At 44.4% G+C, this 113,327-nt stretch overlaps 10 protein-coding genes, 2 long non-coding RNA genes and 1 pseudogene across 17 annotated transcripts; 9 read left to right on the top strand and 4 right to left on the bottom strand.

The window, feature by feature from the left end:
* Positions 1-18,816: 18,816 nt before the first annotated feature.
* LOC125524170 (protein FAR1-RELATED SEQUENCE 5) lies at positions 18,817-22,225 on the top strand. The gene is made up of 5 exons (XM_048689243.2): positions 18,817-18,993; positions 19,135-19,242; positions 19,344-19,412; positions 19,780-19,842; positions 19,947-22,225. The coding sequence occupies exons 2-5, from the start codon at positions 19,174-19,176 to the stop codon at positions 22,062-22,064; spliced, it is 2,319 nt and encodes a 772-aa protein (XP_048545200.2). The 5' UTR covers positions 18,817-18,993; positions 19,135-19,173; the 3' UTR covers positions 22,065-22,225.
* Positions 22,226-22,741: 516 nt separating this feature from the next.
* On the bottom strand, positions 22,742-29,360 carry LOC125533018 (small ribosomal subunit protein uS19-like). Its single transcript, XM_048696826.2, has 3 exons — positions 29,203-29,360; positions 28,441-28,498; positions 22,742-22,990 (listed from the first exon to the last, which is right to left on the bottom strand). Exons 1-3 carry the CDS (start codon positions 29,352-29,354, stop codon positions 22,742-22,744), a joined length of 459 nt encoding a protein of 152 aa, XP_048552783.2. The 5' UTR covers positions 29,355-29,360.
* A 14,700-nt stretch (positions 29,361-44,060) lies between these two features.
* On the top strand, positions 44,061-47,915 carry LOC125524160 (uncharacterized). Its single transcript, XM_087538927.1, has 10 exons — positions 44,061-44,786; positions 45,534-45,738; positions 45,856-45,924; positions 46,059-46,133; positions 46,224-46,578; positions 46,724-46,919; positions 47,014-47,106; positions 47,241-47,497; positions 47,587-47,662; positions 47,796-47,915. The coding sequence occupies exons 1-10, from the start codon at positions 44,061-44,063 to the stop codon at positions 47,913-47,915; spliced, it is 2,172 nt and encodes a 723-aa protein (XP_087395053.1).
* Positions 47,916-55,313: 7,398 nt separating this feature from the next.
* LOC147992108 (uncharacterized) lies at positions 55,314-55,953 on the top strand. Its single transcript, XM_087539735.1, has 2 exons — positions 55,314-55,496; positions 55,597-55,953. Exons 1-2 carry the CDS (start codon positions 55,326-55,328, stop codon positions 55,951-55,953), a joined length of 528 nt encoding a protein of 175 aa, XP_087395861.1. The 5' UTR covers positions 55,314-55,325.
* A 2,150-nt stretch (positions 55,954-58,103) lies between these two features.
* Positions 58,104-59,617, top strand: LOC147992107 (uncharacterized; annotated as a pseudogene).
* A 73-nt stretch (positions 59,618-59,690) lies between these two features.
* LOC147992106 (uncharacterized) lies at positions 59,691-61,019 on the top strand. Its single transcript, XM_087539725.1, has 3 exons — positions 59,691-60,148; positions 60,233-60,320; positions 60,420-61,019. The coding sequence occupies exons 1-3, from the start codon at positions 59,691-59,693 to the stop codon at positions 61,017-61,019; spliced, it is 1,146 nt and encodes a 381-aa protein (XP_087395851.1).
* A 667-nt stretch (positions 61,020-61,686) lies between these two features.
* On the top strand, positions 61,687-63,560 carry LOC147992105 (uncharacterized). The gene is made up of 7 exons (XM_087538926.1): positions 61,687-61,750; positions 61,822-62,010; positions 62,132-62,367; positions 62,455-62,679; positions 62,954-63,052; positions 63,180-63,458; positions 63,555-63,560. The coding sequence occupies exons 1-7, from the start codon at positions 61,687-61,689 to the stop codon at positions 63,558-63,560; spliced, it is 1,098 nt and encodes a 365-aa protein (XP_087395052.1).
* A 1,803-nt stretch (positions 63,561-65,363) lies between these two features.
* LOC125537096 (uncharacterized) lies at positions 65,364-66,036 on the bottom strand. Its single transcript, XR_015615042.1, has 2 exons — positions 65,805-66,036; positions 65,364-65,734 (listed from the first exon to the last, which is right to left on the bottom strand). It is a non-coding gene; the product is annotated as an uncharacterized LOC125537096 (long non-coding RNA).
* Positions 66,037-66,429: 393 nt separating this feature from the next.
* On the bottom strand, positions 66,430-68,794 carry LOC125524127 (protein FAR1-RELATED SEQUENCE 5-like). The gene is made up of 4 exons (XM_048689204.2): positions 68,362-68,794; positions 67,782-68,239; positions 67,410-67,697; positions 66,430-67,317 (listed from the first exon to the last, which is right to left on the bottom strand). The coding sequence occupies exons 1-4, from the start codon at positions 68,783-68,785 to the stop codon at positions 66,574-66,576; spliced, it is 1,914 nt and encodes a 637-aa protein (XP_048545161.2). The 5' UTR covers positions 68,786-68,794; the 3' UTR covers positions 66,430-66,573.
* Positions 68,795-68,915: 121 nt separating this feature from the next.
* On the bottom strand, positions 68,916-70,000 carry LOC147992104 (uncharacterized). The gene is made up of 4 exons (XM_087527883.1): positions 69,870-70,000; positions 69,553-69,777; positions 69,149-69,413; positions 68,916-69,052 (listed from the first exon to the last, which is right to left on the bottom strand). The coding sequence occupies exons 1-4, from the start codon at positions 69,926-69,928 to the stop codon at positions 68,918-68,920; spliced, it is 684 nt and encodes a 227-aa protein (XP_087384009.1). The 5' UTR covers positions 69,929-70,000; the 3' UTR covers positions 68,916-68,917.
* Positions 70,001-75,238: 5,238 nt separating this feature from the next.
* On the top strand, positions 75,239-105,199 carry LOC125524115 (uncharacterized). Of its 6 annotated transcripts, none has more exons than XR_015608120.1 (4): positions 75,239-75,713; positions 75,844-76,247; positions 76,733-77,055; positions 104,981-105,199. It is a non-coding gene; the product is annotated as an uncharacterized LOC125524115 (long non-coding RNA). The 6 variants fall into 6 exon arrangements; XR_007290553.2 differs by lacking the exon at positions 104,981-105,199 and having other exon boundaries at positions 75,844-76,046; positions 76,152-76,227; positions 76,733-77,249; XR_007290552.2 differs by lacking the exon at positions 104,981-105,199 and having other exon boundaries at positions 75,844-76,046; positions 76,152-76,247; positions 76,733-77,249.
* Positions 105,200-106,026: 827 nt separating this feature from the next.
* LOC147992103 (uncharacterized) lies at positions 106,027-106,878 on the top strand. The gene is made up of 2 exons (XM_087539718.1): positions 106,027-106,460; positions 106,551-106,878. Exons 1-2 carry the CDS (start codon positions 106,027-106,029, stop codon positions 106,876-106,878), a joined length of 762 nt encoding a protein of 253 aa, XP_087395844.1.
* A 2,391-nt stretch (positions 106,879-109,269) lies between these two features.
* Positions 109,270-109,839, top strand: LOC147992102 (uncharacterized). The gene is made up of 2 exons (XM_087539716.1): positions 109,270-109,446; positions 109,537-109,839. Exons 1-2 carry the CDS (start codon positions 109,270-109,272, stop codon positions 109,837-109,839), a joined length of 480 nt encoding a protein of 159 aa, XP_087395842.1.
* Positions 109,840-113,327: the final 3,488 nt, after the last annotated feature.

Below are 113,327 nucleotides of genomic sequence, written 5' to 3'. Positions count from 1 at the left end.
CAACAGATAGTCATGGTTTCCTGACTATGGACATTGGATGTCATTGATAACGAGATCACATCATTAGGAGAATGATGTGATGGACAAGACCCAATCCTAAACATAGCACAAGATCGTATAGTTCGTTTGCTAGAGTTTTTCCAATGTCAAGTATCTTTTCCTTAGACCATGAGATCGTGTAACTCCCGGATACCGTAGGAGTGCTTTGGGTGTGCCAAACGTCACAATGTAACTGGGTGACTATAAAGGTATACTACGGGTATCTCCGAAAGTGTCTGTTGGGTTGACACGGATCAAGACTGGGATTTGTCACTCCGTATGACGGAGAGGTATCTCTGGGCCCACTCAGTAATGCATCATCACAATGAGCTCAAAGTGACCAAGTGTCTGGTCACGGGATCATGCATTACGGTACGAGTAAAGTGACTTGCCGGCAACGAGATTGAACGAGGTATTGGGATACTGACGATCGAATCTCGGGCAAGTAACGTACCGATTGACAAAGGGAATTGTATACGGGGTTGCTTGAATCCTCGACATCGTGGTTCATCCGATGAGATCATCGAGGAGCATGTGGGAGCCAACATGGGTATCCAGATCCCGTTGTTGGTTATTGACCGGAGAGCCATCTCGGTCATGTCTACATGTCTCCCGAACCCGTAGGGTCTACACACTTAAGATTCGGTGACGCTAGGGTTGTAGAGATATGAATATGCAGTAACCCAAAAGTTGTTTGGAGTCCCGGATGAGATCCTGGACGTCACGAGGAGTTCCGGAATGGTCCGGAGGTGAAGAATTATATATAGGAAGTGCAGTTTCGGCCATCGGGAGAGTTTCGGGGGTCACGGTATTGTACCGGGACCACCGGAAGGGTCCCGGGGGTCCACCGGGTGGGGCCACCCATCTCGGAGGGCCCCATGGGCCAAAGTGGGGAGGGGAACCAGCCCATAGTGGGCTGGTGTGCCCCCCTTGGCCCACCCCATGCGCCTAGGGTTGGGAACCCTAGGGTGGGGGGGGCGCCCCACCTGGCTTGGGGGGCACTCCACCCCTTGGCCGCCGCCCCCCTAGGAGATCCCATCTCCTAGGGCCGGTGCACCCCCTAGGGGGCCTATATAAAGGGGGGGAGGGAGGGGGCAGCCGCACCCTTGAGTCCTGGCGCCTCCCTCTCCCCTGCAACACCTCTCCCTCTCGTAGTAGAACGGCGAAGCCCTGCTGCGGTGACTGCTGCATCCACCACCACGCCGTCGTGCTGATGGATCTTCATCAACCTCTCCTCCCCCCTTGCTAGATCAAGAAGGAGGAGACGTCACGCTGACCGTACGTGTGTTGAACATGGAGGTGCCGTCCGTTCGGCGCTAGGATCTCCGGTGATTTGGATCACGTCGAGTATGACTTCCTCATCCCCGTTCTTTGAACGCTTCCGCGCGTGATCTACAAAGGTATGTAGATGCAATCCGATCACTCGTTGCTAGATGAACTCATAGATGGATCTTGGTGAAACCGTAGGAAAATTTTTGTTTTCTGCAACTTTCCCCAACAATCGTCACTCCGGATACAGTCAATCCAGCCGGGCCGAACACAGTAGACAAAGCTCATTTGAGCTGCGTCATGATATAGCCCAATAGAGAGGCGTCGCACACCCACTATGCTTCACAGATGAAGTAATGGATCATCAAACCCCTTAGGGTTTCAAACCCGTGAACATCGAATCATATGATGGCACAACAGATCTTGCGGTATGGATCTAGGACTATCTCCTTCATATCCACATGGCCCGCGGTGATGACCTACACGCCATCAAATACCTCCCACTCAAGCTTAAAGGACCAGCTCGGCATTGGCTTAACAGCTTGCCAGTAGAATCAATTGGTTGTTGGGAGGACCTGGAAGCCCCATTCCTCGACAATTTCCAAGGCACTTATGTGCGACCACCAGACGCCGATGACCTTAGTCACATAATTCAGTAGCCAGAGGAATCGGCCAGACAATTCTGGACACGGTTCCTAACCAAGAAAAATCAAATCGTAGACTGTCCGGACGTAGAGGCCCTAGCAGCCTTCAAGCATAACATCCGCGACGAGTGGCTTGCACGACACCTAGGACAGGAAAAGCCGAAATCTATGGCAGCCCTCACGACACTTATGACCCGCTTTTGCACGGGAGAAGACAGCTGGCTAGCTCGCAGCAATAACATGACCAAGAGCCCTGGTAATTCGGATACCAAGGACAGCAGTGGCAGGTCGCGTCGCAACAAGCAAAAGCGCCGCATTAACGGCGACAATACTGAGGATACGGCAGTTAATCTGCAGTCCTCCCATCACCCCTCTATTTATAGGGGAAGGGGGAAGGGGGAAGGGGGCCGGCCCCCTCTAGATGAGATCTAGAGGGGGGGCGGCGGCCAAGGGGAGGGGGGCTTGCCCCCCAAGCAAGGGGGCGCCCCCCCTTAGGGTTTCCCCCAACCCTAGGCGCATGGGCCCTAGGGGGAGTGGCGCCCCAGCCCACTTTGGGCTGGATCCCTTCCTCATACAGCCCATAAGGCCCTCCGGGAGAGGTGGCCCCTCCCGGTGGACCCCCGGAACCCCTCCGGTGGCCCCGGTACAATACCGATATGCCCCCGAACCTTTCCGGTGACCGTATGACAACTTCCCATATATAATTCTTTACCTCCGAATTATTCCGGAACTCCTCGTGACGTCCAGGATCTCATCCGGGACTCCGAACAACTTTTGGATTACTGCATACTCATATCTATACAACCCTAGCGTCACCGAACCTTAAGTGTGTAGACCCTATGGGTTCGGGAGACAAGCAGACATGACCGAGACGACTCTCTGGTCAATAACCAACAGCGGGATCTGGATACCCATGTTGGCTCCCACATGCTCCTCGATGATCTCATCGGATGAACCACGATGTCGAGGACCTAATCAATCCCGTATTCAATTCCCTTTGTCAATCGGTACGTTACTTGCCCGAGACTCGATCGTCGGTATCCCAATACGGAGGAGGGGAGGGGTTGCGCCTTGGATGTCCTCTGCAGCCCTCCCCTCACCCCTCTATTTATAGGGAGGGGGAAGGGGGCCGGCCCCCTCTAGATGAGATCTAGAGGGGGGACGGCGGCCAAGGGGAGGGGGCTTGCCCCCCAAGCAAGGGGGCGCCCCCTTAGGGTTTCCCCCAACCCTAGGCGCATGGGCCCTAGGGGGAGTGGCGCCCCAGCCCACTTTGGGCTGGATCCCTTCCTCATACATCCCATAAGGTCCTCCGGGAGAGGTGGCCCCTCCCGGTGGACCCCCGGAACCCCTCCGGTGGCCCCGGTATAATACCGATATGAAGGAAATATGCCCTAGAGGCAATAATAAAGTTATTATTTATTTCCTTATTTCATGATAAATGTTTATTATTCATGCTATAATTGTATTAACCGGAAACATAATACATGTGTGAATACATAGACAAACAGAGTGTCACTAGTATGCCTCTACTTGACTAGCTCGTTAATCAAAGATGGTTATGTTTCCTAACCATAGACAAAGAGTTGTTATTTGATTAACGGGATCACATCATTAGGTGAATGATCTGGTTGACATGACCCATTCCATTAGCTTAGCACCCGATCGTTTAGTATGTTGCTATTGCTTTCTTCATGACTTATACATGTTCCTATGACTATGAGATTATGCAACTCCCGTTTGCCGGAGGAACACTTTGCGTGCTACCAAACGTCACAACGTTACTGGGTGATTATAAAGGAGCATTACAGGTGTCTCCAAAGGTACATGTTGGGTTGGCGTATTTCGAGATTAGGATTTGTCACTCCGGTTGTCGGAGAGGTATCTCTGGGCCCTCTCGGTAATGCACATCACATAAGCCTTGCAAGCATTACAACTAATATGTTAGTTGTGAGATGATGTATTACGGAACGAGTAAAGAGACTTGCCGGTAACGATATTGAACTAGGTATTGGATACCGACGATCGAATCTCGGGCAAGTAACATACCGATGACAAAGGGAACAACGTATGTTGTTATGCGGTCTGACCGATAAAGATCTTCATAGAATATGTAGGAGCCAATATGGGCATCCAGGTCCCGCTATTGGCTATTGACCGGAGACGTGTCTCGGTCATGTCTACATTGTTCTCGAACCCGTAGGGTCCGCACGCTTAAGGTTTCGATGACAGTTATATTATGAGTTTATGAGTTTTGATGTACCGAAGGAGTTCGGAGTCCCGTATGAGATCGGGGACATGACGAGGAGTCTCGAAATGGTCGAGACGTAAAGATCGATATATTGGACGACTATATTCGGACATCGGAAAGGTTCCGAGTGATTTGGGTATTTTTCGGAGTACCGGGTAGTTACGGGAGAAGCAATGGGCCTTGATGGGCTTTAGTGGGAAGAGGAGAAAGGGCCAAGGGGCTGCTGCGCCCCCCTCCCCTCTAGTCCGAATTGGACTAGGGAAAAGGGGGCCGGCCACCTCTCCTTCTCCTCCACTTCCTTCTCCCTTCCTCCCCTCTTGGTGGACTCCTACTAGGACTTGGAGTCCTAGTAGGACTCCACACCCTGGCCGCACCTAGCCTTGGCCGGCCTCCTCCTCCTCCATCCTTTATATACTGAGGCAAGGGGCACCCCATGAACACAAGTTGATCCTTGAGATCGTTCCTTAGCCGTGTGCGGTGCCCCCTGCCACCATATTCCACCTCGATCATATTGTAGCGGTGCTTAGGCGAAGCCCGGCGATAGTAGAACATCAAGATCGTCACCACGCCGTCGTGCTGACGGAACTCCTCCCCGACGCTTTGCTGGATCGGAGCCCGGGGATCGTCATCGAGCTGTACATGTGCTAAGAACTCGGAGGTGCCGGAGTAACGGTGCTTGGATCGGTCGGATCGGGAAGACGTACGACTACTTCCTCTACGTTGCGTCAACGCTTCCGCAGTCGGTCTGCGTGGGTACATAGACAACACTCTCCCCTCTCGTTGCTATGCATCACCATGATCTTGCGTGTGCGTAGGAATTTTTTTGAAATTACTGCGTTCCCCAAACAGTGGCATCCGAGCCTAGGTTTTATGGTTTGATGTTATATGCACGAGTAGAACACAAGTGAGTTGTGGGCGATACAAGTCATACTGCCTACCAGCATGTCATACTTTGGTTCGGCGGTATTGTTGGACGAGACGACCCGGACCAACATTACGCGTACGCTTACGCGAGACCGGTTCTCCCGACGTGCTTTGCACATAGGTGGCTTGCGGGCGACTGTCTCTCCAACTTTAGTTGAACCAAGTGTGGCTACGCCCGGTCCTTGCGAAGGTTAAAACGGAGTCTATTTGACAAACTATCGTTGTGGTTTTGATGCGTAGGTGAGATTGGTTCCTACTTAAGCCCGTAGCAGCCACGTAAAACTTGCAACAATAAAGTAGAGGACGTCTAACTTGTTTTTGCAGGGCATGTTGTGATGTGATATGGCCAAGACATGATGCTGAATTTTATTGTATGAGATGATCATGTTTTGTAACCGAGTTATCGGCAACTGGCAGGAGCCATATGGTTGTCGCTTTATTGTATGCAATGCAATCGCGATGTAATGCTTTACTTTATTACTAAGCGGCAGTGATAGTCGTAGAAGCATAAGATTGGCGAGACGACAACGATGCTACGATGGAGATCAAGGTGTCGCGCCGGTGACGATGGTGATCATGACGGTGCTTCGGAGATGGAGATCACAGGCACAAGATGATGATGGCCATATCATATCACTTATATTGATTGCATGTGATGTTTATCTTTTATGCATCTTATCTTGCTTTGATTGACGGTAGCATTATAAGATGATCTCTCACTAAATTATCAAGAAGTGTTCTCCCTGAGTATGCACCGTTGCGAAAGTTCTTCGTGCTGAGACACCACGTGATGATCGGGTGTGATAGGCTCTACGTTCAAATACAACGGGTGCAAAATAGTTGCACACGCGGAATACTCAGGTTATACTTGACGAGCCAAGCATATACAGATATGGCCTCGGAACACGGAGACCGAAAGGTCGAGCATGAATCATATAGTAGATATGATCAACATAGTGATGTTCACCAATGAAACTACTCCATCTCACGTGATGATCGGACATGGTTTAGTTGATTTGGATCACGTGATCACTTAGAGGATTAGAGGGATGTCTATCTAAGTGGGAGTTCTTAAGTAATATGATTAAATTGAACTTAAATTTATCATGAACTTAGTCCTGGTAGTATTTTGCAAATCATGTTGTAGATCAATAGCTCGCGTTGTTGCTTCCCTGTGTTTATTTTGATATGTTCCTAGAGAAAATTGTGTTGAAAGATGTTAGTAGCAAAGATGCGGATTGGATCCGTGGTCTGAGGTTTATCCTCATTGCTGCACAGAAGAATTATGTCCTTGATGCACCGCTAGGTGACGGACCTATTGCAGGAGCAGATGCAGACGTTATGAACGTTTGGCTAGCTCAATATGATGACTACTTGATAGTTTAGTGCACCATGCTTAATGGCTTAGAATCGGGACTTCAAAGACGTTTTGAACGTCATGGAGCATATGAGATGTTCCAGGAGTTGAAGTTAATATTTCAAGCAAATACCCGAGTTGAGAGATATGAAAGTCTCCAACAAGTTCTATAGCTAAAAGATGGAGGAGAATCGCTCAACTAGTGAGCATGTGCCCAGATTGTCTGAGTACAACAATCGCTTGAATCAAGTGGGAGTTAATCTTCCAGATAAGATAGTGATTGACAGAATTCTCTAGTCACCATCACCAAGTTAGTAGAACTTCGTGATGAACTATGATATGCAAGGGATAACGGAAACGATTCCCAAGCTCTTCGTAATGCGGAAATTGACGAAGGTAGAAATCGAGAAAAACATCAAGTGTTGATGGTAGACAAGACCACTAGTTTCAAGAAAAGGGCAGAGGGAAGAAGGGGAACTTCAAGAAGAACAGCAAGCAAGTTGTTGCTCAAGTGAAGAAGCCCAAGTCTGGTCCTAAGCCTGAGACTAAGTGTTTCTACTGCAAAGGGACTGGTCACTGGAAGCGGAACTACCCCAAGTGATTGGCAGAAAAGAAGGATGGCAAAGTGAACATAAGTATATTTGATATACATGTTATTGATGTGTACTTTACTAGTGTTTATAGCAACCCCTCAGTATTTGATACTAGTTCAGTTGCTAAGATTAGTAACTCGAAACGGGAGTTGCAGAATAAACAGAGACTAGTTAAGGGTGAAGTGACGATGTGTGTTGGAAGTGGTTCCAAGATTGATATGATCATCATCGCACACTCCCTATACTTTCGGGATTAGTGTTGAACCTGAATAAGTGTTATTTGGTGTTTGCGTTAAGCATGAATATTATTTGATCATGTTTATTGTAATACGATTATTCATTTAAGTAAGAGAATAAATTGTTGTTCTGTTTACATGAATAAAACCTTATATGGTTACACACCCAATGAAAATAGTTCGTTGTATCTCGATCGTAGTGATACACATAATCATAATATTGAAACCAAAAGATGCAAAGTTAATAATGATAGTGCAACTTATTTGTAGCACTGCCGTTTAGGTCATATTGGTGTAAAGCGCATGAAGAAACTCCATGCTGATGGGATTTTGGAATCACTTGATTATGAATCACTTGATGCTTGCGAACCATGCCTCATGGGCAAGATGACTAAGACTCCGTTCTCCGGAGCGAGCAACTGACTTATTGGAAATAATACATACTGATGTATGCGGTCCGATGAGTGTTAAGGCTCACGGCAAGTATCGTTATTTTCTGAACTTCACAGATGATTTGAGCAGATATGGGTATATCTACTTGATGAAACATAAGTCTGAAACATTTGAAAAATTCAAAGAATTTCAGAGTGAAGTGGAAAATCATCGTGACAAGAAAATAAAGTTTCTACGATCTGATCACGGAGACAAATATTTGAGTTACGAGTTTGGTCTTCAATTAAAACAATGTGGAATAGTTTCACAAACTCATGCCACATGGAACACCACAGCATAATGGTGTGTCCGAACGTCATAACCGTACTTTATTGGATATAGTGCAATCTATGGTGTCTCTTACTGATCTACCACTATCGTTTTGGGGTTATGCATTAGAGACAGCTGCATTCACGTTAAATAGGGCACCATCTAAGTCCGTTGAGACGACACAATCTGAATTGTGGTTTGGCAAGAAACCAAAGTTGTCGTTTCTTAAAGTTTGGGACTGCGATGCTTATGTGAAAAAGTTTCAACATGATAAGCTCGAACCCAAATCGGAGAAGTAAATCTTCATAGGATATCCAAAGGAAACTATTGGATACACCTTCTATCACATATCCGAAGGCAAGACTTTTGTTGCTAAATTCGGAAACTTTCTAGAGAAGGAGTTTCTCTCGAAAGAAGTGAGTGGGAGGAAAGTAAAAAACTTGATAAGGTAATTGTACCTTCTCCCTTATTGGAAAGTAGTTCATCACAGAAATCTGTTCCTGTGACTACTACACCAATTAGTGAGGAAGCTAATGATGATGATCATGTAAATTCAGATCAAGTTACTACCGAATCTCGCAGGTAAACCAGAGTGAGATCCGCACCAGAGTGGTACGGTAATCCTGTTCTGGAAGTCATGTTACTAGACCATGACGAACTTGCGAACTATGAGGAAGCAATGATGAGCCCAGATTCCGCGAAATGGTTTGAGGCCATGAAATCTGAGATGGGATCCATGTATGAGAACAAAGTATAGACTTTGGTTGACTTGCCCGATGATAGGCAAGCCATAGAAAATAAATGGATCTTCAAGAGGAAGACGGACGCTGATAGTAGTGTTAGTATCTACAAAGCTAGAATTGTCGCAAAAGGTTTTTGACAAGTTCAAGGTGTTGACTATGATGAGATTTTCTCACTCGTATCTATGCTTAAGTCTGTCCGAATCATGTTAGCAATTGCCGCATTTTATGAAATCTGGCAAATGGATAAACAAAACTGCATTCCTTAATGGATTTACTAAAGAAGACTTGTATACGATGCAACTAGAAGGTTTTGTCGATCCTAAAGGTGTTAACTAAATATGCAAGCTCCAGTGATCCATCTATGGACTGGTGCAAGAATCTCGGAGTTGGAATATACGCTTTGATAAGTTGATCAAAGCATATAGTTTTATACAGACTTGCGGTGAAGCCTGTATTTACAAGAAAGTGAGTGGGAGCACTACATCATTTCTGATAAGTATATGTGTATGACATATTGTTGATCGGAAATAATGTAGAATTATTCTGCAAAGCATAAAGGAGTGTTTGAAAGGAGTTTTTCAAAGAAAGACTTTGGTAAAGCTGCTTACATATTGAGCTTCAAGATCTATAGAGATAGATCAAGACGCTTGATAAGTTTTTTCAATGAGTACATACCTTGACAAGATTTTGAAGTAGTTCAAAATGGAGCAGTCAAAGAAAGAGTTCTTGCCTGTATTACAAGGTGTGAAGTTGAGTAAGACTCAAAGCCCGACCACGACAGAAGATAGAAAGAGAATGAAAGTCATTCCCTATGCCTTGGCCATAGGTTCTATAAAGTATGTCATGCTGTGTACCAGATCTATTGTATACCCTGCACTGATTTGGCAAGGGAGTACAATAGTGATCTAGGACTAGATCACTGGACAGCGGTCAAAATTATCCTTAGTGGAATAAGGAAATATTTCTCAATTATGCAGGTGACAAAAAGGTTCATCGTAAAAAGTTACGTCGATGCAAGTTTTGACACAGATCTGGATGACTCTAAGTCTCGATCTAGATACATATTGAAAGTGGGAGCAATAAGCTAGAGTAGCTCCGTGCAGAGCATTGTTGACATAGAAATTCGCAAAATATTTACAGATCTGAATGTGGCAGACCCGTTGACTAAAATTATCTCACAAGCAAAACATGATCACACCGTAGTACTCTTTGGGTGTTAATCACATAGCGATGTGAACTAGGTTACTGACTCTAGTAAACCCTTTTGGGTGTTGATCACATATCGATGTGAACTATGGGTGTTAATCACATGGTGATGTGAACTATTGCTGTTAAATCACATGGCGATGTGAACTAGATTATTGACTCTAGTGCAAGTGGGAGACTGAAGGAAATATGCCCTAGAGGCAATAATAAAGTTATTATTTATTTCCTTATTTCATGATAAATGTTTATTATTCATGCTATAATTGTATTAACCGGAAACATAATACATGTGTGAATACATAGACAAACAGAGTGTCACTAGTATGCCTCTACTTGACTAGCTCGTTAATCAAAGATGGTTATGTTTCCTAACCATAGACAAAGAGTTGTTATTTGATTAACGGGATCACATCATTAGGTGAATGATCTGGTTGACATGACCCATTCCATTAGCTTAGCACCCGATCGTTTAGTATGTTGCTATTGCTTTCTTCATGACTTATACATGTTCCTATGACTATGAGATTATGCAACTCCCGTTTGCCGGAGGAACACTTTGTGTGCTACCAAACATCACAACGTTACTGGGTGATTATAAAGGAGCATTACAGGTGTCTCCAAAGGTACATGTTGGGTTGGCGTATTTCGAGATTAGGATTTGTCACTCCGATTGTCGGAGAGGTATCTCTGGGCCCTCTCGGTAATGCACACCACATAAGCCTTGCAAGCATTACAACTAATATGTTAGTTGTGAGATGATGTATTACGGAAGGAGTAAAGAGACTTGCCGGTAACGAGATTGAACTAGGTATTGGATACCGACGATCGAATCTCGGGCAAGTAACATACCGATGACAAAGGGAACAACGTATGTTGTTATGCGGTCTGACCGATAAAGATCTTCGTAGAACATGTAGGAGCCAATATGGGCATCCAGGTCCCGCTATTGGTTATTGACCGGAGACGTGTCTCGGTCATGTCTACATTGTTCTCGAACCCGTAGGGTCCGCACGCTTAAGGTTTCGATGACAGTTATATTATGAGTTTATGAGTTTTGATGTACCGAAGAAGTTCGGAGTCCCGGATGAGATCGGGGACATGACGAGGAGTCTTGAAATGGTCGAGACGTAAAGATCGATATATTGGACGACTATATTCGGACATCGGAAAGGTTCCGAGTGATTCGGGTATTTTTCGGAGTACCGGGTAGTTACGGGAGAAGCAATGGGCCTTGATGGGCTTTAGTGGGAAGAGGAGAAAGGGCCAAGGGGCTGCTGCGCCCCCCTCCCCTCTAGTCCGAATTGGACTAGGGAAAAGGGGGCCGGCCACCTCTCCTTCTCCTCCACTTCCTTCTCCCTTCCTCCCCTCTTGGTGGACTCCTACTAGGACTTGGAGTCCTAGTAGGACTCCACACCCTGGCCGCACCTAGCCTTGGCCGGCCTCCTCCTCCTCCTCCATCCTTTATATACTGAGGCAAGGGGCACCCCATGAACACAAGTTGATCCTTGAGATCGTTCCTTAGCCGTGTGCGGTGCCCCCTGCCACCATATTCCACCTCGATCATATTGTAGCGGTGCTTAGGCGAAGCCCTGTGACGGTAGAACATCAAGATCGTCACCACGCCGTCGTGCTGACGGAACTCCTCCCCGACGCTTTGCTGGATCAGAGCCCGGGGATCGTCATCGAGCTGTACGTGTGCTAAGAACTCGGAGGTGCCGGAGTAACGGTGCTTGGATCGGTCGGATCGGGAAGACGTACGACTACTTCCTCTACGTTGCGTCAACGCTTCCGCAGTCGGTCTGCGTGGGTACATAGACAACACTCTCCCCTCTCGTTGCTATGCATCACCATGATCTTGCATGTGCGTAGGAATTTTTTTGAAATTACTGCGTTCCCCAACACGATATGCCCCCGAACCTTTCCGGTGACCGTATGACAACTTCCCATATATAATTCTTTACCTCCGGATTATTCCGGAACTCCTCGTGACGTCCAGGATCTCATCCGGGACTTTGAATAACTTTTGGATTACTGCATACTCATATCTATACAACCCTAGCATCACCGAACCTTAAGTGTGTAGACCCTACGGGTTCGGGAGACAAGCAGACATGACCGAGACGACTCTCTGGTCAATAACCAACAGCGGGATCTGGATACCCATGTTGGCTCCCACATGCTCCTCGATGATCTCATCGGATGAACCACGATGTCGAGGACCTAATCAATCCCGTACTCAATTCCCTTTGTCAATCGGTACGTTACTTGCCTGAGACTCGATCGTCGGTATCCCAATACCTTGTTCAGTCTCGTTACCGGCAAGTCACTTTACTCGTACCGTAATGCATGATCCCGTGATCAACCACTTGATCACATTGAGCTCATTATGATGATGCATTACCGAGTGGGCCCAGAGATACCTCTCCGTCATACGGAGTGACAAATCCCAGTCTCGATTCGTGCCAACCCAACAGACACTTTCAGAGATACCTGTAATGTACCTTTATAGTCACCCAGATACGTTGTGACGTTTGGCACACCCAAGGCACTCCTACAGTATCCGGGAGTTGCACAATCTCATGGTCTAAGGAAATGATACTTGACATCCAGAAAAGCTACAACAAACGAACTACACGATCTTTGTGCTATGCTTAGGTTTGGGTCTTGTCCATCACATCATTCTCCTAATGATGTGATCCCGTTATCAATGACATCCCCATGTCCATAGCCAGGAAACCATGACTATCTGTTGATCAACGAGCTAGTCAACTAGAGGCTCACTAGGGACACATTATGGTCTATGTATTCACACATATATTATGATTTCCGGACAATACAATTATAGCATGAATAATAGACAATTATCATGAACAAGGAAAAATAATAATCATTTTATTATTGCCTCTAGGGCATATTTCCAACAGAGGCCAACTGTACAGGCTCAGTTACACTTGAAGTGGTCTTCGGATCTCCGAATAATTTCCGAAGCGAGGAGTTAATCTTCGACATAGTCCCGTTCCGCAGTGGCTATCACGCACTGCTCGGGCGAACCGCATTTGCCAAGTTCAATGCGATGCCGCACTACACATACCTCAAGCTCAAGATGCCAGGCCCTCGAGGCGTCATCACGGTCAATGGAAACACCGAATGCTCTTTCCGAACGAAGGAGCATACGGCGGCTATCGCAGCGGAAGTACAAAGCAGCCTCTCAAGGCAATTCTCTAGTCCGGCCATTAAACGTCTGGACACCGTCAAGCGCGCCCGGAGTAACCTACAACAAGACCGCCTGGCACGTTCTGAGCAAGCGTAGCAATGCGGCCCCAACCGCAGCCCTCGCGAACTTGCGAAACCAGTGTTGCGCGTACATAACTACACTCTGGAAATATCATGGGCACAGGGGTAGGGGCACCATCACGGCACGCCCGAAACGCGGCTTAAACCGCACTAGGGGCTGCCAATTTCTTAATTTTCTCTTATTTTCAGGACTCCATTCTTCGGAAGGCTTGTCCGGCAGTACAATTGCCGCACAAACGATACAACCAGGTAAGCAGAAAGCTACGCCACACTAGGGAACTCTAAGGTGGTCTCTATAACGAGCAGTATATCTGTTTCACATAACATTCCACAGCTTGCCCCTGAAAAGGACATGTTAAATAGTCCCATCTTTTGCTTATTGCAGTATTTGTATCGTTCTGCTTTGATCACAGCTTTTTTAAATAAACAATGCATAGCTTCCGTCTATTATTGCATTACTCTTTTTTACGAATATATGTTCATTAATGACATGTTGCACCCGTACACTTTGGTACGGCCAATACGCCAGGGGCTTAAGTACCCCACAATACGGTGTGAGAATTCCGAACACTTTCACAAGTGCGGCACCCCGAACTTATAGCATTATATGCATCGGCTTTGAATCATGTCTTGGGTCAATAGTTGGGTTTGCCCGGCTCCTATGTTTTGGTACCTTATGTTCCGTTATATCGGCTAAGGTAGCACTAGGAGAACTACTGCAATTGTCCCCCAGTTGAGCTGGGCTAAGCACCTCAGTAGAGAAAGCTAAAACTGACCATCATGATGAGGCGAGAGCTGGTCGCTGTTCGAGAGGTTTTCGAGTCCCTAAAGACTTATGTCGCTTAGAGCGAGGAGTCGGCTTTGTCCGGCCTAGGCATGGATAGCGCCCCGAACTCGGTCTTCCGAACACTAGGGGCTTCGCCGAAATTTAAAATTATAGAATTCTATGGCTAAGTGAGAGTGTTCAAGCATTATAGTCCGATTGCCTTGTTCGTTGTGTTGAGCGCCTCCCTCGAAGGACCCAAGAATGGGAAAAAGAGCGCTCATGTTTATCCCGAACACCCCAGCACTCGTGTCATGGGGGCAGAAGCCGACGACTCGCCATCTCTCAAATTTGATAAACGGCCGCACAGAAGGTAATATTTTAAATTCAAAAGTGTTGCTTAGCGCATATGAACAAGTTTTCAGCGTACAGGATCACAAATGCGAGTTTACTCAAATATTACGCTATAAGGCGGGCACCCTTCAGGATGCCCTCATAATACGCTTCCGGAACGCGATGCTCCTTGCCCGGCGGCGGCCCGTCCTTCACCAGCTTCTCCGCATCCATCTTGCCCCAGTGCACTTTAGCACGGGCAAGCGCCCTACGGGCACCTTCGATGCAGACGGAGCGCTTGATTACTTCAAGCCGTGGACATGCATTCACCAGCCGCCTCACCAGCTCGAAGTAGCTCCCAGGCAGAGCCTCTCCAGGCCAAAGCCGAACTATGAGGCCCTTCATGGCCTGTTCGGCCACCTTGTGGAGCTCGACCATTTGCTTCAGCTGGTCGCTCAAAGGCACCAGGTGTCCGGCCTCAGCATACTGATACCAGAACACCTTCTCCGTCGAGCTCCCCTCCTCGGCTCGGTAGTAGGCGGCGACATCAGACGCACTACGGGGCAAATCTGCGAATGCTCCTGGAGAGCTTCGGACTTGGGTAAGTAACAAGTAATTCACTTTCACGTGCTTGCTTTGCATAATGAATGCCTTACCCGCCGCTATCTTCTTCATATCTCCAATTTCTTGGAGGGCTTTTTGGGCTTCATCCTTGGCAGACTTCGCGCTTTTTGGGCTTCATCCTTGGCAGACTTCGCGTCTTCGAGTCAAGCTCCAAACTCTCGTGTTTTTTCACGAGAGCCTGGAGCTCTTTCTGCACCTCCTCCACCCGCGCCTCCTGCTTCCCTCTCTCTGTGCGATCCGCGGCCGCTCTGCTTTCGGCCTCAGACAACGCTTTCTTAAGGGTTGCCACCTCGGTCGTGGCCCCTATAATAGCACGTTGATCCTGTCATTTTTTGCAACCACATCTTCTCTATATACTTGCGCAAGGTATTACTTACCTTCCTTCTCCTCGAGTTGCCTCTTGGCATGGCCGAGCTCGTTCTCGGACCGCGTGAGGTTTTGCTTCAGCGTATCCACCTCCGCAGTCAGTGCGGCGGAGGCCAGCAGCGAAGCCTACATACGCATATTGACTTGATTATGTTAGACTCCTGCGAATGCTATTACATCCTCTATTCGGCTTTTCTTTCCGAACGCCGAACAGAGCATCAGGGGCTACTGTCTATGCGGTAATATTTTTACATATTCTTTACTTACCTCAAAGCATGTTAGAAGGCTGGCACAGGCTTCAGTCAGTCCGCTCTTGGCGGACTGAACCTTCTAGATCACCGCACTCATAATAGTGCGGTGCTCCTCGTCGATGGAGGCGCCGTTAAGCACCTCCAGCAAATTGTCTGGTGCCTCCGGTTGGACGGAGGTCGCCGGCTCGGTAGGCTTGCTCCTCTTGGAAGGAGGCTGCCTACCGGAGTCCGAAACCGTTGAAGGTTCCGGCGCGGTGTCCGGCTCAAGGCCGGACTTGGAGCCCTTGGGGGTTCTATCCCCTTTACGCCTGGAGTCCGGGAGGTCGCCTTGCGGCGCCTCCAGGACCACCTCCTCCTGGCTTGGAACCTGTTGGGACGCCACCGCGGCGTCGTCCGTAGGATGGGGGGAGGTAGTCGTCGGAAGCGAATTCACATCCGACGAATGCAGGGAACCGCTCGACGACACGTCAAGCCGGTCTTTGGGTGGACTGCATAAACATGTTCGACGTAAGGAAAAGCTGTGCAATGGGGGAATACTATGAATCACTCTGGTATCCGGATACTTATGATCTCGTCAGGGGCTTGGCCCTGTGCGGCCACTCCTCTTCGCCGTCGTTGGCGTTGGTGGAGTAGTCCGGAGGAGGGGTCTTCCCCTTCTTGGACCCTTCGGCCTCCCTAGTTGGGGCGGCCTTCCTTTTCTTCCCTCCCCCGCTGGAAGGGGAGAGGTCTCTTCTTCCTCCTCCTCATCTTCATGGGAGGAGTGCGCCTTGGAGTCGTCGGATGATGAATCCAACACCTCCTGGCGTCGGGCACTCTTTCGAGTCCCCGTGGCCTTCTTCTTGGCCTTCTTCTCCGGCACCACATAGGGTGCCGGAACCAGCAGCTTCGCCAAGCGAGCGTCCGCTGGGCCTTCGGGCAAAGGAGCCGGACAGTTGATCTGTCCGGACGTCTCCTGCCAATCCTGTCAAAGGTAAGGGAGCTTAGATCCCGCATGGAGTCAAACTATGAAAAACTAATACCCTGTAAAAGGTAAAAATAGCTTACAGCACGAGCGTGACGATGCGTGCTGAATCTACGATCCTCGGTAGCGGATGCGGGGGCCTCAGCGCCCTTGAAAAGCACCTTCCAGGCATCTTCATACGTCGTGTCGAAGAGCCTGCTCAGAGTTCGGTGCCGCGCCGGGTCGAACTTCAACAGGTTGAAAGCCCGTTGTTGACACGGGAGGATCCGGCGGATGAGCATAACCTGGACTACGTTGACAAGTTTGAGCTTCTTATCCACTAGGGTTTGGACGCATGTTTGGAGTCCGGTCAGCTCTCCTTTTTTACCCCACGACAGGCCCGTCTCTTTCCAGGAGGCGAGCCGTGTAGGGGGTTCAGATCGGAACTCGGGGGCTGCGACCCATTCAGGGTCGCGCGGCTCGGTGATGTAAAACCACCCCGATTGCCACCCCTTTAGGGACTCCACGAAGGAGGGATCTAGCCATAGGACGTTGGGCATCTTGCCCACCATGGCGCCTCCGCACTCCGCCTGGGTGCCGCGCACCACCTTCGGCTTGACATTGAAAGTCTTGAGCCATAGGCCGAAATGGGGGCGGATGCGGAAGAAAGCCTCGCACACGACGATAAACGTCGAGATGTTGAGGACAAAGTTTGGGGCCAGATCATGAAAATCCAGGCCATAGTAGAACATGAGCCCCCGGACAAATGGGTGGAGAGGGAAGCCCAGTCCGCGGAGGAAATGAGGGAGGAACACCACCCTCTCATGGGGCCTAGGGGTGGGGATGAGCTGCCCCTCTTCGGGAAGCCGATGCGCAATGTCGTTAGACAAGTATCCGGCCTTCCTCAGTTTTTTGATGTGTTCCTCCGTAACGGAGGAGACCATCCACTTGCCTCCCGCTCCGGACATGGCTGGAGAAGGTTGAGGTGGGGTGTGCGGACTTGGGCGCTGGAGCTCGAGTGAGCGGAAATGGATAGGCAAAGGAGGAAGAAGGCGTGGATGAAAAGGTGGATCCTTATCCCCTTATATGGGTGGACGCGACTATGCGTCCCCACCAGCCTGGTAAAACTCGCTTATCTCCCAAGCGCCGTAATCAATGGCGCGGTTGGGTTACCCACGCCCGTATTGATGAGAATCCCGGAATAAGGGGACACGATCTCTGCTTTGACAAGACGTGCCAAGGAAACCGCCTCACTAAACGCGCTGAGGTGGGACAGTAAAACGATTCGAATAAAGACTTGGCCGTGGTGTGATGTCACGCTACGGAATACGTCAGCAGATTAGATTTGTGTAAATATTATTCTCTCTATGGCAATATGTGGAAACTTATTTTGCAGAGCCGGACACTACCTTTGTGTTCAAAATCTTCTATGAAGTACTTGGAGGAGGAACCCGCCTTGCAATGCCGAAGACAATTTGCGCGCCGGACTCGTTGTCATTGAAGTCTGGTTCAGGGGCTACTGAGGGAGTCCTGGATTAGGGGGTGTCCGGATAGCCGGACTATACCTTCGGCCGGACTCCTGGACTATGAAGATACAAGATTGAAGACTTCGTCCCGTGTCTGGAAGGGACTTTCCTTGGCGTGGAAGGCAAGCTTGGCGATACGGATATGTAGATCTCCTACCATTGTAATCGACTCTGTAACCCTAGCCCTTTCCGATGTCTATATAAATCGGAGGGTTTTAGTCCGTAGGACGAACAACAATCATACCATAGGCTAGTTTCTAGGGTTTAGCCTCTCTGATCTCACGGTAGATCTACTCTTGTACTACCCATATCATCAATATTAATCAAGCAGGACATAGGGTTTTACCTCCATCAAGAGGGCCCGAACCTGAGTAAAACATTGTGTCCCCTGCCTCCTGTTAACATCCGCCTAGACGCACAGTTTGGGACCCCCTATCCGAGATCCGCCGGTTTTGACACAGACAGCCCCAAATTTCCAGAGATGGCCATGTCAGCATCCACTGACATTATTTCACAGCCCCATGCAAACCACATGCATACTCTTTGTTCACAAACAACGCAAACATGAAACATTTCTACCTTTAAAAAATAGTAGCTTTAGATTTATATTCTTCATGTGTAATTCACAGTGCAAGGATTTGTTTCTACTATAGAAATTCTATAGGAATTTTAACATCCATCCACTCAATCTTATACCCTTTTTTTTAAGCACTCAAACCGTACAAGGCCTTAACGGGCGGACGTTCACCGCATAGACAGAGCTACAGGGGCCCGCCCTTCCCTCCTGGAACTGTCCCCCCACTCCTCCCCATCGGACTCTCTCTCTCTATCCAGCAGGCGGCCGTCGCACCGCGCCGCCTCCGCTCTCCCCTTCCGCCGCCGTCTGCTTCTCCGCGCGTCCCCTCGCAGGCCGCAGCCGCTCAGAGCACACACAGGTCCAACCCCTCTCTTCTCGCCCGCCTCGAACGCGGATCCAGCCCCCTCCCCCCTTCTCCGCACAGCCAGCGCGGTGCCGGTGCGGCGGCGGATATTTGATGGGCTATTGCTGATACTCACCGGAGTACTGTTTTTTTCAGGTGCCAAATCAGGAACAGCGAGCCGCCGCCGATGCACGGATGCAGGCAGCGGCAGATAATCTCGGGGAGCAAGCGCCGGGACCTGTCCCTGCAACCAATTCTGAACAAGTATGCATGGTTACCAATAAATTTGTCTGCGGAAGTTTTTATTACCTGCATGTGCGTGTATCTACCACAGATGTGAAATGGACTTTGTGAAATTGGCACAGGTTGCGATGACCTATCCGGACCGGGCCGTAGAACCGAACCATTCAGGAGCAGAGCTGCACTTGGAAAAGGTATATCATCGCTTGAACGCGTCTGCTTACAATGTGCGTTCGTCTGTTGACGATATACTGCAAGAGAAATACGCAGTCGCCAGAAACAAATGGTGAATTGCTCTCGCGTCGTATCACATGGCAGTAAATTCGATGGGTAAACAATGGCATTTGCAGCCAACTGATTATGGTATTCAGTGCCATCACTGTGTTTTCCTTTTGTGGTTCACCTGTGTGTAGTTGGTAGCATTGTGGGTTTCTGGTAGTAGAAATCGGGAAGGACCTTGGCTTTGACTTCCTTCCTCTTAATAAACATCACTACTACTATATATTTGTAGAATGCCCTCATGCCTACTTTTACTGGGAAATAAAGTAATAAATTACACAGGGAAACGTCGGCAAACAAGCGATGCCAGGAGGAGGTCTACAGCTGACTGGTGGAAATGATCAGGTATGGAAACCAAGCAAGACATATGGAGTACTGCTCTGTAAAACAAGTGGAATTCAATACAGCCTTACCCAATAGCTTAACAGATATCATTCACCCGCATGCAGGAACACGCGTCGAATGGCATTGGCACAGCTGCACAAGGACTGTTGGCAGATATATCGGATAAACAATCCAACTTGGTGGACCCTGGAATGCAGCAGCACGCTGAAGAACAAGACCAATTACACGGTGTTACACAAGGGCACGAAATGTCTAGCAATGATACAAGCAGTGGGAGCGATTCAGGTAGCAGTTCAGGGAGTGAGTTAGATACTGAACTAGGAAAATGCTTCTACCCTAGTTTCGAGGAATTGGAGAATTCAAGACCACCGGAAATTGGAATGAGATTTCCAACCCTGGAAGATGCAGAACGTTTCTACAGCACACATGCTATGCTAACTGGTTTTGCAGTAAGGAGGGGGTCGAATTACAGGAGAGTGAAGTTTGACCTGGAATGCAACAGAAGTGGTAAACTAAAGCCAACTGAGGACCTGAAGAGGAAGAGGAGGTCTAATGCTTTGGGCTCACGGTGCCAAGCAAAGGTGATAGTGAAGCTCCATAACGAGCAATGGGAGTTCATAGGAGTTAAGCATGAGCACAACCATCCATTATGTCCATCCCCATCTCTCGCAAGTTTCTTTTTGAACCACAAATACTTGTCAAGTGAAGAAAAGTTATTTCTAAGAGTTCTGCAACAAAGTAGGGTAAATCCAAGGAAAGCTATGAATATTTTCAGGAGAATGAGAAGCAACTTCGGAAAGGTATCATCAATAAAAGAGAAAGATACGAGCAATTCACAGTGTGTAAACCAGTGGAGAAAAGAAAACTCAGATGTTGAAACTGCACTGAAGCGCTTCAAAGAACTGGAGCTGCGGAGCCTAGGATTTTCCTACACCATGCAAAAAGATGAAGATAACATAGTTAGGAGTCTTTTCTGGACTGATGCGAGGTCGAAAGTAGATTATGAGATTTTTGGAGATTTCATATCGTTTAATACCACATACAGCACTAATAGGCATAACATGACTTTCACCCCTATTATTGGAATGAATAGTCATGGGAGAATCCTTGTGTTTGGATGCGCCTTGCTACAAGATCAGAAAGCTGAAACCTTCAAGTGGATGTTCCAAACTTTCTTGCATGTGATGGGAGGGAAACTGCCAAGAATAGTCATAACAGACCAGGATGAAGGTATGGCGACAGCAATTTCTGAGGTCATGCCACAAGTAAGGCACAGATTTTGCAAGTTCAGTGTGATGCGAAAAGCACAGGAAATTCTAGGAGCCTTCATGGCAGCAAGGGGCAACATAAATGCAGAGCTGCACGACTTGGTAGACAACTCACTGACCGAAAAGGAATTTGAAGAAGGATGGGATTTTCTCACTGAGAGATACGATGCAAGTGAAAATGAGTACCTCCGACTCATGTGGGAAACAAGGAAAAACTGGGTGCCTGTTTATTTCCAAGCAGATTTCTGCCCATTTGTCGAATCAGCTGGATATTTTGAGGGGACAAACTTATTATTCAAAGACAACGTGCTTCCAAAGGACAGAATCGAGAAGTTTATTGAGCAATATGAGAGGATGCAAGAGCATATAGTAAAAACAGAGGAAGAGGATGCATTGCAGTCAGCAACTGAACCAGCGTACTTCTCCATGCAGCCAATAGAAAAGCATGCAGCGCGAATATACACAAGGCAAATATTTCTGAGAGCACAGAATGAACTATACTATTCCACAGCATTCAACGTGCATGAGATACAAGGAGGACACAGACTCGAAAAGGTCTTCAACTATGAGAACCCGGAGTTCAGTAGAAATTCTTTCGAAGTGCTAGCTGAACCTGGAACCCATGCATTTAAATGCCAATGTGCAAAGTTTACCAGGGATGGGATTCTCTGTTGCCACATATTCAGAGTTTTCACGCAGCTCGGAGTCAAAGAAATACCGGCGCAGTACATGCTGCCCAGGTGGGCTCCCAAATTCATAGAGGAGCGGCTGAAAGAGTACGAGGAGAGATGCTCAAAGAGAACAGAAAACAAAACGAGATACGCGATGCTATTGGGTAAAATGGCGGAGATCGGCAAGGGGATATGCGCGGACGGTGCGAAAAGCAGCTGCTTCATGCTCGAACTAGACAAGGTTCAAGAGACATTTGGCAGCGATGGCGGAATAAAATCCTAGAAAATGATCAGGTCCTAATGCGGAGCAAGTGAGAATTAGCAATTGTAGTGTCCTCTTCTCAAGCTCTTGGTAATGCGCGAGGCAGCCAACCTTATATGTTAGTTAAACATACCCTCATCAACTAGGGTGGTGTAGTAAATTTTACACCCCCTTATCATGGATGAATGAGTCATAATGTGCCTTTGGAATTTTCCCTTAGGAATTATTGAAAATCTGAAATAATAAATGGGCCCAGCCCAATAATTCCAACACAACACCAATACACCATCGGCCGGCCCTTTTGTGGTGGCGCAGATCGTTGCCATTGCTGACAGATGTGTGCTCTTGGGGAGCCCATTACTTGCGAATGCGAAGTGTTTGTTTATGTATCCAAGCACAGGCATTGACATCACAGATTACTACCGGCTTGACTGTTCAGACTAGTGCCACAGTCAAATCTCACAAATGACTAGGCTCCTGGAGGAATAAGCAACTGTGATGTGCACCATGGGCGTCAGGTACAAGCACAGCATCTGTCTTGCGTCTCTCAAACAAAGGCTGCAGACCACTTGGAATTGGCCATAACTGATTCAGAGCATTGCACAACGAGGGCTACATAGATTCGGCGCGACGAAAGCAGACAAAAGCGACCGAGTTCAGGGGACGCTTTGGCACGCGCGGTGTGCGCGAGGTTTCCTTCACTTGAGGGGAATGAACCTCGAGGAGTGGGTGGCGCCGATGCCGGGCCTCCCGTGCTTGACGGGCTTGTAGCTGATGGAGAACTCGGCGAGGTGGTGCCCAATCATCTCGGGCTTGATCTCAATCTGGTTGAAGGTTTTCCCATTGTACACTGCGATCTGGCTGCCTACCATCTCTGGCATGATGATCATGTTGCGCAGATGAGTCTTCACGGCACCGGGCTTCTCACCAGCCGGTGCCCCCATTCTCTGTGCATTTTCAGAGAAAAACGAATGAGCTTCAGATGTTATGATCTCACACAAAAATCTTTGTCCCGCACAAACAATGCAAACATAAATCGATGGTTCAAGCTAAAACAGCACGAGAGAGGTGTGCTGTTAAACCTTGATCTCACACAAATGGAGTAACTTATAACTTACAAATGTGAAAACACTCAAATCAATACCTGTACATGTCAAACCTTGATCTCACATAATCTAGTGTTTCATGGTGGTTTAAAGACCAATAAGACACTCACTCGTTTGAAGGTTCTCCCGGCCCCTTTTTCCAACATCAATATTCCTACAACCTAAATCCAGAATCAGAAATGGGTCAAGAATATATGGCATGTCCGCTAGATGAAGGTTTATTCTTCTGCAGTGTAAGCAAAATATTTGAGCCCTTCTCAATATTCTTCTGCACGAATAAATTTATATTCTACTAAAAGCGGCGACATACTGCTACAGTACTATATCCAAGCAGATAAAAGTAACCATCTGAACTACGCAAAAAAGAAGAAGAGCATATTGCCGAAGCATCTGAAAAGCAACATATAATTAAGCCCATGCCTTACCCAGTTTGACTAGAGTGTATTTGTAATGTTATTTAAACCTTTCAAGGGTTATTTACAACTTGGCAATGATACAGCCAGGGCTAATGTCAGTTTTTCCAATGTTTGTCAAACTTTTCCGCAAGTTGATGATTTGGAGGCCAGAGGTGTGTATGTACCTAGATATATTAGCTTTGACGAGAAGCATGAGTTTGAGGAGAAGCTAACTAGCGTGACATGCATGCATGCTATGTGCTAAAATTGAGAGCAGTTGGAGTACCAGATTATGCCAGGGAGAAAAATAATTTGGAAACAGATTTGTTTTCCTTGGACCTAGTAAACATGCATGCACTTCAAAGAGCACATATACGTGTACACGAGAGAAGTGATGATATGCTACAAGTCCGTACATGTGCTAGTGCACAAGGAATTAAAGTCCATTATCTTTTTATGTTTCCACGCAGGGCCGTCCAGGGTCCTGTGCAGGCTGTGCGACTGCACAGAGCCCCCAAATTCCAGGGCCTTTCGATTCTAGGCCTATGTCTCCTTAATTTTGGGCCATTCTTACAACTAACACAGGCCCATGGCTCTCCTGAACTGGACCTTCTCCTCAATTTTCCGAATGACCTTTTCTGAGTCCGGATTGACGCAGCCTGCCGCCGATCGATATCCATCTTCCCGAGACGAACGAAGTGTGGCGCCGCCGCACGGTGGCGGAGGCTAGAGGTGTTGTCTAGTTTGATCGCTTTGTTTCCTCCCCGGAGGTGCAGCCCATATCCCTTCTCGCATGAAGAATTTTCGTATGGTACAACAATAGCAAGTCGTCTGTGCACTGCATCGCAGGAAGGTGCCTTCTCTGATGATCTGACTTACTATAGCTTGTGTTTTTTAGTCTGTTGGCTGGCCATTCCTCATTGAAATTATGCAACGTTTCAGTTTTGGGAACAATTGGATTCAATGCACGGCTTTGTTCCTCTCTGCTGCTACTACAAGGGTCATGATGAATGGACGTTTGGGTGACCCAATCTAACAGGTTTCTTCAAGGGGTTGCTTAATGTCAAGTTTCATCCAGTTTTTCTTCGCTATAACTCTATCCTGTAAATACTCTTTTCTATTATTAACATAATGTTTTGCGTATTCTGAAATAAAAATGCACTATTAGAAACAGCCGGTGGCCCATACCAAGGCGAGGGCACCACCGATCTGTCCAGCAGGTGCGCTCAAACCGAAACACTATTTAATTTAGACTATTTTGTCCGTTGAATGATTATATTAGTGAGTATATTGTGTGTATATGCACCAGTTCATCAAGATATGTAATAGGTTAGTTGACCAAGTTGTCATACGCCAAGATTTTCAAGATTGTTGCTAGTTTAAAATTCAGGTTCAATCTTTTTTTGTTATAGTATTTTCATGAAGCAACCTGTATTCCAGAAATTTAGGCCCCCATTCGCATTTTGCACCGGCCCCCCGAATTTCTGGAGATGGCCCTGTTTCCACGTCCACCAGAAAACAGATCAAAGGCCATGAAGTTGCTACCTCGAGAGTTGCTGTGTTTGTGCGCTAGTGGTTGGGGACCTCCTGCTGTCTACACGTATCCAACGGCCCTCCAAATTAAAAGGAAATATTAGAGTACGTAGAGTTGGTTTTGTTTAGTCCAATTATTAAGTTGAGATCTTGCCGAGATGTAAAAGGTAAGATTAGATTAGAGTCCAAATTAGAGTTCTCGTTTGTTTAACAGAACAGATAAGGGTACGGCCAACTTGAGGGCCAAGTCGAGCCAGATGAGTTTATACGGGTATAAAAGTCATGTGTGGGACTGATGTAAAGATCAAGCTATATTTTATGAAATAGACACAATGTATTTTTCAGGGTAGACACCTGTATCAAGTTTTAGAGGTATCTTTAGAAAAACCTCTTTGTTGCGATTTCTGTGAGGAAATTGTTTTGTGCGTGAGGTGCCGTCGTGCCGATTGTTTCTCTCGTGCTGAGCCGCAAGGTTCAAACCCTCTACTTCGCGTACATCGCATGCGCGGGCGAGAGGCTACTGCTGCTAGAGGTGGGGTACCGTGAAAGATCGGGCCGCAACAACAGATCGCGTCTCGCATCGAGGTTCGGTTTTTATCAGGTGGTATTCAGAGCAAGGTTGTTCACGGTACAATATTTTTCTTCGACTTCTATTGAATTTTTTATCATGAGGAAGGATTGTAGCTCGCAAATGATGATGTCGGTGGAGAAGGATCCATTGCGTGCCTTGTCATGGTACCAATGCTTTACGCGTGTGCGTGTAGGGCCGGCGAGTTGCGCAACCTTGATGAATTGCTATTCTGGGATGAATTTAGCGAGTAAGACTATGGTTGATGCTTTGAACCTACCATTGATTGAACATCCAGAACCGTACAAGCTTTGGTGGAAGGACAAGTTTGTCAAAATCATGCATCGCGTCGAGGTACAGTTTATTCTATGTGGATATGGTGATCTGGTCATGTGTGATGTGCTTTCTGTGCACATGCATACATGTTCAATACTACTAGGAAAACCATGGACAGATAAACGACAGTTGACATATCATTCTGTTGGCGAATTTTCTTTTGTTTTGGGAGGACAATACGTACCACTTGATTCATACACATTAGAGAAGTATACGGCTGATCGCAAGAAGCGGGATATTGCTCAAGCTGCATCAGAAGTAAAGAAGAAGAAGGTTGAAGTTGCAAAAAAAATTCCAAGCATCGTTCAAACTGCAAATACAAATATTGTTAAAGAGATTGATTCGAAACCGAGGATGGTTTCGTTTCAATGGGGAGAGGATGATACAGCCAGGGCTAATGTCAGTTTTTCCAATGTTTGTCAAACTTTTCCGCAAGTTGATGATTTGGAGGCCAGAGGTGTGTATGTACCTAGATATATTAGCTTTGGTGAGAAGCATGAGTTTGAGGAGAAGCTAACTAGCGTGACATGCAGGGCCGTATCCCGGAAATCTAGGCCCCGGAGCAAGATCACAATTTAGGCCCCGTTGTATAATAAAGCCAATAAAAAATATTTTTATTAATCACTGTATATTTGTGGTAGTAGTATAGATTTTTTTAGCAATGTGGTAGTAGTAGTACAGTGTTTCAAAGGATTACATCACACCAAAAGAAAAACTTTGAGCTATTAGGATACCAGAGGGTGCACGGACTCGAGAAAGAACGATGTAAAGTTAATTTCCAGGGAATTAATTCGGGGGTTTGATTTGCCACTGAGCACTGAGGTCTCAAGGAAGATAGAGAAAAGCATTGTAGAACTTGATAAGTAATCTGCTTCAGGAGTTCTCCTTGCGTTATGCAGAGAGATAGGTTTGGTTGTGGGGCCTCGGTCGGTGGTGGTTCCACGGTTGACTGCTATTTTTTTCTCTTTACAATTTCATTTCACAGTTCATTAGTTTGCGATCCACTTATTATTAGTACGTGCTTAGCAAAATTAAGGGCCCCATAGTTTTGGGGGCCCTGTGCGGCTGCTCCGGTTGCACATGAAGAGATACGGCCCTGGTGACATGCATGCATGCTAATGTGCTAAAATTGAGAGCAGCTGGAGTACCAGATTAAGCCAGGGAGAAAAATAATTTGGAAACAGATTTGTTTTCCTTGGGCCTAGTAAACATGCATGCACTTCAAAGAGCACATATACGTGTACACAAGGGAAGTGATGATATCCTACAAGTCCGTACATGTGCTAGTGCACAAGGAATTAAGGTCCATTATCTTTTTATGTTTCCACGTCCACCAAAAAACAGATCAAAGGCCATGAAGTTGCTACCTCGAGAGTTGTTGTGTTTGTGCGCTAGTGGTTGGGGGCCTCCTGTTGTCTACACGTATCCAACGGCCCTTCAAATAAAAGGAAATATTAAAGTACGTAGAGTTGGTTTTGTTTAGTCCAATTATTAAGTTGAGATCTTGCCGAGATGTAAAAGGTAAAATTAGATTAGAGTGCAAATTAGAGTTCTCGTTTGTCTAACAGAACAGATAAGGGTACAACCAACTTGAGGGCCAAGTCGAGCTAGATGAGTTTATACAGGTATAAAAGTCATGTGTGGGACTGATGTAAAGATCATGCTATATTTTATGAAATAGACATAATGTGTGTTTCAGGGTAGACACCTGTATTAAGTTTTAGAGGTATCTTTAGAAAAACCTCTTTGTTGCGATTTCTGCGAGAAAATTGTTTTGTGCGTGAGGTGCCGTCGTGCTGATTGTTTCTCTCGTGGTGAGCCGCAAGGTTCAAATCCTCTACTTCGCGTACATCGCATACGCGAGCGAGAAGCTACTGCTGCTAAAGATGGGGTACCGTGAAAAATTGGGCCGCAACAACAGATCGAGTCTCGCATCGAGGTTCGGTTTTTATCAACTTGATGATATGGTGTGTTGCCAAACATCGTAAGTGCTACAGACAGTACATGCCGGGAATCCTAAAACATTAGGGAGCACAGAAAACAGCAAACAAGTTAAATTTTCTATACTTCCTGATCAGTAATAGTGTTAGTGAAGGCAGACAAAATGGATACATTGGAGGCCAAAAAACACCAAGAATGCGTGTTGATTTAAAAAAACGCACTTAGTAGAATGGTTAGGCCAGAAAATGTACTTGGCCAGGCTATTCCGCCGCGCTACACTCCCAAATATACATGCTAGTAATTGCTACTCTCTATTAGTATCAAAAATACTCTTATATTATGGAACGAAGGGATTAGTAAGTTAGTCATATATTTATAACAACACGTGAAACGAGGAAAATTCTGGCACGCTGTCGCAAGTGGCACGATTGTTTAAACACGAAGACGGTTATAAATAGCAGGCAGTTAATTACAGAAAAAATGCAGAGGCATATGGAGGAGTATATATCGCCCATTACCGCCTTGCGCAGCCTCCTGTTGAGCATCAATGAATTCCTCTTGAACCACCTGTAGAACCTACAACAACACGAAAGCACAGCATTTTCTTCCAGTCAAACGAACTAGCAGTTCAAGAGATCCCACCCTCGATCTCAAGAGAGACGCACGCCACTCTGGGTTCTACTCCCTCCGTTTCTAAATATTTGTTTTTCTAAACATTTTAGAGTGAATTCCATTTTTTACCTTGTAGTTGTACATTTATGACACATATTACCCTATTTAGCGGAACTTTTATCGAAATGTCAGATTTTGGAGACTTTTAACACGGTTTTACCCCAGTTTTACATTTTGTTTGTTTATGGTCGATAGGAACAGATGTTGCGTCATTGATTTGTAAAAAAACTGTAAGGATCGGAGGGCATCATTGGCGATCTTGTCCAAACTTCTCTTGTCTATCTGTTCCACTCCTTGTGGCCGTCCACATGTTTTTGGATACAGGGCGTCACCTCACACCTTACCTGATGGACACGCATCAAAAAACAAGGGTCCAAAGATTTCAAAAGGGGTATTCTAGACGAATTTTCACTGAAAGGGGTAATTAGTGTCATAAATGTATAAATATGGGGTAAAAAGTGGAATTCACTCAACATTTTAAATAGACTATAACATACATATGTATATAGATATATTTTAGAGTGTACATTCACTCGTTTTACTTCGTACGTAGTTATTTGTTGAAATTTCTATAAAGACAAATATTTGGAAACGAAGGGAGTACATACCTTCTGTGGGCGTGGGCGGGGAGGACCTGGATGAGGTCGTCGGCGGACATGTCGAGGACCGCGTCGAGGTCGAAGTCGCGGTAGCTGAACTTGCGGAAAGTTCTCTTCGTCGGCTGCCCCGCGGCCGCGGCGGCGGCCGCCTCGGCCTCCATGCCGACGTTCGCCTGTGAAAGCACAAGTGCTCCCTGGGTGATTCTGGTAATTAATGTCAACATATCTCTTATTGGACTAATGTTTTCATTTAATATGTTTCAGATAAGTTCAACAATGGAGTGGTATGGACTAGAGGATGTGGAACCCCTTCAAGATGATAAGGACAAATGATTGGCTCAAGCTCAAAGCTCAGGACTCTACATTTTTCATTTTAGTGATCCAAGATCACATTGAGTCCATAGGAAAGCCAATACTATTAAGAGGGCATGATGTGTTGCTTAATGGCTTGCTTGCTCAAAGTGCTCAGTGATATGCTCCACAGCCCTCGACCACTTTCTCACATCCACATATGTCCCAAACCAAAAGTCAAACTCAGCCCCACCGAAACTTTCTATCCGGCGCCACCGAGTTCTCTTGACATAGCCACTACTAGAAACCCTAATCAATTCGGTCTCATCGATGGGATCTCGGTCTCACTAAGATGGGATTGCAAACTCTCTGTTGCCTATTGCATTAATTTTGGTCTCACCGAAATATGAAATTGGTCCCACCGAGTTTGCTTGGCCAACTCCCTGTTTAGCTTATTACCAAAATCGGTCCCACCGAGTTTGTGTAATCGGTCCAACCGAGTTTGTGTAATCGGTCCAACCGAGATAAGGCTTTACCCTAACCCTAGCACATCGGTCCCACCGAGTTGATCATGTCGGTCCCACCGAAATGCCTAACGGTCACATTATGAACCAAATCGGTCCGACCGAGTTTTATAATTCGGTCCCACCGAGTTTGGAGATTTGTATGTAACTGTTAGATTTTGTGTGGAGGCTATATATACTCCTCCACCCACTCTTCATTCGTGGAGAGAGCCATCAGAACATGCATATACTTCCAACATACATTTTGTGAGAGAGAACCACCTACACTTGTGTTGAGGTCAAGATATTCCATTCCAACCACATAAATCTTGATCTCTAGCCTTCCCCAAATTGCTTTCCACTCAAATTATCTTTCTACCAAATTTAATCCTATGAGAGAGAGTTGAGTGTTGGGGAGACTATTATTTGAAGCACAAGAGCAAGGAGTTCATCATCAACACACCATCCATTACCTTTTGGAGAGTGGTGTCTCCTAGATTGGTTAGGTGTCACTTGGGAGCCTCCGTCAAGATTGTGGAGTTGAACCAAGGAGTTTGTACGTGCAAGGAGATCGCCTACTTCGTGAAGATATACCCTAGTGAGGCAAGTCCTTCGTGAGCGATGGCCATGGTGGGATAGACAAGGTTGCTTCTTCGTGGACCCTTCGTGGGTGGAGCCCTCCGTGGACTCGCGCAACCGTTACCCTTCGTGGGTCGAAGTCTCCATCAACGTGGATGTACGATAGCACCATCTATCGGAACCACGCCAAAAATCTCCGTGTCTCCAATTGCATTTGCACACTTCAATCCCATCCCTTTACATTCTTGCAACTTGCATGATTTACTTTCCGCTGCTCATATACTCTTATCATGCTTGCTTGATATGTATTGTGAATGTTTGAACTTGTGCTAAAACTCCACTTCAACTTAAAGAATTTAAAAACTGCAACTTTTCTTGCTAAGAGTCTATTCACCCCCCTCTAGACACCTCTTCTCAATCCTTTCAATTGGTATCAGAGCCTTGTCTTCATTGCTTTGGTTTAAACACCTTTGGAGGAAGATGGATGAGTCTACATTAGGGAGTCTTAGACGTAGAGTGCCTATTCCTGATGGAGAGTACTTTTGCGAGTGGAAAATTGAGATGCTTGATATTTTCAATGAATATCATTTGACCAAGTACATTACTACTCCTTGTGCTCGGATTGTTGATCCATTGCATCCCACACCCGGCGAGGATCTTGACATGATTCGCAATCTTAGAACTATCAATCTTATTGTGAAAGGATTGCCTAAAAATTTGATTGCTAGCTTGCCTGCTCTTGATTGTGCCTACACCATATGGAGATTCCTTGAGGAACGATTTCCAAACTACCCCTTGAAAAACTTAGATGAGATTCTTCATAAGTCTATTGCCTTGAGTAAGATGAGTTCCAATGATCCCAAATTTGGTGATTGTTTATTTGAGCTTACAAATCTTACGAGTGCCAAAGGAGATGTTGGAATCATTAGCAATATCATTTCCGAAGTCATTAGAATTCATAGATATGAACATTGTTACGGTCATACTTCTAATGAATCACTCTCTCTAGGAATTGATCCACCACATGACGATGTTGAACATGGATACTATGATGAGGATGATGATAGTGACTATGATCTTGATGATGCAATGAGACACTTTGGTCTTATGGCTAATCTTCGCGGCTACATGGCTGGAGGAAAGGAATGGGTTCTTGATAGTGGGTGTACCGATCATATGACCGGAGACAAAGATATGTTTCGTGAGCTTGCTGAAAACGACGGACCTTGAAAGTATGTCACTTTTGGTGATAACTCAAAGGGTAAGGTGGTTGGCCTTGGTAAGGTGGCCATCTCACATGATAGCTCCATACAAAATGTAATGCTCGTTGAATCTCTTGGCTACAATTTACTTTCCGTATCTAGACTTGCTGACTTTGGTTTCAACGTCCTATTTACTGAAATAGATTGCCAAGTGTTTCGTAGAGATAATCATAAAATGGTCTTTACCGGTACACGTAGAGGTGATCTTTACATTGTTGACTTCACTAAAAAGGCTCAACCTAGAACTTGCCTAATTGCTAAATCCTCGAAAGGTTGGTTGTGGCATAGAAGGTTAGGTCATGTGGGCATGCGAAATCTTGATAAGCTTATTAAAGGTGATCATATCCTTGGAGTAAAAGATGTTATATTTTAACCAGGACAGACTTTGTAGTGCTTGTCAAGCAGGAAAACAAGTTGGCGGAAGTCATCCCATGAAGAACATTATGACCACGAGAAGACCGCTCGAGCTACTTCATATGGATCTCTTTGGTCCCAATGCCTACAAGAGTCTCGGTGGTAACTCATTTGGCCTAGTTATAGTTGATGATTTTTCAAGATTTACTTGGGTGTTCTTTCTTGATGATAAATCGCAGGTCCAAAAGATCTTCAAGAACTTCGCTAGGAAGGCCGAAAATCAATTTGAAGTGAAGCTCAAGAAGGTTCGCAGCAACAACGGAATGGAGTTCAAGAACGCAAATGTGGATACCTTTCTTGACGAAGAAGGGATTTCACATGAGTTCTCGGCTACGTACACGCCTCAACAAAATGGAGTTGTTGAGAGGAAGAACCGAACTCTTATTAAGATGGCGAGGACGATGTGATGTCTACTACACAACCTTCTTCTTGTAGACGTTGTTGGACCTCCAAGTGCAGAGGTTTGTAGGACAGTAGCAAATTTCCCTCAAGTGGATGACCTAAGGTTTATCAATCCGTAGGAGGCGTAGGATGAAGATGGTCTCTCTCAAGCAACCCTGCAACCAAATAACAAAGAGTCTCTTGTGTCCCCAACACACCCAATACAATGGTAAATTGTATAGGTGCACTAGTTCAGCGAAGAGATGGTGATACAAGTGGTATATGGATAGTAGATAAAGGTATTTGTAATCTGAAATTATAAAAACAGCAAGGTAACTAATGATAAAAGTGAGCGTAAATGGTATTGCAATGATAGGAAACAAGGCCTAGGGTTCATACTTTAACTAGTGCAAGTTCTCTCAACAATAATAACATAATTGGATCACATAACTATCCCTCGACATGCAACAAAGAGTCACTCCAAAGTCAGTAATAGCGGAGAACGAACGAAGAGGTTATGGTAAGGTACGAAACCACCTCAAAGTTATTCTTTCCAATCAATCCGTTGGGCTATTCCTATAAGTGTCACAAACAGCCCTAGAGTTCATACTAGAATAACACCTTAAGACACAAATCAACCAAAACCCTAATGTCACCTAGATACTCCAATGTCACCTCAAGTATCCGTGGGTATGATTATACGATATGCATCACACAATCTCAGATTCATCTATTCAACCAACACATAGAACCTCAAAGAGTGCCCCAAAGTTTCTATCGGAGAATCACGACGAAAATGTGTGCCAACCCCTATGCATAGGTTCATGGGCGGAACCCGCAAGTTGATCACCAAAACATACATCAAGTGAATCACGTGGTATCCCATTGTCACCACAGATACGCACGACAAGACATACACCAAGTGTTCTCAAATCTTTAAAGACTCAATCCGATAAGATAACTTCAAAGGGGAAACCCAATTCATTACAAGAGAGAAGAGGGGGAGGAGAAACATAAGATCCAACTATAATAGCAAAGCTCGCGATACATCAAGATCGTACCACCTCAAGAACACGAGAGAGAGATCAAACACATAGCTACTAGTACATACCCTCAGCCCCGAAGGAGAAATACTCCCTCCTCGTCATGGAGAGCACCGGGATGATGAAGATGGCCACCGGAGAGGGATTCCCCCTCCAGCAGGGTGCCAGAATGGGTCTAGATTGGCTTTTAGTGGCTACAGAGGCTTCTGGCGGTGGAACTCCCGATCTATTGTCTGTTCTGGAAGTTTTAGGATACGTAGGTATATATGGGTGCAGGAAGTACGTCGGTGGAGCTTCGGGGGGCCCACGAGGCAGGGGGCGCGCCCTAGGGGGGGCGCCCCACCCTCATGAGCACCTCCCTTGGCTCCTGACCTGGGGTCCAAGTCCATCCGGTAGCTTTCCTTCCAAAAATAACTTCTCTAGTTGATTTCGTTCCGTTTCGACTCCGTTTGATATTCCTTTTCTTTGAAACACTGAAATAGGCAAAAAAACAGCAATTCTGGGTTGGGCCTCCGGTTAATAGGTTAGTCCCAAAAATAATATAAAGTGGATAATAAAGCCCAATATTGCCCAAAACAGTAGATAACATAGCATGGAGCAATCAAAAATTATAGATACGTTGGAGACATATCACGATGCTTGATGAGTACAAGACTCCAAAACACTTTTGGGCAGAAGCGGTTGAGACAGCTTGTCATGCAACAAATCGCTTGTATCTTCACAAGCTACTCGGCAAGACAGCATATGAGCTCCTCACCGATAACAAACCCCAAGTTGGATACTTTCGAGTATTTGGCTCAAAGTGTTACATTATTGATAAGCATCGTCGTTCTAAATTTGCTCCTAAATCTCACGAGGGTTTCCTACTTGGTTATGGCTCAAACTCTCACACTTACCGTGTCTACAACAGTTTCACCCGAAAGGTTGAAGAGACGGTAGATGTGAAGTTTGATGAATCTAACGGCTCGCAAGTAGAGCAATTGCCAATTGATGTAGGGGATAAAGACCCTTCGAAAGCAATCCAAGACTTGTCTATTGGAAAGATTCGACCAAAGGAGGTGAAGGAGAGTACCTCGTCCGTCCAAGGTGAACCAAGAGTCGACATGGAAGCATCCACGAGTGGGACACACCAAGATGAAAGAAAACGAGGAAGTACACCAAGATGAACCTCATCAACCTCCTTCTCCACCAAGACAAGAGAACAACGATGCCAATAATGAAGAAGGCCAAGAAGAAGAACGAGATGATGAAGAAGATGCTCCACCCCGACCCAAACGAAAGCTCCCACGAGTTCGAGCAAGAGTCTCAAGAGATCATCCCGTCGAACAAATCTTCAATGATATTCAAACCGGGAGAATCACTCGCTCTAAAACTTGTTTTGCTAATTTTTGTGAACACTATTCATTCATCTCTAGTATTGAACCTATGAAGATTGAAGAAGCATTGGAAGATCCGGATTGGATAAACGCCATGCATGAAGAGCTACACAACTTTGAGAGAAATCAAGTGTGGACATTGGTCGAGAAGCCCGACAACAACCACAACATCATTGGTACCAAATGGGTGTTTCACAACAAGCAAGATGAAGATGGTCAAGTCGTCCGCAACAAAGCTCGTTGATACGTCCATTTTGCATCATGCTTTTATATCGATATTTATTGCATTATGGGCTGTTATTTCACATTATGTCACAATACTTATGGCTATTCTCTCTTATTTTACAAGGTTTACATAAGGAGGGAGAATGCCGGCAGCTGGAATTCTGGGATGGAAAAGGAGCAAATATTAGAGACCTATTCTGCACAACTCCAAAAGTTCTGAAACTCCACGGAATACCTTATAATAAATAATGAAAAATCCTCACCAAAGATGAAGACCAGGGGGCCCACACCCTTCCCACGAGGGTGGGGGGCGCCCCCCTAGGGCGCGCCCGCCTACCTCGTGGGCCCCCTGGTGGCTCTCCGATGACCATCTTCTCCTATATGAAGTCTTTCGTCAAGAAAAAAATAAGAAGCAACCTTTCGGGATGAAACTCCGCCGCCACGAGGCGGAACCTTGGCGGATTCAATCTAGAGCTCCGGCAGAGCTGTTCTGCTGGGGAAACTTCCCTCCCGGAGGGGGAAATCCTCGCCATCGTCATCACCAACGCTCCTCTCATCGGGAGAGGGCAATCTCCATCAACATCTTCATCAGAACCATCTCATCTCAAAACCCTAGTTCATCTCTTGTATCCAATTCTTGTCTCCAAGCCCGGGATTGGTGCTAGTAGGTTGCTAGTAGTGTTAATTACTCCTTGTAGTTGATGCTAGTTGGTTTAATTGGTGGAAGATCATATGTTCAGATCCTTTATGCATATTATTACCCCTCTGATTATAAACATGAATATGCTTTGTGAGTAGTTACGTTTGTTCCTGAGGACAGGGGAGAAGTCTTGCTATTAGTAGTCATGTGAATTTGGTATTCGTTCGATATTTTGATGAGATGTATGTTGTCTAGCCTCTAGTGGTGTTATGTGAACGTCGACTACATAACACTTCACCATTATTTTGGCCTAGAGGAAGGCATTGGGAAGTAATAAGTAGATGATGGGTTGCTAGAGTGACAGAATCTTAAACCCTAGTTTATGCGTTGCTTCGTAAGGGGCTGATTTGGATCCATATGTTTCATGCTATGGTTAGGTTTACCTTAATACTTTTGTTGTAGTTGCGGGTGCTTGCAATAGAGGTTAATCATAAGTGGGATGCTTGTTCAAGTAAGAACAGCACCCAAGCACCGGTCCACCCATGATACGTCTCCAACGTATCTACTTTTCCAAACACTTTTTCCCTTGTTTTGGACTCTAACTTGTATGATTTGAATGGAACTAACCCAGACTGACGCTGTTTTTAGCAGAATTGCCCTGATGTTGTTTTATGTGCAGGAAACAAAAGTTCTCGGAATGACCTAAAACTCCACGGGATATCTTACAATAAATAATAATTAATCCTCACAAAGATGAAGACCAGGGGGCCCACACCCTTCTCACGAGGGTGGGGGGTGCGCCCCCTACCTCGTGGCCCCCCTCGAGACCCCCCGACTCCAACTCCAACTCTATATAACTGCTTTCAGGGAGAAAAAAAAGAGGAGAGAAGAAATCATCGTGTTTTACGATACGGAGCCGCCGCCAAGCCCTAAAACCTCTCGGGAGGGCTGATCTGGAGTCCGTTCGGGGCTCCGGAGAGGGGGATTCATCGCCGTCGTCATCATCAACCATCCTCCATCACCAATTTCATGATGCTCACCGCCGTGCATGAGTAATTCCATCATAGGCTTGCTGGACGGTGATGGGTTGGATGAGATTCACCATGTAATCGAGTTAGTTTTGTTAGGGTTTGATCCCTAGTATCCACTATGTTCTGAGATTGATGTTGCTATGACTTTGCTATGCTTAATGCTTGTCACTAGGGACCGAGTGCCATGATTTCAGATCTGAACCTATTATGTTTTCATCAATATATGAGAGTTCTAGGTCCTATCTTGCAAGTCTATAGTCACCTATTATGTGTTATGATCCGTTAACCCTGAAGTGACAATAATCGGGATACTTACCGGTGATGACCGTAGTTTGAGGAGTTCATGTATTCACTATGTGCTAATGCTTTGTTCCGGTTCTCTATTAAAAGGAGGCCTTAATATCCCTTAGTTTCCATTAGGACCCCGCTGCCACGGGAGGGTAGGACAAAAGATGTCATGCAAGTTCTTTTCCATAAGCACGTATGACTATATTCGGAATACATGCCTACATTACATTGACGAATTGGAGCTAGTTCTGTGTCACCCTATGTTATGACTGTTACATGATGAACCGCATCCGGCATAATTATCCATCATTGATCCAATGCCTACGAGCTTTCCATATACTGGTTTACGCTTATTTACTTTCCCATTGATATTATTACAATCACTACAAAATACCAAAAACACTACTTTGATTTCGTTACTCTTTTGTTACTGTTACTATCACTATCATATTACTTTGCTACTAAACACTTTGCTGCATATACTAAGTTTCCAGGTGTGGTTGAATTGACAACTCATCTGCTAATACTTGAGAATATTCTTTGGCTCCCCTTGTGTCAAATCTATAAATTTGGGTTGAATACTCTACCCTCGAAAGCTGTTGCGATCCCCTATACTTGTGGGTTATCAAGACTAATTTCTGGCGTCGTTGCCGGGGAGCATAGCTCTATTCTTTGAGTCACTTGGGATTTATATCTGTTTATCACTATGAAGAACTTGAGAGATCCAAAAACCAAGATCCATCCCTCAATTACAAGGGGAGGTAAGGAACTGCCATCTAGCTCTGCACTTGATTCACCTTCTGTTATGAGTAAGCTTGCGACACCTACACCTGCTTCTGCTATTCGTTCTGATATGTCGCATGTTATTGATGATGCTACTTCTGCTATGCATGATACTTATGATGAAACTACCTCTATGCCTGATACTACTATGCCACTTAGTGATTTTCTCGAGGAATGACTTGCTAGGGCTAGAGAGATTGAAAATATTGAATCTGATTATGAAGATGAAAGTGATGATGAAGAATCACTTGTTATTCCTGAGGGTTATTTATTTGATCAAGATGCTTCTTTAGCTATTTTAGCCTGCAAAGATAGATATGAACTCAAAAGGTTATTAGCTAAATGGAATAAGCAATCTCCAAATGCTAGGATGAGACCTGACCCTGCTTTTGCTACTTCACCTATATGTGTTGCTGATAAGGATTATGAATTCTCTGTTGATCCTAATATAATTACTTTGGTTGAATCCGATCCTTTTCATGGTTATGAATCTGAAACTGTTGTAGCACATCTTACTAAATTAAATGATATAGCCACCCTGTTCACTAATGATGAGAGATCTCGCTACTTTTATATCCTTTAAATATTTCCGTTCTCATTAAAGGGTGATGCTAAGATATGGTTTAATTCTCTTGATCCTGGTTGTGTGCGTAGTCCCCGGGATATGATTTACTACTTCTTTGCTAAATATTTCCCTACGCATAAGAAACAAGCTGCTTTAAAGGAAATATACAACTTTGTGCAAATTAAAGAAGAGAGTCTCCCACAAGCTTGGGGGAGGCTTCTCAAATTACTTAATGCTTTGCCTGATCATCCTCTTAAGAAAAATGAAATACTTGATATCTTTTATAATGGACTAACCGATGCTTCCAGAGATTACCTGGATAGTTGTGCTAGTTCTCTTTTCAGGGAAAGAACACCAGATGAAGCTGAAATATTATTGAATAATATGTTGACAAATGAAAATAATTGGGCACCTCTTGAGCCAGCTCCTGCTCCAATTAATGATCCTATTCCTAAACCCACTCCGAAGAAGAGAGGTGTTCTATTTTGCAATCCTGAAGATATGCAAGAGGCAAAGAAATCTATGAAAGAAAAAGGTATTAAAGCTGAAGATGTTAAGAATTTACCTCGTATTGAAGAAATACATGGTCTCAATTTACCGCCTGATGAAGAAATATATGATCTTAATCCTTTATTTATTGAAGAACCTCCAGACCTCGATAACCCGACATAGGTAGTAAAGGTAAATTCTCTCTATAGATATGATAAAGCTGAAATCCCTCCTACTAAAATTGCTAGTCAATGCTTGGATGAGTTTGATAATTTTATGTTTAAGCAAGAAGACTTCAATGCTTATTTTGGTAGACAATTAAAACAAGATGCTGATATGATTAAATACTTGGGTGATTATATGGCTAATATTAGAGGTGAACTTAAACTTGTTAGCAAACATGCTTTTATGGTTACCACTCAAGTAGAACAAGTGCTTAAAGCTGAAAAAGAATTGCTCAATGAGATGAATAGTAAAAAAATGATCATGCTGTTAAACTGGCTACTAGAACTGGTAGAATGACTCAGGAACCTTTGTATCCTGAAGGCCACCCTAAGAGAATTGAGCAAGATTCTCAGAGAAATAAAATTGATGCACCTAGTTCTTCTAAAAAGAAGAAAAAGAAAAATGATAGAACTGTGCAAACTTCTAGCGAACCTATTGCTGAACCACCTGATAATCCAAATGATATATCTATGTCTGATGCTGAAACACAATCTGGTAATGAACATGAACCTAATGAAAATGTTAATAATGATGTTCATAATAATGCTGAACCTAGTAATGATAATGATGTAGAAATTGAACCTGTTGTTGATCTTGATAACCCACAATCAAAGAATCAACGTTATGATAAGAAAGACTTTGTTGCTAGGAAACATCGTAAAGAAAGAGAACCTTGGGTTCAGAAACCCATGCCTTTTCCTCCCAAACCATCCAAGAAAAAGGATGATGAGGATTTTGAGCGCTTTGCTGAAATGATTAGACCTATATTTTTGCGTATGCGATTGACTGATATACTCAAAACAAATCCTTATGCTAAGTATATGAAAGATATTATTACAAATAAAAGAAAGATACCGGAAGCTGAAATTTCCACCATGCTTGCTAATTATACTTTTAAGGGTGGAATACCAAAGAAACTTGGAGATCCAGGAGTACCTACTATACCATGCTCCATTAAAAGAAACTATGTTAAAACTGCTTTATGTGATCTTGGAGCCGGTGTTAGTGTTATGCCTCTCTCTTTATATCGTAGACTTGATTTGAATAAGTTGACACCTACTGAAATATCTTTACAAATGGCTGATAAATCACTTGCTATACCTGTCGGTATTTGTGAGGATGTGCCTGTTGTGGTTGCAAACGTTACTATTTTAACGGACTTTGTTATTCTTGATATTCCTGAGGACGATAGTATGTCTATTATTCTTGGAAGACCTTTTCTTAATACTGCAGGAGCTGTTATTGATTGCAACAAAGGCAATGTCACTTTTCATGTTAATGGTAATGAGCATACGGTACACTTTCCGAGGAAACAACCTCAAGTTCATAGTATCAATTTTATCGGAAAAATTCCATCAATTATATTTGGAGGTTTTGGATTTCCTCTTCCTACTGTCAAGAAGAAATATGATATACTTATTATTGGGGATGTGCATATCCCTGTTGAGGTAACCTAGTGTTATTCGAAATTTCTCCGGTTTCATGTTAATCAGAATGGGTTTGTTAACAAGACTTGATCAACCTTGTTAGTGGATTCCTTTTGACGAGCATGAGATGGATGAAACTAGAAGCACAACCTTCTGTACCCTCTCTATACTTTCTGTTATTTAGTTGAAATAAAGTAAAAATAAATAATTTTCTGTCTGTTATCTGATTATCCGTGCAATATAAAAATATCTCGAAAATAAAAGTTCTCCAAATGCCCTGAAAATTAAATATGATTTTTATAGAATATTTGAGGATTTATGGAACAAAGAACACACCAGGGGGGCAACCACCTTGCCACGAGGGTGGAGGGCGCGCCCCCTGCCTCGTGGGCCCACGGTGGCCCTCCTCCACTTATTCTTCCAGCCACACACTTCATCTTCCTCCCCCAAACACGAAAAACCAACTCAAACCTGAGTCCAAGCTCGTTTTGCTGCCATTTTCGATCTCCTTGCTCAAAGCACCTCTCACAAAACTGCTTGGGGAGATTGTTCCTTGGTATGTGACTCCTCCATTGGTCCAATTAGTTTTTGTTCTAGTGCTTTATTCATTGCAAATTTGTGTTGCTTAGGTGACCCTGTTCTTGAGCTTGCATGTCAAATTTATATGGTCAAAAGTAGTTTTGATGCATGATATAGGCCCTAGGCACTTGTAGGAGTAGTTTCTATCAATATTATTGAGTTTGGTTTACTTTTATTTTGAAGTTACTAAAAATTTCAGAATTTTTCAGAAAATGATGAGGAGATTATTGAGGGGCTCGTCGAGCCAAAGCTCGAAGGAAAAGGCACCGAAGCCTAAGTATAATTTGCCGCGCACCGCGGAGGTTCGGGCGTGTGAATGGCCTTCTGAGGATTTCTTGAGAGCAGCCGGGATTTATGAAGATTTTCATGAGTTGGCTCATAATGCAGGCCTCACCGCTTTCCTCCATGACCAATGCGATCAGTATCTCTTACTCACAAATACCTTTGTGCAAAACTTTCATTTCCATTCTAGGAACTCGCCATCTACGGTGGAGTTTCATTTATATGATGAGCATAAGGAGATGTCACTTTATGATTTTTGTCGGATTTGTTTAGTCCCTTTTGGGGGCAAGACAGAAGAACCACATCATGATAATGTGGAGGGATTTATTAATACTATCACTGTAGGGGAGACTAGGAAGGTTTCTGATGCACAAATCACTAGCATACATTTTCCTGTCTTACGTTACTTTGCATTATTTGCTATTCGTTGCTTAATTGGTCGTGAAAACTCTGGAAACCTTAGTATCCCTGATATTATTATTTTGCTCCGAGGTTTATATAGTGATAACACTTTTAGTATGGGCGGCATTATTGCTAGACGGTTAAGTATGAACCGTACTAAGGGTCCCATCTTTGGAGGCGTCTATGCCACACGCCTAGATGCACATTTTAACATACCTATTAGGCATGCTGAGAAGGAGGAAAAAGTGCTGCCTCATGTTTATTTAGATTATAAAAGTATGGTGGCGCACGATAATTCGAAGGAGAGGACGAGCTCGCCTACTCACTGTATCGGCAGGCGCACATTCGTTTCGGGATGCGGGAAGAGCGGCGTATTTGTCGGACGTATTGTTGCGGCCAGTAAAGAAAGGGGAGGGTAGGCGGGGAAAGTGATCCCACACGTCAGATTGACGTCTATTAATTATAGAGACGGCGTGGAGTCACGCACCGTTTTGTACCGATGAAACGCGTTCCGTACCGATGGAACATGTGTGTTGGCCGAACGGAAGGGAAACGCGAGCCGTTTTGGTGCTAGGGCCGCGGCCGGACTGGTTGTGGGGCCAACAGCGAGGCCATATATCTATCAAGGGGAGGATAAGGTTGGAGCAGCGAAGACTCGCCCGATCTAGAAATAGCCATTCCCCTTTCCGTAGCAAGAACCCTAGCTTTTGTGGGATGGCGAACCAAGGTCAACAAGATCCGGTGGTCCTCCCCATAGTTCCTTGCCCGGACTGTGGGAGGGACGTGGTCATGTACGTCGCACGGTGAGGACAGAGCGCCGGCCAGAGGTTTTACAAGTGCCGCAATCACAATGTAAGTCCTTCCGCTGATTCTGGACGCCGATGTGTGTAGCTGGTACTAATTTTCATGATACGTTTGCAATCTCAGCCTGGGGCAGGTGGTTGTGATTTCTACCGCAGGCAGGAAGCATACGCCGCTCATTTGGGTGTTGTTCTGCCGGCAGCAGAGCCAGGGGATCAAATCCAAGCGGCTGTCGACCAACCTCAGGCGCAGATCAACCAACCTCCAGTTCATCAACCACTACAGAACCACGGACCGGGAGTGGAAGACGTTGCCGCCGTGATGAATCAGGTGGTTGCATCTCTTATGGGCATCGTCGATGGTGCACGCCAGAAGGGGGTGTTTGTGGCGGACGCGGCCTCCATTAACATCGGGATGTCAGTGGCAATCTTCATCATATGTGTTTGTAACCTTGCGCTGCTTGTAGCTGTCATTCTTATGAGGGCACAAGAGTAGGAGATGGGGTTTCGTAGTGGCAGACGCCTAGTAGTTTAACTATCATGTAGTAGTGTGGAGTTATGAGATGGAATCTGTGGATCAAGAACTGAAAGTATGATGAAGATCGTATTTTGTAATGTCCAAGTATGCGAAATATGAAATATCTAGAAGCTTTGCTTATGCTCATATGAATTTATTTTTCAGATGTTAGTCATATTGGTCAGAATGGGCTTCAGTTCACTTCAGGAAAATAAGATGGAAAATGGAGGGAAAAAAATGTTAAAAAGTTCTTCTGGTAATATAGCTGGAAGCTTTTTAAGACATGACCGAGAGTGGGTGGGATGGATGTGGGATGGGTGCGCTTGTGTGGGGCCGGGGCAGAGGCAGGTGCATCTATTGAAAGTGGTGGATATTAAATTATTACACATCTTATCGACATCTTCCCCAACCACCCACCCACTCCCTCCTCATCCGCCACCCATGCCCATCGTTCTCATTCTCCCGCGGCACGCTAGGCATCTCTGACCGGCGACGCAGATCTCCGGCCGGCCCGAGCAGTAAGGCTCGTTCTTTTTTGGCGGGCACGAGCTGAGGGGAGCTGGCCGTGCGCGGTGGTCACAGAAGAGACTGCAGAAGAGGTATGTACAAGGCAGTCGATATGTAGTTGTCGGTACAAGTAGTGGATCTGATGGTGGGCGACTACTGCTGATTTGTGGCATGTAGTAGCCGGTATAAGTGATAGATATGATGCTGAGGCGACTCATGCTGATTTTGTGAGATGCGTGTTTGCAGACTAGGGAGAGGATGTACTCGCCTGGAGGTGAAGACGACGGTTTGTATGGGGAACATGGGTGTGAACAAGATGAACCTGTATCGGTTACGTCGAGGCTGTCAGTCAAGCAGGTTGTGACAGTGGTGCAATCGTTCGGTGAGTACAAGAGGTGGCTGGTGTCGGAAATAGGATTTGGGGGTATGCTAAAGCTGCCACTGATAGCAAAAATTGATCTGAAATTGAGCTTGTGGGTAATGAGGAAAGTGGAGGTTGTGTCTCGTATGATTGTAATTGATAAGGATCGGAAACTTCTATTCACTCCAGAGGATTTCCACAAGGTATTTGGGGTGCTGTGCGGTAATAGGGATGTGCGTGGGAGGGATGGAGACATCAGCATACGTTCTGTTGAGTTCATCAAGGATATCATTGGGATGAACAGATCTGCTGCTCACAGTCTGAAGGCTACTGAAATATTTCTATACAGGGACATAAATGAGAGCTCAACCAAAATGGAGAAGGACTGTTTCCAGATTGCTTTTATTATTTTTGTGTTGGGATATGTGATTGCTCCGTCCACGAAGCATGACTATATGACGATTGATTTTTGGGGTGCGGTTGCAAATCCGGAACTAATAGGGCAATTTAATTGGTGCCAGTATGCGATGGACAAGCTCATGGGTGCAGTCATCAAGCTCAAGCATGATGATGAGGAAAGGGCAGCGACTATTAATTTATTCGGATGCCATTTTTTCTTCCAAGTAAGGCAGTTTACCTTTTCTGTAATTAGTTTTTGCAAAGTTGTGTGCTCGACTTCGATTCACTCTGTGTGTGTAATTGTGTTCTCATACTATTCTTGTTGTTTGTCATGGACAGATATTCCTTCTGGATAATATCGATCTGGGTTTGTTCAATATGAAACATGACGTGCTCCCCAGGGTGCAGTGCTTTGATGCAAAAAGACTTCGGGAAATGATCATTATGGCGTACTGTCCAAAAAATGGAGCTGTATCATATGTTCCTGCTACGGTAAGTTATTTTTTTTCATTTGTCACGAGTTTTGCAGATGCATGCAAGAGATGATGAGGATGATACTTTATTGTTAATTTCTCTCCTACTGGTGTTGTGGTACAGCTGAGGCCGGCTGATGATGTATGTTATAAGAGTGTGTTACATATGAGTGATGCGGTCGGTGGCACAGACATTGATGTTCAGAAAGATAATCCATCATGTTCGAGGCCAGTGTTTAATATTGGTGGTGTGAATCCACCATTGAGTGCCATTTCGAGTCGTGCAAGCATTAGTAAAACGAGCGTAGAGGGCAGCAAATCGGCACATGTTGTGATGCCTGATCCGCGCTCAGTTGGCCCCATTGAGTTCTCTAGCCACGTTCGGCAGAGTTGTCAAGACGACCCGATATGCATATTGTATTCTTTTTCAACATACTTTTATGTTCAAAAGTTTTTTTTTGTTTGTGCATCCTTTTTACATCCTTTTTTTGTGTTCAGTCTCTGCGGGAGTTGAGCTTATTGCTGAATGAGCAGAATGCGAGATGCAGATTGAATGCATCAGAGCTGCGGAATAAGATGCAGGCTGATATGTTCAGCTTTGCCGACAGGCTTGTATCGATTGTCAAGGAGCACTGCAGGTGCTGCGCTAGGCGTGGACTAAAAAGATGCATCACACTTGTTGAACAGGGTGTGGCCAGTGAAGGTAATGCAATTTTCCAGTCTTCTTTTAGTGCGGAAGAGGCAGTATCCAGCATGCGCGAGGGCGCCATAATACACAAAACTAATGCTCTCGTGGGATGGTGTAACCTTTCTTGTGCAGGTGTGCCAGGCACGTTTAAGACGCCTATGCGTCACGTCGGACGCCGGCTTGACTTATCCGATGATGATGGTAAGTTATCTCTTGCAAACCAATGTGGTGCAGTAAAACAGAGCTAGATTGTTTTGTCTTTGTGCACTTTTTTTCGTTCATGGAGTATGATGAGCTGACAATGCCATGTCATTTGTATGTTTTGTGTGCTACAGACGGGGGTGGTAACTATGAACCAAGGGAGAAGTCTCCTCGCGGCTCGATTCGTATTGGATGTCATGGTGCGCAAGGTTAGCTTTTGAAACAATTTTCTTATGTGCCCCTTTAGAATCGATGTACTCAATGAAGTGTAACACAAGCCAATTTTATGGTTTGTACAGATTCCAGAGGGTGTGTGGGGATGCAAGAGGATGGAGATGCAAATTTTATATACAACAATTCGGTTGCGGTGCAAAATGTTGCAAGTGTTGACAATGGAATCGCCGATAGATTGACAGTGTACGCACAAACTGTGGCGGACATGGTGCGATGCATGTATGAGACAGACGATGCTGTTGATGGTGAAGTTCGTTTCGGTGTTACAGTCCCTGAGGTACCCAAGCGTAGATATGTTACATCTGCTAGTTTTTGCAACGACCCATGGGGACAAGGTTACTTGCCACAGCCACCGCCAATCCCATTGATGTCCAAGTTTTATTCATGGCTATCTGGGGACAATGGCTTCTATTTGAATGGGTAAGTTGAGTTTGTACATTGTGAATTTTTTGTGGACATGATGTCTTACATTTTTTATGTGGTCAGGGTGTATGACTTTTTATTTTTTACTTTATAATGTCCTGTCATGTGCGGGCTTTGACGCTGATCCTGAATGATTGAACAGGTTCTGGTTTGTGGATCCATACCCTAGAATGCTCGAGGTGAATGCAGTGTGTGTGCAGCAACAGTTTTTGGGTGTGAAGGCGCTCGACCATGAGGTGGCAACGCTTGTTTTGCGGAGATTCTACCAAATGGATGCTGCTACAGCCCCGGTGAACAAATTCATGATGTGGAGGGAAGTGCTCGAGCCGGATTTCATGGTAAGTCAAGCAGATGGGTCTTTTTTTTGATTGGTCGGATGAATATCAGTGGTTGAGTTGCGGGCCTTATTTTTGTCAATATGCCATGTCCCAGATACATGCACTTGCGGGGGGAAAAGTTGTGCACGTCAAGTCAGTACAGAATCAGTTTGTGGGTGCTCGCCATGACATCACAGCGTGTCGAATGGTTCGGTACACAAAACATATCGCTTTTTATCAAAAATGATTTTTGGGTTGTGTTTTTGCATAAATTGCTGTGTAATTCACCAAATTAGGATTCACATGGAACAAAATTCATCCCGAATAATATAATGCTTGCAGTTCTTTGCGTTAGTCATGCTGGACCAGGGGTGCTCGGCATACATGTGGGACATGCTACGGAAGGATATTCATGTGTTGGATCCGATGTGTGCCCAAGTTGCAGGGGGACATCAGCGTCGAATGATGCATGAGGAAGCTGTGTCGCAGATGCACAATGCGTTGTTTTCATGTTTAACTGAATTCTTCGCAAAGTGGCATTGTACGTCAGATAGATGGAAACAGAGGTTTCCCAGAATAACGGAAGACATTTTCACAAGGTTAGTCCCTAGCAGTGTGCTATCAATGTTGCTTTTTGTACTGCTTACACGCAAGGCTTAGAGGAATGTGTGTGAATGTATGTTCTCAGGGAAGAGTCTGGTTTGTGTGCCATTCATGTGATCCGTCAGTATGACGGAGTAAAACTCAAGTGGCCCCTAAACAAGGTACGTCGGGATAGGTCATATTGTTCCATTTTTCCCCAGTAGGCACCTTTCTCCGTGTGCATATACGTAGCTAGATATATACACTCTAGTTTGTTTTCATGTTATATACGTTTGTGTGTGTGCACATCCGCAGAAAAATCTTGATTCGTTTAGGCAAATAGTCGCATACGAGACATTCCGGTACTGTGACGAGGTTGGATGCTTTGCTGCGGATCATATACTCCGGGCTGCCCTTGAGGATGAAGAAAGTTGAAATGAGGTTCAACAACAACTCGTGTAATGGTGGCTGGGGCAGTGTTCGTCAAAGTGTAGCAATTACATTCCAGTATGGTTTTTTTCATGGATCTATGTGAATTGACTGTAAGGGGAATGATGCACTAGATGTTTGCGAATCATTTTTATTTGTTTGCTTGTGTATTCGCTGTTTTTTTTCATGTTGTGTGCTTGTGAGAATGTAGAATTTTAGGAAAAGTTGGAAGTATCATCTTGGAGTGTGCCTTTTTATGAAGAGATCTTTTTTTCAGAGATGTCGGCGGTGGCAGGCAGCCGGGGACAGGGTTTTTGTTTTGATGGTCAGAACGATTGTATGGTCAGTCAAACTAAATTAAGTTTTGAATTATGGACTGCACATTTTTTAGGAGGGGAAATATGCGTTAAATGTGACACGAATTTGTTAAAAAAAGATTAAAATGAACCCCCATTATTTTATAAGATATTTCACGCAGGAATTTATTTTTCGAGAAGCTTGGATTTAAGAATTTATTTTTTAAAAGTTTAGGCGCCATGTACGCAATTAACACCTAAGTATGATTCTTCAAAGTTTTTTATCATTTATTAAAACATCTTTTTCAAATTTAATACATTTTATAGTTTATTGCCTTGTAGATTTTTAAGCATGGGTATCCATAGTTCCTTTCGGTGAGGCATATGGCTAAGGATGAGAGATCATTTGAAATGCATAAATATGTCATCCACATTTTTCTTTTGTTCATGAAGGAGATCATTGTGCATGCGTATCCCCCGTTTGATAATTACATATGTTTATTTAATAAGATATCGTTGTGGTGTGGATGTGCTTTCAAGTATGTTTTAAGTTTTTGTAATCGCACATAGTTGAATGAAACGTTTTCGGGGCGACGTGTTAGTCGTAAGGGGTTGTGAGTAGCGGCGAAGTTACCAAGGGATTTAAATAGTTTCAAGCTCACTTTAAAAAAAATGGAGAACAAAATTAATAGTAATTGAAGCAACGATATGAATGGTGTTTTTTGATTTTCTGATGATATTGTTAATGACAGGGACCCAATTGGGTCATTTTGTGTGTGCCACGGATACTGTATTGTTTGCATTTTTCTAAAAGTACAGAGTCGAACTAGGCACAATCTTCATGGAGACACAACAAGAGAAGTGCAAGGTGGTTAAGTCTACATTTTTAGTTCATCCATAAGTCTGTTATAGGGGCTGTCACAGGAATGACAGTGGAGCAGACATACATAGGGGGGTGATCCAGGCACTGCCAATGAAATGCAGGCAAGGATCTTAAGTTTTTACACACATAGGTGTAATATAAATAAGTTTGCTACATAGAGGGGGGGGAGGTTATCCATGCGCCGGTGGTGGACCGCAGGCAAGGATCTTTAGTTTTTGCACACACTAGTTTTAACAGAAATAAGTCTGCTAAAGAAATAAGTCTTGAGCACCCTCCGTCACTAGAATGGCAGAGGAGCACCGATGCACGACTAATAACGAGGTTTGCATACTTGCATATGTAGGGGGAGGTGCAAAGTTTCGCACATATGATTATGGTCTTCAAGACGACACACAATCTGCCTGGCACACGAGTTTGTGGAAGTTCACTCGATGATCTGCTCGTACATGATGTTGGGGTAGTCACCATGGTTGCCCTTGAGGGTCAGAACTTCATAGGCCATCTCCTTCCGAAGGTATGATATCAGGTCCTGCTTATATCATGTTAGATACGGAGGTATATATTTTTTGGATATATGTTTTAGGGGGGGATTCAACTTACCGTTGTAACCGGGGTCTTCAGCATGATACCGGTGTGCTCCCGAATGTAGTGAAGTGCATAGAATCCAGTCTCATCACTGCAATGGCACAAATTATGAATAGGCCAATTGTGTATGGTTATGTCCACTGTGTTTAGTGCGACTTTATCTGTTAGTTCGATAATAATTGATACAATGAGTTTGGAAGATGATGTATACCTGTCACTGCAGCTTCTATGCATTCCATAGTTGTAACGATATGTCCATGGGAAAGTAGCGAAATGCCAGTCTGGATACCACTCATGAAGGCACTGGCACAGGGAATGTAAAATGAGATGCTTCATTTGGGCGTGTTTCTTGACCATCCTTCTGGGTCCCGTGGAAGTCTCCATTGGATCCATAACAATCATTGATTTGTTGCCAAAGTCAACCTCATATACGCACCAGCCATTCTCAACTATTAGTGGAATTTGTATCTGCCCAAATATTGGACAGAGAGTTAGAAGGGAAGCAGTGTTTTTTAGCAAAGTCGAATATGTCTGGTAGGCATGGACAGAAACTAGTAAGGGGGGAGCATACCTTCTTGCACTCACAGACATTGAAGTGTAGTTTACTCTGGTCAAACATTGGAGCAAGCCTTGCCCAGTTTGGTTTGTCCCGGTTGAACTGGAATTCATCTTGTTTTTGTTTTTTCAGAAGTTATATCAGAGGCAGTGATGGAAGAGGTTTGTATTGGAAATAGAATGCTAGTATAGTTGAGCCATGTTTCAGTTTAGGTTATGTATCCAGGGCACAAGAGTATTAGCAAGATTTTCATTATATAAGGTGGGGTCTTTTGTACATACCCCGAAACCTGGGTCCAGTATCCAGCGCCAACGGGGCATCCCACCAGGGTAGAGTTTGTCATCCTTTGAAGTGTACACACGGACAGCTGATGCCATTCCATTCATCTTTAGTCCGTGTCCAGAGCCGAAGTTCTTCAACATAGTTTTTCCGGTCATCTCCAGCAAGTAGGGCACACGGTGTGAAAACCACTTCCTGTTCACAGTGGACAGTAGCATTAGTTTTTTTTGTTGGACTTGTTATGTGAAATAGAGAGTAACCAAATACAAGTTGTTAGTTGCTTTACAAAATACCTCTTATGGTCATACTCGCTACCGTTTTCTAGCTGGTAGTAGAAAGTGCATACATTTGTAGCACATGGCTGGTTTATAACTGCCCTCTTGAAAGTTGGTTCAACAGAGTCATGTTCAAATTTGGGGGTTACGGGGGCTGCAACGACTGTTCTCACGGGAACCCAGTTGCTCGGACCAGCTGGTAGGAAAACAAGGTAGCAAAGCCAGTGCGTCAGTGAGTATTTTCTTAAGGCAGTATCAAGTATTAGAGTAGGTATTTTCATTGCTGAGCAAAAACTTTCTTTTGACTTACGGCCAGTGGGAGCTGACATTGGTTCACCAATGTTTGCTGTAATGTGATGATTGTCGGGAGTTATGTTGACTCCAGTGTTGGAAGTTGGGATTCCAAGTGAATCTGCATAATTAGGATCAGTCTCAAAGACATTGAAAGGTGACACGAATGTACTTTTTGCTATATGAGGAACATTAGGGTTCATACTGATATGTTGACATTGGTTTTTAAAAAGTGGGGAAATTATACTTACGTGCAGAGTTGTCTGATGCACGCCGACAGCCGTCTGGAGTCATGTAGACATGAGTAGGTATAAGCTGATCTCCAGTTTGCACATTTGCTTCTCCAACGGAAGCTGAAGGTACAGTTTCACAGTTTTAGGATGAATTGTCGAAACAAAGTCATATCACGATATCATCTCATATGTATAAGATGGGTCATTTCTTAAGACATACCGGCTGCAAGCAACAAGTCCAGACCGGTAGATGTGACCATGATGTCGGGGTTTGGAGTAACATCCCACATGGGCGCAGCAGTGGCATCACCCTCTCATGGCGCTGCACTTAGAAAGTAAATGGCAATTTTTTTTGCACCACCATGGCAACTTGTATTTTGTCGGAACAATCGACAGAACCAAGATATTACCTGGGTTTGTAGCAACGGGACTTGTTCCAAGATGGAAAGGGTCAGAGTTGAAGGTGCCGGTGGTTGTTTGCGCAAGCACATTAGCACTCGTGTCACCTTTTGTTGTCAGAATGGCAAAACTTAGTTAGCATAGTGTTTCAGGTGTTTCAATTAATAGTGTGTCATTTTTTGAGGTACTGATGCTCTCATGTTGTAAGCGCTCACCGTGATTAGGTTTCTTTGATGGTGGGGCAGAGTTGCAGAGTGCTCCAACTAAAAGATCCCTTGGTCGCCGTCTCGTGTACTGGACTATATCCTTCGTCACTTTAGGTATACAGATGTCCCCGTTGGCTGCATTTTATGGAATATGTCAGGACATACATTAGTTTGATATACTCAACGAGTAAGCAAACATGTTGTTATTTATTTATGCGGAGATATGTGCAGACCTAAAGTTTGATTGTTTTCTTGAGTTGAGCCGGCAGGGGCAGAGCTGAGTGTTAGATTGGAATATATAGATGATTTCCTTATGAAGCATTCACCTCCTGTTGCAACTGGGTGTGACGTTGTTGTTTTTGTCCAATAAAGCCTTTTTGTAACTGTTCGCACACGCTGTTTTTTTGGCCAACTAATTGGATTTGCAATTTTCACCAGGTAACTACGGGTACGGGAATGGTATGGCGTTGGAGGACACGTCAATCGCCCACGATCACCTGTCAGACCACAGCAGCAGTACATTTGAGAGGTAATGCTATGTGTATCAGCTGAAAATGTTATGGGGATTTATCCACACACCTGGACGTTCATCGGGGGTGACATCATTGTCCAAGTTGAGTGCACGGGGTGCCTCTGGGCAGACTGCTTGTGCAATGATCGCGTGATCTTCAGGGAACCCAGGAGCACGCAGCTTTGGTGATGGTGTTGCAAACGGTTCTACTTGTGGATGCCCTGTTATTCAACGATTATGTATGTATGAGTTGAAGGCAGGAACAGTATCATGTTGTTTCAATGTCTGAACAATGTCTTGCAATCATAGGAAGTATATGCACACCTGAAAGATGCATTAGCGAGTCCGCACAGACCATGTTTACGCGTGCTTCATCCACTTCATCTGATGCAAATGTGGTTGTATAGCAGGAAAGGCAGTTTTTTTGTCATTGAAGAGGAGAACCATTTTTTTGCCTAAACAATGTTTGATTTGAACAAATTAGATGACACTTTTGTTTTTTACCTGTAGTATGATGCTGTTGGCAGTCAGCGTTTGATGCATTTGAATGCTGACCTAGATCGGATAGCTGCTTATGCTTCTGCTTTTTATGAATTGCTTTTGGTGAGGGGCCTGCGCATGACGTGTGCCATAGAAAGAATTCATCAATCTTTTTTTAAGTTAAAGTGCATGAAAATCATAGCAGAAATTCAGGTTCAGCAAGAATCTGTACTGGAGAGCTCACATTTGAATGTAGCGGGAGGTACACGAGTAGTCTCAAGTGCAGCAAGTTGGCTGAGAACATGCATAGATGAATGAGTTACATCTGCTGCTGCTAGCATCGTCATGAAACGACGGACGAGAGGTGCAGTGCATTGCTCAAGGTTGTCAAATATGTGTAGAATAACAGAATTGCAGGTAGCCATATGTTCGTCAGTCAGTGGTGCTCCAGGTGTTGCTTGGTTCAGAGCTAAGTACAGAACTGCTTGCTTTACGGTGGAGCCAACTTCAGTTTCAATAAATTGGCGCACGGCAGTGTTAACAACAGCTGATGCATACGTGGATCCTAAGCGCATTGCCGAATGCAATGTTAAGCCAGACATTGTGAGTGACCCCTCGGGTTTTGTCTGCACAGGACAATCACTATATGTGTTAACAAAGATATGACAAGATGGATGCTAGTATGAAATTTCTGTTTTGGAGGTTCCTGCACCTTGAAATGATGATCTTCGCTTCTAGATAACCGGAACAACATCACTAGTTTGTCCGTGGTGTAAGCAGATATCATGGGCCACAACATGTCCTTGACGTTTGCTTCCCCGAAGTCCATCCATTCCAAGAAGAACACCTACACATGCAGCCGAAAAGGGGACAGTTACTGGGAGAAGAACAGGACAAGTATAGTTACCAAGAATGCATGCACATAGATATGCCACACACCTAAGCGAAAAGTTGGAATCCGCCCATGACCGAGATCGCCTTTTCATCCTTTTTCATCATATCTCGAACTTTCTGCGCCGCTTCCATGAGCTTGTCAAGTAAGTACCCGGCCCAATCATACTTGTGTATGTTGGATGGATCTACCACACATCTCATCACCTCGTCAGGGACCTTCGACACGGTGTTCTTTGGGGCTATCATGGTAGCAGAGACAAGTAGAGCATAAGCTACATTCGCAGCATCAACTTCATGTGGGACCTTGGTGCGCGGGTTCGTGCTTGTCAGCACTCCCAATAGCTGTTTTACTTCGATATAACCCCTGGTAGTGCGCTCTAGGCCAAGGAGATCTTGGCATCTTTGCAGTAGGCGCACACGCTCTTTTTTCTTCAGCTTCACTCTGCTGATGGCCACACCACCGGATCTCAGGCCTGTGATCCGTTCTATGGCAGCTGCATCTATAGATCTAACCTGCATGTCTGGGAATGTCATTGTTCTTTCCACCGGATCTATGCGCTTGATCAAAGACCAGTACATCTTCTTGTCACCACCGCCGGAGGCTTGAGTGGTTAGTAGGCTAGCCAAACCACTTGGCTTCAACAGTGGATAGCAGATCAATGACACGCTGGTGACAGCCACGCTGCTGAACCCACATCGGACGGAAGGAATGGACTCGTCGTCCGATCCTTGGAGACCAGTGGCCTTGGCTGCCTCGGGCCGCCTCTTCTACTTTCGCTTTCGCCGGCTGCGAGATGAGTCAAGAGCCACCTCGGTCGGACCGCCATCTCCATCTTGAGGCATTGCGCAGCCTCAAACGCCGGCAGGGAGGAGCTGCGTGCACACCGAGGAAAATCAAAACAAGAACATGGCGACGGCAAAGAACACATGCAAGATCTAAAATAGGAAATGCCTTGCTGGAAGGGGGTCAAATCAGAACATCGGCATTACCTGCGCGTCCTCCCGGCGGCGAATACGCCGCAAGCGTTGCACAAAGGTGGCGCTGGAGAAAGACCAAGCCGGCAGGCGGAGCTCTCGGGCTTCTACGTGGGAAAGAAGTGGGGAAAACTGAGATAGAGTCACTACTACAAAAACTAGCATTAACGATGGTGCCCAAAAACTCTTGGTCGTTGAACCCCCGAGTGGACTCCCCGCGTGGTGGAAACCTATCTACGTAATACGTTCAACAACCACAGGTCTGCCCGTCGCTACATGACCAGTCGTTACTGTTGTGATATGGTTTGCATGTACGTACAACTCTTAACAAACTTACTCTCCTTGCGCTCAAAAAGAAAAAGAGAAAAAAACTCTACTCTCCGTTATCTCTCCCCCGCTACATCCCAACTAATGTTGGCGGGTTCTCAAAATATTGGCGCTAAATCTCTCCAGCCCCAACTAATCTAATCTGCTCCCCACAAAAAAACTAATTTAATCTGCTGCTAATCCTATTAGTTAGTCCTCCCGATCCACATTTTTGCACAACATCCCGATGGAAGTCTGCATGGTCGTTCATGCCCCTGCATCTCCGTCCGGCGCCTCTGCTGAACCACAAAATTCCCCCGGCCACCGCGATTCCTCCCCAAAATGCTCGGTAGAGATGCACTTGATGGAGCAAGCAGATTCCATGGTTGAGTTTGCTCACCATACTACGGATGAAGATGTACATGACTTAATCATTCATTCTTCTCTAGATTCAATATAGTTCAATATATCCTGAGGTAAAAGAAGAATTGATTGTTGATTTTGCTCCTGATTCGAAGAACAAGAACGTGCAAGGAGACAACATGGATGAGTTTGTTCCAGATACAATTAATCAGGAGGTAGAAGAGTCTCCTGATGAAGAACGGAGCAGCGATGTCTCAATAACCGATGTCGATGAAGACTCTATTGAGTACCTGCGTAGGCAAGTTGTCGAAGACTCCGAGGAAGAAGATAAGCGAGATGAAGTATACCAGAAGGTCCGGAAGGAATTTAATGAAAGACATGCTAGTGATGCTGCATTGAGGAGGGAAGCAAGAGCCAGGAATGCATCTAGGCATAAGAGTAATCTGAACAAAATACGTAGAGACTTTTTGCGAATTTATATTCCTGACTACTACAAGATGGTGGAAAAATAAATATTGTTTGCTAGAGAACAATATTATTGTTAGTTTTTCAGTTTGGCTCATCGGCAGCAGAATTCAAGATTAGTGCCTTTTATTTGTAACATTTGTTCTTGTCATTCATATGTCAGGCTATGAACAAGCGACTGACTTTTAAATATTTTCCTATCCGTAAATGGATCTTCATATCCCCTGACATTGTATTATACAGTACGGACATATGAATGGGCTTAGAAATAGGCACTGTATTTTGGCGATGTGATGGACAGGTACCTTCCAATGAATGTGATCTGCAGCAGTACCTTCAGATCATCAGGCACTTTGGACGCCAAAGCATCATCATGTGTAGCTTAAACCTAATTGTAGTCAAACAATTCCTATCGCAATGTGAAGTGATTGTGGCAGATTGGCTGCAACTTACTGCAAGTTAAGTGCAGGTGTGCCCTGCGTGTACATGTTGGCGAAGCTAATTTCAGTCTTTTGCTTGCATTTGTTGCAGCAAAAGCAAGTCGGTTGCTTGCAGTGCTGAGAAACTTATAAAAATAGGAGTTGTACCATTCATTGCTTGGCATAGTCGATGTAAGAGAAAAAGGAATCCATTATGTCAAAATTGTGTGCTTCTCGATCTAAAACTGAACCGGTCAGTTTCCCCCCTGTTTCGTGTGTGTCAAAGACTCAAAGTACACTGAAACCACCACGCCTGCGTTCTTTATTTTCAACCTATGAACATAATTTGTGCTTGATTCAATTGGTTTCAAAAAGTATAGCTGCAACTGCAAATACAGGGAGGTAGAGTCCACCGTGCCTTTCGAAAGTTGAAATCCTCAGGGTTTTTTTTAAGACCTAATCCTCAGGTTTTGCAGCACAAACATAGGAAATAAAGATTTTTGGTTCTCGAGTAAAGAGAGTGGGACGGCTGAATCTTTTTTGGCGCAAACTGCTGGCAATTTCGACTAGATAACCCTCCGCAACAGGGAATAAATATTTAATCTGTTAGGATCTCATCTCCCCATGCCTCTTTCTCCTCGCCTCCCCTGCCCTGCTCAATTCGACACCTCCATAGTCCATAGATCGCATCTCCTCCCTTGTGTTCTACGCCTCTCCACGCTGCAGGTTGCACCTCGCCAGTCACCTCGACTCCGGCGCATACGCGATGCTACCTGCACGTCGCCGGTAGCCTCGACCCGGTACGCCCGCGCTGCCGCCAGCACATCGCCGGTCGCCTGGACCCCCGGCGCGCCCGGGCTGCCGCCTCCACGTCGCTGGTTAGCCTCGACCCCGGTGCGCCCGCGCTGCCGCCTGCACATCACTGGTCGCCAGCGCAACTCCGCTGTAGCTTGGTTCGTATTCCTCCTTGCTCTGTTTTTTCATATTCCTCCTTGCTCTGTTTTTTCTCTTGTGGAACCTTGATGCACTGTTGCTGATCCTGATTACAAAATATGTAGGTAGAATTCGTTTGTTTATTACGATTTAGAATTTTGTTATGCCATGTTCAGTACAATCCATTCATCTATAGATCATACATAATATGATTTATTGTATAGTCTGATATGTCTTACATCGAATAACATAAATGCAGGATAACTACGTACTAAAACAGTAATATATATTAGGAGATGATTCCAAGTAAGATATGGATGAGACTAGTGGATGAGCGATTAGATGATGAGTACTTAGAAGGGGTAGAGAATTTCCTTGACTATGCATTCAGCCACGCAGGCAGGGAGAATGAAATTCGATGTCCATGCATCAAATGCTACAACACATACTCTCATCCTCGTGCATTGGTTTCTTCTCACCTGAAAGTGTATGGAATTCTGAGAAATTATACCTTTTGGTACCATCATGGTGAAGTTGCGAGGGAACCTCAAACAGTTTCTGAAGGTCAAGGCGATGAAGAAATGCAAGAAGAGAGTGCAGATGGATATGACCCAATGCAAGATTTGTTGCATGATCTGTTTGCTCAAAATAATAATCCAACTGAGCAAACAACGACACCACCATCTAACGAAGAGGAACCAAATAATGAAGCAGCAAAGTTTTATAAATTGCTTGACAACTACAACCAGCCACTTTATGAAGGTTCTAGTACCACTAAATTATCTGCACTAGTTAACTTGCTTCACATTAAGAATTTGGGAAAGTGGAGCAACAAGTCCTTCACCATGTTGTTGGAATATCTGCGGAAGGCTTTCCTACCACAGAACTCTACTTTGCCAAATTCTTATTATGAAGCGAAAAAAACTATTCAGGAACTAGGACTGAGTTATAGGAAAATTGATGCTTGCACGAATCATTGCATGCTCTACTGGAAAGAAGATATAAATGCGGAGTCGTGCAAGGTGTGTGGAGCATCTAGATGGAAAGAAGACAAGCGCACAGGCACCACTATGCACTCGGCAAAAGGGAAGAAGATTCCACCAAAAACAATGCGGTATTTTCCCTTAAAGCCAAGGCTGCAAAGGATGTTCATGTGCCACAAAACTGCAGAATCCTTTAGGTGGCATGCGGAGGGCAGGGTAGATGATGGTGTCATTAGATGCCCTGCTGACTCGAAAGCTTGGAAATATTTTGATGCAAAAAACATCCCATTTGCAAAAGAAATTCGCAATATTAGGTTTTGTCTCTCTTCTGATGGTTTCCAACCATATAAAACAATGCGAACATCTCATAGCATCTGGCCCGTATTCCTTGTTCCCCTAAATTTGCCGCCATGGATGTGCATGAAACAAGAAAATGTGATGTTGTCCATGTTGATTCCAGGGCCTGATGGTCCTGGTGATGCAATTGATATTTATCTGCAACCACTTGTAGAGGAACTTATTGAACTATGGAACGAGGGTGTTGACACTTATGATGCATCAACGAAAACAAGTTTCACACTGCGTGCAGCACTTCTGTGGATGGTCCATGACTTCCCTGGTTATGCCAACCTCTTTGGATATAGCACAAAAGGAAAATTGGCTTGTCCGGTGTGCCACAGTGGGACTTGTTCATTAAGGCTTAAAAAAGGTGGGAAGTTCTGTTACATGGGTCATCGACGCTTTCTTCATAAAAACCATAGGTGGAGGAAAGATAAAAAATCTTTTGATGGTACCATAGAAACCAGAGAACCACCAACACCCTTAACAGGACAAAATGTGATGGACCAAGTGGCTGATCTAGAGGGGATTATCTTGTCTAAAGATGCAAATAAGAAGACAAAGGTGTCCCATGATGAGAGAGGAGATAGCTGGAACAAAAGAAGTATATTTTGTAATTTGCCATATTTCAAAACTCTTTTGTTGCGCCATAACCTTGATGTCATGCATATAGAAAAGAATATATGTGATAGCATCATGGCAACAATTATGGATGTCAAAGGAAAAATGAAGGATAACATAAATTCTCGGCGTGATTTGCAACTAATGAAAATAAGGCCAGGTATGCATCCGGACAAGGAAGGGGACAAGCCTACTTTTCCATCTGCGCCTTTCACTTTGCTTCCACCCAATAAGATTTTGTTCCTTCGGTTTTTTAAGGACCTCGAAGTTCCAGATGGATTTTGTTCAAACATTGGCCGCTGCACTAATATGAAAGAGAAAAAAAATTCAGGACTGAAGAGCCACGACTGCCATGTTATACTAAATCATTTACTTCCTCTTGCACTGCGTGGACTTGTTCCCCAGAATATTTATGACCCTCTGGTTGAGCTTTCACAGTTCTTTTGCAAATTAAACTCCAAATCACTTTCAGTAGAAGAACTTAATGAAATGCAGGCCCAAATACCTGTGACACTATGTAAGCTTGAAAAGGAATTCCCACCGTCCTTTTTTGATGTCATGATGCATCTGCCTGTTCATTTGGCTAATGAGGCTCTTGTTGGTGGACCTACAATATATCGGTGGATGTATCTCTTTGAGAGACAAATAAAGTGTCTGAAATTGCTAGTGCGAAATTTGGCACGACCTGAGGCTTCCATTGCAGAGGGATACATTGCAGAAGAGTTCATTACATTGTGCTCTAGGTATTTGGATGATGTCGAGACAAAGCATAATCGACCAGGCAGAATCAATGATGCACCAGGGGATGACAACTATTATTTGTCAATATTCAATCCGGATGGAAGGCCATCCGGTGGTCGTAAACCTAGAGATCTTAATCTTCTTGAAGCAGAGCAAGCTCATATTTATGTTTTGAGAAATTGTGATGAAGTTCAACCATATATCAGGTATTGATTATTTGGTTCACTTATTAAGTACTTAGTCAACTAATTTTTGCATGCCCATATCAATTAAGCTTTCTATTATTGTAGTGAGTACTCCAGTAGTCAAGATGGATGTTCACTACAACCATTTACCACCATGTGGAACCAGAAGTTCAATCAGTGGTTCAAAGAGAAGGTAAAGATTCCAGAATAAAGTCTGTATGTACATACATATGCACGTACATTTCAGTATTTCTGTGTGAAGATGTTAACATAGCTATTTTTCACTGCATAGGTAGCCAGCTTGCACGAACATGATAAGAGTGAGCTCAGCGAAGACCTTTTGGCACTATCACGTGGTCCATTGGAAAATGTAACATGTTTTACTGGCTATGACATGAATGGATTCAGATATCGTGTTCAAAGTCGAGATAGACACCTCTGCACACAGAACAGTGGGGTGGTTGCACTTTCAGAACAAGGGGATAATGGTAATACAGTAGAATATTATGGCATATTGACAGAGATAGTCGAACTGCAATACTTAGGTGGAAGGCGTGTGACATTATTCCGTTGCAACTGGATTGACGTATTTGACAAAGAGCATGGGATGAAGAAAGACAACAAGCATGGAATCGTTAGTCTTAACCTGCACCGTTTGCTTCTCACAGATGAGCCTTTCGTTCTGGCTAGCCAAGTCTCTCAAGTATTTTTTGTCAAGGACAATCTTATAAAAGGATGGCACGCAGTCGTGAAAAATCCATCACGTCATGCTTATAGTGTACCACATGGACAGTCTGATGACGAAGCCTCTGAAGCTGAACCTCACAATGGCGATGAAGACGACTTGCTTCAAAATTCGACATCAACATCATGTAGAAAGAGAACAACATGATGACACTAGTTTATGCAACTCTTAATCTGTAGTAATCAATTTGCTTCATATTTTTGCTTTCACCTTATTAATAAACAGTGACACAAGTAGTTATGTACTTACTTAATTTGATTTAGCATTCAATAATTCATTTTCAGTATATCAATATTCACTTATTTAATTCATTTTTACTTTGTATAGCCTTTGTGCACACTTCAAACTAACGCTATATGCGTAGGGTATCACAATGAGTCAGCACAGGTATGGAAACTTGACAGCATTAGCTCGGGAAAGATGCTCCTCACAGTTGAATAAGTCTGGACTGGTACACCAGAGTATTGCTAGGCGCACCTTGCCAGAGAAATCAAGTCAAATAGCAGATTTCAGCAGAAAAAGGGTTACTCACAAGCCTCATTTGCAAGATGAGGAACTGTGGAAAAAGTATGAGTTAGCTGCAAAAGGTACTACAGAAACATAAAAATATTATTCAAGCTATCTACTAAAGGATGATATAATGTGGTTGCTTGTTTTCATAGATGGAAATGATGCGGCAACAAATACACCAATCTTGTTTACTACAAATTGGGATGCTGATGATTCCGGAAGTGAGTTTTTAAGTACCATATATTGTACCAAGAATTGTTTCTACGCTTTATTGTCTTCAAGTAACTCACAATATATTGCAGCTATGAGTGATGAAGCTGATACCAACAATGATGGTGACATGGGAAATGATATGGATGATTTTCATGGTATGAAAAACTTCAATTTTTTCATTTTTCCTTCGTCCACCATGCAGACCGATTGGTTGTATATTTTTCAGATGGTGCAAATGGTGCAGATGAATTAATGGGTAATGAAAATCTGGAAAGTGAAGAATCCCAGGATAGCCATGGCTTTGCAGGTAGCTCAAAGACCAGTAAGCACAACAATGCAACTGAATTAGTTGATGAAAATCTGGAAAATGAAGAAGTGCATGGTAACCATGGCCTTACAGCTACGTCCAAGACTAGTAAGCTCAGCAATGCAACTTGATTAGTTCATACTTCAGTCGGACTGCTTCAATATAAATTGTAGCTTGAATGTTTTTCTTTTTTTGTACTTGATTAACATATTTCTTTCCAATGGTGCAGGACCTCAAACAGGTGAAAAGCGCAGGGTCCGTGGGAAAAATAAATGCAAGGAAGTAGCTGATCTCATGGAGTCCCAAAAAATTAAAGTCCAGTTTTACAATAACCGTGCGCTTTCCAAAAGTTTTGCACAACACTTGGGTAGAATCGTCCGTAATCCTAGAATTACCCCGATGAGGGTAAATGAATGGTCCAATATTACTGATGCAGCTCGGAAACATATATTTGATGCAATTAAGGTATGTTTGGTTAAAAGTTCTAGCATTATAATCTGAATTTCTGTACTGATGTATTTATGAGACTCTGTTTTATGAACAACTACTTAGGACAAGTTCGAAAATATTGACGACAACATTGCAATAGATGTGTACAAAGATGAGATATTAGACCATGTCAAGAAACTTTGGATCAACTGGCGTGGAGACTTGCACCGGCATTTTGTGAAACCCAAGAAGACTATGCAGGAGGCTATGAAAAAGGTACCTAAAGATATTCCAAAGGATGACTGGGAATGGCTTGTCAAGGAGCATTTTTTCAGCAAGGAGTTTCTGGTATGTTCTCATGTTGCCTCTTAATTTTCAACCATTTGTGCAGCTGACAATATATTCCTCTTTAACTACAGAAAAAGAGCAAGAGAAACACCCAAAACAGAGCTAACCTCAAAATGCTTCACCGATCTGGCAGTAAACCCTTTAGACAGATAATTTGGGACATGGTACATGCTTTCACTTCTCTTGTTTTTCATTTCCAATAATATAAGATCAGTGTGAGTTGTCTTGCCATTTTGTTTCAACTAATAATAGTCACTTGCCTATGTTGGAACAGGGAGGAAAGGAAAACAAGCCACCGAGTATGGATAAACTATTTTCAGAGACACACAAGAAGGGTACAGACTTCCCTGATTCTACAACCTCTGCCAAACATGTAAGACTTAATTTAACGTTCATAACTTCCATAATGAACAGCACGTGTACAATTCCTACTTAGAGATAGAAGTTTATGCAAATAACTTATTGTTGGCACTTCAGGCACAAATTAAGACCATATTCAGTTGAATCCTGGTCTTTCAAATGATGAAGTCATGCAGAAATGTGACACATCTAAGCGGCGTGATCGCGTAGTTGGATTTGGTGGTGGAATTAGAGCAAGAGATTTGCAAGGACCAGCATTAAGTAAGGCTGAATTAGTTTCTCAACTTCAAGCTTCTGAGCAAGCGAAACAAGTACTCGAAGAAAAAGTCAATGGCATGGCGCAAGAAGTATCAGAAATTAAGCGTCTTCTATCTGGTAGATCTCTAACTGATAGTTCTCATGGACGCCAACATGATCAAGTAAGTTGTTCTCACACATTGGTTTTATTTGTCATTATACTTTGATGCCATTTATTTACATGGACTGACTTTCATAAACTAATCAACATTTTGTAGGACTGATGGTCCATCAGAATATATATATATATATATATATATATATATATATATATATATATATATATATATGCATAAGGAGGCATTGTAATCGCTGGTGAAGAATGATATCCATTCAAACAACCATGGCGTCCCTCTATTGAAGACTAATAAATATTATCTTTTCTACTTGTCTCGTTTTCCATATAGATATGTTCAAATACATTGGTGATATAAGGAGTGCTTTTGACTCAATTTTCTTACAAGATATTTTAGTTTCAGAATTGTATGTCAGAATATTGGTACTTCTATTAATAAAAGAGGTTATGATCCTTTCAATTAAGATTCTTTTGTTTCTATATTAATGTGGATGTTAATATTGAAATGTTGGATGCTGCATAAAGTGATTGTTGAAGGAATGTTATAATATAAGTGGTTATGAAGGATATGAAAGTGTGAAGAGAGTGGTCGGTAATGATACTTTGGCCAGCATGGTAACATTATTAGCGACGACAAAAGTGATTGTTATTGCCTTGGGATCGACACACTATCCCACTATTATTAGCGACGACAAAAGTGATCGTTATTGCCTTGGGATCGACGACGACACACCATCCCGTCGTTATAAGAATAACGACCACGAAAGGTACGTGGTCGTTATACTTTTAACGACGGAGCCTACTACGACCAGCAAATTGTGGTCGTTATTGACCTTTAACGACCACAATCCAACCATTAACGATCACATATACCGTCGTTAAAAACTGTTTTCCTAGTAGTGAGTGAGGGTGGTGCTCACGCCGATAGAATGGGGATAAGCTTCTGGCCCGGGGGTGGAAGAGTGAGGCGGAGAGGGCATGAACAGCGACGGCCGCCCGCCATCTAACAGGGGGTCCCGCATTAATGAACCAAAGTCTTCCTGTTCACACCTATGCCTGCAAGTTCGAAGCTAGTATATTTTTAGCCAGAAAGGGTCGGCCACGGTGTCCGAATATGTCGTGTCCTGCATGCGTCGTCCATACTCAATACGGTCGCCTATTAAGGATTGGAGGGAGTTGTTGGGTGCGTGGCAGCTAGCGAATCAGTTCACCGTGTTCATCTGCCTGCACGTGGTGGGGGACGCGGCACACCAGTTTGCAGTACGCCGCGTGCCAGATGGATACGTCGCTCTCTCCAGGAAGCAAGTTACACATGTCCGCCTGAACACAGGGCGAGCACAAATGGCTAGAGGACAAAAGCCAGCCTTCCAACAAGTGTTTCGCATCATGGGCACAGTCTGGGAATAAATCTAGTACCGCAGTTGGTCGACCCTTCCCGAGACTGTAGCAACTCCATGTGGAGGCGAATATGGTCGGACCACCTTTCAGCAGTCGCACGAGGCACATGCGTGGATCCAAAAATGGTGAAACCAACTTAACTAGGCACGTGTCCAAGACAAACTGGTGGGATCGGAGGAGATCCATGTCATAATTATGTTGGAAGGACAGAAATATCCAGCCGCAAGTAGCCATTAAGTAGCTTCTAATTACTGTCACATTTTTATCTTTTTTCTATAGACTCGAGACAGGCGCCTAGAGGCGGCTCGTATCGAATATATCTGGGTGCGTGTCAGGAAAGAAAGATTTATTATCCGTCTCTGCCAATTAGCGATATAAATGACCGAAACAACCGTGCAGTTCCAATCTTTTTTTTTCATTTCTATACTATTAGCATAGTCAACAATCAATATAATGTGCGACCAACATGGTTCTTCATAATAAAATACAGAGGGCTTTTAACAAAGATGACGACGCACTACAGCTACTACACACCGATCCAGTAGATCTCATGAAGATATTAACTAAATATTTATTACATCAACCGGCTCCGGCAACACGGCTAGTACATGCAAATGATCTTTATTACATCAACCGGCTCCGGCAACAGAGCCACTACACGGCTAGTACAGGCCTTGGTTTTGCATGTAGTCAAACATGCTTTGACCGTTTTGAAGCTCGCTCATCCACCTCCGCGCACGATGCTGAGTGCGCAGGACCAGATGTGATTGACAGAGCACAACTAGAGCTGTGACACTCGCCAATGGCACCGCCGGGCGGTGCTGGTTGGGATCGTGCTCGCCAACGCCCTCTGCTGCTGCGAGGGCGGACTGCACCTCGTCAGGGTCGCCGTCATCTCCGCCCGGCAAGGACGGTCCGTCCGCTCTACCGACGACCGAATAAACTTTTATGAATTGTTCATCATCAGAAAAAGGGGTGAAAGAGCTGACCGTACCTCTGGTTCCAGTGATTCCGGTATATCTTCATGCGCCTCTGCATCAACTTTCGAGCTAGATCGGTTAGAATGGAGCGGAAGCTCCAATCCATCGGGCACAGCCACAGAGCCTGCGCCAGAGGAGCTATGGATGGTGGAGCTGCCGCCGAAGTTGTCAGACGACATGTTTTCTTCCCTTGATATGAGTTTTCTTCTCTTATAGCCTTTGCTATCATCGCCGGTGTGGTGAGGGAGACAGGAGGGTGCGATGCCCAGCACCAGAGGGACTGCGGCTTTATAACCACACAGTCACAGTTGAGTGCTAGCTTCCCGCCTATGGCCTTCATTTGATTTTTGAACGCCCCTCAGAACAGTGATTTCTCGCGCCCATGGGAGAGCCATGAGATATTCGGTGGCGACGCTTGTAGCGGTGCATGCCTACGGAAGCTACGTGGCCTGGGTTTGCTATTGATTGCAGGTCGGGTCGAATGGACATGTCCTACGCGAGATTGAATTTGGGTTTGCTCTGTTTTTTGTATGTGTTTGCAGATACGTAGCTGAGTTAGATGAGTTAAAGGATTGTATTAGCATTTTTTGGCACCATTTTAAGAATGAGTGGGGAGGCAGGCGCGCACATATGTGGATTTGAACCTTAAAATACATTGAAGACCGGAGGTCACCATAGTTGAACAACAGTTGGAAAAAAAAGCTATAGCACGGTCTTACAGATGGTGCTATGAAAACTTTCAGCACACAAGAAAAAACATTGCCCTAAAACACACAGAAGGATCTATCCAGCTAAGCAAAGCCCAGCATTTTCTACAACATGAAGCACAACTTTTGGATTGTTGCATGTGTTCTTTCGATGACCGCCTACTCCACAGTTGGTGCACTTAGCTTCCTTCCTTTGCTTTGGAGGCATGTCGCCTCGTTGTGGGCAAGTTGTACTCTTGTGCCCTGGTTCTCGGCATATGCTACAAAACCTGGTTCGTTTGCTTGTTCCGCACCCGCCTTCAGCATCCACTTTCTTACTATTCTTAGGCTTTTTGTTTTTTGCTCCCCGATCATCGTATGGAGGTTTGTCCCTACTGTTGGTAGGTCGACCAGGCTTGCGCTTATGCACATGAGCTGTTAGTCCCAACAAATTGCCAATACCACTGCCTTCTGCATCACTTCCATATCCACAGCCATGTCCTTTCAGAGTAGCTTGATCTTTTGGTGCTGCTTTAATTTCCTTCACTTTGTCTTCTAGGCCAAGCCCATCTCGAATGGCAGCTATAGGTGACAGCTCTTGCATTGCTACCTTCAACAAATCCATGGCCTTATCGTATGCTTCTGTGTTTGCATCACCAAGCCTTACAACCTCCATAGCGTGCATGTAGAGGTTGGAGTGCCTGAAAGTTATTGAATTCGCTGATATCTGATCCTTCTGTAGATGTGCTAGATGTTCTGGAAGCACATCTCTTGCATCTTTTGTCCACCTCTTCAGTATGAGCTTTGCGGGGATCTCAGTAAAACCCATGAACTCAAGTACCTGTCCATTAAGATACATAAGTCATGTGGAAATCAATCTCTTTGGCATGTCTACATAAGTAGTTTTGTATATTTCTGAATAATTTTTTTTACCTTAAGAGCATGACAGCACAGGATACCCATATGTTCAAAATTACCACATTCACAGGACACATGTGCACCTGCATCAATTACGTGGACGACATGCACAACCCGACACCATTTCTCATATCTTTCTGGATGATACCGATGTACTAAGTATTTTACTTTATTCTCAACTTCCTCCACCCTGTATTGGCCACCTTCGTAGAGGATGTCACCAAACTTTTCGAACATAGCTCTCGTGTAAACAGTGCTGGCATGCTGTTCCAGAGGTTTGTTCAGCCTCATGACTGGAGCTGTCTGATAACAAAAAAATTCAGGGATTTATATTATTAATACCAGAATGAAACAATTTAACTGTAACATGGAAGATTCAGAACTTACTATTTTTGTTCGTCGTTCCTCATAGTTTTCGACTGCTTCACGGTCAAACAGTAGTTTCATGTATTGGCGGACGAATAAGTGCATAGGACAGCTCGCTGGGACATATGCTTTCAGCATGTGATTTGCACTCTCACTTCTCTGCGTGCTTGTCATCTTCGCACAAAATTTGCCTTTGAAATAAGGTTTTGCCCACTTGGCCCTAACCTCGTATAGATTAATGAGATAGTTGTTCTTCTGGAGCCCATACGTGTCTATTAACATCTTCCATGCATTTTCAAATTCGTCTTCTGTCAGCATGTGATGAACTATTTTATGGAAATCTGCTCTAAAGTTGCTACGCTTAGTGTAGTATCGACCAAAAGTTTCCTTTGCCTTCTTAAGCATGTGCCATTTGCACCAACGGTGTGTGCAACTTGGCAGTACATTCTTTATTGCGATCTCCATAGATCTGCACTGATCTGTGTACATATGTAAAAAGGAATTTTTTATCAGAAACATGAGTGTTGGAATTTTTTATCATGAAATTCTATAATGACGCATTTATTTTTGTAGGTTTTCTGACACAAGTTAAAAGGAGTACCTGTCAGCACAGTTTGAGGCAGCTTCCCGCCCATCATTCGGATGAATTCAGTGAACACCCACTCAAATGTCTCTACTGTCTCATCACGTATCAGGACTCCTCCGAAAATAACACTCTGAAAGTGGTTGTTGACACCAACAAAAAGGCCGAATGGCATGTCATACAGATTTGTCCGATATGTTGTATCAAATGTTATTGCATCGCCAAAATAATGGTACTGCATTCGACTGGCGCCTGTGGACCACAGCAAGTTCCTGATTCGGCTGTCAGCATCTGGTTGCACCCTGTAGTATAAGCCCGAATCCTTAGCCCCCAGCTCCGCAAAAACTTCCATTGTTTTCCTAACATCGTCATCAGCTTGGTCCGTACTAATCTCTCCACACAGCCCTCTGAGTGCTCTTTTGTTGAACGGCACATTACTCATGGAGCCAAAGAAACTACCAATTATGTTGTATACCTTTCCTATGCTTATGTTGTTCTCTCGCAACTGTCTGATGAGATCTCGAGTGTAAATGTCGATATGCTTGTGAGATGGCCAGTAAATCTTTTCACCACACTAATCTGCAAGTGAGTGGTTGTGAGATGGTATGTGCTCACTAATGTACCAGCCATTGTCGTTGCTTCTCAGTAATCTGATCATTGCTGGACATTCACACCGGCATGACCGAGTATTAGACTTTTTTGGCTTGCCCTGCAAGAGACAAAACATGAGCCAGTCAACCAGTTCATCAGCTGATCAATCATAGCTATTTTTGCTACTTCTTTTTACATCAAGATATCGACGTACCGAACAGCCGCAGACTATTTCCTGCATGCACTTTGTTCTTTCTACATTTAACCTGCTCTTGCCATATCTTATGCTGAATCCTATTTCCCAGGAATAAAGATTATAGAAGTCGTATGCCTCTCCCGGCGAATCAAAACTGTCTCCAACCTCGGGCACAACCACAATATCAGTTTTCTTCTCAGCATATCCTCTGATTGTTTTCTCAAGAGCACAAACTCTTCCAGGACATGGCGGCCGTTCTGTTGGAGCCCGGCCAACACGGACCCTGTACGGAATTTCAATATCATTCAGATGACGAGCTCAAGCATATTAATCGCCACACATGGGCAGAACCCGCACACAGCATATTACACCACGCACTAACTCCAGATAGCAGTGTCTTTGTATATGAGTTAAAGGATTACCTCTTCGTCCAGCCGGGAGCTTCAGGGTCAGGTTCCCCTGTCGACTTTTGTGACTCTATCGCCGACACGCTCATGCTCGGGCAAACGCCATTGAAATCGAGTTGCACCATTGGTAGGTGCTTTCCAACCTCACCAATACTGGATCCGCCTGCTTGTTCAAGCAGATCCGGAACATCCACAGAATTAGGAGGCAAATCGGCGCCACCGAGCGGGGGGACGGGAAATCTATGTCACCAAAATCGGCAGTTTCAGTAAGACCACGAGGTGCTTGATGTCGATAGACACTTCATCTAGACGAGAGAAGAAAACATCCGTACCTATCAACCGGATCTGATAGAAACTCCAGCCCGGGTCCGGTCGCCGCCGCATACGCCATGAACAGTTCCTCCTCGCCGCTCAGACGAGAGCAAATGCAAAGAAGAACCCAACCCCCAACCAGACAACCCAGTATGTGGACCCGTCATATTTGGTAGGCGCTTTTACTCCGATCCTAATTCCGGGCGAAAGAGATCCTGACAGGCAGACCAGTGTGGACGAACTTTTTTTCCCCGTGCCATCTCGCCACTCAGGTCATGGTACAGCCGTTTTCCATCATTATGTACCTATGGTACATGACCGGAATTTCCGGTGACAGTCCCGTCAGTTCAATCGTTAGCGTGCGTGTCCCCACACCGTAGCGCACTGTTGCTTCCGTATTATAAGGTCACGTATTTACGTTCAATGCACGATCTGACACCAACTGGACTTGTGACATTCGTCCAGATTCTGAGACCAGGCGAGCCCGTGCACTACAACGCCACACTCTGGTGGCGCATGATTTTATTGTTAAGAATAGGGCAGGAGAGCTTAAATATCAATTGTTCTTTAATAAACATCATCCTGAGACTATTACCTTGCCTGCTTCTGCTTTGTTTGATTTGACTGTAGGCAAGTACCTTGTTCTGTTGACGGCTATCCACGCCTGCCGGAACCCTGCACCAGCCGAGGAGCCAGAACCGGAACCACAATTTGATCCTTCACGACAGTCTAGTTATCAGTGGGATCCGGAGATGATTGCCAACCAGTGGTAATCGGAGCCTTCTTCTTCCTCATCACAGGACGACCCCAACAACTATTATTATGGATATCAGCCGGAAAGCCGTGGCGATAGACCAACTTAGGCCAAAAGCCTAAACTTGGGGGAGTACGTATTTCTCACCGATATTACATTTATGTTCACGCACACTCATTGCCAGATGTCGGTGCTCATACTTTTTCATTGTATCATCCATGCTAGTTTATTTTCTTTTATGCTTTCTTCTTGTGTGTTTGATGAACCTTAAGAAAAAAACCAAACAAAATTAGTTGTGACTTTTAATTAATTTACTTTCCATGCTGTAGTAGTAATTAAAAAGAAAACCCAAAAATATTGCATGTTCTTCTTTTGCTTGTTGGGAGCTTTCTCGTGTAAATAGTTTCTTTTCTTTTCTTTTCTTTGTGGGTCAGTAGGAAAAGACCTTGATTAAATTGTTGAAGTGGCTCTTATATGCATTATTGTTTATCTGACAAAAGAGCCCATATTGCCTTGTCTTCTCCTGTTTATTGAATGCTCGCAGATTCCAGCTTAGTCCAATGCACGTGCACTCTTATTACTATTCACATCATTCGGTCGTGCAAGTGAAAGGCAATTATGATGATATATGATGGACTGACTGAGATGAGAAAAGCTGGTATGAACTCGACCTCTTTTGTTTTTGTAAATATGATGAGTTCATCGTTCTTGATTCAACTTGTTATGAATAAACATGTTTGCAATGACAATTAGAGATCATAGTTGATTATGCCATGCTTGATTAGCTATGAGTTATAATGGTTTACCTTGCGTGCCAACATGCTATTAAAATGGTTATGATGTGGTATGATAGGGTGGTATCCTCCTCTGAATAATTTAAGTGACTTAACTTGGCACATGTTCACGCATGTAGTTGAAATAAATCAACATAGCCTTCATGATATTTATGTTCATGGTGGATTATATCCTACTCATGCTTGCATCCAATGTTTATTAATTTTAATGCATGTACATAGCCATTGTCGCTCTCTAGTTGGTCGCTTCCCAGTCTTTTTATAGCCTTCACCTGTACTAAGCGGGAATACTGATTGTGCATCCAAACTCCTTAAACCCCAAAGTTATTCCACATGAGTCCACTATACCTTCCTATATGCGGTATCTACCTGCCGTTCCAAGTAAATTTGTATGTGCCAAACTCTAAACCTTCAAATAATCATCCTGTTTTATATGCTTGAATAGCTCATGTATCAACTAGGGATGTCTGTATCTTCCATGTTAGGCGGGTTATTCTCAAGAAGAGTGGACTCCGCTCCTCACTCACGAGATAAAGGGCTAGTCACCGGGATGCCCAGTCCCATGCTTTATGCAAACTAAATCAAAATAATTGCAAACAAAACTCCCCCTGGGACCTGATGTATGTTGGAGGCACTCGTTGTTTCGAGCAAGCCATGGATTGATGTTTGTTGGTGGAGGGGTAGTATAAACTTTACCATTCTGTTTGGGAACCGCCTATAATGTGTGTAGCATGGAAGATATCGCCATCTCTTGGTTGTTATGTTGATAATGAAAGTATACCGCTCAAAATATTATTCACCTCTATTTTAAAACCGAGCTCTGGCACCTCTAGAAATCCCTACTTCCCTCTGCGAAGGGCCTATCTATTTACTTTTATGTTGAGTCATCACCCTCTTATTAAAAAGGGATATTTAAATTAGTGCCCCTGGTTCCTTAGTTGTGCTCACTTTTCCCCACGCTCCAAACGTTTGCTCACTTTTCCCCTCTTCCTTAGCTGAAACTCTCACAAATGCTCATAGCGGGTGTTTGCCGTCTTGACCGTCCATTGACCGTTAATTGCTGACGAGTGGGACCGAATCTTTGTTTGACTGTTGCTTGCTAACGTGTGGGACCGCAAGGAGACACGTATTGGGCAGCTTGTCTGAATGTGAAACAGATCTAGACAGGCCGCACTGCATCGCGCCGCCCCGCCCCCTTCGCAGGCGTCGTGTTGCATCCACCGCAGTTGTTTCCTCCACCCTATGCCCTATTCCGTTCGTCGGCGACGCCGCGTGTGCGCCAGATATAGCCCACCTCCCCATCTGGGATTACATAGCGATGTTGAGTGAGGACGCCCGGAATGCAGTCGACCGTGGAGAGGATTGGGTCGAATCCGCCGGCAGATAATTCATGGATTAAACCTGGGTAAGCATTGTTTCCTCTCGAATTGACATTCTAAGTCGTATTGTAGGCCATATTTGACTTCTGTTTGCTTGAATCATTCGAATTTGTGCTCGATTTTACCCGGCTAACTGAAGCCTTTGTTTCCTTCCCCCAACAAAATAGGATTGATCCCGCGCTGGCTTTCCGGCTGGCGATTAGAATGGAAACTAGTGTGCTGCGTGGTACTAAACCGCATTTGATTTCATCATTTTTCTATCCCAAAGTGGTAGAAACTAGCATATCTTTCAAAGATTTGCGAGCTGAGCTCCGAAACACCTATCCCTGGAGTGATGCCGATGCTGTTGAACTGAATTACTTCAGCAGTGACGAGCAAAGATTTCTCCCACTAACTTGCGACGATCATATGTCGTTGCTTTTTGTTGGGATTGCTGGCTGCCGATTCGGTAAACTCCAAATCGATGTGATTCAGCCACGCGCAGAACGGGTGAAGGGGAAGGGAGTTCAGACATCATCTGTCTGTGCTAATAGCCAGCACCCCGGCACTCCTTGTAGGTCGACACCAAGTAAAGCAAGTGGTTCATGGAGCCACAACATGCCTGCTGCCAATTCTGGTTCCGATTCAACTGCTGCTTCTCGTGTACCTTCTGCAGTTGGTGTAGAAGAAGATGCAGAACCTGACGAGGCAGTGCCTACAAATGATGATGAAGACGAGATGATGTTTCCTGAACTGGTCGATGTAGCCAGTCAGCAAGCAGTGGATGACGAATATATGGAGGAGCCCATCAGCCAAGCTAGGTTTGATGACACTGATGATGGAGAGAAGGTGGAGAACATGGACAACTTAATCGAGGATGAATACGATGGTGATGACATGCCAACAATTGAGTGGAACCGGGAAAAACCCGAGCTTAGTGTAGGTACCATTTTTCAATCAATGGTGGACTATCGGAATGCAGTGACAACATGGTGCATTATATCTGAAAACACCTATAAGATTAAAAGGAGTGAGCCAGCAAGGTTCACAATTTTTTGTCCATATCCTAGGTGTAGGTGGAACTTGCATGCATCTCGTATGAGAAAGAGCAAATATGTTCAGGTAATCCAAGTTCAGTTAGTAATTTAGTTTCAGATCGTTGAGTAAGGTTTCTTAACTGTTTTTTTACCCTTTTATTTTGTTTCAGATAAAGAAAAACCCACACAAGCACACCTGTCCACCTGGAGGGGGAGGGGGGAAGGCCAAAACCAAGCTAGCAAAAACTAGATGGGTGGCAGATGCTATATTGGATTGGCTGAGAGAAGAACCTGTACTTGGTCCAACAGCACTCCATGGGAAGCTTTTTGAGAAGTACAAGATAGAAATTCCTTACATGAGAATTTTCAATGCTAGGGAAAAGGCTCTTAGCAGAATTAATGGTCAATGGAATGACAGTTTTCAGCTGCTTTACACTTTCAAAGCTGAAGTGGAGATGGCAAGTCCACGGAGTGTTGTAGAGATTGACAAGCATACAGTTTCATTCAAAATAAAAGGGAAGTCATTTCAGAAGGAGTGCTTCAGAAGGGCTTTTGTTTGTTTCAAGGCTTGCTGGCAGGGGTTTCTAGATGGTTGCAGGCCCTATTTGGCTGTAGATGCTACACATTTGACTGGAAGATGGAGAGGACAGCTAGTAGTAGCTTCTGCAGTTGATGGACACAACTGGCTATTCCTAGTTGCATTTGGTGTGATGGAGGCAGAGTCTGAGGAAAATTGGGTCTGGTTTCTGCAGCAGTTGCGTAACATTATAGGCACACCCCCAGGTTTAGCTATACACACAGATGCTTGTAAGGGTTTAGAGAGTGCAGTGGAAATTGTATTCCCTGGAGTGGAGCATAGGGAATGTATGCGACACCTAGCGCATAATTTCAAAAAGAAGTTCAAAGGTAAAGTTTATGATGAGAACTTATGGCCAACATCATACACATGCAGCAAAAGGAAGTATGAACACCATTTGAGAGTGTTGTATGCTCAAAATCCTCTTGTGAAGGAGTACATGGATGCACATCATGGCAAGGTGTGGTCAAGAAGCAAATTCAACGAAATCTGTAAAGTAGATTATGTGACCAGTAACCTTGCAGAATGCTTCAATTTAAAGTTCAAGTCAGTGAAAGGGCTCTTCACTACACCACGACAGTGCATTCCCTACAGACGTGTGTTGGAAAAAGTCAGTATCGCCGACCGACTGTTGGTCAAAAAAACTTGTGGCAGACAGTCGGTAGAGGAAACATGCGAACAGTAACAGACAATTGGTCGGGAATATGAAAATATTCACTGTCGAATGATCGGTCGGGAAAGCTCTTGTGCCCGTCACTTCGTCGGTCGGGAAATGATGCCGACCAACCGTCTGTTACAATTGGGCCTGTGCGCGCGCGCAGGAGTTAAAGTTAGCGCCCACATTTGGCCCAAGCCCGCGAAGTTTTCCCCCTCTGCAGCGAAGTCACCACACGCGCGAGCCAAATCCCTAGTTTCCCCTTCCTCATTCCCCACGCCAGCCGCCCTGGGCTCCCGCCGCCGGCCTCTCCGTCGCGCCCCCGCACCTCCCTGCCGCTCCCGCACCTGCTGGCCTGCCGTCCCACGCCGCCTTCCCCCACGCCTGAACCTTCCTCCGACCAGGTGCTCTCTCTGCTCGAACCCTCGTCGTCACGGGGGGCGTCGGGCAGATCTCGGGGAAGATGGGGCTCAACCTGCTGCAGAGGAGCGATGCCTTGTACTGGAAGACCATGCTGGCTGTGGCGAAGCACTCCCTGAAGGTGTTGCTGCTCGTGATGTCCAATCCCATCTCCGTTTCCACCTACCTCTCCTAGAAGCTTTCAGGGTTGGGTTCCTGGCGAGCGGCGTCATCAGTTCGAGCACCAACCACTTTGTAATCCACATGCAGCTTCTAGGTTCAGGCTTTGGGTAAGATCTCTCTCCCTCGTATGGTCTCGCTCCTCCCCTCTCCGTCTGAAGTGTGTAGCCCCATGGATTTAACCTTTTGGGCTTTTGATGCGTGGATTTGATTCAATGGACTGCTCCCTATTTACTACAGGATGAAGGAACATAGCACATCGTTGCTGAATTTGGAGTTATACTCATCAACAATGGAAGGGGAAACAAGCAGTAAGCATAGCACAAAGTTGCTAAATTTGGAGTTATACCACATCTCACATATATAGGTCCGTCTTATTATGTACGTTCACATACATATGCATGTGGAAATCAAGATAACTCATAAACTTCAAAGCTAGTGAGGTAAGGGAAGTTTGTATGTCCCCATGGTCTGTAGTGAAAGGATTAGGATGTCCTTCTATTGGTTAGTCAATAGTGAAATGATGATTATATCTACTTCTGTTGCAGGTCCAAATTGCAAAACACTTATGTTCGTGTAGATAAACTCATGAGATGCTCTCCGGCTAGTTATGCGGTTATGCGGGTAATTGATGGTTTTGTCAGGTTGCTTCCTTTTTATGTTTTCTTCTTCTTCGGGTAAACTAGTCAACTATTTCCTTGGCTAGTTGCTTTATCACTTGTAACCATGAAGAAATGATAAGGAATTCTTAGCATGAGTTAAGATAAGGACCATAATTTCACCTGGTAGGAAAAATATATGAACCATGGATTTCCGTTCCATGGCCAGCAAACTATTAGTTGATAGACATATAGCATGCTCATTTTCTGTTTTAACTACTTTGAACAAGTGTCTTCACAATGATTGAATTAAAGGTTGCCTTAGACGTCTCTTAACCTTCTTGGGTCACATCTTTGAGATGAAATATTATGATTCTCAAGCTGATTTTTTTATCATTTGTTGAGTTTTTGTGTGGTAAAGTTCAACCGCTCAGAAATTAGTTGTTTGTTCCCGTGCTTCAGCTGAAGTTTGTTATCATATAATTTTTTTTAAATCTTGGTCTAACAATATTGTCTTGCTTGCTAATCAGGTACCAACAGCTGGGACAGCTTTGAGATGCGGGTGCACAAGAGGGTGATCGACCTTGTCAGCTCCTTGGACGTTCTCAAGCAGATCACCATTGAGAGGTTGAGATGACCATTAACAACGAGTCATGCAGCTGTTGGTGATGGGCTCTGTTAGGATGCCCACATAGGTGCTCAAAATCACCACCGGGAAGTCCCCCTGTGGCGCAAGGTGACCTGGCAGTGGTGGTGCACCGCCTTGCTTATGGCGCCAATGAGATGACGGGGTTGTTGCCCCGTGACGTCGGCATCGGCTCCCACGACTCCATCATCAGCTACCACTACATGGGTGAGTCCCTGGTCTCTCCTTCCTCCTCTATCTGCTCTGGCACATCTAGCCTTCGAGCTGAGTGATTTACTGTCAAGTGATTCTTTTTCATGTCTGTTCGAATATGATAACAAACACCGATGTAAAGATGAAATATTTGTCATGTTAAATAGGTCGCTGTTACTCATCCAAAAAGGTTATTTTTTAAGAACTTATTACTTTGTTGGACATTGATTGTATGCCACTACACCCGCAGAAATTTCCCTGAATCTCTCAGATGAAAAAATATCATGAATAAATACTACAGTAGCTTATTAGAAGTAAAATATCGTTGCTTCGGCCTTGCTTTGTGTGCAACAATGTAACACATTTTTTGGACATCAGGCACTATATGTGTTCATCTCCGTATTGACCTGCTTCAAATTTGTGACTAAACTAATTGTGCTCATATCTATTGATGCCCATATCTTTGTTCCAATTAGTTCAGAGGTAGAAGGTCAACATGATACCCGAAAAAATGGTCAATATGATAGGTGGCAAAAGCTCTTCTTTGTCTCTTGCGATCTTTGCCTGAAGAGGTGCTTGATTAGCTTGCAAACAATTACCCGTCGGCGGGTGCTCAAAATATCACGTATTGTTCAATTATGTCAAACAAGTGCTTTTGAACAATTAAAGGAACACGAAAACAAGACAATCATTTATCTAACTTATTAATTAGGTAACACAGTACCATTTTGCTCTAAGGCTTTTCACCATCAGTTGTCAGGTCGACATGGTGAGCTTTATTTGTGCAGAGAAATCTGCAGCATGCAAATTCTCCTTATCAACCCCGTCAGTAGTTTCACCAAACAACAATGCAGACTTGAATCCAACCGAGTCAACTAAATGTGTGGTCTTATCGAACCATGTATGGCTGCCAGGTTGTGGAATCAGATAAAACAGAGTACATTTCCATTGCTCTTTCTATAAAGAGGGGGAGAAGGAATGCTTGCCTAGCTCTATATATACTCTAGAGAAGCTAACTGACCTGAAAGTTAATTTCACCAATAAGGTTAATTTTGAGTGCCTTTAGTAGGACTAGGCCTGGGAGGCATCCGAGAATGCATGCCTTCTTGATCTTCATGTGTCAGGACATTGGTGTTTGTTCATCTAGAGACAACCGTATTACAAGGCTCCCAATAGCATTCCATTTCACTTCTCTGTGAAATAGGTGTAATTTCGTTCCAGTCCTTCCTCTTAGAAAAATATGGTGAACAAAAATGTGTCATTTCTACTACACACCAACGATGTCCTGGAGCTTGGCGGTGCAGCTCTAGAACTCTGGTCAAACTGGCTGAGAAAATAGGACAAATAGCAAGCTGCAGCCCAAATGAATTTTTGGAGTAAACTTGTCATATCTTATAAATTTGAGAGAAGGGACTCATCATGCCATGTCTGGCTCTAGATTCTAGAGAAATCACATTGACTTCGCTGGGAGAAGACATAGGAGTTACTGTATGCTATGCCATGATATCCAAAATCGACGCAAGTTAATATGAGGTTTCTTTAAAAGTAACATCCAAAGTTTGCATGCATTATCTTCCAGCATATGTACTATGAACTCGGAGCCTCGTAAATACAGCAGCATATATTCAAATGTTGCAATTGATTCATTGACCTTCAAGGAGGTTTCCAATTGCAAGCTACAGAGACAGAGAACTTCTATTATCATCACAATATTACTTTTTAGCTTTATTTTTGTTATCTTACTAATACCGTGGTTTGGTTCATGAAATCAGAAACAACATCTCTTTTGTGAATGAAATAATAATTTTGTGTTGTTTAGCAGATCAATTTTTCTAGAACCTGAATAGACTGACCAGCTTGTTGGTCAAGTAATATCTACTATATAAAGGGGAACATGCTGCAGTAAAGCCAAGAAGAATATTACTATTTACTTTATATACTTTATCTACAATAATTAGAGTTAATGTGAGTGGTAGATCCTTTCAAGGTGCCTCGACATCTTCTGTTCCCATTGAAGCGCTCACAACTCTCTGCAAAACCGAGCCACTCTTCTTGTTGAAGGGGGAGCCCCTCATCTTTTGCATCTTCTCTTTTTCTCTGGAGAAGTACCAGAACAGTCATCATTAGGCTTGAATATTTCTTCCGTCAGTTCATGCCTCATGCCTTCCCTCTCAGCTGGCGCCTTACTAGAATTGTAGAATTCTCACAAATACAAGAGTCTATATTTAATCTCCATGCTCTGAGAACAAGAACTTCAGCTTATTTAACCTTGCTATGGAATAAATAGCTTCAGGATCACAATTAGCCTTTTCTTTTTCTTTATATGTTCATGGCACTTATGCACAAGGATTCCTGGTTCCGGCTACTCGGGGCACTTGTGAACATATTGGATTACTGGTGCATTATGCAAACAGCGGATGATCTGCTACTCCTATAGATGAGTAAGGTATTTATCCTGTATTTATTTCTTGCGATCAAAATCTGTACATTCACCACTATATATTTTAAGTTCATTCTTATGACCCAACTTCAGATAGACTAGTTTTATGTACGCTGTAACGCCCTCGATGCGGCTATAGCTTCCACGTGTCGAGGCACGACTTAGAGGCATAACCGCATTGAAAGCAATGTCGCAAGTTAGGCAATCATCACAACATCCCATGTAATATAGATAATAAAAGGGGAGATACATATTTGGCTTACACTCATCACGTCAATCAAAGTACATAAATAGCATTACAACATTCAAACACTCATGGCCCGACTACGGCGCCAAAATGAAAGATAAACCCAACATGCGACACGGTCCCGATCACCCCAACTGGGCACCACTATTGATCATCAGGGAAAGACACGTACTAACGGCGTGAGTCCTCGTCGAACTCCCACTTGAGCTCAAGCGCGTCATCTGGAGCGGGATCATCAGGCGCTGCATCTGGTTTGGAAGTAATCTGTGAGCCACAGGGACTCAGCAATCTCGCACCCTCACGATCAAGACTATTTAAGCTTAAAGGTAAGGCAAGGTAATTATGTGGAGCTGTAGCAAGCGACTAGCATATATGGTGGCTATCCTGTTCGCAAAAGAGAGCGAGAAGAGAGGGCAAAGCGCGAACGAGAAACTAGAGAACAACCTGCGCAAGCATTACTGCAACACTGTGTTCACTTCCCGGACTCCGCCGAGAAGAGACCATCATGGCAACTCACACAGTTGATTCATTTTAATTAAATTAAGGTTCAAGTTATCTACAACCGGACATTAACAAATTCCCATCTGCCCATAACCGCGGGCACGGCTTTCGAAAGTTCAAATCCCTGCAGGAGAGTCCCAACTTAGCCCATGACAAGCTTTCACGGTCAACGAAGGAATATACCTCCTCCCGAGACATTCCGATCAGACTCGGTATCCCGGTTCATCAAGACACTTTGACAAGTCAAAACCAATTCAGCAACACCGTTCGAATGTGCCGACAAATCCCGATAGGAGCTGCTGAAAGATCGTGGATGTCGCCTAGAGGGGGGGTGAATAGGCGTTTTAAAATAATTACGGTTTAGGCTTGAACAAATGCGGAATAAACCTAGCGGTTAATTCGTCAAGCACAAAACCTAAAACAACTAGGCTCACCTATGTGCACCAACAACTTATGCTAAGCAAGATAAGCACTATGTGATAGCAAGATATATGACAAGAAATAATATGGCTATGACAAAGTAAAGTGCATAAGTAAAGAGCTCGGGTAAGAGATAACCGAGGCACGCAGAGACGACGATGTATCCCGAAGTTCACACCCTTGCGGATGCTAATCTCCGTTTGGAGCGGCGTGGAGGCACAATGCTCCCCAAGAAGCCACTAGGGCCACCGTAATCTCCTCACGCCCTCACACAATGCAAGATGCCGTGATTCCACTAAGGGACCCTTGAGGGCGGTCACCGAACCCGTACAAATTGCAACCCTTGGGGGCGGTCACCGAACCCGTACACTTTGGCAACCCTTGGGGGCGGTCATCGGTACCCATCAAATTGCTCGGGGCGATCTCCACAACCTAATTGGAGACCCCGACGCTTGCCCGGAGCTTTACACCACAATGATTGAGCTCCGAACAACACCAACCGTCTAGGGCGCCAAGGCACCCAAGAGGAACAAGCTCTAGGGTGCGCAAACACCCAAGAGTAATAAGCTTCTCAAACTTCACTTCCACGTATCACCGCGGAGAACTCAAACCGATGCACCAAATGCAATGGCAAGGGCACACGGAGTGCCCAAGTCCTTCTCTCTCAAATCCCACCAGAGCAACTAATGCTAGGGAGGAAAATGAGAGGAAGAACAAGAAGGAGAACACCAAGAACTCCAAGATCTAGATCCAAGGGGTTCCCCTCACATAGAGGAGAAAGTGATTGGTGGAAATGTGGATCTAGATCTTCTCTCTCTTTTCCCTCAAAAACTAGCAAGAATCCATGGAGGGAGTGAGAGTTAGCAAGCTCAAAGAAGGTCAACAATGGGGGCAAAAACAAGCTCAAGAGATGGGGAACCATTGGGGAAGAAGACCCCCTTAAATAGGTCCCCACGAATCTGCTCGTTATGTACAGAACAACATAGGAGCGGTACAACCTCTGTGAGCACCGGTACAACCGGTAACAGGCAATAAGCGGTACAACCAGCCCACAACCGCCCAACAACCGCACCACAACAGAGACCAGTCCGGTGGTAGAGCGGTACATGACCGGTACAACCTCCAGACCAATTCTGGAGCGGTACAACCGCTCCAAACACCGGTTGTACCGGTCAAGCGGTACAACCTCTCCATGGGGCGGTACAACCTCTCTGTGTAAAACAGGCAATATTAAAACAGCCACAACTTTCGCATATGAGCTCCGAATTCAACGAAACCAAGTTTGTTGGAAAGCTAACGACAAGGGCTAACACAATCTTGAGAGAAATATCAATAAGAAGCAAGTGAGAAAAGGACCATAATAAAATGGTGAGAACCCTTTCTCGAAAAAGACCGGTAAAACCTCCAACACCGAAAACATCATAGAAGATGCATGCGAACTCTGTTTTCGATGAACTCAAGCTTGTCATCAAGATGACCATAAGCTCTAAGACTCACAAATGGAACCAAACAAGAACCAAGAAAGATGATGCAAGGATGCAATGGTTTGAGCTCTTGACTAATGATACGATCAAGCTACTTCCTAGAGAGCCCCCCTTGATAGTACGGCAATCGATTCTACAACCCGGTCTCCCAACTACCACTATGAGACCGGTAAAATAGAAAACCTATCAAGGGCAAACCTTTGCCTTGCACATAGTCCACTTGAGCTAGATGATGACGATCTTGACTTCCTCAAGTTGGACCACATTTCTTGATTGTGTTGGCTCGATGAAGACTAGTTGATTGCTTGCCCATACTCCACTATGGGTGAGCCACTCTTTGGCACATCTTCACAATTCCATTGACACCACAATGGAAAACAAGCTTCAAGCTTGATTGCTCCCCCATACTCCATTATGGGTGAGCCTCTCTTCGAGTTGCTCCACTTGAACTTGCACACTGCAAACGTGATGACGATCACCACTTGATGTCATCCTCCATGGGTTGTATGAGATCTTCCTCTTGACGCAAGACCATGGAAACATACCTAACCCCACAAAGAACTCTCACGTAGACCATGTGTTAGTACACAAAGCGTAATGGACAATGCTTACCATACCATGGGATCACTTGATCCCCCTCGGTACTTCTTCTACGCTTTGTGAGTTGATCAACTTGATTCACTCTTGACTTAGTCTTGATCAACATTGAATCTTTCCAACTCTCTTCATTTGGATGATGTCTTGAAGGTAAACATGAATGATCACACAATCTTCTTCTTCAAGACATGCTTGCAATAAGCTCAACTCACACATGACCAATCTTTGGATAATTCCTTGAAAAGCACTTTGGCCATCTCAACTCACACATGACCAATCTTTGGATAATTCCTTGAAAAGCACTTTGGCCATCTCATAAACTCCCTGAAACCAACACATGGACTTCAACAAATCCTTCAAATATAACTCAAGGCAACCGTTAGTCGAGATTGTCATCAATTACCAAAACCACACATGGGGGCACCGCATGTCCTTTCAATCTCCCCCATTTTGGTAATTGATGACAATCATTTTCAAGAGAGTTTATATAAGGAATTATTTATCACCATGCAATGCAACAACCAATAATGCATGTGTATGAGATGCAAATGCTTAGGTACAAAACCAAAGCAAGAAGAAAAAACTCTCTAAACTTATCCACAAAACTCTCTGAAACTTCTCCCCCATTGGCATCGATTGCCAAAATGGGCGAAAAGCTTAGAAGGCCAATATAAATTGTGTTCCTCCATAAGTTGTGTATTTCTCAACAAGAGAGTGGAATGCAATGCACATATCCAGCGGTAATACTTGGAGGAAGACCAACTATATTGAGGCACCAAGATTGCTAAAGGAATGATATGCCACAAGGACATAACAAAGAAAGAAACAAGCAATCAAAAGGTACCAATTGAAGCAAGCAATCAACGGGTATCAATTGAACCAACTAGACCAAAGATCCTACGAGCTACATGAATAAAGGATATTATGATATGAGCGAAGGAGTGTTCTAAAGAAACTAGAGAAGCTCCCCATGATTTGTGCACACATAAGAATTTTTGTATTTGGATACAAAGTGCACAAAATAGGATCACAGCTCCCCCAAAATCAATAGAAACTTACAATAAGTGCAAGTGAGCATATAGGAAACAAAGCCTAGTACTTGCAACACACACATGGTTGAGCAACAAGTAATAAAAGAGGCAACTTAAGAATGGGCTCAACCAAAATGATGTGTGTGAGTCAAGGCAATGCACTTGAGAAGACTAATGTACGGATGAGCATTAGGCATCAATGAAGTCTTGAAAGAACGAGGCACACGGTGCAAGGCCTATCATTCCCACACACAACTAGCAAATGGGTTCACAAGCTTACTAATAAGCATATTAAGAACCTATGCTTGTGACAACCCGTGGTGAAGATAGAAGATGAAAGCCTCATCAAGACGAGGGATACCAATAAAGATGGCAAAAGCCTCGTAAAGATAAGCATGAGGAAAATAATCTTCACCACACACAAGAGTGCATCAAGATGCAACGATAGAAGACACGCACTCAAGGCAAAAGCTTTCACGGAGCCACCAAAGAAATAACATAAGAAAGACAAGGTGGCCGTGAAAGAAAGGATATCAACTAGATATGCAACTTCTCTCAAGTGTATAAGATTCTAGGTAGACGAAATCATGATGATATATATCTACAAAGAAGGATGTACACCCGAAATAGTTACAACACGAGGAACAAGATATCCAAAGGGAGGTCATACATATACCAATAAGATATTTTCTTGGAAGCATAGCTCATGGCTAGATATGGTCTTATTGTATATAAATGAAGTCCACACACGAACAACAAAGACATCACAACTAGCAACAAGAGATCATTGTTGGGATGCTTTGAGAAAGAAAACAAGTATCACAAGAATGAATGAATAGCATGCCATGATACAACCTACACAAGGTTGATACAAGAAATGTGTGCATGAAGAATATGAAGATACTTGTTACCGAGTTAACATTGGAAGGATGTAGTAGACACCAATTGAAGGTAGATAGTAGTTCATTGATCATCCTAGCTCGACTCCAATAAGCACATGATGACAACACCTTCCTTGTGAGTGAGCCGAGCTTCCAATGTATCTCCAATTGTTCCTAGAACAACAACACAAACAAAATGGTATCCAAACTCATTGGGACCAAAGAGTTAGAGAACCGACAATACATAGGAAAAACTCCACATAAATATGTGCACATAGATACGAAAATAAATTTCATGCACATCTCATCCAATTTGAGACTTGGTAGAGCTTCCCCTATATATTTGGTCAAAGAAAGAAAACATGCCAAAGATACTACACAAAGTTAATACGCATGCTCAAGACTTTCAAGAACCGATACCAAAAGAAAAAGAAATACCAAGTGAAGAAAAGATATCAAATGAATAAATCATCACTTGGAGAATATCAATAAAAGATACATCAAGGAATGAGATATCCATTGATACCCACTAAATAAAGGATATCAAACCCCCAAAAGAGAGGATGGTTCCAAACAAACCAAGCTCTCTACAAAGTTTCATGATGGCACAAAGTACCCAAAAGAAACGACTTGCCTTCCACCGACACACACTTGATAAGGATCACAAGAAGAGTGTTTTATAGAAAAATAGGATATCTCCCCCAAGCATTGTGCAATATGGAGAATTTGCATTTGAATACAAAAAGCACAAGATGGGATCACCACTTTCACTATATCTATACAAACACTAGACAAGATCAAGAAATAAACAAGATTCACAAGTGGTATGGAAGACAAAGGGAGTTGATACAATCCTTGGCAAGAGAAAGGGCAAATAAAAGCAAAGGCTAATGTAAAGATGATCAATAATATCTACCATGTGAGTACCAATTGTCAAAAGACAAGAAGTATTTGGAAATAATTCCCGGTGGTAGATGGCAAGGATATCCGACATCGTCTTCACACCAAACAAAAAGAAAATTGCAACTTGTAGAGCTAACATGCCACCTAGGAACAAGATAATTTACAATATCAACTCTAGATGACAATATCTCAAATGTACACATTTTCTAGGCTAGTAATATACACATAGCATATTACTCCCCCATAATGTGATACCAATTAAAGATAGACAAGAGGCAATTAAAGGATCCAACAAGAGATAATTAATGGACTATTTAGAATTTGAATTTCTCATGAGAAGACATACCACATAGTGACTAGATAAGCTTGCAATATCAATACTAAGTGGTATTTCCCATGTACCCACCTTTATAGGATTGTGAAGTGCACAAAGCACATCACTCCCCCCATAATGGGATATTCCATTAATCTCTCACAAGAGCCAACTAAGAAAAAAACAAGATGCAAGAGGCTCAACGCATGACACACATGTACATGATGTGCAAACCAACACACACATACTTGATTGCTCAAGATAATTAAGTTGGAAGCACAACATATACACACACATGCAAGGAACAAAACCAAAACATGCAAGGGGGCAAGTAACTTTCAATGTAAGCAATTGAGGTACAAGTTACCGCAAGGAGGCACATTGGATATAAGATATAATCTTGATGATTCAATTGACTTGGCTTGAGACAATAAGAATGATGAAGTACCCTTAATTCTTCATAATGTAGCCAAGTCTCCAATGACCTCCAACATCACCTATTGATCAAGTTTGAGCTTGTTGGTCCCCAATCAAGTTGGGTCCTAAGAGGTTACTCACAATAGGCTTGGCTACCCAAATGGTTCTTTGCTTCAAACCACTTTGAGTACCAACAAACTTTGCAACCACATTGCCAACCTTATCCTTCCCAAGAGAATAAAAATCATCAATAATAATTGGGTTGGATAAGTTACCACTAGTGCATGAAGAGGCGAGGTGACCTTTCTTGCGACATAGGTAGCAATGTCTACTCTTCACTTTCTTCTCACTTGATTTCTCAACTTGAGAAGCATAAGCTTGAGTCTTCTTGGGAAGAGGCTTTCCTTCAACTTGAGGTTGAGAATGAGAGTGTACTTGTGGCCGCTTCCCTTGTTGCTTGTCACTAATGGGCTTCTTCTTCAATGGGCAAGATCTAACATGATGCCTTTCTACTTTGCACTTGAAGCAAACAATCTTGGCCGAATTCTTGACTTGTTCTTGGCCCTTCCTTTTGTTCACCTTGGACTTCTTCTTCTTGTTGGAGTTGAATCCAAGTCCACCTTTGTCATTGGGGGATTTTTGCATGCTCAAGATGTTGTTGAGAGTAAATTTCCCTTCATGACTCTTTTCCAAGTCTTTCTTCAAAGAAGTGACTTGGTCCTTGAGCTCTTTGATTTCCTCTACATGGTTAGTCTCAACACAAGTACTAGAGGAAGTATAAGCTTCATCATTAGAGCAACAAGGCAAGGAAAGCAATTCATCACAAGATGTACCAATGTTATGTATGGATGAATCACGAGGACTAGCACAAGGCAATATAGCATTTTGAATAAAAGTGGTGCTAGTATCCACATGAGGCTCACTAGATGTTACCTTAGCAAGCATGGCCTCATGAGCTAACTTTAGCACATTATGGGATACTAGAAGATCATCATGAGAGCTTGTGAGCTTTACATGATTTTCTTCCAACATCTCATAATTGATAGATAGCAACTCAAGTTGAGCCCTTAGCTCAACATTCTCCTTCAATATGGATGCTTCACAAGAGATAGAGTTAGTGGCACAAGCATCATCATTAGAAACAAGAGGAGAAGACAACTTGGCAAGCTCTTTTGAATATGAAGCTTCAAGTTGAGCATGAGACTCGGTGAGTTTGATGAGCTCACCCTTGACGACCCTTGAGCCATTTTCGAGGTGCTCAAAATCCTCAAGGAGTCCAGCATGAGCAACTTCAAGCTTAGCATTTTTAGTTTCAAAAACATTGGCCACCTCAAGAGCTCTATCATGAGATTCCTTCACTCTAGATAACTCTAGAGCAAAAGTCTCCTCAAGAGATTCCTTGGTGGTTTGTTCAAGTTCAAGAGCTTGAGAGAGGTCCGCAATCTCATTAGCGTAATCACGCTCATGACCTTCCATTTTATCAATGGTGACCTCATGCTCCTCAAGACGAGATTCCAACTCATCAATATATTTCTTGCCCTCAATAGCAATAGACATGATTTCCATGAAGTTGGAACGAGCAATTTTATTCTTAAGAAGAGCTTTAAAAATTATTTCCCCCTTAACTTTTAAGGAGGCAACATCATCATTCTCTTCATCATAATCGACATCATCATCACTCTTGCCATCATCAATATTATCACAAGATATATTGGGATTCAAAGTGGGAGATACCTTTGAAGCCTTGGCCATAAGGAAAAAAGCAACCGATGATGATGTAGGATCCCTTGAAGCACCGTTCAAGACCACATCTTGTTCCATGGAGTGTTGGGTTTCCTCTACATTGTTAGCACAACAACTCGAGGAAATAGATACATTTTTATCATGGCAACAAGACATAGCAAGCATATCATCATGAGATTTGAGCAAGCAATTTCTACAAGATATGCAAGAACTTTTAACACAAGCATGTGAAACATTTAGAGTGCTCGAAGTGTTAAAGTCCAAAGAAGGAGCATTGCAATAAGATAGTGATGAAGGATCATCCACAATAAGCATACTATCATCATTGCAATGACCAACACTACTCACCATATCATTACCTTGTGGCAAACCACATGTAGGTGAAGTAGAAGAAGTTGAGAAGACTATACGACCGGAGGTGGAGGGAGAACAATCATCCCCACAAATCTTGGACACACCATATTTTTCTTGAAGCTTCGTCCACAACTCATGAGCATCCCGGAACGGCATGAGTTGAAATATAACTACATTGCTCAAAGCATCGAAAAGCACATTAGAAGCTTGAGCATTGAGATAAGAGTTTTTCTCGTCCTCTAAAGATAATCTTTGGGGATCCTTTGAAGGAGAAAAACCCATATCTACAATTCGCTCTAAATTTGGGTCCATGACCCTAAAGAGATTAAGCATGCGAATTACCCAAACATCAAAATTTGTGCCATCGAAACTAAGAGTGTCAGAGAATCCTAAACCCCTAGTCGACATCCTTACTCTTTAGGCGGTTAAGCCCAATAAAGAGAAACGAGGCTCTGATACCAATTGAAAGATCGTGGATGTCGCCTAGAGGAGGGGGGTGAATAGGCGTTTTAAAATAATTACGGTTTAGGCTTGAACAAATGCGGAATAAACCTAGCGGTTAATTTGTCAAGCACAAAACCTAAAACAATTAGGCTCACCTATGTGCACCAACAACTTATGCTAAGCAAGATAAGCAACTATGTGATAGCAAGATATATGACAAGAAACAATATGGCTATCACAAAGTAAAGTGCATAAGTAAAGAGCTCGGGTAAGAGATAACCGAGGCACGCGGAGACGACGATGTATCCCGAAGTTCACACCCTTGCGGATGCTAATCTCCGTTTGGAGCGGCGTGGAGGCACAATGCTCCCCAAGAAGCCACTAGGGCCACCGTAATCTCCTCACGCCCTCGCACAATGCAAGATGCCGTGATTCCACTAAGGGACCCTTGAGGGCGGTCACCGAACCCGTACAAATTGCAACCCTTGGGGGCGGTCACCGAACCCGTACACTTTGGCAACCCTTGGGGGCGGTCACCGGTACCCGTCAAATTGCTCGGGGCGATCTCCACAACCTAATTGGAGACCCCGACGCTTGCCCGGAGCTTTACACCACAATGATTGAGCTCCGAACAACACCAACCGTCTAGGGCGCCAAGGCACCCAAGAGGAACAAGCTCTAGGGTGCGCAAACACCCAAGAGTAATAAGCTTCTCAAACTTCACTTCCACGTATCACCGCGGAGAACTCAAACCGATGCACCAAATGCAATGGCAAGGGCACACGGAGTGCCCAAGTCCTTCTCTCTCAAATCCCACCAGAGCAACTAATGCTAGGGAGGAAAATGAGAGGAAGAACAAGAAGGAGAACACCAAGAACTCCAAGATCTAGATCCAAGGGGTTCCCCTCACATAGAGGAGAAAGTGATTGGTGGAAATGTGGATCTAGATCTCCTCTCTCTTTTCCCTCAAAAACTAGCAAGAATCCATGGAGGGAGTGAGAGTTAGCAAGCTCAAAGAAGGTCAACAATGGGGGCAAAAACAAGCTCAAGAGATGGGGAACCATTGGGGAAGAAGACCCCCTTAAATAGGTCCCCACGAATCTGCCCGTTATGTACAGAACAACATAGGAGTGGTACAACCTCTATGAGCACCGGTACAACCAGTAACAGGCAATAAGCGGTACAACCGGCCCACAACCGCCCAACAACCGCACCACAACAGAGACCAGTCCGGTGGTAGAGCGATACATGACCGGTACAACCTCCGGACCAATTCTGGAGCGGTACAACAGCTCCAAACACCGGTTGTACCGGTCAAGCGGTACAACCTCTCCATGGGGCGGTACAACCTCTCTGTGTAAAACAGGCAATATTAAAACAGCCACAACTTTCGCATACGAGCTCCGAATTCAACGAAACCAAGTTTGTTGGAAAGCTAACGACAAGGGCTAACACAATCTTGAGAGAAATATAAATAAGAAGCAAGTGAGAAAAGGACCATAATAAAATGGTGAGAACCCTTCCTCGGAAAAGACCGGTAAAACCTCCAACACCGAAAACATCATAGAACATGCATGCGAACTCCGTTTTCGATGAACTCAAGCTTGTCATCAAGATGACCATAAGATCTAAGACTCACAAATGGAACCAAACAAGAACCAAGAAAGATGATGCAAGGATGCAATGGTTTGAGCTCTTGACTAATGATACGATCAAGCTACTTCCTAGAGAGCCCCCCTTGATAGTACGGCAATCGATCCTACAACCCGGTCTCCCAACTACCACTATGAGACCGGTAAAATAGAAAACCTATCAAGGGCAAACCTTTGCCTTGCACATAGTCCACTTGAGCTAGATGATGACGATATTGACTTCCTCAAGTTGGACCACATTTCTTGATTGTGTTGGCTCGATGAAGACTAGTTGATTGCTTGCCCATACTCCACTATGGGTGAGCCACTCTTTGGCACATCTTCACAATTCCATTGACACCACAATGGAAAACAAGCTTCAAGCTTGATTGCTCCCCCATACTCCATTATGGGTGAGCCTCTCTTCGAGTTGCTCCACTTGAACTTGCACACTACAAACGTGATGACGATCACCACTTGATGTCATCCTCCATGGGTTGTATGAGATCTTCCTCTTGATGCAAGACCATGGAAACATACCTAACCCCACAAAGAACTCTCACGTAGACCATGTGTTAGTACACAAAGCATAATGGACAATGCTTACCATACCATGGGATCACTTGATCCCTCTCGGTACTTCTTCTACGCTTTGTGAGTTGATCAACTTGATTCACTCTTGACTTAGTCTTGTTCAACATTGAATCTTTCCAACTCTCTTCATTTGGATGATGTCTTGAAGGTAAACATGAATGATCACACAATCTTCTTCTTCAAGACATGCTTGCAATAAACTCAACTCACACATGACCAATCTTTGGATAATTCCTTGAAAAGCACTTTGGGCATCTAAATTCACACATGACCAATCTTTGGATAATTCCTTGAAAAGCACTTTGGCCATCTCATAAACTCCCTGAAACCAACACATGGACTTCAACAAATCCTTCAAATATAACTCAAGGCAACCGTTAGTCCATAGAGATTGTCATCAATTACCAAAACCACACATGGGGGCACCGCATGTCCTTTCAGCTGCACATATCGTTCTCAGGGCACACTCAGATGAACACTACGTACAACTAAAACCAACCCTCGAGTTGCCCCGAGGTGGCGCTGCAAGTTGCTCTGTTTGGACCGACACTCAGAGGAGCACTGGCCCGGGGGGTTTAAATAAGATGACCCTCGGGCTCCGGAAACCCAAGGAAAAAAGAGGCTAGGTGGCAAATGGTAAAACCAAGGTTGGGCATTGCTGGAAAAGCTTTAATCAAGGCGAACTATCAAGGGGTTCCCATTATAACCCAACCGCGTAAGGAACGCAAAATCCGAGAACGTAACACCGATATGACGGAAACTAGGGTGGCAAGAGTGGAACAAAACACTAGGCGAGAGGCCCGAGCCTTCCACCCTTTACCAAGTATATAGATGCATTAAGATAACATGGCAATATAATGATATCCCAACAAGTAAATAGTGTTCAACAAGGAACGGTCTCCAATCTTCACCTGCAACTAGCAACGCAATAAGAGGGGCTGAGCAAAGCGGTAACATAGCCAATCAACGGTTTGCTAGGACATGGTGGGTTAGAGGTTTGACATGGCAATTTGGGAGGCATGATAAGCAAGTGGTAGGCATCGTAGCATAGTCATAGCAAAAGAGCAAGCATCTAGCAAAGCAAAGATAGTAGTGATTTCGAGGGTATGATCATCTTGCCTGCAAAGTTGTCAGAGTTGACTGGATCCTCGAAAGCAAACTCAACGGGATCCTCGTTAGCGAACTCGTCTCCCGGCTCTACCCAAACAAGACAAACAAGCAACAAGGACACAATCAACCACGTGCAAGGATCAAACAACATGATGCAAAGATGGTATGCTATGCGGGATGCAATATGTGATGCATATGCAAGATTTGACAGGGAATGCATGAACCTGGCCTCAACTTGGGAATCCAAGTGTGGCACTGGAAAGATGAGATGAAAACGCTTGAAAACGATATAAAGAACGCCGGAATCGGAGTTACGGTTTGGAAATGGCAAGCAATTCAAATATGACCACGTTCTGCGATTAACAGCAAGTAGCCATCTAAATGCAACAAGATGGACATGCTACAGCACCCAAACATGGCATCAAAATACATGGCAGGGATCCATTCCTGAAGCTTAACAAAAGACTATCACTGAGCTACGACCAATTCATCCATTAACAGGTTCAAACAAGCATGGCAAAAATGCATTTGGTAAACAGGTTTCAGACTTAGTGAAATTAACACTTGTCTGGAATTTCAGATCAGATAGCACTCTTTGAAGCATGAAAACTATATGCTACAGGACCTGAACATGGCAAAGTAAAGCATGGCATGGAGCTACTCAAAGAGCTTAACAAAAGTCCCTTAGTGACCTTGAGCCAAAAGGGATCAGAAAATACATTTGCAAGCATGTGAACATGGAAAAAACATAATCAGTTCTCAGTCTTAGTGAAAACTGGAGCATGCTGAAAACAGATATCAAGTAGGCATGTTTACGAGCTCGATGCACTCACTACAGAGCAAGTCATGACAAGCTAAGCATACACCCATCAAGAATACACAAAATGCAAGCTAGACATGGCAAGAACAATAGCATAGCATGCACAGATCAACTACAACATCCTCGGTAAAATTGCTAACAAGTAGACAATCTGCCCAGATTCACGAAATGACAAAAGTAGAGCTCGATTGACTCAAGCTAGGGTACTCCATAATTGCAAACAAAGACACGGATGGATAGAGCACTACAATATTAACAAAACATCCTTACTGATCATCCTCAAAAGAGGCACGGATCACTAGGAAACAACATGAACATATGGCCATATGAGATAAACAGGTCAAGGACTTAGTGGAAATGCTAAGTCCCTGAAATCAGCATTAACAAATGCCTCACTTTGCAAGCTTGTGCTAGTCACCACACACATCACAAAAATACATGGGTTGCACCTCTGGATAGATGGCAAAAACATATAACAAAACACATGTAGAGCTGATGGGCATATCATGCACACAATAATCATGGCAAAAATGACAAATATCTAATTGGAGCAGCAGATCTGACAATTATCTAAAATAGCACTCTTCTAATAGCATTTCGGGCACCAAGATGAAATCAAATGAAAATGATGCAATGAGATGAAATGATGCGCTCTCTGAGACGAACATTTTGATATGCTATATGCCCAAAACGGAGCTACGGATGAGGAGATACAACATGATGAACATGAGCAAATAATTAGGGTTTCGGGCAGAAAAGTCAACCCAGACGGGATCCAGATCCAGATCTGGCCGGCGCGATCTACGAGGTTCGCTGGAGTTGCTCGGGGAGGCGGCGTTGAGGAGGGAGGAGGAAGGCCGGGCCTCGCCGGGCGGTGGTGGCCGGAGACGGGGACGATGGCCGGTCCGGGTGCGGCGGCGCCTGCCGCGGCGGAGCTCCCGCTGGCCGGCGTCGAGTCGGCGGCGGCGCAGAGAGGCTTCGGGCGACGGAGCCCGGAGCTGGAGAAGGCGGCGGCGGGGCGATGCGCAGGGCGGCGCGGCGGATCCGGGCCGCGGGGGCCTCGCCTGGGCCTCCCGGGCCGGCGCGTAGAGGGAAGGCGGCGGCGAGTGGCGGCAGCGGCGCGGGTCGGACAATGTCCGGCCCGGCGATTTTTGTCCGGCGGCGGCGGATGAAATGGATCTAGGGTTTCGGGAGGAAAGGGAAGGAGAAATTTCAGGGGGTCTTTATATAGGCATAGAGGGAGCTAGGAGTGTCCAAATGAGGTGCGGTTTTCGGCCACGCGATCGTGATCGAACGCTCTAGATGATGGAGAGGGTTTTGGTGGGTTTTGGGCCAACTTGGAGGGGTGTTGGGCTGCAACACACACGAGGCCTTTTCGGTCCCTCGGTTAACCGTTGGAGCATCAAACGAAGTCCAAATGGTACGAAACTTGATAGGCGGTCTACCGGTAGTAAACCAAGACCGCTTGGCAAGTCTTGGTCCAATCTGGAAATGTTTAATCGCCACACACGAAAGAAAGGTAGAAATGACCACCGAAGGAGAACGGAGCGCCGGAATGCAAAACGGACAACGGGGAAAATGCTCGGATGCATGAGATGAACACGTATGCAAATGCAATGCACATGATGACATGATATGAGATGCATGACAACGACAACAACACACGGAGACAAAAACCCAAACCCGAGAAAATAAAATAACTTAAGGCCGGAAACGGCAAGAGTTGGATTACATATTGGGTAAATCATATCCGGGGTGTTACAACACTCCACCACTACGAAAGGATCTCATCCTGAGATCTAGGACTGAAAGAACGCCGGGTACTCAGAACGGAGGTGATCCTCGCGTTCCCAGGTAGCTTCACGGTCGGAATGGTGTGACCACTTGACTTTGAGGAATTTGATTGACTTGTTGCGAGTCTTGTGTTTAGTCTCTTCAAGAATAGGAACGGGGTGCTCACGATAAGAGAGATCTTCTTGGAGTTCAATGTCCTCGAAGTTTACGGTGCGGTCAGGAGTCTTGAAGCACTTTCGGAGCTGAGAGACATGGAACACGTCATGAACATTTGCAAAGTTTGAAGGAAGCTCGAGTTCATAGGCGAGATCGCCTCTCTTGCTGACGATCTTGAAAGGTCCCACGTATCTAGGGGCAAGCTTCCCTTTGATACCGAAGCGACGAGTACCTTTCATAGGAGAGACGCGGAGGTAAACATGATCTCCGATCTCGAAAGCCAAATCACGGTGCTTACTATCATAGTAGCTCTTCTAGCGGGATTGGGCTGCTTTGAGGTTATCTCGAATGACTTTGCACATTTCCTCTGCCTCTGTGATTAAGTCATTACCCAAAAGCTGACGTTCACCGGTTTCAGACCAGTTGAGAGGGGTACGGCACTTCCTGCCATACAGAATTTCAAATGGGGCCTTGCCCGAACTTGCTTGAAAATTGTTGTTGTAGGAGAATTCAGCATAAGGAAGACAATCCTCCCACTTCATGCTGAAGGAGATCACACAAGCCCTGAGCATATCTTCAAGAATCTGGTTGACACGCTTGACTTGACCGCTAGTTTGCGGATGGAAAGCTGTGCTGAAGCGGATGTTGGTGCCCATGGCCTTCTGAAAAGAATCCCAAAACTTGGAGGTAAAGATGCTGCCACGGTCTGAAGAGATCACTTGAGGAATCCCGTGCAGAGAGACAATTCGAGAGGTATAGAGTTCCGCCAATTGAGCTGCAGTGATTGACTCTTTGATAGGCAGAAAGTGAGCCACTTTAGTGAGTTTGTCGATGACAACGAATATAGCATCATTGCCACGCTTGGACTTTGGAAACCCAGTCACGAAGTCCATCTCAATGTGGTCAAACTTCCATTCTGGAATGGCAAGAGGTTGGAGGAGACCCGCTGGCCTTTGGTGTTCTGCCTTCACTCTTCTGCAGACATCACATTCATTCACGAATTGAGCAATCTCGCGCTTCATTCGAGTCCACCAATAAGCCTGCTTGAGGTCCTGATACATCTTCGTGCTACCAGGGTGGATGGGGAGGAGAGAATTGTGAGCCTCATTCATGATCACTTTATGAAGGTCACCTTTGGGTACAACAATATGATCCTCGAAGAAGAGAGTATCCTTGTCATCAAGGCGGTAACACTTGTACTTGGGTTGACTCTTGGCAATCCCAATCTTCACCTTCTTCACCATAGCATCAAGAAGCTGAGCTTGGCGAATCTGGTCTTCCAAGATAGGAGAGACTAGAAGGTTGGCGAGGAAACCTTGAGGAACAACTTGCAGATTAAGCTTGCGGAAAGCTTCACAAAGGTCGGGTTGATAAGGTTTGAGAATAAGACTGTTGCAGTAAGCCTTCCTGCTCAATGCGTCAGCAATCACATTGGCCTTGCCTGGAGTATACTCGATACTCGGATTATACTCTCGAATCATTTCGACCCATCGAGTTTGCCTGAGAATGAGATTAGGCTGAGTGAAGATGTACTTGAGACTCTTGTGGTCAGTGAAGATGTCCACTTTTCTTCCCAATAAGAGATGTCTCCAAGTCAAAAGAGCATGCACAACTGCCGCCAACTCGAGATCATGAGTGGGGTAGTTCTTCTCATTGGGCTTCAACTGGCGAGAGGTATAAGCAACAACTTTCTACTCTTGCATCAACACTGCGCCAAGATCTTGGAAAAAGGCATCGCAAAAGACCTCGTATGGTTTGGATTCATCAGGCGGAGTCAGAACTGGAGCGGTGACCAATTTCTCTTTCAAAGTGTTGAAAGCAATGTCACATTCCGGAGACCAAACGTACTTGACGTGCTTCTGGAGAAGATTTGAGAGAGGCTTCGCGATCTTAGAAAAGTTTTCAACGAATCTTCGGCAGTAGCTTGCGAGACCGAGGAAGCTACAGAGTTGCTTCGCGTTCTGAGGAGGTTCCCAATTCACAATTGCAGACACCTTCTCAGGATTCACCGCAATGCCCTTGGCAGAGATGATATGACCAAGATAAAGAACCTCATCGAGCCAAAATTCGCACTTGGAGAACTTGGCGTAAAACTTGTGTTCCCTGAGCTTATCGAGTACCAAACGTAATTGCTTGGCATGATCTTCCTTGTTCTTCAAGAAAACCAGAATGTCGTCGAGATAGACCAAAACGAAGTCATTGGTGTAGGCGTTGAAGATGAAGTTCATCATGCGAGAGAACGTCGGAGGAGCGTTGACGAGACCAAAAGACATGACAGTGTATTCATATGACCCATAGCTTGTCCTAAAAGCCGTCTTGGGAATATCTTGCTCACGGATTCGAATCTGATGATAACTCATACGGAGATCAAGCTTGGAGAATACTTGGGCACCTTTGAGTTGTTCGAACAGCTCGTTGATGTTGGGAAGTGGGTATTTGTTCTTGATGGTCTTCTTGTTCAATGGACGGTAATCAACACAAAGTCGGTCCGTTCCATCCTTCTTCTTCACAAAAAGAACACCACAACCCCACGGAGAAGAACTAGGCCGGATGAGACCCATTCTCTCTTGAGCATCGAGTTGCTTCTTCAGCTCCTTCAACTCTTCAGGTCCGAGCTTGTAAGGATGCTTGCACACAGGTTCTGTGCTAGGCTCAAGATCGATGACGAATTCAACTGGCCGGTGCGGAGGCATTCCTGGAAGCTCTTCTGGAAAGACGTCTTGATATTCGCAAACGACTGGAATTTGCGAGATAGCATCCAGTTCACCCTTCTCATTGAGAGAAAATAGACGGATGGTATCATCGTGAGCGGCAAAGACAATTACATCCTCAGACGAATGAGTCAATTGAATCTGCCTGGCTGTACAATCAAGATGCGCCTTGTGCTTAGAAAGCCAATCCATTCCGAGAATAAGATCAATATCCGAGTTACCAAGAATCACCGGAGAAGAAAGGAACTTGTAATCACCCAACGTGATAGAGACATCCGGGACGCAATTGTTAGAAGTCATTTGCTTGCCCGGAGACACAATCTTCAACGGGACAGGAACCCTCTCGGTCACAAAATCATGCTTGGCAACAAATGGTGTTGAAATAAAAGAAAGCGATGCACCAGTGTCAAAAAGAATTTTTGCGGGAACATCGTTAACATGAAGGTTACCCATGATGACATCTGGCGAGTCCTCTGCCTGAGCTGCATTCAGCAAATTGACCTTGGCATGCTTGGGGTTATGCTTGACCACAGCTGTACTTGCCGATCTCACAGGAGGAGGAGGAAGACGCCTCTGATTGAAGCATTTGTTGGCATAGTGACCCTTCTGTTGGCACTTGTTGCACGTGACTTCTGAAAGCGGACGGTGATACGGAGCACTCGATCTTGGAGCTTGAGACGAAGTCTTGTTCTGAAAGCCAGGGTTGGGTGGGTGGGAAGATCCACTGCCACCTTTGCTCTTCTGCTGATACGGCTGACGGAACGGAGGAGAAGGAAGCCAATACTTCTGCTGCTTGGCCACTTGAGTAGAGGAAGAAGGAGTAGCATCTCTGACTCACTTCTTGGAAGCATCACACCTCAGTTGAGCGGCCTCTTGCTTCAATGCCATATTATAGAACTCATCGTACCTCAAGGGCTCAAAGAGAACAAGAGCTAGCTGAATTTCTTCTCTGAGACCACCCCTGAACTGGTATATCATGCTCTTCTCATCAGGGACGTCATGCTTAGCAAAGTGGGCGAGCTTCTGAAACAACTTGTTGTAGTCATAGACAGACAAAGAGCCTTGCTTCAGGTTGCGGAATTCCCCACGCTTGCTTTCAACCACGCTCTGAGGGATATGATGAGCTTTGAAATCTTGACGGAATTCATCCCAGGTAATCGCACGGCCTCCTCTGGAATCCTTGTACTGCCGGAACCATTCTGCAGCTTGGTCTTTGAGTTGGAAGGAAGCAAACTTGACAAAGTCCTCAGGCCTGACGTTACTGCACTCGAAATGCTTGCACAGATCCACTAGCCAATCGTCAGCATCGGTTGCCTCAACACAATTGCTGAAAGTCTTTGGCCCGTTAGCAAGGAACTGGTTGAGTGTAGCAAAGTGATTCTGATTGTTGCCTTGGTTGCCTTGGTTCGCTTGATTGCGCTCTTGAAGAATTTGCATGATCAACTGTGTGTTTGCATTGGTTGCGGCCATCACAGCTTGCCATGCCTCCGGAGGAGGAGGAGGTGGTGGCGGATCCTGATTCTGATTCTGATTGGTGCTCTTAGCGGGAGCTATCCTGAAGAGGGTGACAACCATTAGCACATTGATAGACAAATATTGAAGCTGAATCCAACGGAATGAAAATTGGAACATATAGTCTTCACATCCGAACATAAGAACGAATGCATTCCTCTTGAAATGGTCACATATCCATAAATTGAGAAGCCACTTAGAATTTAGGTAGAGGAATAAAACAACAAGGTACGGATCAAGAACGAATACTCGGTAAGAAATCCCAATCTCAAACCAAATATCCGTGGAAGAAGAACTAGAGCTACAAGAATTCCCACCTATGAAACTCCCGAACCTTTCCGGTTATGCAATCAGGTGTTGGGGATACAGGGGAAGCATAATATCTCACCCAAATCTAGCAATTCCTACATCCAGCTGTATCCATCCTTCAACACATAACCGAGAAAACTTCGGAAACCATCTACCTCAACCTTCGAAAAAGCATCCGTTATACAAGTTATGGCGATACTCCCGAACTCCCGCCCCAGTACTGGGTGGCGTCGAGGTTATCTCACCAACGAACTGCATAAAAGAGATTTTCGATGTCGGCGTACTAAACTCAGGTATTCCAGAACAGCAACGATAAAATTGTGACGACAACACCTCGGAGCTCAACTCCTCGGGACACTGCCACAACCCCTAAAGACAGGAGGCACCAAGAACAATGTTCTCGTCACAAAACCATCGGAACGATTCTAAGATACCCGCGTGATCCTAAATTTTTTTTAGTGAAATTTGAGAAGAGAAGAGTCAAAACTCTACGTCAGGATGCCTTACCAGAGCGATGAGGATACTCGGAAGTAAAAAGAATTCCTAAACTCTCCGATATATAATTCCTAAATGACTCAAAACATTTTTCTAGACACAACTCGGCCGCTAAAAACGATCAATCAGTGGGGGCTCCTAAGGTCGGGGAAGGCTCTGATTACCAACTTGTAACGCCCTCGATGCGGCTATAGCTCCCACGTGTCGAGGCACGACTTAGAGGCATAACCGCATTGAAAGCAATGTCGCAAGTTAGGCAATCATCACAACATCCCATGTAATATAGATAATAAAAGGGGAGATACATATTTGGCTTACACTCGCCATGTCAATCAAAGTACATAAATAGCATTACAACATTCAAACACTCATGGCCCGACTACGGCGCCAAAATGAAAGATAAACCCAACATGCGACACGGTCCCGATCACCCCAATTGGGCACCACTACTGATCATCAGGGAAAGACACGTAGTAACGGCGTGAGTCCTCATCGAACTCCCACTTGATCTCAAGCGCGTCATCTGGAGCGGGATCATCAGGCCCTGCATCTGGTTTGGAAGTAATCTGTGAGCCACAGGGACTCAGCAATCTCGCACCCTCGCGATCAAGACTATTTAAGCTTAAAGGTAAGGCAAGGTAATTATGTGGAGCTGTAGCAAGCGACTAGCATATATGGTGGCTATCCTGTTCGCAAAAGAGAGCGAGAAGAGAGGGCAAAGCGCGAACGAGAAACTAGAGAACAACCTGCGCAAGCATTACTGCAACACCGTGTTCACTTCCCGGACTCCGCCGAGAAGAGATCATCACGGCAGCTCACACAGTTGATTCATTTTAATTAAATTAAGGTTCAAGTTATCTACAACCGGACATTAACAAATTCCCATCTGCCCATAACCGCGAGCACGGCTTTCGAAAGTTCAAATCCCTGCAGGAGAGTCCCAACTTAGCCCATGACAAGCTCTCACGGCCAACGAAGGAATAGACCTCCTCCCGAGACATTCCGATCAGACTCGGTATCCCGGTTCATCAAGACACTTCGACAAGTCAAGACCAATCCAGCAACACCGCCCGAATGTGCCGACAAAACCCGATAGGAGCTGCACATATCGTTCTCAGGGCACACTCAGATGAAATTACGTACAACTAAAACCAACCCTCGAGTTGCCCCGAGGTGGCGCTGCAAGCGACTCTGTTTGGACCAACACTCAGAGGAGCACTGGCCCGGGGGGGTTTAAATAAAATGACCCTCGGGCTCCGGAAACCCAAAGGAAAAAGAGGCTAGGTGGCAAATGGTAAAACCAAGGTTGGGCATTGCTGGAAAAGCTTTAATCAAGGCGAACTATCAAGGGGTTCCCATTATAACCCAACCGCGTAAGGAACGCAAAATCCGAGAACGTAACACCGATATGACGGAAACTAGGGTGGCAAGAGTGGAACAAAACACTAGGCGAGAGGCCCGAGCCTTCCACCCTTTACCAAGTATATAGATGCATTAAGATAACATGGCAATATAATGATATCCCAACAAGTAAATAGTGTTTCAACAAGGAACGGTCTCCAATCTTCATCTGTAACTAGCAACACTATAAGAGGGGCTGAGCAAAGCGGTAACATAGCCAATCAACGGTTTGCTAGGGCATGGTGGGTTAGGTTTGACATGGCAATTTGGGAGGCATGATAAGCAAGTGGTAGGCATCGTAGCATAGGCATAGCAAAAGAGCGAGCATCTAGCAAAGCAAAGATAGTAGTGATTTCGAGGGTATGATCATCTTGCCTGCAAAGTTGTCAGAGTTGACTGGATCCTCGAAAGCAAACTCAACGGGCTCCTCGTTAGCGAAGTCGTCTCCCGGCTCTACCCAAACTAGACAAACAAGCAACAAGGACACAATCAACCACGTGCAAGGATCAAACAACATGATGCAAAGATGGTATGCTATGCGGGATGCAATATGTGATGCATATGCAAGATTTGACAGGGAATGCATGAACCTGGCCTCAACTTGGGAATCCAAGTGTGCCACTGGAAAGATGAGATGAAAACTCTTGAAAATGATATAAAGAACACCGGAATCAGAGTTACGGTTTGGAAATGGCAAGCAATTCAAATATGACCACGTTCTGCGATTAACAGTAAGTAGCCATCTAAATGCAACAAGATGGACATGCTACAACACCCAAACATGGCATCAAAATACATGGCAGGTGTCCATTCATGAAGCTTAACAAAAGACTAGCACTGAGCTACGACCAATTCATCCATTAACAGGTTCAAACAAGCATGGCAAAAATGCATTTGGTAAACAGGTTTCAGACTTAGTGAAATTAACACTTGTCTGGAATTTCAGATCAGATAGCACTCTTTGAAGCATGAAAACTATATGCTACAGGACCTGAACATGGAAAAGTAAAGCATGGCATGGAGCTACTCAAAGAGCTTAACAAAAGTCCCTTAGTGACCTTGAGCCAAAAGGGATCAGAAAATACATTTGCAAGCATGTGAACATGGCAAAAATATAATCAGTTCTCAGTCTTAGTGAAAACTGGAGCATGCTGAAAACAGATATCAAGTAGACATGTTTACGAGCTCGATGCACTCACTACAGAGCAAGTCATGACAAGCTAAGCATACACCCATCAAGAATACACAAAATGCAAACTAGACATGGCAATAACAATAGCATAGCATGCACGGATCAACTACAACATCCTCGGCAAAATTGCTAACAAGTAGACAATCTGCCCAGATTCACGAAATGACAAAAGTAGAGGTCGATTGACTCAAGCTAGGTACTCCATAATTGCAAACAAAGACACGGATGGATAGAGCACTAAAATATTAACAAAACATCCTTACTGATCATCCTCAAAAGAGGCACGGATCACTAGGAAACAACATGAACATATGGCCATATGAGATAAACAGGTCAAGGACTTAGTGGAAATGCTAAGTCCCTGAAATCAGCATTAACAAATGCCTCACTTTGCAAGCTTGTGCTAGTCACCACACACATCACAAAAATACATGGGTTGCACCTCTGGATAGATGGCAAAACATATAACAAAACACATGTAGAGCTCATGGGCATATCATGCACACAATAATCATGGCAAAAATGACAAATATCTAATTGGAGCAGCAGATCTGACAATTATCTCAAATAGCACTCTTTTAACAGAATTTCGGGCACCAAGATGAAATCAAATGAAAATGATGCAATGAGATGAAATGATGTGCTCTCTGAGACGAACATTTTGATATGCTATACGCCCAAAACGGAGCTACGGATGAGGAGATACAACATGATGAACATGAGCAAATAATTAGGGTTTCGGGCAGAAAAGTCAACCCAGACGGGATCCGGATCCAGATCTGGCCGGCGCGATCTACGAGGTTCACCGGAGACGGAGTCGAGGTCGCCAGAGTTGCTCGGGGAGGCGGCGTTGAGGAGGGAGGAGGAAGGCCGGGCCTCGCCGGGCGGTGGTGGCCGGAGACGGGGACGGTGGCCGGTCCGGGTGCGGCGGCGCCTGCCGCGGCGGAGCTCCCGCTGGCCGGCGTCGAGTCGGCAGCGGCGGAGAGAGGCGTCGGGCGACGGAGCCCGGAGCTGGAGAAGGCGGCGGCGGGCGATGCGCGGGGCGGTGCGGCGGATCCGGGCCGCGGGGGCCTCGCCTGGGCCTCCTGGGCCGGCGCGGAGAGGGAAGGCGGCGGCGAGTGGCGGCTTGCCATGTCCGACCCGGCGATTTTTGTCCGGCGGCGGCGGATGAAATGGATCTAGGGTTTCGGGAGGAAAGGGAAGGAGAAATTTCGGGGGGTCTTTATATAGGCATAGAGGGAGCTAGGAGTGTCCAAATGAGGTGCAGTTTTCGGCCACGCAATCATGATCGAACGCTCTAGATGATGGAGAGGGTTTTGGTGGGTTTTGGGCCAACTTGGAGGGGTGTTGGGCTGCAACACACACGAGGCCTTTTCGGTCCCTCGGTTAACCGTTGGAGCATCAAACGAAGTCCAAATGGTACGAAACTTGACAGGCGGTCTACCGGTAGTAAACCAAGGCCGCTTGGCAAGTCTCGGTCCAATCCGGAAATGTTTAATCGCCACACACGAAAGAAAGGTAGAAATGACCACCGAAGGCGAACGGAGCACCGAAATGCAAAACGGATAACGGGGAAAATGCTCGGATGCATGAGATGAACACGTATGCAAATGCAATGCACATGATGACATGATATGAGATGCATGACAACGACAACAACACACGGAGACAAAAACCCGAACCCGAGAAAATAAAATAACTTAAGGCCGGAAACGGCAAGAGTTGGATTACATATTGGGTAAATCATATCCGGGGTGTTACATACGCACTCCAGTTTTTATGCCTATGCCAATAGAGTAATCTATCTTATTTATTTTTAAAGAGAAGAAACATATGCTTTTGCTGACCTATCAGCTCCTTATGGAGATGGTGGGCCAGTTGGGGTAATCTTAGCTGAGGATCAACGTTTGTGTTAACACATGGTTATTGACTTCTCTATATTTATTACTATTTGTATTTTGAGAATGAGATGATCCTTTGTGTTGGCGTTTTGGTACTGTAGCCCAGTTCTGCGCAATAGCAGCTCAATATTATTTTGGTGTGTTGGGTTTGGCTTGGACACTTGGGCAACTGCTAATGCTTACCTACTCCTAGTCCATGTTATATCTGCTCTTACCTAGTTTCGCATATGACACTTTATGTAATTCACATTGTTATTGTAATGGTTGCATGTTCTGATTGTATGCCTTTGGTGATCTTTTTTCTGGTCTTTGGTATGAAGCTAGCTAAGCGCTTCTATTATTTATAGAGACTACTGTGTAAGCAGTCAACACAATTTACATGTTAATATTTTAAGATATGGTATGAAGCTAGCTAAGCTCTTCTATTATTTCTAGTAGCATCATGTGATTCACTGAACAAAAAAAGGATTGCACTGACATATGGAATGTTTGCAGTTTCTGATAGTGTATTAGAACTGAGACATGTTTAACTTTTGTAGGAAGCAAACAAAAGGACTGCACTCACAAGGAACCATGAGGCCAGCGATCCACGTCAACTGCATGTTTTAGCTTTCATTGTGTAGAAATAACATCTCAGACTTGTATCTTTTAGCTATCTTTTTGTGAACATGATGCATGGTGTCTTGGTGGATATCTTTAGAACAGACTGAAGTATATGTATGTGACGATTAGTTAATGAAACAAAAATGTTTCGTGCACCTGATGTGAATCTGTGATGTATGGTGTCTTGGTGATTTCATTATATGTATGTGATAATCAGTACCATAAGTTAACTATAGTTGTGGTTGGCTAAAGAAAATGTTGATGAACTGTTGGTCGGCAAAACAAAACACCATCTGATTGTTGGTCGGCAAAGGCTCATGGGAGGGCCAATAGAAAGTCGGTCGGTAAAACAAACGCCGTTAGACAGTCGGTCGGGAAAAGCTGCTAACAGAAAGTTGGTCGGTAAAACAAACACCGTCAGACAGTCGGTCAGGAAAAGCTGCTAACAGAAAGTTGGTCGGCAAAAAATACTGTCAGACAGTCGGTCGGGAAAGTTTTTCAATAGCCATCGAACTGTCGGTCGACAAAGATAAGTCGGTCGGGAAAGGGTTTTCCCGTCTGGACTTTCTCCAACAGACTGTGTCGGTCGGCAATACTCTTTCCCAACCGACTGTTTGTTGGCAGAAGTTGTTTTCCCGACCAACCTGGTTGTTGGAAATGCAGTGTCATGGTGTAGTGCTTGTTGTGGCAAGCATTTGAAAAGATGAGGCAAATGATCATGATAAAGATGGCTCTTCGCAAAAGAATTGCAGAAACACAATATGTTGGTCATCAAATGCTCCCATCACTGATTAAGGCATTGCACTTGAAGGCAAGAGGACTGAAGATGAAATGTATTCGATCTGGTACATAAGAGGGAGAGGTTACCTATACTGACACTAAAAATAGGGTATGGAGGTATCCTGTGAACCTAAGTACTAGAGAATGTACTTGTAGGCAATGGCAGATCCGTGGGAAGCCATGCATACATGCCCTACATCTGATGACCGTTATCGGGGGTGCAGATGGTGAAGTTGATCAATATTGCTCTGAGTATTTCTTTGTTGCCAAATTTATGGCTGCTTATGCTGAGAATGTGCCTGCACTATTGGGGAAAGATCAATGGAACATAGTAGATCCAGGGTTGAAACTCCACGCTCCTGTCATTACTAGACCACCAAGAAGACCAAGGAACCAGATGATTAGAGCACGTGAGGAGGGTCGTCTACCAAAGAAGCGTGCTTGCAAAAAATGTGGAGTTCTGGGGCATATTGCTAGGCTTTGTACCAATGTAGTGGATGCATCATTTGGAGAGGAGGAAAGATGGACAACAGCCAATGCTGAGGAGAATGTAGCAGCAATGGAGACTAAAGATGCAGTGGAGAATGTAGCAGCAAATGAAGCAGTGGAGAATGCAGCAGCAAATGAAGCATCTTGGTATGTGTTTGCACCCTTTGTAGAATGTAGCTACCCTTTTGTTTGCATTTGTTCTCTTTTTTGCCTATGGCTTATAATTTTATTTACCAGCTCTAGGGAGAAAAGGCCAAGAGATGAAGAAGCAGAAGATTTTGAAACCATGGCCTTTGATGGTTTTGAATCTATAAGAGAGGAAGAGGAGGGCGTAATTTTTCCAATTGTGCCTTTAAAGATTACTGAACCCATAGATGACCGTCAAATGGTCGCCAAGTGCTCGGCGAGTGCAACTACTCCATCAGCACCTCCACGAGGAAAACCCCAAGTAAAGCCCAAGATCAAAAGGAACAAGAGTCTGAAAGAAAAGAGCATCTCAACTAGGGAAACCAGGAGCAAGACGGTGAAGCCAGCTGCAAATACAAGGAGCAAGTCGAAAATTTGAATTAAGTTGTTGGGAAATGTTTGTGTTGTCAATTTGAGGGCGAGTGGATCGCTTAAAACTTGGTAGATTTGTATTAAGATGTTGGCATCTTAAAACTTGGTAGATTTGAGCTACTGTGAAAACTTATCAGTTGTAATAATGTTGCTTCTACTTTGGTTTCTTATTTGAGTCAGAATTAAAATTTCCATCAAAATTTGAATTTAAATCAATATTTGAATTTGGGCCAAAATTTGGGTTCGAGTCAAAGTTGAAGTTGAACATTGGAGGTTCATTGCTCCGTGCGGTGTATTTGATCGAGCATTTGAAGTCCAATATTCGTAGGTGAATAGTCCGAATGAGAAATGTGCTAGAAACGAGCTCGAAAGCTAGGGTAAACAGCCCTATTTGAAATCAAGTTTTTTTTACCTTGCCTAAATGAGGCATATATATTTTTATTAACACTTGTTCCATATATATAGGGTAAAAACGAAGTCTCACTATTTATTGATTAATATTCATATTACTACATTTTTTGGAAAAATATGCTTTTAATTCAAAACTGTCAAATAACATGTTTTAGATATGAAAATGAAAAAGTAAGTTCAGATCCTTATTACTCACTCCAAAATGAAGCTATGGAGATTTTTCTGATTTTTTTAAATTATTTTGATTTTTTTTCAAACCCTAAACCCTCTCTCCCTATTCTACGAACTCTGAAAATGTTCATAGGTGATAGCTCATTTGTGTGAAGACTTTTTTCATGAAAATGACCTACACCAAGTTTATATTTTTTTTCTCATAACCTTGTCACATATGACGGCTATGTGCACAAGAATTACAACATTTTGATTTTTTTTTGAATTTTTTAAAAACATTTGAACTTGATTTCAACAGATCACTTCAAAAAATGATTTTTCAAAAAAACGTCCCTATACCGAGTTTATATTTTTGGGTCTTTTACATCTGTGTCCCTAACTCGAACCCACTACTCACATTTGCCCCTAATTCGAAAGCCTGCTCAAAAATGCCCCTCCGTCGTTACGTGCTCTTACAGAAATGCCCTTATGCGCCGTTACCGTCCGGTCAAAGCCGGTCAAAGGGCATTGACCGGCCCCAAAAAAATAGCAAAAAAAATCTAAAAAATCTGAAAATTTGTGAGATCAAAGATACTCAGGTTCGCAAGGTGCGTGCAATTTTTCATACTGTTTGGGCATTCCAGGAGCTCGTGTCAAAGGAAAAACAGTAAATATGTAAACCTGTGAACAGTAAATTCAAAAAAATAGCAAGAAAATTCAAAAAATATGAAATTTTTTGGCATCAAAGAGGCTATGGTCTAAAAGCTGCGTGCCAATTTTTGTTGTGTTTGGACATTGGAGGGGCTTGTGGAGAAAAAAACAAAATCTGGCCCGGGAAAAAACTTGGGAAAAAATGACTATTTTGTTTTTTCTTGCGACAGCTCCTCGCAAGTCATTTGATCACAAAAACTTGCAAGCACCTTGTGCACCCAAGCCTCTTTGATGCCAAAAAATTTCATATTTTTTGAATTTTATTGCTATTTTATTTCAAATTTACTGTTCACAAGCGTGCATATTAACTGTTTTTCCTCGCCACGAGCTCCTGGAATGTCCAAATAGCACAAAAATTTGCACGCACCTTGCGCACATGAGTATCTTCGATCTCACAAAATTTTAGATTTTTTTAAATTTTTTTGCTATTTTTTTCAGGACGGTCAAAGTTGTTTGACCGGACGGTAACGGCGCAGAAGGGCTTTTCTGTAAGGGCACCTAACGGCGGAGGGGCAAATTTGAGCAGGCTTTCGAATTAGGGGTATATCTGATTAGGTGGTTCGAGTTAGGGACAGAAATGCAAATGGCCCTATATTTTTTTTTGGTAACTAGGTCTCATAAACGGACGAACTATGTTTGTTTTATATTTTTGCGATTTTTTCTAATTTAGTTATGGCCATTTGAAATATGGTCAAACCCTAATAACCCCGTTGACTCGCTCATAACCCCGCAGAAATGCTTCAAACCCTAGCGTCGAACGTGCGCCGTCGGATCCTACCAAGCGCCAAACACCACCCGTCAGATGTGGGGCAGGCATGCGCGATCCGCGTGATGCATCCTGATTGGCTACTGCACTATCCTTCTCGGGTTTTTTACGATCTGCCCCACTTTACATATGAAATTGTATTTTTCGCACATGACCACCACATGTCAGTGTTAAGAGTTGGTTCAAATATTCAAACTGCAAAATACAATGTGGCAAATCGTCAATATAGCTTCCCCTTCTCCTCTTCTCCATCTGACAAACAAAGGCATCGAGCAGATTGAGCACTTCCTCTGTTTCTTTCCCCATCTTCTCGTTCTTCTTCCTCTCGAGCAATTCCTCTGTTTCTTCCTCTCGGGCGATATGTCGACCTCCTCGTCAGCCCCCCGTTCCACGTGGCCGGTGTATGGTCCAGTGCCGATGACTCGATGCACTGACTGCCCACGGACTGCGCCACTGAAGCGGTTGACTTCGAAGGAGGAGAAGAGTGGGAACTTTGGGCGCGAGTTCGTCAAATGCGAGAGCAAGCCGGAGGGGCAGGTTAGATCTGAGTTTTCCTCGCATCCTTTATCTCTAATTTCTCAAAAAATCTGTCAGATTTGGATTTAGGTTACATGATTTCGTTTTCAGATCGTGAAGAAATGCCACCATTTCGAGTGGATGGATGATTACATCCAGAGGCTTCAAGGGTCGGGCTTGCTGGATTCGAGGGGGAATGCAATCCAGGAGTCCAATCTACCCCATGACAGTGCCGCTCCGGCAGCAGCAGCGCGTCCGGAATACCCGACGGTGGTAGATGTCGAACTGAAGACGGAATTGAAGAAGATGAACAAGAACTTCAAGCAGCTAATTGAGTTGAAGAAGCAATCCAATCTGATAGCTTTAGGAATACTTGCTCTAGGATTTTTTTACTTGATGGCCATCTCTCGTTAGAGATGTTTGTCTACTGTTGTTGCCACTGTTTAGCAATCCAAGTCTGTTTATCTCAAATGCAACTCTGTTTAGTGCAACTGTCGATCTCTGAATGTATGCAGTTTACTGTTAAGTTTCGACACTTTCAGTTTCGGCCAAAAACAACTACCAGTTCAGTGATAGGATTATTTTGTTAGCTAATAACCTCGAGTGTTGGATCATACCCTAGCTCGTTAGATGACAGTAAGTAGTACTTTAGCAGCACAAGGGATATACATCAAGTTCATCTCTTCTCTCTCGCACTTGCCAAACTTTTGTCCTCGAGTTCGTCAGTTCTGCTAAAAAAACCTAGTTCGCGGGCCCAAAGAGAAAGCCCAGAAACAAGCGATGTTTCGTTTTTTTGTTTAGGAAGGATTGCTTTGTTCTTTTTTATTTCTGATTGCTTTTTTCATTAATTTGATTGCCCAATCTCTTCTATCTCATTGAGGAATTTTTTTGGCTTTCCTTTATGGGTCCCTTCATTTTTTAGAATCAAAGTATTTGCAAACCGCAGTATTATTATGCCTAGCGAACCAATACTTCATGATTAGAAAAAGAGGTCTAACCCTCTTTTTTATATACTTCAAACATAGTGTAGTTAAAACTACACTTTTGACTAAAGCCAAATATCTCAAAGTATTTGATACTTCAATATTTTTGAAAACCAAAGTATTCTTTGAATACCTAAAAAATACAGAGCTCTCAAACCAAAGCCGTGTACAAATGCACAATATGTTCTTATTTTTAGAAGGCATCTATAAACACATCATTTTTAGTTTGTTTGGTTAATTTTTCCCACGCAATTAGCCGTGTCTAAACTTGGGACACACAAAATACAAACATAACAAAGCATTAATATAACACACATAACTTAACTTAGATAGGGTTGCTAGGGCAACATAAGTTCTTACATAGACACCGATAGATAATAATAATTAACCTTACATAGATAGGGTAGCTAGCTCGGGCAACACACACACCAAACTCACACTACATAGTAGATAGATAGGGTAGCTAGGGCAACACCGCCATGTCTTCACCATCATCTTCACCTTAACCGCCGGCTTCACCGTCTTCTTCGCCGCCGGCTTCAGTACTCCTCCTCCTCAAGGTCGTTGTCGCCAAGGTAGTACGGGAGGCTGTGCATGCGGTTGTGAGCGGGGAAGACGCTCTCGAAGTCGGTGAAGATGTTATAGGTCGTGAATGCGATGAACTCGTACCCACACCAATACACCTTGCCGAGCAGGTAGTAGGCATCGAACCTGTTGGTGAAGTGGACGACGAGCCCTACCACTGGAGCGTTGGCGTGGGGACGCTGCTCCACGAGGTTGAACATGGGCGGCGAGCCCGCCGGGAGGTGGTGGAAGCCCGCACGGAGGAACCCCCATGCAAGCTCAGTGCTTCCCCTCCAGCAGGAGAACGCCCACACGCGGAGGGATTCCTCGACAACGACGTTGGCGGGGTACCGCCGTTCCGGCACGGAGGGCGGCGCTTGGAACGTCGGCCCGTTGTACTGCATCTTGCTCGCTTCGTTGAGTGGAACGGCTTTGGCTTTTGGGGGAAGAAGAGAAGTTGGAGGTGCAGATGGATCTGTAGAAGAAGAGGCAATGAAGGGCAGTTTAAATAGCTGGGGGAGACGAGGTGGGTACACGCGCAAACGGCGTAGATCGTGACTCGGTGCGTGCGTGAACCGATGTGATCATCAATGTGTGAACGTGAATCGATGCGAGCGTGCTCTGCGTGCTCTGCGTTGGCGGCTGCCTGCCTCCCCCTTCTGCGTGCTCTGCATTGGCGGCCGGCTGCCTCCTATTCACGAGCGTGCGTGCAGCCTGCGGCGTGAACCGATGCCTCGACATATGGACGCGACCGTGCGTGCAGCCTGCCCCTTCTGCCACCGGCACGTATGCCTGCGATGCGTGAAACGACGCTGTGGAGCGACTGAATCCACCGGCAACCGTGCGGCACGGATCGATGCGTGCATGTCGGCGTGCATGCATGCGATTAGGTCGAGGTCACTAGATGCATGCGTGGCGGTGTTCACATGCATAGCAGGCTATATCGATGCCAAAGCCGGGCATGCATAGCAGGCTGCATCCATCGATAGCAGGCTTTTTTAATTTATTACCAACAAACTAACGGGCCCGTCCTATGAACACAAACACGGCCCAACCAGCAAATCCACAGCCACAGTCAACAGAGTCCAACGTGGCCCCACAAGTCAGTTAATGGCCAAGACGGCAACGTATGTTATGTACATTTGTGAGAGTTTCAGCTAAGGGAATGGGGAAAAGTGAGCAAAAGTTTGAAGCGTGGGGAAAACTGAGCACAACTAAGGAATTGGGGGCACAGATGGAATAAGCCCTATTAAAAAGCACTAGCTGGAGAGCGCAACTATCATTTGCATTCATTATTGTTAGTTTACATTGGGTGTGACTATGATTGGATCTCTTTTAACATGAATTACAATGTCTAGTCAGTCCTTGATCTTTAAAGGTGCTCTACATTATGTTTTGCGGTCTCAGAAAGGGCTAGTTGATTATGTTATTGATATGAGTAATCATGAGACCTGAGAATAATTGCAAATGTGGTTAGTTATAATCTTTGCTGAAAACTTGAATGCTAGCTTGACATATTTACAACAACAAGAGCAAACAGAGTTTGTAAAAGTTTTTCTTTATTTCTTTCAGTTTGTCAACTGAATTGCTTGAGGACAAGCAAGGGTTTAAGCTTGGGGGAGTTGATACGTCTTCAACGTATCTACTTTTCCAAACACTTTTGCCCTTGTTTTGGACTCTAACTTGTATGATTTGAATGGAACTAACCCGGACTGATGCTGTTTTCAGCAGAATTGCCATGATGTTGTTTTATGTGCAGGAAACAAAAGTTCTCGGAATGACCTGAAACTCCACGGGATATCTTACAATAAATAATAAAAAATCCTCGCCAAAGATGAAGACCAGGGGGCCCACACCCTTCTCACGAGGGTGGGGGCGCCCCCCTAGGGCGCGCCCCCCTACCTCGTGGGCCCCTTGGAGACCCCCCGACTCCAACAGCAACTCTATATAACTGCTTTCGGGGAGAAAAAAGAGGAGAGAAGAAATCATCACGTTTTACGATACGGAGCCGCCGCCAAGCCCTAAAACCTCTCAGGAGGGCTGATCTGGAGTCCGTTCGGGGCTCCGGAGAGGGGGATTCGTCGCTGTCGTCATCATCAACCATCCTCCATCACCAATTTCATGATGCTCACCGCCGTGCGTGAGTAATTCCATCGTAGGCTTGTTGGACGGTGATGGGTTGGATGAGATTCACCATGTAATCGAGTTAGTTTTGTTAGGGTTTGATCCCTAGTATCCACTATGTTCTGAGATTGATATTGCTATGACTTTGCTATGCTTAATGCTTGTCACTAGGGCCCGAGTGCCATGATTTCAGATCTGAACCTATTATGTTTTCATCAATATATGAGAGTT

Source organism: Triticum urartu, chromosome 1A, assembly GCF_056163025.1.
Source record: "Triticum urartu cultivar PI428250 chromosome 1A, HENAU_Tu73, whole genome shotgun sequence".
Taxonomy (NCBI): domain Eukaryota; kingdom Viridiplantae; phylum Streptophyta; class Magnoliopsida; order Poales; family Poaceae; genus Triticum; species Triticum urartu.
Note: the sequence above shows the minus strand (reverse complement) of the source record. Positions and strands in the feature narration are given on the sequence as shown.

Coding starts and splice junctions, on each gene's coding strand:
- LOC125524170 (XM_048689243.2), top strand. CDS start 19,174: ATGCAGGCAGCGGCAGATAATCTCGGGGAGCAAGCGCCGGGACCTGTC. Junction 19,243..19,343: donor CTGCAACCAATTCTGAACAA/GTATGCATGGTT, acceptor AAATTGGCACAG/GTTGCGATGACCTATCCGGA. Junction 19,843..19,946: donor TGACTGGTGGAAATGATCAG/GTATGGAAACCA, acceptor ACCCGCATGCAG/GAACACGCGTCGAATGGCAT.
- LOC125533018 (XM_048696826.2), bottom strand. CDS start 29,354: ATGGAGGCCGAGGCGGCCGCCGCCGCGGCCGCGGGGCAGCCGACGAAG. Junction 28,499..29,202: donor CCCGCCCACGCCCACAGAAG/GTATGTACTCCC, acceptor GTGTTGTTGTAG/GTTCTACAGGTGGTTCAAGA. Junction 22,991..28,440: donor ACAGGAGGCTGCGCAAGGCG/GTAATGGGCGAT, acceptor GAAAATGCACAG/AGAATGGGGGCACCGGCTGG.
- LOC125524160 (XM_087538927.1), top strand. CDS start 44,061: ATGTACTCGCCTGGAGGTGAAGACGACGGTTTGTATGGGGAACATGGG. Junction 44,787..45,533: donor GATGCCATTTTTTCTTCCAA/GTAAGGCAGTTT, acceptor TTTTGTGTTCAG/TCTCTGCGGGAGTTGAGCTT. Junction 47,663..47,795: donor TCAAGTGGCCCCTAAACAAG/GTACGTCGGGAT, acceptor GCACATCCGCAG/AAAAATCTTGATTCGTTTAG.
- LOC147992108 (XM_087539735.1), top strand. CDS start 55,326: ATGGAAGTCTGCATGGTCGTTCATGCCCCTGCATCTCCGTCCGGCGCC. Junction 55,497..55,596: donor ACCATACTACGGATGAAGAT/GTACATGACTTA, acceptor CCTGATTCGAAG/AACAAGAACGTGCAAGGAGA.
- LOC147992106 (XM_087539725.1), top strand. CDS start 59,691: ATGCAGGCCCAAATACCTGTGACACTATGTAAGCTTGAAAAGGAATTC. Junction 60,149..60,232: donor GAAGTTCAACCATATATCAG/GTATTGATTATT, acceptor CTATTATTGTAG/TGAGTACTCCAGTAGTCAAG. Junction 60,321..60,419: donor ATCAGTGGTTCAAAGAGAAG/GTAAAGATTCCA, acceptor TTCACTGCATAG/GTAGCCAGCTTGCACGAACA.
- LOC147992105 (XM_087538926.1), top strand. CDS start 61,687: ATGAGTGATGAAGCTGATACCAACAATGATGGTGACATGGGAAATGAT. Junction 61,751..61,821: donor TGATATGGATGATTTTCATG/GTATGAAAAACT, acceptor TATATTTTTCAG/ATGGTGCAAATGGTGCAGAT. Junction 62,680..62,953: donor TTTTCAGCAAGGAGTTTCTG/GTATGTTCTCAT, acceptor ATGTTGGAACAG/GGAGGAAAGGAAAACAAGCC.
- LOC125524127 (XM_048689204.2), bottom strand. CDS start 68,785: ATGAGTAATGTGCCGTTCAACAAAAGAGCACTCAGAGGGCTGTGTGGA. Junction 68,240..68,361: donor GCCTCAAACTGTGCTGACAG/GTACTCCTTTTA, acceptor ATATGTACACAG/ATCAGTGCAGATCTATGGAG. Junction 67,318..67,409: donor TGTGCTGTCATGCTCTTAAG/GTAAAAAAAATT, acceptor CTTAATGGACAG/GTACTTGAGTTCATGGGTTT.
- LOC147992104 (XM_087527883.1), bottom strand. CDS start 69,928: ATGGCGTATGCGGCGGCGACCGGACCCGGGCTGGAGTTTCTATCAGAT. Junction 69,778..69,869: donor CTATCAGATCCGGTTGATAG/GTACGGATGTTT, acceptor TTGGTGACATAG/ATTTCCCGTCCCCCCGCTCG. Junction 69,414..69,552: donor GCTCCCGGCTGGACGAAGAG/GTAATCCTTTAA, acceptor AATTCCGTACAG/GGTCCGTGTTGGCCGGGCTC.
- LOC147992103 (XM_087539718.1), top strand. CDS start 106,027: ATGACCGTTATCGGGGGTGCAGATGGTGAAGTTGATCAATATTGCTCT. Junction 106,461..106,550: donor GCAGCAAATGAAGCATCTTG/GTATGTGTTTGC, acceptor TTTATTTACCAG/CTCTAGGGAGAAAAGGCCAA.
- LOC147992102 (XM_087539716.1), top strand. CDS start 109,270: ATGTCGACCTCCTCGTCAGCCCCCCGTTCCACGTGGCCGGTGTATGGT. Junction 109,447..109,536: donor AGAGCAAGCCGGAGGGGCAG/GTTAGATCTGAG, acceptor TTTCGTTTTCAG/ATCGTGAAGAAATGCCACCA.